Source organism: Fundulus heteroclitus, chromosome 17 (genome assembly GCF_011125445.2).
Source record: "Fundulus heteroclitus isolate FHET01 chromosome 17, MU-UCD_Fhet_4.1, whole genome shotgun sequence".
Lineage (NCBI taxonomy): Eukaryota > Metazoa > Chordata > Actinopteri > Cyprinodontiformes > Fundulidae > Fundulus > Fundulus heteroclitus.
The window spans coordinates 23393051-23537229 of NC_046377.1; the positions used below are offsets into that span (position 1 = coordinate 23393051).

The window sequence follows — 144179 nt, forward strand, 5'->3', positions numbered from 1 at the left end:
GCTCAAAGCTGGCAACAGAGGAAGCCAATTAGAGCAAATTATATCTATGGTGCTGAAAACACACAACGCTGGTGCCGACTGACTGGCTGGGTACATTCGCTTTTACTTTTAGCTTTTTACTAATAAAATATGTTGTTCGCCATCATATCACATTATTTTCTCCATCAGAGACTAAAGTCCTCTGTACAGTTGTGTTTAATAAAAAGGCATCAAATTTAAACTACCCAAAAGAACCGCTGGTCACCTGCGGTCACATTATAACTACAAAATTCAGAGAATTTAGATTTTATGTGGGGAAAAAAAATTATTCACGGTATTTTCACCACTAAAAACTAGGGCTGAACAATTAATCGCATTTTCAATGTAATCGCAATTTAAAAAAAACGCAATTTCCAAATCGCAGATGTCAGCAATTTTTGGCTATGTAACAATTAGTGAATTAGACGCGTCCATTAGGTGTTGGTAAAATGTTTAAAGTGGGTTTGCCTCCACATGGAAGGAAAGACAGTTGCAGCAGTGAGATAATCTAATTTTATTACTTGTTTTAGAGTTTATATAATCGTACATAGCATTAAGTTCTGGTCAATCAGTTTAATACATAGATTTGATTGTTGGTTGCACTTTATGTTCAACAAGGATTGATGTCCAAATCAACTAAAAGCTGTTCTCTTGAATAATATTCTGATTAATAGAAACATTAAAAGTTCTTGTTTTAAATAGTCTTTGTTTACAAACATCTTTATTTAGAGGCCATTTTTGTTGCTTGTGGTTAATGCAGAGAAAAGTCAAAATTGCAATTTTGGTTGAAATATATTGTAGGCAGAACGCAATTATTTCTGCTCTGAGTTTAGATGCTACGGGTCTTTTAGCAACTAATCCGCACGGCGAGGAAACAAATTGATTTTTTGTTTGTATGTGTTTTGAAACACATGATAAATTAAACTGGGGAAAAAAAAAAAAAATCGCATTAAATCACAATATTAAGAAAAAAAAAATTGCAATTAGGTTATTTTACAAAATCGTTCAGCCCTACTAAAAACCTAAAAAGTCTGGAAGTCCAGTACCATTTACCCTGATGCACAAATGAAATCTACTTAGGTGACATTGCCCGCATGTTGGCTCTGTTTTACTGAGTATAAATCCAGATGTTCTATGAAGGTCTCAAGGGTTTAATAAAAAGATCTTGGCTGCAACATTTTAAATGCGGTTGCATTAAATTATGCCACAGAGGAGTGCATGCGTGCCATACATCAGTCTGCAGGCGTGTTGTACCAAGGTGGGCTTTCACGGCTGGATTTCCAGAGGCGATAAAGGCTGGAATGGTGAAAGCAGAGAGAGTTTGTTTATCCCATTTGGCTCAACTAGACAGACAAATAATGTTATCAGCATTCAGCCTGCGCTCTCTGACAAACGGCAGCCTTAAACAGTCTGAACTGTCCAAGGAACGAACCATTATTCACTCACAGTACATTTCACTATTTACTATCAGTGATTAAATATTATGCATTGTAAACTTACATCTCAGCACCGTTATGAAAACGCCCAACAAAACTCCATGTATAGAAACTCTAGCCACACTTTCTACTCACACGGCATCTCCTGGGACCTTTAAAAGGTGTCCGGACCCCGGGGAAAACATTTTTATCTAATACTCTGGAACGCATCCAAAGAAAACAGGTGACTGCGCCCACTTTAACCTCTAGAATCTATACAGACATTTGCACAAGCTTTACTAAATGGACATTATTTGCTCTGAGTAACAAATATTTTCTCCTCACAAGCAACCACCACACTTCTTAATGAGGAGCAGCTATGCAGGGCCTGAAACAAAAGGCTACATGCTATTTATTAAAATACTGATGTGCAAATGTATGTTTTAAGCAGAGTGCTAAATAAAGCGCTGGTTATAGTGCTTTTAAAAAAGTCCAAAGCTGCTCTTTAAGTGCTGTAAGTTACTATAGTAAAAAGTGTGTCAGTAACAAAAAACGCTTCATTACACCTGGTCAGTGTGGAAATCAAACTGTAGGAACGTATTATTTTATCATGCCTTCTTGTTTCCAGGGGCAGTAAAACAAATGCCTGATATCCACCAATGTGACGGGGGCAGGCCACCCTAAACACACCGACCCAGTGTTGAAACATGGTGGTGGCAGTATCATGCTGTGGGGAACGCTTTTATCAATCAGGGACAGGGGAGCTGGTCAGCGTTGATGGGATGGTGGATTACACATGAAGGTGTAACTGCAAGGAAAGGAGGGGCTGGATATATTTTTATTTGCACAAAAAAATAAAAACCTTGTTTTTCTTCCACTTCACAGTTATGCTCTGCTTTGCTCTGTCACTTTAAATCTCTAGACAGAGGTTCAGTTATTTAAAACGCAAATTGGTTACAGTTGAACCTTTAAACTTAGCTATATTTAGTCAAAACTTTTCATTGTTGTCCTTTTACTAAAATAGTATTTTTCTAATTTTATTCTGCTCTCAAATAAAGAGCAGTTTGGGCTGCTTGCTGCTGGTTGTTATAAGAAAACTTTGCATGTGGGAAATAATGACTCATGAATCGTTAATGCTGACTCAGCCTGATTTCCACAACAAGCAATTAAAAGTAAAAGCATTAAAAACAGAGAACCATGAAGGTAATTACTAAAGGCAAAAATTATGATTAGTGATGCACAAAACATCAATTTTCCTTCTTGCAGGTCAAATACTAGAAACTATTTTCCTCCCCATTAAATACATCAACTATACTTTTTTCAGTCCTTCAACACAACAAAATACTTTTCTAATAAAGTTCATTCTGGGTGTAGTAAAAATAAGAAAACATTGAGGACATCTGCGTTGATGTGAAAATGTGATAATTTCATAATCCCTTCAGTATTCGCTGGTTTTTATGAGATGACATCTGTCAAGGAAGCAGCTTTAACTCTTTTTTAGTCCATGTTTGTTACCTTTCATTTTCTCCATCTTAATATACCCCCAAAAGATAAATCAATATTGACAGAGAAAACTAAAATTCAGAGATATTTATGTTGACATTTAAAATAATAGCAACCAAGAAAAAACAAAAAAAAAACAAAAACAGAAATGAATGCAATGCAAACTGATAAGGTATCCTTTAAATTGAGCCTTTCTTCTGTCCAATTGGTTTATTTACAACTTTCCTGGGAAATGTGGAGAATTTATTTATTAAAAAATTTATCAAGGTTACATTTTGCCACTAATTTTCCAATTTGCATGTCACAAAACATAACTTTTGTTTGCTTTAATTGCTAAAACTGGTATTTATTGAAGATTTACGGTGAGGACTGAAGCTAAAACGTTTTTTTTCTACAAATAATAAAAACATCTAATTAAATAAATACATAAAAAATGGAAAAATACATCTATAATTTTAATAAACGCGGGACCGAAAATGAAGGAACCGCCACTGTTAAACTGAACCACCGTGAAGAATCAGGGAACGTCAAACCAAACCGAGCCGGAAACGGACACAGAAAGCAAAGTTTACTTACTGGGTCTGATGGCAGCGAGGCGTCACGTCCCGCGGCGGTTTTAACCCATAACTGCCATAAACAGATTATTTTAAAACGATTTATTACCAAACTGATTAACTATAAACAGCGTTTGACTTAAGTATTCCGTCTGTTACAGATTCAGGTTCAGGTCCGGCTGACTAATCAATGAACGAGTCCCAACACCTGCTGCAGGAAACGGATCCTCACGGGTTGCCAGGTTGGGTTGAAACATGCAGTACCATAGACGCGTCATAGGGCGCAGGTTCGCACGTCAACAAGGCCTTAAAACATTTCTTTTTAGCAAAGCTTTTGGTCCCCTTTAGATGTTTTATTTTTAACGCTTTTTAACGTTTTTTTTTCTCTTCCCCTGTAGCACTTGGAGATCTTTTGATAGAAAGTGCAGTATAAATTAAATGTATTATTATTATTATTACTATTATTATTATCATCAACAACATCACCGCCATATTGTATGTGGCAGAAAAAAAGTTAAGTTCTGTTGTAGTGAACGTGGATCAGAGAAGATCCACGTTCACTATCTATCTATCTATCTATCTATGTGTGTGTAGTATATATATATATATATATATATATATATATATATATATATATATATATATATATATATATATATATATATATATATATATACGTACACACACATAGATAGATAGATAGATAGATAGATAGATAGATAGATAGATAGATAGATAGATAGATAGATATATGACATATGGTGTGTCATATTATTAAATATGTCAATAAATTAAATATGTAATGAAAGAAACAAGTTGGATTGTTCATTTAAACGTATTTCTCTCAATCCTGAGCCTTTTCTACACACCAACAATTCTTTTTTTTTCATATTTTTGCATGCTATGCATGTATACATGCACACAGACAGTTTTTGAAAGGGTTGGAAAAAAATAACCAGGTCATTTCAGTGTCTTACACCCAGCTTGCAACTAGTGCTGCAGTTTACAGTGTCCTGTTTTTAAACTGGATGGCTGGAAAGTGTTTAATATTAAATGAAAATAAAAATAAAATCGTGATCTGTGCTCAACTTGTTCCTAAAGTCAGGGATTGCTTTTCACTTATTACAAAACTTATTTGTCTTATATTTGTCTAATCTCTTTATAAAAACCTTGCTATCCTGCAGTACCAACTTTCTTTCAAGTGAATTTAAAGGAAATTGTATGTACCTCAGAAATTTCACCAGCATTGCATTATCTTTGCTGAGCAACCTGTTTTTTATTTTCATCACTGCAACTTAGGCTGGATCGATTATGCAAATCCAACCGTCACAGCATCAGGTAACAGCGACGTCCAAACTAATGGGAGTCACCAGTTTTATTTAAAAGCACACATCTGGAGACTTTAAACTGTGTTTTGAATCAGATGAGCTGCATTCATCCAGAGGACTTGGTTCTGTGAATAAATGTGCAGAGTTTATGACAAACTGTGGCACAAATCAAACGGCGTGAGTGTGTTTGATCCCAGCGGAGCTCTGAGTAAGTGGTTTGGCATTAAACACTGCAGTCCAGGGTGAATTAGTGTCAATATGCGAGTCACTGAATATTCATTGAAAACAAAGAGTGAATGTAGTGACTCAGACGCCACGAGCGGCTGTGTCTTTGTCCTTCTCCCGTCCCGTTGGAGGCAATTCATCTCCTTCCATCTGATTTGTGAATGAAAGGATGGAGATGAAGGCGGATGGATAAAAGGAAGGACACCAAGCAGATGAGTGTCTCCATTGGAAAGACTAAACATGGCTGCTATGTGCTCCTGTAAACAAAATACAGGCAATTTCCGACCTTAAGAGCCTCTTTATGTACCTTTTTAAATGTGTGTAGGGTGTAGTGACACCTAGGGGTTAACCTGTCACAGCTCCCTGCCAGAAACCGCCTGTGAATGCATACCCAAATTAAATTAGATGCTGCTCTGTTTTAATTCAGCTAAATTGGAGAGTACTGGAGGAAAAACAACCTGGTCATGGCTACACCACAGCACCTCAACTAGATTTAAGTCCAGACTTTGATTAAGCGCCTCCAAAACCTTTATTTTGTGTTTATTCAGATTCAGACTCAGCCATACTTTAATGATCCCAGGGGGAAATTACTTTTGTTACATGATCCAGAATACACACATTGTTTTATATATATATATATATATATATATATATATATATATATTTACAACATTCCACACAGGGTATTATTGGGTATTATTGACCCTTTCACAGTGAGGTAAGTATACAAAGTGACAACGACATTGTGAAATAAATGAATGCTTATTAAATTATCTCTTCATTATTATGAAATTTTTTCCATTCTTCTTTAAAATTCTTTATAAAAATAACTTTTTTTATTTCACATATAGTTGTTTTAAACAATAATCCCAACTCCAATTTTCTGTGCCGCGCCGGTTTGTTGGGCTCCAGCCGGGTCAAGCCCTCAATTCTAATCATCGCAAACAGGAAAAAGAACGTCAACAACCTCCAGTTTGTCAAATATAAATGGTATAAATAGAGAACAATAAACACAGATTAAAGCCATTTTTAAACATTTACAATACACAAAACAGTTTTATTTAAATATGTGGAAGATGTGGACTCTCGGGGCTATTGGAGTGTTTCCTTTTCATTGAGTGAAGTAACTCCAGGTGGGTGGCGTAGACATTGTACTCAAGAGTAACGTCATCTCACGGTAACATTAATCAGGTAGAATACAGAAGTAAACAAGTACATTTTGTTCAAGAAGTTACTCAAATAAATATAAGTAAATGACTTAGCTGCTACCCACCTCTGGTTCTTAGAGTTGATTCGTTTGTTGGTTTCCGTTTTTCCAGCTGCTGTGTGGACCTTCTTGGGTGGAGCTGGCCTTCGATGATGTTCTGACATCGCTGTGATCCTGGGCAGAACTGCCAGCAAGGCCACTCCCTTCCATGAAAACTAACGCTGCAATCCATTTGCTTTGAAAATCAAAACTGGGAGCTGGAAATGTGGTAAACCCAAGTAAAAAGCATTCAATTGATACAGGATTCCAAAAATAAAAACAAAAAAAAGTAAAAGGTTTGGAGCCCAACATGACAAAGACCAGGAAAGCTATGTTTTAAAGCTTTAAGTCTTTTAAAACTTTACTTTCCACATGGAAACACCGCTTTTGTCTGGTTCAGAGTAGCATTGACACTCTTACAGCTGTGTCTTGTAAAATGAAAATTTTTAAAGACACTGCAACGCAAGATCCGACGCCCCCTTCATAGACTTCAGAGAGCACACATTCTTTTTTCTTCTTTTTAGAACTTGGAGTTTTGGTAAAAAGTTGGTTGAATAAAGTTTTGAGTTTGAATTCAGTGTTTGTGTGTCTTTATCTAAAAATAGATCGCTAAGCAACAGCATAAAATAGCCAAGGCTGCACTTAAAATATATGTTTTGAATTTGTTTATAATTATCAATATCAATTAATATGATTTCTATTTTATCAATATGCTTTTTTTCCTATATCGTCCAGCCCTATAATGTGCCTCTCTGAGGAGGACCGGGTCCAGGAGCTTTTAAGGAATAATTAAGAAAATCTGTAACGTTAACAGGAATTTCTTTATTGATTTTTCCTTTGGGAATAAAATGGGTAAAAAATTGTCCTAGTGTGTTTTAAGCTAATGAAGCATTTTGCGTTGCATTAATCTGCATCAAATCACTTTGCAGGTTAATCTGAAAACAATGTAAACTCTCAGAGGAAAAACAGAATATTTTACTCTGGGGAAACCTTTGCCCATGAGAGTAGATTCAGTTGGGTGCAATTTGCAGGTTATGCCACCAGATGGCACCAGAACTGAATCAATCAATGAAAACGCCAAAGAAAAAGTGCAGTATGTTTATTTAGGCTGCTGGTCCAATCTCCAAAAGCAACATCTGAACACTCTGCAGTGAAACGAAATGACACAGACTTGAAGAAGGAGCTAGAATGAGACAACTGTTCAGATAAAGTATGTTTTTATTTAAAGATCTCTATCAGGCACAGCAGTCATGTTCATCAGTGAAACACGAAGCGAAGCAGCTACCTGGGTCACGTAGTACAGTGCTGAGGTTCAGTAAGGATGAGAGGACAACACAGAGTACAAAGATCTAAACGGAACAAGACGAAGCTGCTCAGTCATTAATAACGACAAAAAACACAGACTACTTCAGTTCAGCCTTCAGCTATTGACTTCACAGCAAAAATAAGGTAAAATGTTCAACAGAGAAACAGTTAAAATCTGAATAAATACAAATATTTGTTTTTTTCTTGCTACTGCAGTTTACAGCTCAGCATATGGCTTTAAATAGTAAATATAACTTTATTAATTAACGATGGAACAATGACAAAAGCTTGGTAAGTTTTAATGCTACGGTGAAGCTACATTTCTTTAGAGAGGACAGATGAACAAAGAGAAATTATAGATTTTAATTAGCAAACATCTTAGTTATAGTTAATGAGAAAATGAGTTGAAAGCAAATGTTTATCTACTTACTGAAATTAACAACTAAAAACAGTGTTATGTCAGGGCTTTCTATAAAAGTACATCAGCAGTTTCCATGTAATTTCTGCTATTTATTTCAAAATGTTAAACGTCAACATATGCAGGTTTGAACAAAACATCTCAAATGTATCCACATTAATATACCATTTAAGCGCCCGATTAAAACAGCTGAAGATTATTTCTGCTGACATAATAAAAGATGAAAAGATCCTTTAACTGATAATTGTGTAGAATCTCTATAAACTAATAAAATCCCCTCCTAAAAACAGGCATAGGACTTCTTTTCAACAAATCAGCAGAAAAAAAGGCTTCCAGACTGAAAGGACTTTAGATTAGAAGAAACGTCAAACACAGAATCCCTCAGAGACATAAACAGATTAGAACCAAACGGGAAGCAGGAGAGATAGGAAGACAGCATGGCACCAAAGTTACGGAGGAACAGGAGGCACTAACAGTGTTTTCATGAAGCTACATCAGTTCGTCTACATTCAGGAACATTTGGAAACGCCCGAAGATTTCAGGATTTGTTGAGAATTTGCTTCAGGACGGAAAACCTGATGGGGTCTCAATTCAACATTTTTTTTAAAAGTAATCCCTTTCCTTTCATTTACAACTTTCTGAAAATAACTGTAAACATTTTCTGCATAAAATCTGATGTTAAAGGGAAGGTTTGATTTTTTTTTTTTTTTTTGGAAGTGGGTCTGTTAGAAGAAAAGACGGACGCTGAGAAAGTTGTATTACTGACAGTTTTAAACCAGGTCTGGTGAGCAAATCCTGTTTTCTATCCGGGTTTTCCAGCTTGGAGAGGCTAAAACTGTGGCATCAAGTAAATATTTGATGCTCCCTCAGTTTCACAAGATTTTCTGTAGAAGACCACAGTGCAGGGAGAGAGCTAATTTATACAGATAGCTGGATTAATTTCAAATATCTGAATATAACCTGTTGAATTTATAAACACTGTTTTGAGCATGTCTGATGTCTTTAACAGTATTTATAAACTACTTTGATCCTACTCTGGTCAGTACTGAGACAAAAGGCTGCAAACAAGGCTCACAATCAATATTTTAAGCATTTTTCCAACATAGCAGTAACTGATATTGTGACCTGACCGTGTTCATAAAGATCTTAAATGGTCCATAAAGATTTGGCGGAAAACAGCAGTAGTAGACACAGCTGTGTGCATTAGGCTACATTCATGGCACAATGAAGACAGACCTCATGTTATTCCTGAGCTAAAGTGACTTTTTATGCAAGATTAATGTTATGTTTGTCCTAAATAAGGCTGAAAAAAAGTAAAACCAAACAATATTTCAATAAGTTCTTAGCAGGGTTTTCACGATACTACAACTCAAGATTCGATACCGATACTAAGAAAAACACTCAATACCATTTTTGATACTGCAATAGTTTTCAAAGACACGGTTATTTCTGGTTACGAGGAGAAAATATGATTAATTACAATATTACAAACTTAATTTTACTTTCTTTTCTTAGGGCAAAACCAATAAGTTGGAGACAATTCATCTCTTGTTTAAAAAAAATACATAATCTAAATTTCACTTCCCTGTTTGTCAAAACTGTATAAAACAAACTTAATATCTATATGGAAATATGAACCTTTCAATCAGTCATAAAATCAATTTATTTAATTATAATTGCTTATCTTTAGTGGGCAATTGTGTGCTTCTAATTGTCTGTAAATTTGATAATTAAATTTTACAACTGAAAAACAAATTAAGGATCATTTTAAAGTAAAATAAACAGTGTTTCCAAAGAAACAAGGATCTGGCGCTCCACCTTAACTTGCATTTTTAGCCTCCAGCGGATGCTTAACATCGATTACTGTGACAACCCATAGCTTTATGTCTCGGTGTGCCCTCCTCCAGCTTCTTTGCAGTTTCAGGGGTCCAAGTCTGATTAAATCTACCCTAAAAAAAAATCAAAATGGTAGATCTTTCTACTGCAGGTAAGATAGCTACCACTGGTAACTACTTCACAGAACCCCGCTCTTCACAGAAGATAAAGAGAGAGGAAATCAGAGACATCGAAACATAAACGATCAACTATCGTCGAATAAGTGCTTCAACCAGGACACGTGGCGGATTATTTTACAGCAATGGTCCAACATGTGTCCCTGTTACGTCCACACACTGTGAACAGAACTCAAACTTTATTCATAAGGCACTTATTGTACAAGTGCTCAATAACCAAGACTTCAGAAGGAAAACACTGAGTTCACTAGAAAGCTGTTTCATCTTGAAAAGGTTAAAACAAACAAGCCGAAGCTGTGAGAAGAAAACACGTCCGGCTGAATCTTTCAAAGGAATTCATCCGACAGGACCGTTTTAAATATCATCTCCTTTAGTCGCTTCAGAAACAACTAAAACCAATAAATCACACAAACTGGGACAGACTGGATTGCAGTTCAGACTCTAAGACACTGGTGATTTCTAGAAATCACTGAAAAAGCTTGTAATTGTTAATAAAACATCAGGTCTGGTCTTATCGCTCATCTAAACACAGACAAGCACGCACATCCGAGACAGATATTGAAAGCTTTATAGGCCAAAACAAATAGGAACAAGACGCTGAACTGAACCAAAGAGGACAGGAAAACAATTAGAAAAGATGAATTGAGCAGATAAAAACACGTTGGGACTAAATAAGTCCAACTGTGTTTACTCTTTTCTTCATGGTTTAATCAAAGCAGAAAAAAAAACACAGTCTATCTGCAGCTCATAAATATCCCAAAGCCTCTTGCTTTATTTAAATGCTCCGGATTTTGTCCTCATTACAGCTGAATGTGTGAAACGCCATGTGTCGCTTTTACCCCGGAGGATTAACTGGATCAGTTCCCGGTAACTTCTTTTCATCAGAATAATATTCTCGGTTCCTGTTCGCTTCGGGAACAGGAACTCTGTGGCAAACATCCAAACTTTGGCTGGAAATACCTCTGTGAGTCTTATTAAATGTGTCTCTAGCAGCTCAAGTTGACCACACCCGCAGGTCTTGCCCACTTTCTTGGTTAGATTTAGCTCTGAACTTTGACTAGGCCATTCTAACACATAAGCATGCTCTGATCTGGAACGTTCCATTGTAACTCTGGCTATATGTTTAGGGTTGGTTTCCTAGGTGCCCCTATCTCAACCTGAACTTTGACATAAGATTTAAAAGGGGACAATGTAAAAATGTCACCATTTGATGCACGTTATAAGATTATAGCTTTTGGCTAATTAGAGATGTGTAGGTCTGAGATGAGTTTAAAGCTGCTCCAGTCCACTTTGTCCAGAGTCGACAATAGCAGAAGGAGGAACTAATAGGGACCCTCACATGAATCAGAAAGTTCGCCCAAGTTAACACAAGAACAATCAGTTTGGTTCAGTTGATTGAAAACCATCTAATTGTGGATTTAAACTAAACTTTCACTGGGTGTTTACTTTGTCAGATCCTAACCTTAATACTTAGGGCTTTAATTTATACTCTAGCCATCCATCTTTATAAGAAAAACACCTCCGATGGAAGTCTTGGGTGAGCCATGAGGTCACCAGTGTATTAAAATCAATAGTGATAAATGGACCATGATCATAAATCAAAGTGCTGCAGCAAACATCCAAGCATCTTCACAGACATGCCATGATTTGTCTGAGAAAGGCCCAGAGGAGATCAAGTTACGCACCGCATGTTGGTTTGGAAACATTTTGGCTGCTGGGATTCAGAAGGAAAATTCATTTTACATAAGATCCACAGTGAGGAGGGTCAACATCCTGCGTTTTCATCTTTCTGTTCAGATTATTCTCGTGCTGACGTCTAATCGGCCAGAACGCAAACCCTCTGAGTGATGTTTGGCAGTTGCTCAATCTCCTGTCAAATCCTATCGACAAATGTGTTTCAAATACTGCATTTTACACATTAAAACTGTAAAAATAGCAGCATAACAATTTTATCAGTGTATCTTTCTAAAAAGTCCAACAAAAACTAAGGTTCAGTCTTAGTTAGAGCAACCTAGACAGCTTAATTATTCAAATGAAAATTTAGTAGAGTCTTTTCAATTTATATCGTAGCCAAAATGTCCAAAGCTTGAAGTTTGTCCCCTCTGAGGGTAATACCGCACCACACAACTGCCTTTCGATTCAATGGCGTAGGAAGACATGACTCCATAGCTACATAATGCTGGTGCATCGCCTTAGGATGCTTTTAACACTGTAGCATTCAGGCTGCCCGGAATTAGGAAAATGTGTCACATGCAACAAGTTTGGTGAGTTTTGCGATAACGGATTGAGTTGCAATAAACAGACCGTGGTAATACCTTTCTGCTTTGTGTTCAAAGCAAACAGAGATAACGAGTCTTCTATCCAGCTAAACGAGTAAAAAAATAAATAAAATGTGGCTGTATTGAAAAGTTGTTTCTGGTTCTAATGTTTTGGCAAAAAAAAAAACAACTGAGCAATGTAGCTGTGTGACTTGATTACGTCACCACCTCTTTACCTTCTTTAAAAAAATTAGCCTTCAATCATCAAAGTCCAAGTAATTCCTTTCAATTATGCATATTGCATAATGTTGTGATGACAATAAACTGACTGGAGATGGAAAATAAACGCTCTGTTTGCGCTCTGTACAACTATTTATATAAGTTATCAGAAAGTAGGTTGGACGGCTGTCAGTTTGGAGCCACACCAAACACTTAGCAGGCGGAGGTGAGTGAATCTTCATCAGTGCTGACTAAGCGTCTGCATAGTTTACCAAGAGACTATCACTGGGTCTATCCTGCATAGTTTGAGTTAAAGTTGTGTAAATCTAAAAGCAGAAGTATTAGTATTAGTAAAATGCGACACTCATGCTGTTAAATTTTCGGACATGTCGAAAACAAATTCCGTGTTACCCTGATATAGTTTGGGATGATGTTGTGTATGCTACAATTACAGATACATCAGCAATAAGTGGAGCATTTACTTGAAACTGCTATTCCTACACCACTGAAATAGAAGACAGTTATGCAACAATGTGGTGGAGGTATTAGGATAAGGAACATTAATGTTAAATCAAAACTCCAAAAACTTTAATTAAACTTTCAGGCTCTGCTCCTTTCCTCTTGGCTAGAGAAAACATATAACTGGTGCCGATTAGTGGGTTCAAACCAAAGAGGCTCTTAACATAAAATTCACACCAGAAGTTCGCTACGACCACAATGAATCCACACATACAAAGACATAAAAAATTAATCTAAAACAAAACAGGGAAGATGTATAGAATACATGAAGATAATGAAAAAACTAGGCATAGAGATCCAGGAAACCATCTTAAATCTGTGAACATTTACCAACCAATTCTGCCCCCTCTTTCAATAAAACCTAATTTCAGACTGGTTAGTTCAAACTGATGGCCTAAAAAGGCTTTCTTATTGCCAGGGTTTCTCACAAGAAGCATCTTATGTTGGTAAAAACAGAGATCTTTCCAAACCTTCCCTACCTTGTCACAAGAGATAATTATGACATTGCTTACAGACACTATTTCTAAAGATTGTTACATCTGGAAGTGGAAATACAATGATTTCCAACGATAATTAGGTACAACTCACAGTATTTCTGACAGAAGAGTCAAATTAATAATCATAGCAGTTTTCCCACAACTTAGTCATGAAGAACACCAGAAAGATCTGGATCAGCAAGAACTGTTTTTCCAAGAAAATAATAAAATAATGCTCTGAATTGGCCTCTATGCACACTCACTGCAGAAGACTCCACCGTTGAAGGAAAACCACGTTAAAGCCAGTACAAGGTTCACTGTGAAACATTTTGACACCAATGAAATAGTAGGAGTTTATAGTCTGGTCAGACCAAAATTGAACTCTTTGGATGTCACTGATCTCACCATTGTTGAGAAAGTAATGTTACATCACATCACCTCCAAACTAGTGTGAGGAGGTCTGTCAGTATTTGACACCTTAGTACTTCACATAATTAAAGGGAAGATGAATAGATAATGCCATTTCAGATAAAATAAACTTAAACTGCTAGAATGGCCCAATCAATCACCAGATGTTAATCCATCTGAAAATAAATGAAAACAACTGAAGATCAGTGTGGCCCCAGATCCATCAAGATTTAAAGACAGGCTACGTCGAAGAATGTGTCAAATCACACCTGAGCAATGCATGAGACTCTGTGGCGGTGGATTACTTGGCATCTGGTGTGAATTTCATGTCAGTAGCTCCATCAGAAACCTATTTATTGAGAAAACCACTGTACCCCCCCCCCCCCCCAGCTAATTAACTATTAAACTATTAAAACTTACATTGTATCGTGTGATCCATGACTTCATCACCTCCAGCTCGCATGTTGTCACATTTACAAGTCCTTTCTGACTTTTAAACTCGAACAACTGAGAGATACGTCACGTGATGCAAAACATGAATCTGCAAACTTTCTTGTAATGAATGATCTGCTTTGGTTGGTTGTGATTGGCGGTTTCACTCCTTTTTGATTTGGATATTCTACTAGATCTATTGTAAAATGAGAATAACCAATCTATTTTTATAATAAACTCTCTCTGGGATTACTGAAAGTGCAAAGTGAAAGCTCAACAAATATGTAAAGGTTTTTTTTTTCTTTCATTTAAATGAACACACCTGCTTTAATCCCCCCCCCAAAACAAAAAATAGATTTAATATAGAATATCTGCTTTCATCAAACAATGTTTTCTAAGTAAAGTAAAGATGAGAAATAAAAGTTTTGACAGGATATTCAATAGAGATTTTAAAATGTAACATGAACTCAGTCAAAGTGGATTCAGCTGCCAGAAATAGCAAATGATCAGCCAATGTTTCTACAAGCTCAGGTGTTTCAGCTCAGGGTCCTTCTGATCAGGCTGAAGGTAAATGAGAAAAGCTGCTGAAGTTGCTGGATTTACCCTCATCTTCAACCCGACGGGCATCAAACCAACCCTTCCTTGTGGCTGTTGCTTATCTGCGGCGTCCAGTCGCCAAATCTGCATTTCATGACCTGCAGTCGAGAAACGTGTCTTAATGTTCCCGATCACGCCGCCTCACCGGCACCGCAAACAGAGGAAGGGTCCTCGATGGCGACGACAGCTCGGGGTCAGAGTTCGTGGCCAGGAGGTCCCCGGGCTTGTTGCCGCGGCGGTCTGAGGTCGTGATGGACAAGTCCTGGCACACCTCGTAGGAACATTTCCTCTTCTGGAGCGCCTCTGCTCTGACGGCCAGGGAGCGGGCGCACACCGTCAGAAGCACAATGAGCGTGCCCAGAAGGAGAGACACCATTGGCCAGAGGACGCAGTGCAGCAGGACGCTGGTGTCATGGGAGCGCTGCCACAACACGTCATCGGGCCTAAAACAGGAGGAAAAACAAGCAGGAAAAGAAGGAAATTCACCTGAGGATTCGTGAGTTAGTTTCTCTGATTACCATCAAAACGGCCTTTAGATCAAACCCATGTATTCACGTTATTCTGCACACACAGCGCGCCGATTTGGAAGCAAAGAAACTGAAACTGGTTCTCTGGCTTTGGGATATTCAGCTGGTTCAATTTGGCACTAGCTAAAAGCAATTTTATATTTTTTTTTATACAGGACTGTCTCAGAAAATTAGAATATTGTGATAAGGTTCTTTATTTTCTGTAATGCAATTAAAAAACATGGAATGTCATACATTCTGGATTCATTACAAATCAACTGAAATATCGCAAGCCTTTTATTGTTTTAATATCGCTGATTATGGCGTACAGCTGAAGAAAACTCAAAATATTAGAATATTTCCTCAGACCAAGTAAAAAAAAAATATATATAACAGCAAAACAAAATCAAACATTTGAAAATGTCCATTAATGCACTCAGTACTTGGTTGGGAATGCTTTTGCACAGATTACTGCATCAATGCGGCGTGGCATGGAGGCAATCAGCCTGTGGCATTGCTGAGGTGTTATGGATGCCCAGGATGCTTCAATAGCGGCCTTTAGCTCATTTGCATTGTTGGCTCTGGTGTCTTTCAGCTTCTTTTTCACAATAGCCCACAAATTCTCTATGGGGTTCAGGTCAGGGGAATTGGCAGGCCAATCAAGGACAGTAATGCCATGGTCAGTACACCAGTTACTGTGAGAATCTGATGTCGTCTCTTAACCACTACCATACATGTGATTTAGTTTACTGAACCAAGCTGAGTGTTTTTCAAGGCTCAGGAAACCCTGCAGTGTTTCCAGTTAATTAGACGATTCAAGTGATTAGTTGAATAGCCTACTAGTATACTTTTTCACGATATTCTAATATTTTTAGATAGGATATTTGGGTTTCTTAAGCTGTAAGCCATAATCAGCGATATTAAAACAATAAAAGGCTTGAGATATTTCAGTTGATTTGTAATGAATCCAGAATGTATGACATTTCATGTTTTTTAATTGCATTACAGAAAATAAAGAACTTTATCACAATATTCTAATTTTCTGAGACAGTCCTGTAAATAAAAATGCACAGAGAACCTTTGGTTCTGCCACTAAGCCCCAGAGGTCCAATCAGAGAGATCTTAGTGGAACAATCTAATGAGGAGAGGTACGGCTAATTTCTATAATGGGAGCATGTAATGCAAGCAGCAGGCCTCAACTCGACTGGTTACCAGGGTAATGATCCGCGCCTCTAAGAAAAGGTCAGAAATATTAACGATGCTCTGCATTTAGTTATTGTTCAGAACTCTTCAGGAGACTCTCACCCCTGCAAGACAATTTTTTTTACAACACTTTCCTGCACAGAGAAACTGTCAGTAAATATGCCACTTTCCAGCTGCACGTAGTTTTAATGCATTTCTGCAACCCAGCGCCTTCAGGTTATGGTGAAGTGGTCGACTAATACAAATCAGCTACGAAAAGAGTTATATTAAACTCAGATTAAACGCTTTGTATTAAGAGTAAAAACTAAAAAAAGAGTGCTCATTTTAAAACCTGAATTCAGACTGTAAGCACAACCCAGCTGTTGTGTTGCTACGGGGACATTTTGTTGGTATTTAATTACTGTAATTAATTATTTGGCCATATTAATGGTTTGCAGTTCTTAGTGCACCATGTTCTGGAGATGCTAACATGTAACTAATGACAAACATTTTCTCATTAAAACCCGAATATCTAGGCCACCTTTAATTCTCCATCACTGTAGGTTGGGAATACAAATCTAAACTGTTTGTCTTCAGGCCTAAATTATTACAAAAACACTTCAATTTGTTAATATTTATTACATTCACTGCAAAAACAGAACTAAAAATAAGTAAAATGTTCTTAAAATTTGTGTATTTTTCCCTGATTTGAGCAGATAAATAAGATGATCTGCCAATAGAATAAGATTTTTGCACTTAAAATAGGAACAACTAATCTCCATCATCTTATTTCAAGTGCAGTATATCTAATTATCTTATTTTAGGGGTCAAAATACTCATTCCATTGGCAGATAATCTTATTTACCTGCTCAAATCTAGGACAAAAACACAAATTTTAAGAACATTTTACTTATTTTTAGATCCGTTTTTGCAGTGTTATTATGTTAACAATCAATCAAAATGTATTTAATACCACATTAGGAATATAAATATGCATTTATGCTTTAAGAAAAATAATATAAAGAGAGTAAAACCTTTTAATGTTGAAATTCTGCTTTTGTTGTCTCTATAACAAATAAAATAACATCTGTTACTTCATGTCTTCATATTGTTCATTCATTCATTTATCGGAGCAAATCTGGTTTGGAGGATTTTCTTCTCCTCACGGTGAGATGGAGAAGTTTTAATAATATTGGGGAATAATTTTCAAAAAGTTTTCTTTTGATGTGTTTTATGCGTTTGTTGACGCTTCAACTCATACTGCAGCCCACGATCAGTCCAAATGGTCTCTTGCATCTTAAACATCTGCGATAAAACCCTAAAATCCCCTCTAGAAACACACATAAGCCCAGAGCCCAGGTGTTTTCTTTTCTTCAAATCTTTAAATAAAATGCTGTGCAGTGCTCTAGTTTTCTTTCTATATGACCGAAGAGCTGATGTGCAGCATCAACAAGCTCCCGCTGGGCCCTCATTTACGAAGCAGAGAGTCCTCACCCTGCCGCAGAGATAAAAATAAAAGCAGCCGAGGTCACAGGTAAGCATGGGCTGAATAATAGGGGGATAAAGCTGACACACCAAAGCAGCTCTTCACTTTTTCTTTGTCTCGTCAGTTTGTGGTCGCAGGCTCAAAAAGGCTTTGCTGGAATAAAGCGGAGTAAACCCAGACACGCTGAGAAACAAAAGTAAAACATGACATGCTCAGGATCTCACTTATTTGTTAAATCAACTATTTTCTGATATGTAGACAAGGTTCAAACAGGGAGGTAATGATAGATTTACAAAAGCTTTTTATAACAGACCCACAAACAGCAACACCAGCAGCACATTTTAATCTAGTTTTCAGGTTCCCAAACAGGTTTATATTCTGGTGTTAATGGAAAAACCACCTGAACAGAAAAAAAAAAGCTTTACTGGACCGGCTGGGAATGACTAGTATATTAACTCTTCTGCTATCCACTGAAAACCTGAATCCATATCAAATGGAGATAGTTTTGCAGTCTGTGAGCTCTGGTAATGCAGATTTTTCAGAAAGTCTTTGGGGAAATGCCTCGACCATCTATGTGCATTTACAGACAGATGTTGCCCATTGTTCTTGGAGAAACAGCTGCAGCTCAGTAAGTCTGGATCCAAAGCTTATTGGCAGCATTTTCATGTATCATAATTGTTTCAAGGAACCCGGCAGACAGTTCAGGGAGAAAGTTCTGGTCCAGTTTCTCTTTCCATTGTCCCGTCAACTCTGAGCAACTTCCCCGTCCCTGCAGCAGAGACACATCCCCTCAGCATGACGCTGCCAACAAGATGCTTTGCCTGGTTTAGCCGTGCATTTCGCATGCACAGCGGTGAACCCCGGCTTCACTGCGTCATCAATTAGGAGCAGCTTCTATCCGCTTCTCTGTTCAACTCAATCTGGAGGACTGCGATTTTACCAAGTTAGTCACGGTGCTGCATTTAAGGGGAAAAAAGCGTCCTTGCTAGAGCAGAGCAGATCACCCGAGGCGTCCACAGAAGCGGCGGCTGGTCGGTTCAAGTTCTGGAGCTACGAGAGGAGGACGGATGATAAATGATTCAACGGTCCTTTTAAGGACTAAATTAGCTTTTTCAAAGTCAACCAAAAACCTCTAAAGAGCATTCCTTGCTTCATAGTTTTCCTGTCTCCTATTTGGATTGATAAAAGCTTTGTCTCTGCGGCGCTCCTTCACTGTGTGTCACAACAACAATCAGTCCCTGAATGGTTGCTGCAACACGATTTGACAGAAAAGTTTAGATTTTTGGTCCATGAGGCAGACACCCCGTCTACTTTTAAGACTAATCTTAAAACTTTCCTTTGTGACAAAGCTTAGAGTGGCTCATGTTACCCTGAGCTACCTCTATAGTTATGCTGCTATAGGCTTAGGCTGCTGGAGGACATCAGGGACCATTTCTGTCACTCTGCTGAGTTCTCCTACTGCTCTCCAATCTGCATTGTTTGTTGTTATTTCAGCTTTTAACTTTTTGTTCTCTGTTATTTTTCTCTTCAGAGAAGGTACACCTGGTCTGGCGTTCTGTTAGCTGTGACATCATCAGGGGAGGCAGATCATCCTCTATTACCATCTAACATAGAAAGTATTCCTGGGTCAATGTGAGCTTCTGTGCTTTCTGTGTCTCTGCTCTGTCTTCTCTAACATAGAAAGTACTCCTGGGTCAATGTGAGCTTCTGAGCTTTCTGTGTCTCTGCTCTGTCTTCTCTAAGCTCCAGTGGGTGGAGGCAGATGAGCGTTCACACTGAGCCTGGTTCTGGTTATGCTGGAGGTTCTTCTCCCTGTTAAAGGGGAGTTTTTCTTTCCACTGTCGCTTCATGCATGCTCAGTATGAGGGATTGCTGCAAAGCCATCAACAATGCAGACGACTGTCCACTGTGGCTCTACGGTTCCCCAGGAGTGAATGCTGCTTGTCGGGACTTTGAAGCAATCAACTGGTTCCCTTATATAGGAAAATTTTGACCAATCTGTATAATCTGACCCAATCTGTATAATCTGATTGATTTTGACTTTGTAAAGTGCCTTGAGATGACATGTTTCATGAAGTGGCGCCATATAAATAAAATTGAATTGAATTGAATTTGTGAACTCCAGTCAAGGTCACCAGAAAGGGGAATTCTGAGCGGACCGGGCAGACCACGGTTACCACAATGCTCTAACCGCTCGGTTGCATAGGGATAATATGTAAATCCACCATTCCTGCTGTGGACACCGCGGTCGGTCTGACCGCACCATAAGGAAGAGGAAAGCCGCTTCTCTCAGTCTGGGTTAAGCTTGTCCTGCAAAAGCTCTCTGATTTCCAAAAAAAGTTAAAAAACTAAACAACTGGACTTTTTTCCGAAGTTTGTAGACGTTTCTTTTCCCATCCAGAAAGCTTTCTCAATTAAAAATGTCTGGAGTAATGTGGAGTTCCAAGGTTTATAGTACTGCCCAACAAAGGCCTTGTTATGGCTTAGATAACATGCAAATTGAACCAAAACAGGTAAGGGGGTGGACTTGTTGTTTTGTTTTTTTAACTTTTTTTTAAATGACCTCGACCTGGATGACTGAGAATCTTCACCAGCATACAGCTCTCCGATGTTGTCTGCTGCGGCACACATTGGGGAAGAGGTGGATTTGAATCAGGACCCAGGAAGTGCCTCCTCCCCAGGACGGTTCTAGAAAGGTCCTACAGTCTGATGTTTATATTTCTCATGGCTGTGAGACACAACAGCAAACATATCTATAGAGCAGCTGGGGTCTCATCTATAAAACATTGCTTGGAATCCATACTAAAAGTGTACGTACGCCCAAAAAAAGAAAACAATGTATGCAAAAAAAGGACAAAAGGCAAAGAAACTGGAGAAACAAATCACAGGGAGCAGTTTATTAAATATGTAAATCAGAGGTAAAAGCCCATATATTGCTCTCATTAACTTAACTTGGTAAAAAGTAAATCATTTAAAAGCTCCTTATGTATAGTTGTGTCACCAGCAGAAGCAAGAATAACACTGTGGTTCTGATCAAGTCTGATGTGGAGTGAAAATGAACATGTGAGAGGAGTCATCATGCAGTTTTGGCAGCAAATCACCACTTTATCATCTCCGTCTCCAAAATGAGCGTACGCCTGGGTCAGAGCTGCCGTGCGGAGCAAACATTTTTTCCCTCAAGTTTTTTTTTAATAGATCACAACTTTTGCGTGGAGAGTGACGTACTCCAGTTCCAGGCCCAGTTTTGTGCGTACACAAGCTTTATAAACGAGACCCCTGGAGACACTAAATTTAACTTTTCTGCACTCCTTAAGACTCCCAGTACACAACAAAATGTATTAAAGGACTAAAAATGTGGATTTTGCTTGATATCTCCCCTTTAAGGTAGGAAATGCAACATAACCTAGACAAAGTGTAGGAAGTAAATAAATGAGTTGTGAACTAATGCATAAATCAAACAGGGATGAATGAATGAAGAATTTATATTAGACAATCCAGTGAAGTTATAAATTTAATGCATTCAAACATTATGCACAAGTAGTATTATTTATATAATTATATTATAAGTATAATTTAGGGATTATGTCTGAAAAGGGGTATGAAGAATCATGCATTAAGGAAGTGCTTTTATTTTGATTCTCTTAGCAGGAAGTGTCCTCTTAAGGTCTAGTTTATCCTCGATGCAACCGCGAAGTACGCACAGCAGAATTACGTAATTTCAGCAAACCACATCTTCCACACGGCGTCTGCGCTGGCAAAACTTTCCATACCGCGCACCTAGAAAATTCTCTTTTTTTTTTTTTTTTTTTTTTTTTTTTTTTTTTTTATTTTCTCAGTGTCCTGTCTAGCAATATGGCAATAGGAATAGGTCCCAGGTATTAAGTGTTCACTTATATACAGTAATCTTATAATTTATTTATTTATTTATTTATGTTTTTTCACTTTCTTTTTTCAAATATCACATTACACATGTCAGCTTACATAATAATATATATGATTTAGCAATGGCATCTAGGTGTTATTAGAGTGTATCTGTTGCTTTATGTCTGTTGGTTGTGCTGTTCTTTTTGTGTCTCTTTCCAGGTGATGGAGCAGACAGAGGACGTTTTATCATTCTCTTCCTTTTATCTCCTCTTTCTTTCACCTCTACTCTTTTTTTTTTCTTTTCTTTCACTTTTTGTTCTTCCTTTACTCTCCCATTGTCATGTCCATATAATTTGAAATTCTCCTTGCAGGAATCATAATAAAGCTATTTACAAGCATAAATCAAGTGGAGCACTATGGCGAAAGCTGTTTGCCCCACTTGTAAAAGCAAAATCTGTCGAGCTCCATCTGGCATTGAGACATCAATTCCTATTGCCATATTGCTAGAAAATTCTCTAAGTATGCAGACGGTACTGTGCGGAAAGACATGGCAGATGAGTGAACACTTCTACTGGGGCAGATTCACCGTTATCATTCGGCCATAAAGATCGCCACGATCAACAGATTGTGAACAATTCTTGGAAAGAAATTGTTGTCACTTTTGAACTATAATTTGTTTTAAAACAATAGTGTTTTCTACTACTACATGTAGTGTAGTGTTGTAAGCTTGCCATAGGTGACCCTGCACTGCCCCCTAGAGGCTAGGAGAATGTTGGTATAGCTGCACGGAATATAAATGCTGCAGAAATTGTGTCGGCTTGATTCTGTGCGTCTCATTTCCGCACGGAAAGTAAATGCGTCAAGCATAAATTGTTGTGGAAAATTTTATTGATGTATGTAACTCTGATCATATCTTGTCTAGGGGCAGCTGCAACTTTCCTGCGCGAAAAAAGCTCACATGGTTGCAGAGTGAATTATTCTGTTATTGTGTTTTAGTGTTTTATTCACCCAAGGATAGAGAGGGAAGAATTGTGATAAATAAGAATTGGATCGACAAAGCTATGTGCACTTCTATATCTCAGATGAAACTACTCCCACGTTAACTCAAAATGTATAAAAGTGTATTGTGTCCTCTTTCCTCTTGCTCTGTTTCCTGACTGCGTTGGGGGCAGAGACGTTCAAACGCTCCTTGCCTTTGAATAAAATTGCAAAGAGAAAGATCCATCTTTCTCTATTTTACTGAGTAGTGTTCTCTTCCTTGTTGATAAAGAGAAAATCTACAACAAAACCAAGCTTAATGCTGCAGCTAGCTAAGCAATGAGATGATATTGGAGGTAAGTTACATGCATCATGTCTCCTAAATGTTCCAAAGTGATTTAATGCAGCGTTCAGTTGGAGAGACTTTCATGTGGTCGTTATTATTAAGCTACGGCTAACATGACCACATTTTTATTAGCCATTAGCGTCCCATAATGCAGCACACAGACTGGCTTCCTTTAACTTTTCATTACATGAGATAAAAACCAAGATCATGAGTCCAAGTCAAATCTTTAGGACTAGGGCTGAACAATTAATCGCATTTTCAATATAATCGTGATTTAAAAAAAACGCAATTTCCAAATCGCAGAGGTCTGCAATTTTTGACTAAGTAACAATTAGTGAATTAGACACGTCCTTTAGGTGTTGGTAAAATGTTTAAAGTGGGTTTGCCTCCACATGGAAGGGAAGAGAGTTGCAGCAGTGAGAAAATCTAATTTTATTACTTGTTTTAGAGTTTATATAATCATACAAAGCATTAAGTACAGGTCAATCAGTTTAATACATAGACTTGCTTGTTGGTTGCACTTTATGTTCAACAAGGATTGATGTCCAATTAAATTAAAAGCTGTTCTCTTGAATAATATTCTGATCAATAGAAACATTAGACTTAGACAAACTTTATTGTCATTTTGTATGCCGTCCAAAAGTTCTTGTTTTGAATAGTCCTTGTTTACAAACATCTTTATCTAGAGGCCATTTTTGTTGCTTGTGGTTAATGCAGAGAAAAGTCAAAATTGCAATTTTGGTTGAAATATATCATAGGCAGAACGCAATAATTTCTGCTCTGAGTTTAGATGCTGCGGGTCTTTTAGCAACTAATCTGCACAGCGAGGAAACAAATTAAATTGTTGTTTGTATATGTTTAAAACACATGATAAATTAAACTGGAAAAAAAAAAATCGCATTAAATCACAATATTAAGAAGAAAAAAATCAGAATTAGATTATTTTCCAAAATCGTTCAGCCTTATTTAGGACGCAAGTCTTAGTCGAGTCTAAAGGCTTATTTTTGCGACCTAAGTGTGAGTTAAACTTGCGTCACCATCTCTGTCTTGACCCACTAGAAACATGAAATGGAGTCGGGTTTTATTTCTCAGAGGGGTCATTTAGAAAGTGGATAAGCTTCTATCAGAAACAGCACCTCCTTAAAGCCAGGCTTCTAATCTCCTGAGGTAAGATCGATCTGTCAGCGAGGGAGCTTTCACACTCTTACACGTCCTCCCGCTTCCAATTTGTCTGTCTCACACCTGGAAATAGACGTGTGTGTGTGTTTGTGTCTCACCTTCTCTGCTGGTTGAAGAAGCAGGTGAAGGACTGGCTGCTGACCTCTTTGGTGAAGTAATCCTCCCACAGCAGAACATTGTCTCTGTTCTTCTGGTTGTCCCTCTCACAGGGGGGGACGTAGGAGCACTGGGGGACGTAGAGGACAGAGATGCAACTTTTTATTTATTCAATATTATTGCTCTTTAAACAAAAAAACATATATATGGAACTGCAATTTGCTGTTCATCTGACCCAGGCTGACACCTTTGCTAAAAAGTGTCACTGATTACCCAGCAGGAGGCGCTGAAATGAGGTCAAAAACAAGCTGAAAAGCTGAATGCTGATTGGCTCAGAGGGCTCTACCGCCATCATCCTTCTCCGTCTTACTTTCAGCCGCTTAACGCAACTTTACTTTCTGCACATTTCATAGCAGGAGGCTGATTGGTGCCTGGCTGGAGGAACAAGAAGTTGCTATGACAATGCTACGACTGATAGAGATAGGAAGAGGAGGAAGAGGAGGAGGAGGAGGAAGGTGGGGAGTTTCAATCACAGGAAGTCACTTGAGTCATTTAAAGCTCAGGTTTGTAGCTCAGTAATTGTTTTCTGTAGCTGCAGCTCATTTGGATTCTCTTCTTTCCAACGTTGCTGGAGCCCAATCAGTTTTGCACAAACATTTAAAATCCACAAACATTTCAGATAAAATGAGGTCTGGACTTTGACTGGGGGATTGAAACGCTGCGATTCTTTTCTTTTTCAGGCAGTCTGCTGTAGATCTGCTGCTGTGTTTGGGATCGTTGCTCTGTTGATGCTTCAGCTTTGGTCTACAGAGGAGAACAGGCTGAAGCTCCAATCATCACTCCTCCACCACCATGCTTCACAGTTAGCATGAAGCATTTATGCTGAACTTCACTTTGTTTAGTTGTCTCTAATTATCCCGCCATGAACCTTAACATCTAACATGCTGGGATCTATGGAGCTGCAGGGTTTTATGCATTTCCTGCTCTGACCTTGAGGTGAATTTACTCGGACGTCCAATCCTAGGAAGATTGTCAGCTGGCTTAAATACTCCCCAATTATATATATATATATAAAAAAAGAAAAGGTTTGTTCTCTGCTCTGTAGAAAGATGGACTTCCATCTGTTTGGACATTAACTTATTAATCTTGACACACTTATTTTAAGAAAATATTACTTATTTCTAGTTCCGTTTTTGCAGTGTATTTGTCCTTGATTTGAGCAGGTAAATAAGATGATTTGCCAATGGAATAAGATTTTTGCACTTAAAATAGGAACAATTCATCTCCATCATCTTATTTCAAGTGAAGGATGTCTAATTATCTTATTTTAGGGGTCAAAATACTCATTCCATTGGCAGATAATCTTATTTAACTGCCCAAATCAAGGATAAATACACTAACTTTAAGAACATTTTACTTATTTTTAGATCTGATTTTGCAGTGCAGATTGAGAGGCAGCAGCAGTTGCTTGTCTTAAACTCTAAAACTAAATAAAGAGTGGGCTAAAATCACAACAAAACCATGATAAAATTGTGACATACAGACCAAATTGGGAATAAACTCCAAATAAAAATGCAGGACTTCACTTCCTTTATTTATATCTGTATTTCGCTTTTCCTTTTTGTCTAAACTGCCTCCATGGTTTCAAAAAGGGCCCCTCGTTAATTTTTTAATAGATAAGGTGCTGCAGCAACTTTCATTTCGTCTATAAAATATTCAGCTATTCCGGCAAGAGGCGCACGTTAAGTGGAAACACTTATTGAACTTTAGCTTTATTGAATTTCGCGTTGTCTTTAAACGCACCAGTGAGTCCCCGCTCTGAATATGAAGACCCTGAAGCACCTCAGAGAGGAATTTAAATGAGCTGCCGTCACCACATCCTGAACGGCGCGTGAGGCTGCAGAGCACCTCCTCGTGACGGCACACTCACTCCACATCGATCTCATTTAGGCCGCGTTATTACAGACAGGAACGGGCTCGTCTGTGATTGTAACCTCGGCCCGTAGGCATGGCAACCGCAATCATCTGGCAGGGCGGCCCCCGCCGACGTCACGGGGCGAGGCGCTCGCGATTGGCCCGGCCGAGGACGAACGCCTGCAGAGTTTGTAAGGCAACAATTACCTAAATCAGAGAGAAGCAGCGAGCAGTCAGACGGAAAAAAAAAAAAAAAAAAAAACGGAGCAGATCGGATCATCCGGAGGAGCTGAGCGACACTCTCACACCCGGAGAGTCACATTTATCGCTCCATCTCTATAAAGCAGCAGTCATGTCCTCACTTTTAAAGATATGACAGATTTTTCTACCATGAATGCTTTTGCGGATGCTCCCAGCTGGCAGAGCCTTGCCTTATTTTAGTCACAGCAACAGGAGAGGCCCATTAGCAGAACTACTGTGCTTCCTACAGACAAGCACTGTGTTTCAAGTGTGAAAAAAACAGAAACACAGAAGAGTTAGTAACAATTAGTGTTGTAACAATACAACGATCCACATTAATATATCGATTTAATGACTAACGATCAAATTATATCGATGCAAAATTAAAATCTCAATCCATATCGTCGTTTTTAAGATGCACCTTTATTTTGAAATTGAGCCATAAGACAATAGTAAATGGACAATCTATTATTATTTTAAAATTAGAAGAATGCTGCTTTGATTTAAATGCCTGTTACACGTAAGAGCTTGGAAATAAAATGGTCAAATCATGTTTTTTTTTTTACTTCTGTATAGTTGATAGTGTAAATAATAGTGTTACATGGGCAGATGATATCGTATCATATCAGTCGCATTGATAGGAAATCGACAAAGACTTTGTGATATCTGCAAATATCGTATCTTCATCCAAAAAACTCGATATAACATCGTACTGTGATAAAGCTGGTGATTTACACCCCTTTTAATGATGCATTAAGCCACTCCACAAATTATCTAAAAGAAGAGTTAATTTTTTTTTAATCCAAATGTAAATAAAAAAAATTGACTCTAAATCATGATTGTAAAACATGGAGGAAACTGATGCGTCTTAATTTTCACAATGAAGCATCAAAGCAAAGAAAAAAATCTTCTTTAACTGGCCTCTATCACGCTTTTCACTTCTTCCTTTTCATGCTGAAACCATTCAGTTGTGGTTTATATAAAGTGGAACTTTGATGCTTTGGTCTGAATTCCTCATTAATTTACCCCCACGTTCCCCCTTTTTACCCCCGTTCTGAGGTTAATCTAAGAACAATTCGTTTTGGCGCCGTTCCTTTAAATCTAAAGGAGGCCCTTCACACCCCGCCCCCCTCCAGGTTGTGATGAATAACTGATGACTGATCCACCTGTAGCTTTGTCATTGTTAGAGAAGTGTGAATGTAATCATTTTATTTTCATTAAGGTACAGGCATTTAGTCTGTTTGAAGAGCTGGTTTGCAGGAATGTTCTATTGTTTTAACTTTACACAGGTAAAACAAATGCTTCTCCTAGATAAGGAATGTCTTGCCTTATCCAGCTTTGTATGTTAATCCTACACCTCTTTGTGTGCCGACCCCCATGTTGTAAATTCCTGAACACCCCTGTCCCTTCTCTGAAGTCGATAATAAAGGCAGAGAGAAAGAGGTCCCTCTGCCCTCTTCTGCAGAAAAGTCTAAACTTGTGTTCGTTTGGTTTTCTTTGCAGGATAATAAGGGGTTATTTATCAAAACCCTATCAGCTGGCTTCAGGTTCAGCTTGGACCAAAAAAAACAAGAAGAAGAACAAGAAGAAGAAATATTTCTCTGAGAAATAGAAATGGTACAATTGGTAACCCATAAGTCCATTACCTTGATTAGCATTTCCGCAATGAATATTGTGACATAATTGTTAAAAAAAAATGCAACAGAAAGCAGAGAAGCTTGAAAAATATGACCCAAAAAGAATATTCAATTCAATTTTATCTATATAGCGGCAATTCATGAATCATGTCATCTCAAGGCACTTTCCAAAGTCAAGTTCAATCAGATTATACAGATTGGTAAAAAAGTTTTGTATCTAAGGAAACCCAGTTGATAAAGATAACTAAATTCATCTTTTCTGCACGCCTAGACACTCATAGTACATACCTAAATTTATTTAAGGGCTAAAAAAGGGCATTTTGCATGTGTCCTTTTCTAAAGGGACATTTTATGCTTCATTTTAAAACATGCTAGGATTGGTCTATGGGATATACAAAATCCTTCTGAGATAATGAGATTTCACCTCCTCAGTTTCGCCTATTTTGAGCTCCCTTCAGAATGAGCTGTTTTTAGGGGCCTGCCACCTTTACAGGACAGATTAAGATGGATTTTCATTCCAACAGAGTCTCCTTCTAGGTGGACAAGCCCAGAAAACCTTCAACGAGAGCTGCCCAGGAGCCATCCTGAATACTGAAACCACCTGAAATGATAAATTTTGATGTGGAGGAGCAGCAGTTTCACTCCAGGCTTCCCACAGTCAGAAATAGGGGAACTGCAGGAATGCATTTCTGTCCCCAACTGTAGTTTTCTACTCTCTAAGGATTACTATTTATACCCTTTAGGCCCAAAATACTACATTTATATTTCAGAGTAAAAATTTCATATAGTGTATGTACCGATTTTTTAGCTCCTTGCCTTTTCTCTAAGGAAGGGCCCAGCCTCCATACACAAGAAATTTTATTTTTTGTAATGCGTGCACAACATTTATCCTGTAGAGTATGAAATTATCTTTCCAAAGAAACTAACATTACATATCATTTTGTTTTCTTAAGATTTCAGCTCCGATCCAGACTGTCCTAGATTGAAATGATGAGACAAATAATATGACAACAGACACTGAAAACAATTAATAACAATTAATTGGGAGCACAGCAGCATCCATCATGCCCCGTCAGACTGACAGCACAAACAGCGATCACCCTGAACAGATCAGTCAAGGAGGGAAGCTTCATGATTGAGCTCAAATTACAGACTTTGAGGGGCAGCTGTAGAAAGAAGACAGTAAAGGCTAAACGCAATGTTCTCCTCACAACGCTCCGAATCCGGAAATTGTGGCTGAGCTGCAAGACCTTATCGAACAATGTGACAATAACGACAAACTGGTGACATGTAACTGCTTTAGGACCTTAATTACAACAAATTTAAACAGGATTTTTAATAATTCATGATTTTTATTAAACCAATTAAAACCTCAAGGAACAATGCCCATAGAAATGACCTCTAACTAGATGACAAATGATGACAAATGGAATAACAACATTGCCAAATGTATTCACTCACCCATCCAAATAGAAATCAGCTGTTCCATTCCCTTCCAACCACTTCCGTTAACTTTCTGCAGAGTCAATCGCTACAGACCTGCAAACTTCTTGTGACCTTCATATCAGCTCAAGAACAGTCCATAGAGCAGGTCTCCATGGCCGAGCAGCTGCATCCAAGCCATACATCACCAAGTGCAAAGCGTCGGATGCAGTGGTGTGAAGACTTCCACTGGACTTTAGGCTACGTTCACACTGCAGGCCTTGATGCTCAATTCCGTTTTTTTTTTTTGTGAAATCGTATTTTTTTGCGTGTCTGTTCACATTTCCAAATATATGCGATTTGTATTTTGTATGTGATCTCCTGTGTGAACTTCATTCATACACCTAAGTGTCCCGCACGCGCAGTAGAGGAGGCGATGACGTCATACGTAGCAAAGCGTGCTCATTGTTTGCAGAAGTAAACATGGATCGTAATGCTGCAGCGTTTCTAGCGTTCTTTACGTTATTCTCCAACCGGAGCCAGCACATTACCAACGCAATCTTTTTAAGAAGATCGAAAAGGAAGATGGCCAAATTTTTTGCGACGTGAGCGGCTTTACTGATACGGACTTCATTAAAATTTTCAAATGACAAAGGCAACCTTTATGTGCGTCTGAACCGATCTCTTTAGTGCTCTCACGTAAAAACACATCTTCGGCGGCCATAGCAGCGAGTAAATGCGTTGCCGTGGGGCTGAATGGACTTGCAACAGGTGCTTGGTACCGCACAATAGCCAACCTCTTTGGCATAGCCAGGTCCATCGTTAGTAACGATTTTTATCGAGTATCAATGACGTGTTGGTCGGATGAATGCGACCTGGCCGTACAGACACAGGTTGCATTTGAAAAAATCCGATCTGTGTTGTTCAGACTGTCATGAAAAGATCAGATACAGGTCGCATATGTGCAAAAAAATTGGAATTGGGTCACTTCAGGGTGCAGTGTGAACGTAGCCTAAGAGAGTTCAATCGCACTTCTCCGTCTGGGAATCTGATGAACCAGTCTGAGTTTGGCCAGAATCAGGAGAACGGTTCTGGTCTGATTGTATTGGGCCAAGTGTAAAGTTTGGTGGGGATGGTGGTGGGGGTGGGGGGGGTAGTTTTTCAGGAGCTGGGCTTGTTCCTTTAGTTCCAGTGAAATTAACTCTGAATGCTTCAGCAGGCAAAAAGATTTTGGACGACTCCAGACCTCCCAACTTTGTGGGAACAGTTTGGAGATCCCTCCTGTCTCCATCATGGCTGAGCACCAGAGCATTCATAATCCATAAAGACATGGATGAGAGAGTTTGGTGTGGATGACCTCAACCCAAAAGAACATCTTTGGGATGAATTAATTCTTATCAACTGGTGTTTCCACACGACATGGGAGTCGTTTCTTATTTTTATTTTCTTATTTTCAGGATGTTGGACTTTCTCACCTCAACTGTAAGGCAGGCCGGTTTCCTTACAGTGGAAACCCAGAATCCTGTTCTATTGGTCATAAAATAACAACAACCTGTATAAAATGATAACAAAACCAAAATAATTGTGTGTAAAAAACAAAAAAGGAGTGGAAAATGACCAAAGAAGTACCACGAATAATGAGAAATTGCCAATTTTCAACAAAAAAAACAAAAAAACAAAAAAAACGTGCTGACGTTAAGAAAGGAGTGTTTGGTTCACTAAGCTATGTAATGAATTTAAATACATAATCAGGAACTGTATGAGGCTTTCTGTTGTAAATGAGGCGCTGGCTTTCTGTCTGACTCAAATAAGCAGATTAACATGAAGCCGTGTCTACCTGTCTGCAACAAATGGGGCAGCGATGAATCGGCAGAAAAACTCTGAGCTCTCTAAAACAAGATGGGAAAGTCCTGTGTAAAGGACAAAATAAAGTCCAAGGTTAAGACATGCAAGTTCCGAGTGAATTTCCAGGTTTAGTTCAAATTTAAGATGTGTAATTTCCAACTGAAGACTAGTCCCAAGTGAAGATGTGCAACTTTAGAGTCAACTTCTGAACTGATTACAGATTAAGATATTTAAAGTTCCAAGTTAAGTCCAAAGTAAACTCCAAAGTAAAAAAAAAAACCCAGTTCGAGAAACCCAATCAGGATGAGGAAGTTATCCTAATCCTGGAAGTTTACACAAGACAAGCAATTTCCGTGTCAAGATTAGTCCAAATTGAAGATGTCCAAATTCCAAGTCAAATCACAAATTAAATCCAAATTGAAGATATTCCAAGATATGAGTCAGGTCCAAAAACATGTCCCTAGTCAAGACATGCAAGATCCAAGTCAAGTCCCAAATTAAGTAACAAGTCAGGACATGCTGGTCAGTTCCTTGTCAAGTGAAAAGTCCTGAGTCCAATGTAAAGATGTTCAAGTTCTGGGTAAGGTCCAAAATCCCAAATTTCAATTTCAATTATTAAACAAGTAAAGTGACCAATAATGACAGTGTTGCTAGTTTCCAAAAATTATTAATTTGACTTAATGGATGGATTTCTTTGCCTGAGAAAACAGCTGAAGAAACTGATCTTCAGGAATTTACCTCCAAAACATCTTCTGCCCCTGGATTTAAGTAGTTTTACTGCAAAATTTTTTTTTACTTATTTTGCAACACATTTTTCTGCATCTGCAAGATGAAAAAAACATTTTCCTGTCAACCTAAGGTTTTGGACAAACTATTTGCATTCAATTATTTTCATAAAAAAAACGTAATTTAGCTGAACTGTAAATAAAAGTCTGTAACAAAAACAGTCAAAAAACATAAAGTTTTGAAATAAATGTAAAGTATCTTGACCAAAATTGTTTATCAGTTCATTTGCTAATTTTGTCTTACACTGTCATAACACCTTTTCATCATATATTTTAGTACTGCAAAAGTTATTTAAGTAAAAAAATCTACAAAGATATATTTGGGAGTGTTAAATTCATCAAGTTAAAAAAAACAAGCAAAATTATTATCATAAATTTGCAAATATATTTTTCACTAATTAATTTAAAGGGAAAAACATGTTTCAAGAGGTTAATGAGATCTAAAATTTTCCTGAACAGAACAGAAAAATGTAAATTTTGTGATATATTAGCTGCTTAATCACAACGGTGAAGACCTGAGACTGAAGATAAATTAATGTAGTCTACATCTATGTGTGTGTGCAGCGTTGCCCTCTAGTTACCCACAACTCTCATCATTTACATTTATAACATAATTAAGTCATAAACGAGGAAATTACTGGAGCAGTAATTGGCTGAATGAAGCCACCCACCTGCCCCATCTCCTCTTTTCCTTCCTTCGTCTCTTTTCTGTCACATCATGTTCTTGTTGCCATCTCATTATTTAGACACAACATAAATGTTTTTAGGGCAAGAACTGGTGATTTAGCGCTTATTCGCTCTTTAAATTACATAAACTTCATGAGGTGAGTCTCTAATCGATCTGTTTCAATGGAAGACGGACAAAGGTCTACGGCTGCTTCTGTCTAAAGTCTCAATAATCAACCAGGATTGATTTGAGGACTGATCATCATCTCCTCATCCTCATTGGTCTTTATTATCAGATAAAAATATTTTGAAATCAAAGCATTGTCCTGTACAGGGTCATGATGAAAGCAATAGAATATGTATAATCCAATATAATCATCAAAATGTGACTTTCAAATCTTAGAGTAATTTTAAATAAAATTAGAGTTAAGTTAATTAGAGCTAACCCCAGTTAATTAGAATTAGAGGTAGTTAATTAGAAGAAAATTCTGTTTCTCATTCAGCTATAAATACAACATTTAAAGCATGTTTAGAAATACAGGAGGCATCGAAACAAAAGGGAAAAGAAAAGGTTTGGGGGGACTTCCGACATACCCTAGTTTTTCTGTAAATATAATGCAAAATCCAAATAGATTTAGTTAACGTTAAAACAAAAAAATCATACATTACTGTTGTATTGTAGCCATTTTGTTCCTGACTGCCCATGAAATGCTGATGCTGTTGGCAGTCGCTGTGTTTCAGCTAAAATCCCATGTTCTCTGTCAAACTGTGTTATTTTCAGGACTTTATTGGCTCACCTAATGAAATTGGAACAAACAGTCCTGCAATAGGCCCCTGGTAACACAGAACCTAAAGATCAATTTTGAATTTGCTTTCTAATCACGGTAAAGGCTATTATTTTAAGACTCACTGTGGGCAACACTTATACGTTCATAAATTTAACCACCACTTGGCATTGGTTGTGTAGGAACTTGAAAACCACCAACTTTAAGGCAGTTTCATTAAATTTTTTATCCCCGTCAAAACACTCATTCAGTGCAAAGATCAACTTCAAAATTAAACATTTAGACAACATGTTTATCTGGTTACGACTGGAACAAACCAGTTTATTGAGGGAACCCACAGTGGAGCGTTGCGTAGTGCAGCTTGAAGGGAGCTGTTCGTCAAGCTAATAACCGTTAGCTTGCGTTGTACGGGAGGTTTATAGCTGCGATGATGCATGTTCAACAGCTGTACCGACTTTTCCACGATGCTCTCAAACATTTGTGTCGTACTGAGGTCTGATTTCAGCATAATGTTGACAACTTTCAGCGTAACGCTCCATTAAACTGAGATGCCCTGGCAAGAACCCTGCAGTTCCTAGTTTTTGCTATAAGGCGTCACTAATCCCAAATAAACTACCATTGGCTAAAACCCAAAGACCTGTTCAGTCTCAGCGCCATTCACTGCAACCCGTCTATTGATCCACCAAGCTAGCTAACCTATTCAGACGTCAGCCATTACAGAGCTACAGCCTTACCTTACATACACAAGCACACTCTCACAAACATCTACAGGTGCTTGAATTCAGGTGCTTACAAATTCCCTTCTATACAGAAAACCCCTATCATTAGCTAAGGCTTTCATTTTATACATCTTGTATTAAATAATATTACGTATTTTTCAGTTACGTTATCAAAGGAAGGTTGTTTTTTCCTGTGATACTTTTTTGGTTGGTTTTGTGGTTCTTTTATATCTTTCTCTGCAGGTGTAGAAGCAGACTCAGATGATGTTACCTTGTTCTCTCTTTTCTCCCTTTTAACATTTTGCCTAATCTTTTTCTTCCTTTCTTTCTCTTTACTTTCCGTTTCTGTGTCCATTGAACTTGAAATAATCCCAAAATCATATCCAATAAAAGTTTTTGCACACATATCAAGCGGATCATTATGGCAATAGCAGTAATTCTCCACTAGTGAAAGTAAATCTGTTGTGCTCTCTTTGGCATTTAGAAATCAATTCTTAGTGCTCCACAGTGAGACAGGACACATAAAAGAAAAATACTAATATTTTGCTAGTATTAGCCCTTATATTACTCAACCTCAGTAACGTGTGCGTTACCTGCCACCTGGGTAACTCATTTCCCAGTGGTATTTGTCATTCCACTTGCACAAACCAGACCCATGCCCAAGTTCCTCTCAAGTGTAAATGGATGAACACAATGCCCAGAGTCCTCAGTTTCCCTTCAACTATGTAGCATTTTACATTTAGAAAGAATAATAGAAAACACTCACCAGTTATTTTGTAATCTTATAGAATGTCCAAGGATACAATGTCACCACAGGAAAGGCTTTTCTGGGAAATTCCTTTTATGGAAACATGTAAAGTAATCGTATACCCAAATTAGTGAGTAGGTGTGAAGTGGGGCTGTGCTGTCATAATTTGCTGGCTCCACTATGTCAGTTTTATTTACAAAATAGCAAATAGTTGTAGAGTTTGTCTTAGGAGTAATTTGTAACCGTTTCAATCTTGGTCTTTAAAAAACAAGTCCCGCATAAAGCTTCTTCAGCCTTTCACAGGTTATCCACTTGGGACAGTACACATCCTTCAACAGAGTTTATCTTCAAAAATAAAGCTGGCTTCTACAACCTACAACAGGGCACAGCGGCACAGTTTCTCATAACAGAGAACTGAAGGCTCTGATTCCCACTTAACACTTACTCACCAACTTGGCACTAAAGCCTGGTTTATGCTTGACGCATCCACGAGGTCAGCGCGGCCATTTTACGTAATTTACGTACTATAAAGCTTGCAACTCCACACTACTGCGGACATTTTGAATTGAGAAAGCTTTCTGGATAAGAAGCGAAAAGTCTTCAAACTTCGGGAAAAAAGTCCAGTTGTTTTGTTTTTTAACTTTTTTTGGAATGACCATGACCTGGATGACTAAGAATCTTCACCAGCGTCTACGAGAATAGTGCACTTTGAATTGTTTTGTTACTGAAACGCGCTTTATGAATAAACCCCCCTTGCCTTCCCTTTGGGGGAACGGCCGCATGAAGCATAAATGCTGCAGACGTTGTGTCTGCATGTAAGATTTCCGCACAGAACGTACGTGCGTCAAGCATAAACCCGCCTTTAGACTGTCCACTTATAAAGGGGTAACAGTGGTGGCTGCTTGAATGAGAAATGGAAAATGTTGTGTTTTGAATTGATATCTTTATTTCAAACATGCAGGAGAAAGTATATACAAACAGAAAAAACAAAAAAAAACAATAAAACAATGTTTAAAAACATTGACGAGAAAACAATAAACAAGGTACCCTTCTTTCCTGAGTTAATATACCTTTATTACATGTGCGAAAAGGAGTAGGAAGAAGTAAAACCTATGTACTCCTACCCCTTTAATTCTTTTATTTCTTCAATTTACAATATTTAGAATTATATATATATATATATATATATATATATATATATATATATATATATATATATATATATATATATACACACACACACACCTACCTACACATATACATACATAATTATATATACACACACATATACCCTCATACATATATACAAATAACAAAACAAAAACACCAACAAAACTTTCCACCATACTTATTTATACCTTCTGAAAATAATTTCTTTGTAATTTTTTTTTTAAAGGAATATGTTTGGGCATTGCTTTAGGTTCTCATTTAGTTTGTTCCACAATTTAACTCCGCAAATTGATAAACATAATCTTTTCCTTGTAGTTCTACATCTATTAGTTTTAAAATTTCCCCTTCCCCTTAAATCGTACCCTCCCTCCCTTTCAGAGAACATCTTTTGTATATTCCCAGGCAATAGGCTATGTCTTACTTTGAACATGAATAGTACTTTGCATTGATTATCGGGTTTTCATCATCAAAGGCAAACACCAGGTTGATTGAAATCCTTCTAACTTCTATTCAGAAGAAATAATATCAAGTTTGGACCAATGCAGAGAAAGCAGCATTTAAAAAAAACAACAACAACAAACTAAATCTGTTTTAGAAATCATGTGTGGTAATCCTCGCCACACAGCCAACATCTGCGCAGCACCGTGCATGTGTGGAGGTATTACAGATCACTGCTGAAGCCAAAGCAGCTTTAGTTGGATGAAAAGACGTCAGGGAAGGATGTACACACAAAGTGGCAGCTTTTGGGACATGTAAAGGCAGAAAAGCACTCTGGGAAAACAATACTGTCAGGCCAAAGCTGTGCTGAACATGGATAATGTGAAATGGAGTTCAGGGTTGAAGGAGTCTGCAGCGCATAGCATCAGGCTTCGGGGAAAGCTGTGAGTTATTGTGCTTTATAGACATCAAGAGGAACATTATGAACTCCAACCAAGGTTTACAGACTTATCAGCCATTGACTTCTCAATGCCGGGAAGGCAATCTTTTTCTATTATTCATTGGTTTTTGAACATTTTCTAACCGTAAAGGAAACCTGAACTCATCTCGATTACTTTGAGGGCAGCGCATGATCTGATCACACGCACATTCATATAAACCCACACACACCTGGAGCCATCTTTCCTTTATTGAGGTCAGGGGTTCATTTCATCTTTGTCCCCACAGAAACTGAGTGGAGGTAAGGAGAGGAAGGAAGCCTGGAAGGAAAAGTTAAAATGATCCGAGTTGTTATGTCTGAGAAAGGGGTTCATCAAGGTTTGGACCTCATGAGGACATTATGGCTCGACTTTGGCCCAAAATAATTTCACCTTTAATGTTCTGACTCAGGTTAAAACGACTGTTTAATGGAAGCTTTCCCAGAAAGGAAAGCACTTTGAGTTCGGCGTATATCCAGTCCTACTTAAATAGAAAATGATGAAGTGCCGTTTCTCATCTGATAACCACACAGACCAGCAGCTCTAATTAAAATGTGACAAAACCTTCAAACCAGAGTGTTGAAGCATTACCATGCAAATTAGAGCCCTCTGATGATCGGTGGACTCACACATTGTGAAGTCAGATTTTACAGCCGGAAATCCTCTCAAAATGGCATGGTATCGAAATAAAAAGCCTAGCTGCAGTGAATTTAACATTAAAAATGTATTGTTGTCAGACTATCTTTAATACCTTTACAGGAACAGGGTTTCTGCAGGTGTCATCAACTTAAATTTAAGAGTTTGCCATATATATATATATATATATATATATATATATATATATATATATATATATATATATATATATATATATTAACTATGTTCAAACACTAATATGGCATAAGCCAAACACTAATATGGCATTTAAGTAGCAAAAACCAAGTATTGCTTTTATAAATACATATTGTTGCAAAGTCTAATAATCTTACATCAAAAATGAAAACCATAGCTTAGAATGAGTAGTTTATAAATACATAGGTGTTGGTGCACTCACTGGGAGATGCCATGTTGCGTCTTTATCTATGATTTCAGTAGCCGAAAGGGGACAAACTGTCAGCCATACGCGTTTTCTCTATCTGTCTTCTATATCAGAGGTCTTCATACCTGGTCCTCAGGCCCACTGTCCTCCATGTTTTAGATGTCTCTGCTCCACCACACCTGAATCGAATGACCCCTTCAGCTGTTATCAGGGGCTGCAGAGGCATGTTAACCACCAATAAATTTAATTCAGGTGTGTGGAGGCTGAGAAATACCTAAAACATGCAGGACAGTGGGTCCCGAGGACCAGGGTTGAAGATCCCTGTTCTATATGAGGACACACTGTCAGTGGAGGAGGAGTATAGAACAAGCAAAGATGACCGTAGATCATCCGTTTGCTGTTTGATGTTGACATGGAGGACCATCCATACTCTTTGTCCAGCGAGAAGGAAGAGAACGTAACCAAGAAAAGAAAAATAAGTGATTATCGGAAAAAAATGAGAGTCTATATCAGCTGTTATTGCCAGGTGGAGATAATTCATGAGGGAGTGGGGATTTAAAACTGATGCAGATGATGCAGCTTTCTGCTGGACGGTTAAGTTAATTCTGTATAACAGTGAAGTTTATTTTGCTGTTTTGTTAGAAACAGGGCAGTGTAGAGGAGCAACAACTCTGTCCTCCTGGCAGAAACGGATAGTTTTGTTTGTCATTCTCTCATGGAGTATGTGTACGCAGGGGGGCGGAGTGATATCCGCCAGCCTGTTCATTGTCTGTAGTGCAACAGCACGTTACTCGTGTTAATAGTAGTGTTGCACCGATACCAGTATCGTACGGGGCCCCGATCCAGCACTAAAATAGTGGTATCGGTATCGGCGAGTACCAACAAATAGGCACCGATACTATTTTGATGTTTGTATGTCACTTGAACGCAGCCTTCTCTCTCCCGACTAGTATTATACATGTTATATAAGTTAATGAAAGTTGCACTATTTTGGCATTTGAGACCCAAAACTCAGGGTTTAAAAGAGATTATTCAATTATTCATGTAATTTTACTGTCTTACTGTGGCACTACTATTATACATGTTATAATTTCACCAATGTTGCACAATTTTGGCCTTTGAGAGCCAAAAATGTATTCAACTATTGTCACCCATTTCAGGTAGGCAATAAAAAGTTCAACTACACTAAGTAGTATGCAGTTCTTCATATATACACACATCAATTTCAAACAGATGGTATCGGTATCGGCCAACACTGCACAGCCAGGTATCGGGGCCAAAAAATGGCATCAGCGCAACACTAGTTAATATAGACAAATAAGTGACTTCACGTTCAGAAACGAGCCCAAAAAACGCAACTCGTGGAATTAACAAGCAACTTTAGAAGACCAAAAACCTTTTCCTACGATGTGCGTAGCTATTACCTATTAGCAGTAGCTTGGTACCAAATACATGGAGGACATGTTTAAATTGAGACATTCATGACTCTCCGCGGCTTCTGTAGTGGTTATTACATTTATAATTTATAAACAACTTGCTCGGCATGAAAATCTTACACACTGGGGCTTTAACACAATGCAGTCAGTTCTCCTGGTAACTGCCAAACCCAGACTCGCTCACTGGCTTACGAGACAGAGAACTTTTCTGCACAACTGTAATGGAATACAGTTAACGAAGACAACAGGAGACGCTAGGCAATGACAGGATTTATATGCAAAGTTTGGAATAACATCATAACCTCAGACTGCTGAACTGCTGTTGAACTGCTGAACTATAACCCATAAACTGCACAACATTCGCATATTTGCACATTTTGCATCATTGCATCTCCAACTAGCATTACAGATGCTGGCGGACTCACAGTTTCTAAATGCATTCTCGCACAAATGCCCTTTGCACAATCAATTCTGTACATACAAATGGTTTTAAAAAATACATAGCTGTACACTGTGACTTTCTCTTGCATTGTTTACACTTCAATTGTTTACTTTTAAATCACTGCTGCACCTTATACTGTAATTTCATTTTACTGCAATTTACAAACTGTGTGCAACGAAATTTCGTTCTGTACGCACTCTATGCATACAATATGACAAATAAAGTTGTCTAAGTCTAAGTCATGTTGTTATTTCTAACTTAATTTCAGACAAAATATGACAAATTGGACGAGAACCAGTTCAAGTTGGAGATGTGAACTTATTAGGTGGTGAACTATAAACCTGAATCAATTAATTTTACTCTCGTTGAACTGAGTTAGGAACTAGTTCATGTGAAGGACATTTACTGATCCTGGACTCTTGAACCGTCTTTGCGTCACACAAACAGAGACAGTTGGTCTGTGAGAGCTCGGTGCTGACGTAGATCTTAATGTCATGTCAGTCATCTGGTCTGCGGGCGGCTCCATTAACTAACCGCCCCCTATAGACACAACACCAATTAACTCAGAGGAAGCCTCTCTTCATCTGGCTCTCAGTCAGCTGTTTTACATCCACAAAGTCCATTTTAGACGAGTCTGCAATTAATGCTGCCTGTATGTCTGCTGGTGAAAGGTCACAGAGCTCAGGAGGAGTTTAAGGTAAATGAAATGCTCGTTATTAACTGGGTTTATATTCTGTCTGTCAGTTCTGGCAGCTAGGACTACAGTCAGCATACAGTTCTCACACAAATATTGTAAAAACAGCTGCTGGTTGTCTGCACAAATGGTAGTTAGAGCTAAAAGAGAACGGTTGGTGATGAGCAGAGTTCACTGAGTTCATGGTCACTTCTGATGTTAAAGGACTGGGAGCTTCATGGTTTAATTAGTGAACAATTATTATTAGAACTTCTAATTAGTGTTCTGCCCAATCACTCATTGTATGCATTATTGGCCTGGACACTGCAGCTGGTTAGCTGTTTCCGCAGGAAGACAGCGAGTAAACCAGGCCATAAAACAAGCTGTCAGATACAAACATTACTACCAAGTTAATATTTAATATCACCAAATATTATTGGTTAATTTCTGATATAGGATGGAGAATTAAAATAAAATAAAATCAAATAATAAACCTGAAGATTCAAACCGATGAAAGCAATGATGCAAAACTGTGATGAAGATAGAAATATTATTCTGACATCCGTGTTTAACAGCTTCTTACTTGCTGTTGAGTCTTGGACTTTATTATAGACAACATGTTCTGATTTATCCAAACTTTGTGGGATTAAACATCTCTCATGTCCTACGCTGGAGCAATGGGGGAGTTTTGATCCTTTTGATCCATGGTATAACGAGGACACACTGTATATATATGATGCACCTCGTCCTACTTGACACCTTCTTCCTATGATTACTGATTCTGTGCCAACGTGACATGTGAATTTCTCCAATGTGAGATCAATAAAACCTATCTTATCTTATTTTAAGACTAAACAATACTGGGCATGACCTGGTTACGGTATCCAACTGTGGCGTCATCCTTGCGTCAGTTAACTATAACCCCATTATTTCTTGTAGGCAGGGTGCGAAATTAACACTCGCCAGATGCCAAACGCGAGAAAATTTACTGTTTGGCGAGTAAATTTTAGTGGGCTAGCTGCCACATGGCGAGAAACCAAAGGTGAGCTTTTTTGGTAGATCCTAAACAGATGAATAAGTTGGAAAAAAAAACTCACTCCTCCTTGCTAAGTACGGATAAGAACCTGTAATTCTGTGAGCTTGAACCTTGTCAGAGTGCACCGCATCAAGAACTCTGTAATACCAATAAAATGTTCAACTAAAAGCTAACTGGACAACTCAACACCTGGGATTTTCTGCAGGATAATGAGCCAAAACATACAACCAGATTAACAGAGAAATAGTTCATCAGACATAAAAATCCATCTGTAGACATGTGGGGCGACATAAAAAAGGTCAATAAAAAGTTAAATAGCACAGTTTTCCTTCCTTTTTCATTCTAGCCTATCATGTAGGTTAATACTAGTCATTAATCCTCCCAACCAATCAGAAACCCAGACCCAGGAATACTCCATCACCAAGCTCCACTCCCTTCGCAGAGTTCGGAGAGCGCACATTATTTTTTTAAACTTGCAGTTTTGGTAAAAAAGTTGGTGGAATAAAGGGTTGATTTTAAATTCAGTGTTCTGTATCTAAAAATAAGTAATTAACCAACAGCATAAAATGACCAGATTAAATATGTTTAGAATTTTTTATTATTATCGATCTCTATCAGTATGATTTCTATTTTATCGATATGCTATTTTCTATATTGTCCAGCCTTAATTTTTCGCCTACAAAAAGAAATACTGTGTAACGAGTCTAAAGGGCATCCTTTGTGTCTGCTGACCTTCACTCACTGTTCTGACCAACTGTTGGATGCTGTGGGAACTGCCAGATAACGCCACCAGTCATGTCCTCTGCTGCCCGTTCTAAATGTGGTTAAATTATGTACATCTCATAGTTTTATAATCAGATTTCTTCTGCTTTCATTCATGGAACGTCTTCCTAAGTGTTTTATTAATTCTCCCTGCTGTCATATATCTTTTCAGGATGTGTTTATTAATTGTCAAAAACTGAAATAATGCTTCTTTTTTTCTCATACCTTTCACCAACTTAAAAAAAAAAAAAAAAACGTACAACCGAAACTGTAAGCATAATTTAGACAATTTTTCACAACATATTTTACTAAAAAAAAGTAGCTTCTGTACGCCCATTTTGAACAGTTTTCCAGCTAATTACTGCTTCATACTGTATAATTATTCTGCATTCATATATTCTTAACGCAGCCGTTTATGTTTTTGTCTGTGACTGGGTGAGGATGAATAGAGCTTAGTCTCTGGGGGTGATCTAGTGGTTATGATGGTGTCTTTAGTGAAATTCAGGCCTCTAAGTGGGCGGAGCAGCGATGATTCCCTTTTTGAACGCAGCATCCATCTTTTCCAGTTTGGAGCCTCTCCCTCTGCGAGACATTAAAGGATTCCTGAATGAAGCGTGACTCCCCTCCCTCCTCCTCCTCCTCCCTCTCTCCCCGTCTCCACATTACCGGTCACCATGGTGACTGATCGCCATAGAAGCAGCGCCATCTCTCCCCTCTATATTTACTCTGTTGCCGTAGCGACGGCCCAGCCGTGGTCCGAGGCTGAAGGGGAGTAAACTTCTCAGCTAATGTAGTGCCGTTTTATTATTTTGGCCTAAAACCCACGGATGACGGAGGATTTGCTCTGGGCTGAGGCACAGAAACATCACAGCTGCGTTAGGATGTTTTCACTGGATTCACTGTTCAGGTTCCTGTGGGCATACAGTAAACCTCAGACTTTTTACAAACTTAATATCTTAGATTCCCATCTGAACTGTAATAAATAAGAACTGTTCTCCTAATAAAGGGGTGACTGATTTCTATCCATTCAACAAAACTAATCCAAAGGGTCTGGGCATTGTGGAGCTTCTTCAGCGTCATATTTTTAACCCGAGGTGCAGGTGGGCCGTTGCTGTTAAACAATGCTTGGCTGTTGCTGAGGTCCCCAAAGTGGGCCATGAAGATATCCCCACACCATAATATCACCATCACCACCAGCCTGAACCGTAAATAAAAGCCTCAACTGATCCATGTTATTGTTACATAAACATAAACTCTGACCCCAACCATCTGAGTGTTGCAGCTGAAATCGAGATTCGGACTAGGTATCATTTTGTGTTGTAACTAGGGCTGAACAATTAATCGCATTTGCAATATAGTCGCAATTTAAAAAAAAATATTTCCAAATTGCAGATTAGGGCTGGGCGATATGGATTAAAAAATAAGTCTCCGATTTTATCATACCAAATCCGATTAATCGATTTTTTTCCTCCTTTTTGTTTCATAAAAAGAAATTAAAGAAATTATTTTAAAACCTTCCTTTTATGTCAAGCATTTCGTCAGGGAGTTGACCTGAATTCAAAGTGCAACTAAAAACAAGCTGTGAAACATGTAAAACAAGATGGCAGCCGTGCCATTATAAACAATGAAAATATAACAAAACATTTGCTGCTAGTGGTATTACACATTGAGCTAAGAACAGGCTTCACTGCACTTGTGAACTTCAAACTAAGTTAAAGAAAAAAGTAAATAAGTAAATGAAGTACCTCGTATTATGGTAAAAAAAGTTTCTACTTAATAATATTTTGACAATAATTTTGCCTAAACATATATTCAGCATCACATGCTGTTCTCTTCACGGAAACCCAATGAGTGTATTGGCAAAATAAAATCCATATTTTCCAAAAGTGAAATCTTAAAGAATTGTACATTCGAATTAATCGATTAAATCGATTTATCGCCCAGGTCTATTGCAGATGTCTGCAATTTTTGGCTACAAGAAGCGTCATTTAGGTGTCAGTAAAATGCTTAAAGTGGGTTTGCTCCACATGGAAGGGAAGAGAGTTGCAGCAGTGAGATAATCTAGTATCAATTATTATCACTTTATTATGTCCCCTTAGGGAAATTCTCCTTACAGCAAGGTGGGACAAGAAAACATAGACAATACCCACGCACACAGAAACAATCACATAATGAATTTAGCAATTATAAAATCAGTAAACATCCATGTAAACATCAATTAAAACAGGCTGAAAAACAAATCAAGCCCTATTACCTTTAAAATGTATCTGAATGATGGCCTGGAAAGTTTTTGTTGATTTGGGATGTCTGAATCTCCTCCCCGATGGTAGCAGCTCATATTCACTATGAAGTGGGTGATTTAAAGAATTAATTATGTTTTCTGCCTTTTAGAGGACTCTTTTAAAAACAAATATTCTAAATTTGGTAATCTCACTCCTATAATTTTGCCAGCAATTTTTACAATTTGCTTAATCCTGTTCTTGTTTCCAGCTGATAGATGCCAAGCCAGGTGATAAAAGTGAAAGTGAGGACGGATTCAATCAGAGAGTTATAGGACATGGTCATCAACTTCTAATTGGATTATTTGTTTTAGAGTTAATATAATCATACTTTTTTTTTTTTTTTAACCAGAAACTTTCAGGAATCTCAACGTATCATTAAGTAGTGGTCAGCCTGTTTAATACATAGACTTCTTTGTTGCACTTTATGTTCAACAAGGATTGCAGTCCAGGTCAACAGGCTATTCTCTTGAATAATAATATTCTGATTAATAAAAATAGTTACATTTCTTGTTTTAAATAGTTCTTATTTACAAACATCTTTATTTACGGCCCATTTTTGCGACTTGTGGTTAACGCAGACAAAAGTCAAAATTAAATCACAATTATGGTTGAAATATATTGCAATTTTGTTTTTTTGGCAAACTCGTACAGTCCTAGTTGTGCCTGTGTAAACCGTAGCTTTAGTTTCCTGTTCTTAACCGACAATAGAGTATTGGTGGACCTAAATAATCTCCCGCTGTATATTTCGTCTGGGCTGGGAACACTTTGGAGGTATAGGTGATGAAAGAGGTTTGCTTTCCCAGTTTGGACCCGTTATGTTTTCAGCTAACCCCAAACAAGTGCAAGATGGTAGATTTTGTTTTTATCCTGGCAGGTACAGACTTGTTTTTAACTGAGATGTGATGTTCCTGCCCTGAATGCATCTGTTGCTCTTAGAAAGCTTTAAATGGAGCTTCTGTTGCTCTGATTCCTAATCATAAAAAGGCCAAACTCAGATTTTACAGGCCTGAACAAACTCCTTAGTTTGTAAAATGTGAAACATGTCAGAGCGGCAGCATGTTTTCCCGTTAGCTATTTCTTAATGATGATGAAGATTTTTAAACGCCTGTTGTGTTTCTCTGAATTCTTGAGCTGAACAGAAATAGATTTAGACGGCTGCAATCCAAAAAACACTCCCGGCTCTCTTATGGAGAAGAAGGAAATAACAGCATGTGTAACTGCCATGACTGCAGCTGTGCTTCCATTTTTATCTTCATCTTTCAACCATTATCATTCTCAGTCACATCTTCTCACATTTCACACAGACGGTTATTTATCTCTACTTGTTCTGAAATGCGTTCCTTTAAAACGGGTGCGGTATAAATTATTTAATTTATAATTTCCTGCTGAAGTGTTCTGATGCTAAAAAACCTCGCTAACCAGGTTAAGTCGCCCCAACAGTCAGTAGTCATAATTTCTTTAATTTGGGTTTTAGAACGTTTTGTCTTCAATCAGGGCTGATTCACAGACAAAAATCAGCAGCAGCAAAGCTGTTGGCTGCAAAACTCCATTAATTCAATTAAATTTTATTTATATAACACCAATTCATGAAAAATGTCATCTCAAGGTTCTTTCTAAAGTCAGCTTCCATCAGATCCTCCAGGTTGGTGAGAAAGTTTCCTCTCTAAGGAAACCCAGCAGGTTGCATCAAGTCTCTCCAAGCAGCATTCACTCCTCCTGAAAGAGCGTAGAGCCACAGTGGACAGTCGTCTGCATTGTTGATGGCTTTGCAGCAATCCCTCATACTGAGCATGCATGAAGCGACAGTGGAGAGGAAAACTCCCCTTTAACAGGGAGGAGAACCTCCAGCAGAACCAGAACCAGGCTCAGTGTCAACGCTTATCTGCCTAAACTGACGCTAATATAAGCTGAAATAAATAAATGTATATTTTTGTGTATATGTATAGTTACGTTAGCATGTAAATGTGCACGATTCTCTCCAGCGTATTTCAGCGTAATAGGTTGTTACGCAGAAAGTCGTCAAAGTTACGCTGAAATTCAAGTCAGTACAACACGGATGGTTGAGAGCAACACAGAAAAGTCAGTAAAGCTGTTGAACGTGCATCGGCGCAGCTATAAACCTCCAGAACAACATAAGCTAGTGCTAGCTACTATTAGCTTGACGAACAGCCTCCTCCGCTGTGGGAATCCAGCCATTGAAGCAGCGCACTGATTTTACGAGAATCGGTCGGTACAGATTTATTTATAGTCATATTTTAAAATGTTTGCTTAGAGACCTCAGTTTCCTTGATGGTGTGCTCTGATTGGAGGACATGAATTACATAGAAAGACAACCGGTTTTCTGGCCGTTTCTGAGCACGTCCTTTGGTTTTAAATTTTTTACATTAACACGGCATCACCAGTGCACAATAAATCATATTATGCCCCCAAAACCTCAGAAACATTAAATTTGTTGTCATGGCCCCTTTAAAAGTTTTTTTTCTTTTAAAAAGGTACTTTTAATCTGACAAACAACCTGCTTAAACATGCATAATCTAATTTATTGAATATGACTGTACGGAGAAATAATCAGGATACGTATTGTTAGAATGATTAACTGATTGATGATGTTTGCAAACAAACACTGACAGTACGACTGGAATTGTCACTCTCTGAATTACCTGCTGATTGATAGTGGCCACCAAGAAACATCAACATATTTAAAAATACAATTAAATGCAGTTACTCTTACTGAACTAGTCCACTACTTACTGCATTTGGTGTACAAAAGTAGCCGTTTGGGATAACAGGAACTCTTATTTTTAGAGAGGTATTTGTGGGGCTGTGCCCAAAACGACTCAAATCCATTTAATAGTCACGTTTATAGTTATTTCAGTTAAGATGAGACAAACATCTTGAAGATGTTTTGAGTCCATGGTGCCTATACCCACTGGGGTTAATTTACATTTTTACTTATAACTTCTTTTTATAGTGTTTCCCACATACAATAACAAACTGTAACTGTAGAAAAAGAGAAACGTTTATTTTTAAACACAAAAATAAGGAGCAAGATAAGCCTACTCTAGCCTAACAATAATGGTAATAATAAAGAAATGAGGAACAAGTAGTAGTACTGGAAGAAGAAGAAATTACTATATTTGTCAGGTGTCAGCTATAAAAATAAAAAAGGTGAATTATTTGTCAGTTACATAAATAGCAAATACCTAACAATCTCCCCTTCTATATCAAATTAATTAGCATTTATTGTTATATATTGTCCGGTCTTTATGACGTTATAACTTTATTCAGCCTTAACTTATTTAATTGTTTTTTTAAACAGTTATGCTGTAAATGGAAATATTATTTTAAGCTCTTTTCTCTACATACATTCTTTGCACCAAGAGAAACACAAATTTAATCCACTTTGTTCTATAAAAAAGGGCTGGAGTCACAAAATGAGTGTAAAAAAGAAAAGCAAGAAGCCATAATTACAATGAGTTTGTTTGACATTATGTTAGTGTTGGAGGTGAGTGTAAAAAAAAATGGAAACGTTGAACATTTTGGGGAATAATTTTAAACGTTTCAGTCCTGATTGAACAACAAAACTTTATGAAAATAAGCTGAATTTTTTCACCAAGATGTGTGAAAGGTTCCGATCCAAAGATGTACGTAAAACCTAATTCAGTCACAGCTGTTGAAAACTACTAAAACTGCACTCTACCAGAAAGCCCAGTCCTGCTTGCTGACAGCAAGGATGAGTTAACCACACAATAAAAATGTTAAATCTATAGTTTTATTCAGTGTTCAGGCCTTGGGCTCCATCCTATCCATTATAAATCATCTTCCTGTTGCTGTAAAAACCACTGACCATAGCTGCTGGTGTCCAATCCGACTTTTATCACGGTGAAACAGTAAAACTGTTGTTTACCTTTGGATTTAGGACCAGCTGCTGTTCGTCAAAGTGGAGCAGCGCCACAGAGTTGGACTCGGAGTTGTTGACAAAGATCTGGAGGCAGGGATAAAGCGACGTTCCCTTACAGTCCGCTCCGCACGTAAAAACACATTCAAACATCTCCTCGGGACGCAGCACAGACACCACCTGGAAAACGAAGGTGGATAATGAGCAGAAGCAGAAAAATTTACCTCCTTATCCCAATAACAACAACAGCTTTTATTTGTCATGAAGTTCAGTCTTAAATTACCATAAATAATGGGTTGGCCAAATGACTTTCACCCAAGGGCCTCTTTCCTGCCACATCTTTTTTTTTATTTGCACAAAGAAAATCATCTAAAAGGAGTATGAATTTTGAATAAAGAAAGGTTTTGGAATTTTTGTTTATATTTTATTTTATTTAAAAAGTGACATGTCAAAAATCTGTTATACCCTTTCTTCCTCATCGGTGGAAATATCTTTCTTGGAATTGCAGCAATCCCATCTTATTTATAGCTACGGACCAGCTTTATGCATGTTTGCACTGGTATTTAGTTGAATAATACATGACTTTGATTAGAGGAAAAAATGTTTGTCTTTGTTAAAGAATTATTATCTACGACTCTAAAACAGCGCTGGGCAATGAAAAAATTTAAATAATTTATTGAGAAACAAATGCTGGTAATATCACACAGATGGGCCATAATATCCAATTAGACAGATGGACGGGGTCACCAGTATTTACGCATTGTTACAAGATTGAGACAAAATGACCAACAGCAGTTTTACTTGCATTATTTTCCAGTTGTAGTTGAATGTATTTGCTCTTTTAAACAGTGGGGTTTGTACATCAATATATTGCTGGATAAGTTCCTGCAATTCTTAAGAGAAATTTGTGTTTAGCTTGTGACAATATCTGAAAAAAAAAAAAAAAGAAAATCAAATTACTCAGTATATTTTTTTTTCAGGAGTGATGACTAGAAACAGTGTTGTGGCCGTTATCAAAACCACTTTTAGGGTGGTTGGGGGGTTAGGGGAAAAAAACGTATTAAATTATTTCCCCAGAACTTAAAAGTCACCTTCGGTCAGCCAAAGGTTGCAAGTTAAAATGCGTAATTCAGGCCAAAAGTAGCCTGTATGTTTAAAGTGCTGTAAAACCGAACGTATTTGTGAAAAAATGTTTCTCGATTTCTTTTAGAAACGATAAACCCTCCTAGTTTGAGGGATTTAGGGGGAGAAAACACGTTACTGTGTATGACCTACTTTTACAGATGGCGAAAAATGGGTGTAGTTCTGTTCATACAAATGTCACACAGCGGCGCGCTGTTTAGAGAAGCAACGGTTAATATAATTGTTTCTAGAAGTGTTCAATAAAGTTTCGTCAAAAAATATAACACGAATACCGGCTGGCATCTCTCCTTGTTAGTACTAGAAAGCTGTTGAGCAATGGGAGCTAACAATATTAAGAGATAAGATAAGATAAGATAGGGCTTTATTGATCTCACAGTGGAGAAATTTACTCGTCACACATCGGCTTAATAAACAAGAAGAAAGGTGCCAAAAGGAGGAAAGGTGCATAAGGTATAAGGTATATACAGTGTGTCCACATATGTACAGTGTATCAAAAATAAAAAATAAAATAAAAGCATAGGGGAAATAAGCAGATATTTAGGGTGACTTATGTACGCTCTGGTGACTTATATAAAAATTATAAGACCACACGATAGCGAGATGAAAGTAAGAAGAAAGCAGCAGCGCTATTAAAGATAGTTTTTCATGGAGCGCTAACTACTACTATTGCGTATAGATTTGTAATGAGAGCCAGGACAGTGACGTAAAAGACGGATAAAATGTGACATGACCGTTCAGATTGAGGGCTACTTGAAAAATATCTGATTCGTATCCGAATTAGTTTCACATATGGAAGTGGCACAAATCAAATTTATTTATTTTTGGTGAAAAGATCGGAATCGGGCCTTTCACACTGCCGTGAAAAGAGGCATATGGATTGCATATGGGTAAAAAGATCGGATTTGGGTTGCATTTTCCTGCAGTGCGAACATAGCCTGAGACGTGTTTTAGTGTCCTTTATTACGAGTGACATTTACGTTTGGAAATTAACAATTTATAGTGTTTATTTACGAATCGATACAGGACAGCCAACAATACCGACACCAAAACACAAGGACATTATTTTTTTGCTTTAAAAAAGAAGAATCATATTTTATCATGGGAACCAGAACATCCAAGAGAACTGGACACCATGACAGCGAGTTTCACTTATTAGCACAGAAAGCTTTGTCGAACTGCGTGTGAACAGGACTCTGATCTTGTAGAGATCATTCCTTAATCCTCTGATAGCCAGATACAGTAAAGGATTGATGACCTCTCATTACCGGTCTAAAACAACGAGACAGATGAATAAATAACACATGAAGTAGACGCCATCAATCTAACCTAATTTAATAAAAGTCAGACAGTCTTCAATCAAGAGGTCAAGGAGTTGCAGTAAACTCAAGTATTGTGATTTATGCATTATTAGGTCATAGATTCGTCAACGGTACATTGGACGAGCTCTCTGTTCCACATGACCAGAGAGCACAATTTAGATAAAAAAAAAAAAAACATAAACCTCCAAGTGACGCATCAACATCACTTCAAGATGATGCAATAAGCTAACAGCCTAATAAATCAGCTTGGAAGGCATTCGTCATCCGCAGCACAAAGTGCAGGCAGTGGAAAGCCTGTAATTCATTTCATGCATATATTCCCAGAGGCTTTGAAATGCCACAGGCTTAAGAGACGCAGTATGTCTGAAGTTGGACTAATCCACTTTTTATCGACAACCAAAAAGATTAAAATAAGAAAATCAGGAAAAAAAATATCCGTCTAAGGTAGATTTTAGAGGAATATATTTACCGGTCGACTCAAAAGGTCATGCTAGTCTCCTGATACAGACCTCTTACAGAACTTTACATTTATTAGTAGCCAGGGACAGAAAACACTTTAATCTCGATGAATATAAGTCGTGTTAAAGCAGCAAATCTTTAAAAGCAAGACCTACGACTTTTGTTTTGATTATGAAGAAAAACCAGTTGGACATACGTCCTGCTGACAACATCACCGTTTGTATCCTAACTGCATGATATAAAGACTCTCTTTGTTATGATCTCAGTCAAGTGTGGATTCTTCAAAGCTTGAGACTAAACGGTCCCTAGTTTATAGAAACTCAGTCAATAACAAAAGTCTTTTGATTCCAAGTCAATCCTAGAGTCTCAAAGCAAGTCTAAATCTACCTTTGAGTCTTTCGGGGTCGGCAACCTTTAACACCCAAACAGCCATTTGGACTCGGTGTTCACGGAAAAGAAAACACTGGGAGCTGCAAATACTTTTTGACATCTAAAATGAAGATAATTCTGTATATATAGTTTTTTCTTACCTTTACACATTGTATAATCAACTATAGTGTGTTGCTTATGAAATCCATGAAGTGCTACAGAGAAAATAACATTTATGCAATGAACACATTTTGAAATCTTTAAAAAATTAATAACAAAACAAAAGTAACGGGCCGAGTTGAAGGTCTCTTTCAAATGAATTAAAAACCTGAACCTAAATTTTCTGTGTAGCAAACGAAAGCAAAAAAAGGCGGTGAGCTGTCATCCTTATATCGCCTTTGGGCATTCGGAGCGTGGAGCAGAGCCTTGGATTTGAAAAATAATATGGGGAAAAAAAGCACTGTCACCAGCCAAACAATGAAAAATAAATATCTGCTAAATATTTATTTTACCTGATTAATGGGACTTCTGCTCCTGAACTTCTGCGCACTGCGTCTGTAAATGGCAGCTGTACAAAGTCACTTCCACCTTTACGCAGGTAAGCTGTCGTCTGTGAGGCGTGAGCAGTGTTTGCTTTTAACGTCGTTCATGGTGGAGAGTAGCTGCTCGCATATATATGTCGAAGATCGACAGGACTCCAAAGGCATATTTCTTCATGTTTATGTTGGTGTCGGGGATGAAATTCCATATTTCAAACACAAGTTTGTCCGGTCTTGAAAGGTTCTCAACATCACTCCATTTGTGATCCTGAACAAGAGTGGCCTTCTGACGGGCAACATCTTCAAGATCCTCTGTCAAGCCTTTGAATTTGGACACCCACATGTCTTTGCCAGCTATGTCAACCAGCTCCAGCTGCAGATCAGGTTGACTTACACCTGCAAATGCTGTCAGATTTAACAGGGATGGACCGATGTTTAAGGGGATGACAGGGAAGGAAAATGTGTTTTTTTCCTCTCTGAACTCATGGAACCGTTTCCCAAACGATGCTTGCAGCAGTGATTGTGGTCATTGCAGACTGCAAATACTCTGAATTTATCACCTTGTTTGAACTCCCTTAAAGAGGGGAAGTGAGACAGTGTCTCATTGTAAATCTCTGGCTAAAACTATCCGTTTGCGCTCAAACGCCGACACCTCCACGGTGTTTCAAGCCTTTTGCCATTATTTTATTGATAATCTGAATGAAAACATTTAAAAAAGAACTAACACAAATAAAATACACTTCAGCTTATGGCTGGGTATCGATTCAAATTTCAAGAATCAATTCGATTCCGATTCTCAAGATTAAAACGATCCTTGATATTTATATGAAACGATTCTTTAAAAATAATATGAGAATCGATTAATTATTGGAAAATAGATTTTTTTAACACAGCCTTACTTCAACTAAATATTTATAATTTATTTTTCCCAAACTACGCGCAGCCGCAGGATAAGGATAGAAGAGCCGCATGCGGCTCAGGAATCGCGGGTTGCCAACCTCTGGTCTAAATAAATCAACGTTTTTGGAGTCAAACCTAGATTTGGAGCCAAGTCAAGTCCCAGGTCTGTGGAGCTCAAGCATAAGTCAAGTATGAAAACAGTTTTTATGACTTAAGCGCATTTGGATCCAAGTCTAAAAATCAAGTCACCGTCTCTGGCTTAATGTACTGGTCAGAAAACACAGGGAAGTGTGTTCACAGTCATGGTTCAAAATCTTCCTTAAAAGTGAAGATAACGTTTATTCTATTACTCCACACAGATACAGATGTGCAACATTTCTCTGTTTTCAGTCAGATCTGACGGTTCCAAAGCAGAGCTAAAAATAACGAGTTTCTATTAATCATTTTCCTCAGTTGATTAGAGTCACTGAACCATATTTAATTGGGCCTGAAACTCACTATGTGATTGGACTATATTGGAATAAATTAAAATTGATTTGAGCTTTGTTTGGGAAGAATATGATATGATATACTTTAGTGTGAATCTATATGAATAGAATTAATGGGAACAAACCAAATTCATTTAGCAGAGATAAACTAATTGCAATGAAATCAATTAATCTAATAAGAGAAGGCTAAACTAAGCAGTCAGCGTGACGGTAGCTTTGAACCAACAAGGAGACCAAGCTTCCCTTGATGATGACTGACAGCTCAGTGCTATAGATTCTGTCAGATCAGATGAATTAAGCTTCCCTTATCATCTTTGCTTTCCATCAGCTTGATCAACACTCAGCAACTCTGCATCATTGAATCAATAGAGCCTTTTCCTGCGTTTAAGGCATTAAGGTGTTCATTTTACTTTAAAGTATTGATTGGGATTCTCCACTGGCGTCTTATTGGTCGGTACAAAAATTATCACACATATTGATCATGAAATGAATTAACACTGTGCCAGCAAAGTAAAAATAATAAAAAATAAAAACAGAAAAATGCATCAGTAATGTTTCAGCAGATATTTCAGTCTGGTGCTGCCACTTATATCGCAGTGAAACCACTTCATATACACACTTGGTGGACACTTTATTAGGCATATCTGTCCAAAATGCCAATAGGAAGTTAACCAATCACCTGGCTGCAACCCAGTGCATCCAGGCATGTAGATGTGGTGAAGACAACCTCCTGAAGTTTAAACCGAACATCAAAATGGGGAACAAATGGGATTTATGGTACCTTGAACATAGCATGGTTGTTGGCACCAAATGGGCTATTCTGACTATTAGTAAGATTTTCACAACCAACGACATCTGAGGTTTACAGAAAATAGCAGAAATAGAACATATATGGTGAGGTGCAGTTGTGTGGATAAAAAATACCCTTTGTCTGAAAGTACCTGTTACAAATAAAGAACGTGGAATATCATATGTAAATGCAGAAGATGTGAAATCTCAAAGCAGCACGAGAAAAACAAACAACAGTACCGCAAATGGGGTTTGTACATCAATATATTGCTGGATAAGTTCCTGCAATTCTTAAGAGAAATTTGTGTTTACCTTGTGACAATATCTGAAAAAAAAAAAAAATGAAAAAAAAAGAAAATTACTCAATATATTTTTTTCAGGAGTGACGACTAGAAACAGTGTTGTGGCCGTTATCAAAACCACTTTTAAGGTGGTTGGGGGGGTTAGGGGCAAAAACTTAAACCAATTATTTTACCAGAAGTTAAAAGTCACCTTCGGTCAGCCAAAGGTTGCATGTTAAAATGCGTAATTCAGGCCAAAAGTAGCCTGTATGTTTAACGCATTTGTGAAAAAATGTTTCTCGATTTCTTTTAGAAACGATAAAACCTCCTTGTTTGAGGGATTTAGCGGGGGAAAAAAACGTTACCGTGTATGACCTACTTTTACAGATGGTGAAAAATGGGTGTAGTTCTGTTCATACCGGTACCAGGCTTAACAGGTTTAGGAAGGTAACCTTTAATGTCCAGAAAATTCCTAAAAGTAGCCTGTAGGTGTCAGAAAAATACCAAGTAACATCCAGAGAGGCACCTGAGTTTGTAAAGGTTACTTGTAAGTTCTGCTTAGTTGAATTTGGGTATTTAGGTATCGTTCCTACAAATATAAGGTGATCTTGTCATAGCCAATAGCACATCTAAGGCTACATTCACACTGCAGGTCTTAATGCTCAGTTCAGACTTTTAGCTTACAAGAACCAACAAAAAAAAAAAAAACGCACCAGGCGCCAAAGGTGTTCACTAAAACAGGACTCAGAGGCTACAAAACACACAGCACAACAAAAATGGAGAATGTGAGACCGACAAAAACATTGCCTGCTCTGACAAGTCTTCATTAATGTGGTAGGCACAGAATTTGGCATAAACAGCATGAAAGCATGGACCCATCCCACCTTATGTCAATGCTTCAGGCTGCTGCTGACGGCGTAATGGTGTTGGAGATGTTTTTGGCACACCTTAAGCCCCTTGATACCATCTGAGCGTTGTTAATGCACCACCGCCTGAGTATTATTGCTGACCACATCCCAGGGGAGCCCAACTCCTGTCCCTGAGAGCTACAGTCCAGCATCTTCTCTAACGCTGCTGAATAAAAGGAGCGGCTCGTTACTGGGCCCCAGCAGCGCTGGTGAGGCGAGTCAGCCATTTGATTCAGCTGTTTTGCAGAAGGAACGTGTCTAAAAGAAGCAGGATAGTAGCTCTCGAGGACTGGATTCACTGAGACAACATTTCTGGCCCACTTTGTAGTTTTATGCGTTGTAATTAAATGAAAATTCCCCATTCATTTAGATTTTGTCATCTATATGCATGTATCTTCATTCTTAGTGAATAATTCTGATGTATTTTAAATGGCTAAAACCAAGACATGACAAAAAGCTATAAAAAATTATATATAAAAAAAAAATCCTATGTATTTTAAACAGGCGAACTCTATTCTATATATACACTGTGTTTTTTTCTAAAAGTAAAAATAGATGAAACCTTGCATTTTTAAATGTGAACCTTTTATTTCCAAACAAGGCAAAACTCCAATGCTAACATGTTCTGCCAAAATTCAAATATTGCGGTAGCCTTCAACAGTCACGCTGCCTTAAACTTTACAACTACGCACAAATTGACATTAATGTATGAAAATTACTGCTTCGAATCCTGTAACGGGAAATCTTCAAGGTCAATTTAGGAGTCTTAGTTTGGCAGACTGGATGTAAGTCTATGAAGATCTACTGGAAACGGTTAAAAGTACACTTGAGCTCTTTTCAGAGGATAAATAAGCTTCTATTAAGTGGACTATTCAGGCTCAGCATCCTAAACCCTAATGGCACAGATGTCCATCATTATTGGTCCAATCCCAGACTCAGCGTTAGCAGGAATCCTAGGAGAGCAACAAAAAGAGAAAATAAAATTGCCATGTTATTTTGAAGATATGTAATAAATAAAATGTTCATGTTCTTGTAAATTATATATTTTTATTATACAGTGTTGTGACTGCACATTTCTCTAAGCTAAATGGATGATCTTGGTTCCAGAAGATAGTTTTTACATTTACTGGAGTCCCCCATTATAAAAGGCACAGCAGATAAAAATAGTACATAACATGAAATGTAAATGTATTTTCCTTCTACTCCTGAGATGCTTCTCCTTAGCTGGATATTGTGAACGTTGCAGAAAATTTAGGTTGGGTTGTCATTTTTATGTCGACCCCTTTAAGCAGAACATTGAGGTGTTGGAGAACCTGTAGTAAAAAGCCAACTTAAATTAAAACAGCTGACAGGTAATTATCAAATGTATAATTTGTTTTCAACGCTCAGACCACTGGTGACTGGTGGTCAAGTTGTCTGCCAAACTTTGAAATAAGACAAACGGTTTTTATACAGAATATCTCCAACAGTTTTACAAAAGCGTCACAATTACTCAACATTAAATAGCGCATTGGGTTCTGGAGAAGCTCGGAAATCATAAACAGGCAAACAGCAAAAACAAAACTTTATACAAACGCACATGTAGCCAATTTAATCAATATAATACATATTTACTAGCTAAAAATAAATGTTAGCAGTGACATAATTTGGAATATCTGAGTGTTACACACATGAACTTCAATTTATGGTTGTGTTGTTCTTAATCATTAAAGTAAAAAAAAAAAGACAATTAAAAGCTAAACAATCTTGTACATTAACTTATATAAAGTCAGATTCAACTTACCATCTGCAAAGCACTTGCAGAGTAGCAGAGAGGAGTTTGCTGGAGACAATATCCGTGTCCAAATTCACAATGTGTCCAATGGCGGCATTGTAGGTTGATTACATCACATCGAGGCGTCAAAGGCTGTCCAAATCTGAAGGTTACTCCAAACTAAACTTTCTGTGACGTCAAATTAACTTTTACAATGTTTTTAGGCAATAATGTAGCTGTTTAAACCTCTAATATATGTTCAGTTTATCAAGGTATCGCTTTTGTCTATCACTAGCCGTCAGCTGACCGGAAGGTTCCGGAGACAACGCCTGATTTCCAGCACATTGTTTTCATGAGTGGAAGTTAAACACAGATATAGTTCAATCGGATGACATCTAAGGGTTCATCTTTGGTTTATTTCAGTGTTTCCTTTGTCACGGAGCAAACTACTTTGACTGAGAATAAAGTTAAGTTTCACAATGGGTTAATTTTAGGGACAGAAAGGTTTGAGCATGAGGATGAAACTGCATAAAACCAGAGCATCCGTAATATGTGTTGTAATACCCTGGAGCGCCTGTAGGGGTCGTTTCAAACTTTTCACCTTTTTAAACGTGGTCGGTTTCGCGGCCGCTTTGTCTAAACAGAACCCATATACGACTTAAGAGTTTGTTGGATACAGCCAAACCCGTCTTCATGTGAACAAGGCCTTTTTTTTTTACTTTAACGTCTTATCGGAAAGCTGGGAGTAAATTTGGAATATTTGGTAAATTTGAATAATTGGCTCATCTTTGAAACATGCCTGCGACGACAGCACAACCGATGGAGTTCCTTAAAGATTAAAAAAACAAAAAAAAAAAACAAAGCTTAAGTTCAAGCTTCATTTTATGGTTTTAAAAAAAATACAGTATCTAACTATAAGTCAGTCTTCAAGCTGGCGAAGACAACACTAGAGATCGACTGATCCAGTGTTTTTAGGCCAATGCCGATTATTTTGACATCAGTCCAGCTAATAACAGATATTTGCTGATTTTTTGTGGCCAATCCTTGAAGTCGATATTGCTTTCTCTTGCTTCATGTACGTGACAAAAATGACACAATGGCATCAAATGTTACACAAGTCTCAAAAGTCGTGTTTAAACCAGCTAATATTAACAATCAGCTTCAGACCACAGTTTAAAAGATACACCGACAAAAGCCGCGTCACGACTCTTGCGGCGGCGCTTTGTTCGCTCTTAATGAACGTGTCACAGCGAGAAAAGATCTTTTTTAGTTCAATGGTGAGAAGGAGGAGAATAAACACTGTCCACTGCTGCAGTGTACTGACATTATATTCGAACCATCATATTGGTCGATCTCTGGTCTAATTTCCCATCCGTTCACTTCCAGCTGCAGCCCCTAAATTTGTACAGAGCATCGGTTATAAATACTCATCTGGTAATCTGAAATAATGCCGGTGCACTTCTGCCCTCTGTTGGAGTGGAGGAAGTAAACACTATGAATGTACGTCGAGCAATCTGTAAAAAATAATTCATACCTGTTGTGTTTTTTGTTATGGCTTTTTTTTAATACCACAAACAATTCAAAATGATTTTTCTGAGGGAATTTAATTGTTTTGACGGTTTAATTTTTTGAATACAAATTGAAATACCGTATTTTTCAGAATATAAGTCTTTACAACTGTGACTTATACATCAAATTTAAATGGTAATTCATGTTGACCAGCATGAACCAAGGAGTAAAAATTGCCGCCCGTAGCCACAAGAGGGCGCTCTAGGATTGTGAAAACTAACCTGCTCCTGTACCGCTTAGAAATTAATTGGAACATTAACTTATAGACAACAAAGACTGAACAAATGTTTGTTTGTTGTTTCGCTGTTTCAGTCTTTTCACGCAGCGGAGCTCGTAGAACCCAGACCACGACAGAACCCTGTTATCGGGCTCTCCGTAAAGCTAATAACAGCTAGCGCTAGCTTACAGCTCTGTTGTCCGAGCGTTTTGCAACTTCGCTGATGCACGTCAGCTTTATTTGCTCTGAAACATCCGCGTCGTAGAGTTAGCTTAGCATGTAGAACCATTACACTCACGGTCTAATTTCAGCGTAATTTTGACAACTTTCAGCGTAACTGGACGTTATGATGAAATGCGCTGACAAGAACTTCTTGGGTTGGAGTTGCTGGCTTGTTATGCTAATTTACTCTAATCAACCTCGCAGGTATGTTTCATGTTATTCAGCCGGCTGTGTAAGCTGTGTAATTGACTGCCTTATCAGATTAAATGTCAGATTTTAGTCTTGGTTTGTGTGAAATAAATTTCTAAATAAATGTGACTTATAGTTCAAACTTATATATGTTTTTTTGTCTTTATGTCACATTTTTTGACTAATGCGACTTATTTTCTGGAGTGATTTATAGTTCGAAAAATTACATTTCAAATAAAATCTTGTTGATGTAACATATCTGCCACCTGCCATGTCTCGCTCATCCCTTTAAGATCGAAGTGCACCCAGCAGGACGACACACCGTGTCACAAAGCTCAGAAAAACTCAAACTAGTTCCTTGAACATCATTTTGCACTCCATTGGTCTTCACAGTCACCAGATCTCACAAGTTCCCCAAACAGAGGTTTACGGACGTGCTGCTGACAAACCAACAGCGACAGCGAAACGCTCTCCTGTCAATATGGACCCAAAGCTCTGAGAAACGTGTCCGACACCTTCCTGAATCTAAGCCACGAAGCATTAAACTCATTGTGTACTTCTAAAGTGGCCGGTGAGTTTAAGTAACGCAGAACAAATGAAGGTTGTGTGGCGCTGCTCTTGTTTACCTGTGGATTTTCTCGTCACTTCAATACTAAAACACCAAACTGTGTTGCTGAAATTACAGTAAATATTGACCGTAGCTGTTTTCACTGCAGTATTACAGTCAGCAGACTGATTTGGGCAACAGATAAAGTTTTCCTCAATAAAACACATTTAACTAAAGTATTTCATATATTTCAGGTGCAGCTATGGTTTATCAGCCATTCTTTAGTTTATATCCATAACATCATGAAATTAATGCAAATAGGAGCATGCTTGAAATATCTGCACCTTGATGCACTTTATAGTTTACAAAGGACTTCCAAGCATAATAATCTTATTTAATGATATACTTATTGTATTATTGCTTTCATAGATGGCTGAAAAAGTAGCAAATACATTTTCTTTACAAAGCGCATTTTGTAATTAAATGATGCAGAACAAATGTCAATAAATCTACGGATAAAGTTTACTCAAAGCCTGCGAAATCAATATGAATACTAAAACTGACTCGGTCTGACTTGCATTAGCACCATAAATCAGCCGCCCCAGGATTCAAAGCCTTTAAATGGTATTAATTTCAGCTACATGTGGTGTTTGCTCCGCGGTTCTGACCCCGGCGGAGCGGCTCGCAGCCTGCAGCCGGTCTCACCGTGCAGTTGGCCGGCTTGCTCTGCAGGGTCTGCAGCGTGGGGCTGAGCCAGCAGAAGCCCAGGATGAAGAGGCTGAGGATCCCGCAGGCGATCAGGAACAAACCCAGCCGGATGCTCTTGTCCTCAGCCTCCGAGTACTCGTACGACACCCGGATCTTCGCCATGGCAGCCAGGCGGAGACCTCCGCCGGCATGAGGAGGAGGAAGCGAGGAAGGATGGTTAAAAAGAGGAGGGAAGGAGGAGGAGAAGCTGCTGCTCACAGTCTGCTGAGTTTAATCAGTGGCTGCTTTCAGACTCTGAGTCCGTTTTATTTACCCTCCCTCCATCCATCCTTCTCCCCCTCACCATCTCTCCGTTTTCTGTTGCATCTATTTACTGTGATTTCCATAATCTGCCCTCCTCCATCGCTGCCCTCTCTCTCCGGCTCACTTTCACTCTGTTTGCCGTGAAACTGATTCACTGGATCCTCCTTCAGAGATTCAATCAAAAACGGTCTGGATATTAAATTTGTAAGGAAAAAACAAAACAAAAACAAAACAAAAGGGGCGGGTTTACATCTACTTGAAATCGTTCAAATGTGGTATATTCCTCCGCAACTGTTGTTTAAGAAAGCACATATATCATTTTCAGCACTTAGTTCAAAGGAAGGTACATAACATCTCACTTTACATCCCTTTATAAAACTTAGGCTTCCTAAAGTGCAGCAGTGTAGGACCAAAATTATTAATACTGCAAGGTTTTAGTTTATACTAATCATTAAATTTCACTGTTTCTTCTGTGTGGAACAAATGTTTCGGAGCGAAGTGAGTCTGTGGAGGGAGTCGCAAGGATACCTCAAAGGTATTCCAGCCTCAAAGACTCATCATAAAGGACAAATTGTGAGGATACAGATGGAAACAAGCCTAAAACCTGCATTGTCAGCAATTAAATTAAGAGTGTGATTGCTATAGTGCCAATAAAGATGTTAAAAAGACAAACCTTTTTAATTTGTTTCTGACATAAAACAAGACAAGAATTGTTTTTACATCTGCCAGGAGTAAAAATATATATTTTTGGCTCTGATACCCAATTATCCAAGCACTGCAGGGTTTCCTCCACTATATTATAACCACCAGGCTTCGCGTCTTCCCGCGCTTGTTATTCTACAATATCCCAGCTTTGAACATCTCCCAGAACTCTGATCCATCCATCATCTGGACCTGGAGAGAGGATGGACAATCTGCAGACCTACCAGGACATGGACGCGCACCTGGACTAACAGGCTGGACCAGGAGAGAAGCAGGAGGACCATGGTGGCTCTGGAGGAGCTGCAGAGATTCCCAGCCCATGTGCAACAATCAGTGGTTGACAGAACAACTATTGGTCGTGCATTTAACAAATCTCGCTTTTATGGAAGCAGCAAACATAGAAAGCCATGATTTTAAGTAAGATTGAGCAATATGACGACAAAAAAAGATGTTTCACAGTAAAACCAAATCTTGATTTCATTCCATGAACAAAACATAGATTATTTGAATCTGCTATGTTATGCATTTTTGAAGTAAAAAAATACATACCTGCACATAATGGCCCAACACTGCAAACATAACATACGTACATACTGCCCAAACTTTTTGCCCAATGTAACACAAATCCCTAAGTCAAATGGTGAGAATAATATTCAGGTGAAGTCCACCTGCATGATTACTGCATGCAAATTTCACAATTATTGACATACATTTTCATAATTCTATAATCAACACAGGATAACTTTGGAATATATATATATATATATATATATATATATATATATATATATATATATGTGTGTGTGTGTGTGTGTGTGCCTAAATTGCAGCCCAAATACACATTGCAGCCAACATTCAACCAGTTTACCAGCATTAAATATGTTTGAGGCTCTTGTTGTGAAGGTCTGGGGAAAGTTGTTGTTTTAATTTGCTAAATTGAAGCAGAAAAACAGATGCTGGTCAAGTTGTGCTAGGATTGCGCTAATGTTTAAATGTATACGCACATTTTTAGCAACAATGTTGACGCTAGTTGTTAAACAGTCAAACCGGAACATCCTGAAAACACACTTCCGGTTAGTAGCTAGCTTACTTAGCATTAGCCGCTACACAGCTGGTGGCTCCTTTGGGGCTGAGCTGTGGTTTCCTGTTTGTAGTGAAGACGAAACACCTTCAACACGCCTTTCTAGGTCGGATATAAAGTCCAGATATGGCCTGAATTCAACACTTGGGGCTGAAAAATACCCGCTGTACTTTCTAGGCTTCTAGCTTCCCTGCCAACGCACACGGTCCCGGCGGTGCGTTTGAGGGGTCGATCAAAAAACGGAATTTTAAACAGCGGGGCAAGTTTAGTTAATTTATTATTCATTTGTCAGGTACAAAACTTTACTCAACTTTACTCAACAACTCACAAATATTAAGGCCAGGCAATTTTGTTTACAGAGCACTTTTCAGTAACAAGACGATTCAAAGTGCTGTACATGAACAGAAAAACATTATAGAGGGAAATATTACATAGGAATAAGAAAAAAACACTAACCAGTGAGGCACTGACGTCATCAGAGTCAGATTTACAAATATTTATACACTCTACAGAGTAGACTCATTGCAAAGTGCTGAAGGAGACTGATTGAGCTAAATCAATTCACCAAGAGACATGGAAGAAATACTGATTATTTGATGAAAAAAAATACTAAATTATTTGTCATTTGATTGGTAACAGTTTATGAGTTATGATGAATTTCTGCATTTGTAACACATTTAAAAACTATAACCCACATTACGCACATTTCATTACAAAAACAAAACATGAATAATTATCGCTGTCTTACCTCTACTTATAAATGAAGTCCATGCGGCCGCTCTTTCTGAACAAAAATATCATTTTCCGGTAAAAGTTCTCTTTATCTTCTTCAGTTTTAAAAGTCTCTCAGTCTCAGTGGAGCTCACTGCCAGGGAGGAAAGCCTTCCTTCATCAGTCCTGTTCCGGCTGGATGTTTAGAGTCTTTTTAGTGATTTACTTGTTTAGCAAAACTCGCTAATAAAACATCCATAACTTGCTGTTACTCTACAGTTTTAGGATCAGGAGCGGTGCCCCTTGAGCGCCCCCTGCCTAGAGGCCAAGGAACTGCAGGTCTCACCTACAACCAGTTCTCTGCCGGTTATGATCGCCCAGCAGCACGAAAACATGTTACCTGCACACAGTTTGATGACCAAAACACAATTCGTAATCCACATATATTAAATTGTGGAAAATCAGTTCATAACTGTTTGAACAATTGAATTTATGATCTAGAGACAGGAAGATGCATCACAGAATGAAAGCCAGCGCAGTTAACATGGGATTGCGCAATCCCAGGGGAGGCCAAGCTCGCTGCGGCCTCACCGACTTCACTATCAAGCACCACCAAGGATTTACATGGAAAATAGCGAAAAGTCTGCGATTTTAAAAAGAATATAATAAAAAAAATTAGGAAATTACATAAAAAAAATAACTTTTATTACAAATGACTGAGTGAATCACAGTTTATATTATGTTATCATTATTATATATTTTCTTTTTTTTTTCATGATGACAAGTGAGGCCTGGCCTCACTTGCCTCCCCTGACTGCACATCACAGACACTAACAAAGGAATAAACATGTACATGACTTCTTTCATACTTTAACAAACATACAGAAAGCATAAAATCTCAGTACTTAATTGTTTCTATTCATAATAAGAAATAAACTAGGTCAGTCCTTGGTGTTTCTGATCTAAAGTAGTTTTGTATAACTTTTCTAAAGCTACAACTAGAATAACTTATTTTTTTTTCATTGTTAAAACAAAATGAAAACAGAATTACCATTAATTTATATTTAAATTATGTCATATTTAATTTAGAATGCAAGACACATTTCCTAAAAAGGTTCATTGGCCTATATTCACCAATATTAAAAATACTAGGCACATATTTATCAACAGTAAGTAATAAGAAGTAAAACGTGAACACATTAAACCCAAAAGATTTTACCTTTCATTTTATTCTGAAACTTCTGCACTTGCTAAAAATAATGCTACCTTTTGACCAAGGTGCCCATCACAAACATTAACTGGTCTATCCCTGTAACACAACAGCTAGTTTGTGAAGCTGAAGAAAAAGAATAAAATCTGATCTACTTTGCCACTTTTTTTTTCCTGTGTCCATTGAATTTGAAATAATCCTAATCTGCACAACATTGGCTCAGGGAGCTGGATAACAATGCAGGCCACGCTTTGGAGCTTTAAAATAAAAGCATTTCTTTCACCCCTTTGCACAGATTTGTGATGGTCTGTCACCTGAAACTGCAGTTTGTGGTTGTTATGGGACAAATACGGGAATGTTTTAGAGAAATAAATACTTTAGCAAAGCTCTCGTGCTCATCAGCTGTCTGCATGCGGAGCGAACTACGACCAGAACCGCTGCTTCTTCCTTCTGGGTTCCTCCGTTTCTCGGTTCGTGCAGCTGGCCGTCGATCGTCATCTCTGATGACCTGAACGGCTGTAATGTGTTGCTCAGGAAACTAAAACGAGTTTCCATTCCTCTGAACCGCAAACTGCAGCCTCATGGTGGCTAGAGCCGGGCGCATGTGTCCTGAAGAGGCTGCAAGGTTTCTGGTTCAACTCCAAAAGATTTCTACCTTGGGAAAGACCCTCAGCCCCAGTGGCAGCCCACTGCTCCCTGAGGAATGGTTAAATGGGACAAATTTAATTGAAATGCATGTTGCAGTGACAATAAAGATGATTATTATTGAAAGGAGAACGTCTTTGCATGATGAAGAATGTGCTGCACAGCAGCTCATGTCTGAGCGTGACCTTCTCACGGGTTCAGGTGTTGACACGTTTGGTCACATGGTGCAGCAGTGTGACAGTTTCTATGGTTTCACCTTTCTCTCTCTCTCTCGGCTGTTATAGCTCCACTGGCCTGATGATTCAGTCCAGATTTGAGTTTTATTATGCCCCGGGCTGCTTGTTGTTCTCTCACCGTTACAAGCTGCATGAGATAAGCCTCTTAGTGGAGGAAGAGCACATTGGTGTCTCTGCACCTCGCTCTTCATATAAAAAGGCTTTACGCCACTCTACAGGCGCAGGAAGTGCACCAAACATAAAGATGTTATTATCAGTTTATTGAAACCTAAAAGAGTGCAAATCAGGAATTCAAATGGTCTAAACAAATGTGAACTACTTCTAGTCAAAGCTAAATAATCAGGCCCGGGCGTTGATGCATGATTTCACAACGAGGAGCAATTACTTTTCACATTTCTAGGTGTGTTTGGAGCTTTTTCCCCCTGAATGAATGAAATAGTCATTTTAAAACTGTACATTTTGTTGTTGTCTTGCATCATAATTAGTTTGATCCCTTCAGTCCTTTAAGGGTGACAGAAAAGCACAAAAGTGGTTAAATTCACACAACACTGTAGTGTTTTTATTAAAATCATAAATCTAAGGCACAAAAACAGCAAAGATAATGTGACAAAGTTTAGCTCGATTACATTTTTTTATTTATTTTAATCATTCCAATCTAGACTAAAAAAGCAGCAGCAGTTCTTTGCTGCATAGCAACAGTTGGCAGTTTTCCCTTAAGGGATATTTTTATAGTTTTTACAGAGATTACGCCTGTTTTTAATTCTTTAAATTACTAGTAAAATGTGAATCTTACTTTAACATTATAGGCAGTTTTATGTTTACAAGATGTGCAAGTTGAGAATTTGGAAATTAATTTAAATATATTTGATAAAACGTATGAAATTAAAGCAGTGTGTCTGAGTCGGTGTAGTGGCTGTGCAGGGAATTAAATAATGATGTATAACGATGTGACAAATATACATTTTAGGAGCTCATTTTATGGGAATTTTAATGTTCAACTCTGTGTGGAAAAAATAAGGACCAGTTTCAAAACATTCATTATGAACCACAATGCATCACAAATCCAAATAGCATAATTATTTCTACGTAAAGCTTCTATTTTCACTGGATTTTGTTCTGATCTAAATCCTTGTGTTGCTTTTTGCAGGAACAGCTGATAAAAGTTTAGTTGCCTCAGTTTTATCTCCAGTGGGTTTCCCTGAGTGTGCAGTTTGGTCGTTGTTAAAGATGCAAACAGCCTCCTGAAACGTTCTGCCCCGATCCGATGATCAATGAGCCGAGTGAGATCCATCGATTTCTGGTGCTTTCAGCCGGCTCCGAGGAGAGCTGAGAGTGTAAAGAAATAAAAACAGATAGCTCTGGGCGAGGTTTGTGTTCTGCCTGAGTCACCTTCTGTTTATAATGGCTCCTGGTGAAAAATGTCCACCACTAATGTCCGCTTTCTCTAAAACAACCAGACCTCATCGCATCCTCCGGTGAGACGCGAGCCGGTAGTAAAACATTCACACCTGAAGGTGTTTAGACGACATCCTGCTGTCTTAATCCCAGAGAAGCAAGCAAAAATAGTTATGAGATAGGAGAAGTGATGAAAATAAGGACATAAAAGAGAGGATCAGAGGCAAAAACACACAAATAAACCAAAACTTCAAGCTGGTTCAATCATTTTAAACAGATCTGGACAGACAAGCTGAAAAGAAATGTATGCTTTTGGAAGTAAATCCAAAAATGTCTTTCCATGACACACATGATGGAACATTATAATCCATTAAACTATTTGATAAAGATAAGCAAGAAAAGATAAACATCCGCAACTAAAACTGATGATTTAAATTGTGATTTAACCCGAGATGCAGTTAAGAGAAAAGCATAGTTACCCAAAATGTTTCCACATGATTTAAGGAGCATAAATGAGGTGAAGTAACCCAGAAATTCCTCCTTCCGGCTTCTCCTGGAGTCCTTTTCCCAGACCAGAATAGATACAGCTGAAAATATTCAGATCTTTCCCCTCATTTCATAAAGTTAAACACATACAGTAATGCATATATTTATTACACAATGTGAAATATTTCAAGCTGTTATTTGTTGTAATTTTTATGATTCCAACTTACAGATAATTCAAAGAAAATTGGAATATTGCAAAAAAGTTGAATCTTTTATTAATAGAAAGTTGAGTGGAGGGAAAAAGTGAGGTAGGAAAAGGCATAAAAAAAAACGCAGCCTTGAGAGGATTGTCGAGTAAAATCCATTCATGAATATATGGACTGAGGCTGGTGAGCGACTCCAGGCCATCAAGTCTTCAACACACCTGAGTCAACTGACCGGATCATTCCCATGTCTGTGCAGATCCTGGCGATACGCACACGCTGTAATTTGTCCGTTTTATTCAGCTTTGATGGCTGCACAGTGAAGCAGTGGGCAGCCCTTGCTGCTGCCTTGCAGCAAGAAGGTCCTGGGTTCAAGTCCTACCCTTGCCCTGGGTCTTTGCATGTTCTCTCTGTGCATGTGTGGGTTCTCTCCGGGTACTCCGGCTTCCTCCCACAATCCAAAAACATGACTGTTAGGTTAATTGGTCTCTCCAAATTTTCCTTAGATGTGAGTGGATGTTTGTCCTGTCTGTCTCTGTGTTGCCCTGCGATAAACTGTCTACCTGTCCAGGGTGAACCCCGCCTCTCACCCAGTGAACGCTGGAGATAGGAACCAGCACCCTTCATGACTCCAACATGGACAGACGTGTGAGAAAATGGATGGATGGATTCAGCTTTGAGCAGGGAAACCTCTAAAAGAACTGTAGAAGAACGTAGTTTGACATTATTACTGCAGAGAGTTCTGCCTCTGCCTGAGACGAAGGTGGAAAACGTCCGGATCCGATAATCCTCCTCCGACTCCTTTTGACGTGTATGAGCAGCAGAGACGGACGCTGATTCAAGAAGTTTGTCTTGTTTTGGTCCGAGCCGACTTTCAGCAGGTCGGTATGAAGTTCTTGCAAAGTTCGGAACTCTTACTTCCTGATAAAATCAAACCAGAGGGGCAGGGTGGTGGTGATGTAGTGATGGGGGAGACATTGTTCTTCTTCCATCGTTTAGGCCCTCCTGAGTTACGTGACCAAGGTGTTGGAAGGCACATCTTCTAGCAGGACAACGTGGCTCAGATAATCCCAAACTGCTTAGTTCCCCGTTCTCCATGTTTGGGATCTGCTGCAACGAGACGTTCTCATCGTGGTCGCGCAGCAGAGAAACCTCCTGCACTGACATCATGATGTAACGTCCATGTGATGGCCACACCTGCAGCCACACAGTCGGTAACCTCACAAACCACTTTTTCACTTTAACTTTTCACATACTGAAGTATAAATACATTGATTTGTTTGGTTTTTAGTGTGACAATATTAAAGTACATTAGTTCCAATTGTAGCGCGCACATTTGGTTAACTTTTGTATATTTAATTTTGTTACATGCTTATCTGTTTGTTTGTTTTTTTTGGTGTTGTGGGGAGTGCCTCCAACTGGGCTGAAGCAGAGGACTCTGGCTGGCACACTCCAATCCCTGATTGACTCACTGATTGGGTGGTACCATCTGGAGTTCCACTAGGGGGGAGAAGACCATGGAGTCCTTATTTTAATTCTGTGGCATAATCTTTCTTTTGCGATTTGTTTATTTTGTTAATTTTTAGTTATTAGTCATTTAAGATTAATCCTTGAACCAACTGTGTTTTGTTATCTTTGTTGTTGCGTAGATGTTCCCTTTCCCTCTTCCTCAGTGTGTCAGTCTGGTCTGATCAGCCAGTATTTAAGCCCCCTTTGTTTGTTGTATGTCAGGTCAGTTTGTTTGTTTGAGCAGTTAGTTTGAGGTTTTTGTTATGTTTAACTTTGATATTTTTGGCTTGAGTTAGCTTCTTTATTTGACCTCTTTTAAGGGCCCTATAGTTATTGTTTGGAATTTTTGTTACTTTGGGGAAATAAAACCCATTTTTTTGAAAGTTACAACTGTGTCCTCACGCTTGACCGGCTCGGTCCCTCACAGTCCACATGATAGAAGAATGTCCAGAAGCTTGTTGTATGATCTCCCAAAGGAATGAAGACAGTTCTGGAGGCAAAGGGGGAAACAGCCTGGTGATAGCAACCTAGGGGGAACAAGTCCGGTCCTACAGAGCTACTGTTCTACAGCTTTTATATTTATACCTTCTCAAACACACCTGAATAAATTGGCTGAGTTCCCTCATCAGCAAGTCATTCAGCTCTGGTAACGAGACATCCATCTGATCCAGATGTGTTGCAGAACTCTTGTAGCTCTCTATAGGAGCTAGGGAGGACTGGAGGTGGACACAGCAGACTCAGACCGTGATTGTAAACAGAAAGCTACATCGGCTCCCTGCTCCTACAGAGCAAAACCATCTGAATCATCCCTTCACCTCTGCAGGCCGTCTCTCTGCGTCTCGGCCTGCTGCAAAAAAAAACGCAGAGCTCTGAAAAAGCTGCCGAGTGAAGCCTCAGCGCTGGTAATCAGGGAGGCATGTGGCGGGATTATCGTCATCTCTGGAGATCAAAAGATTACAAATAATAACGGGAATCGGAGCGGGTGGACATGGCCACATGTCTGCGCACCACGAAGCGGACAAACAGCAGAATGAGGATGAACCGTCGGACAGTTTAAACCAGACACCTCAACTTTAACTCTGGGAAGTAAAGACAAACGAAAGCGCGCGAGATAGCCACAATATTTGCTCCTTCTGTTGCAGTGAAAACAGAGGCAGCCGTGCAGCAAGGCGCCGCTGCAGAGGAAACATTTGGCTGAAAATCCCTCCATCAACGGGGACCGACAGCCTGGAAAAATCCATCATGCTGGAGGCAATGGCTGCGTCCCTGAAAGCGCCGTCAGAATGATGCAGCAGTTTAATACGGCTTCAGCCTGCAGACTGGTGGCGGCATCTTGATTTTTAACGGCAGGATAAAGACTTTTAAGCTTCTTACGCATAAATGGAACATCCTTTGACCTCGGACGTTTTAATGGAATACAGTCAAGGCCAAAAGTTTCAGCAGTGGCAGATTTTCCTCCCAATGTTTTTTATAGATTACAGACAAATCAGATTTCTGTGGTGAGTCAAATATTTCCAGCGTTTGATCCTGTTCCTCATAAGTTCTGTATTGTTCTGTCCTTTACATGCTGGATATCAGCTTCTGGGCCAACCCTGATGTATCCATCCATTATCTGTCCCCACGGTCGCTGCGTCCACCCTGGACAGGTTTCCAGTCCATCACAGTGAGAACGCGTCTGAGGACAGAGAGAACATGCAAGCTTCACACATAAAGATCCTAGATCGGGATTTGAACCCAGGCCCGTCTTTCTGCCTATCAACTGGGCCTTTGTGCAGCTCATCAACCCTGAAGAAACCAGGAGTTTGTTTCTCCAGCTGATTTTGCAGAAATTACTACAGGTTCAAGTTAAAACTTGGTCCTGACCAAAACTCAACTTGAGTTGTTCTCTGAGAATGTTGTTAAGCACTTCTCGATCCATGCTGAAGTTCTTGTGCCGACTCAGATTTTCCACACAAGGAGGATTCATCAGAGAAAAGAACTTTGCTCCAGTTATCTGCAGTCCATCATTGAACTTCCTTCTAAATCTGTTCCAGAGGTTTTTTTTCTTTCTTGTCCACAAGTCTTCACCTCTGGTGGCGTGTACCCACGTGCTGCCATAATTAAACAAGCTCTGCACTGGTGGCACCTTGATGCTGTAGTAGAATGGGAGTCACATCCTTTAGTTATCAGGCTACGTGGAACAGCTTTAACAACGACCTGTGGAAGGCTGCTGGAGGACATCAGGGTCTAATTCTCTCACTCTGCTGAGTTCTCCTACTGCTCTCCAATCTGCATTGTTTGTTGTTATTTCAGCTTTTAACATTTTGTTCTCTGTCACTTTTCTCTTCATAGAAGGTACACCTGGTCTGGCCTTCTGTTAGCTGTGACATCATCAGGGGAGGCAGATCATCCTCTATCACCATCTAACATAGAAAGTACTCCTGGGTCAATGTGAGCTTCTGAGCTTTCTGTGTCTCTGCTCTGTCTTCTCTAACATAGAAAGTACTCCTGGGTCAATGTGAGCTTCTGAGCTTTCTGTGTCTCTGCTCTGTCTTCTCTAAGCCCCAGTGGGTCGAGGCAGATGAGCGTTCACACTGAGCCTGGTTCTGGTTCTGTTGGAGGTTCTCCTCCCTGTTAAAGGGGAGTTTTCCTCTCCACTGTCGCTTCATGCATGCTCAGTATGAGGGATTGCTGCAAAGCCATCAACAATGCAGACGACTGTCCACTGTGGCTCTACGCTCTTTCAGGAGGAGTGAATGCTGCTTGGAGAGACTTGATGCAACCTGCTGGGTTTCCTTAGAGAGGAAACTTTCTCACCAACCTGGAGGATCTGATGGAAGCTGACTTTGGAAAGAGACTTGATGATGACATGTTAATTGGAGCTATAGAAATAAAATTGAAATGGATTGAACTGAACTGGAGCTGGGCTGCACAGTGGGTAGCACTGTTTCCTTGCAGCAAGAAGGTCCTGGGTTCAAGTCTTTCTGCGTGGAGTTTGCATGTTCTCCCTGTGCATGCGTGGGTTCTCTCCGGGTACTCCGGCTTCCTCCCACAGTCCAAAAACACGACTGTTAGGTTAATTGGTGTCTCTAAATTGCTTTGCGATAAACTGTCGACCTGTCCAGGGTGAACCCCGCCTCTCACCCATTGCGAGCTGGAGATAGGAACCAGCAACCCTTCATGACTCCAACATGGATGGATGAACAAGAGCTTCTTCATGATCCAGAAACGCTGCAACATTCTTAGCTCCAGGTTCCTACACGTGAGTCTGTTCTGATGCAATCTGGTGACGGCTGCTGATTCAACTGATGTAGAATGCCATTGTGCCATTTAAAATAGATTATTATGATGATGTTGATTATGACAGGGAGAGGAGGCTCCAACTGATTCGCCTGGCTTTGTTCCAGGATGACCAGTCTTTGCTTTTTGTAAAAGATGTGCTTCTGTTAGCATCTTCAACCCACGACCTCCCAGGATCTGTTTTTGTCGCAGACAGGAGGGCTTAAAGTATCTTGGCGTTGCGTTTTCTAGTGATGGTAGGCTGAACCAGGAGATGAATGGAGGAATTGGAGACTTAGTTGTGGAAATTTTGCTCCGGTCTGAGGTGGTGAAGAAAGATCCGAGCTAAAATCAAAGCTCCTGATTTATTGGTGTGGCTAACCCTCAGCTATGGTCATGAAATATTGAACATGAGCGAAGCAACGAGATCTCTGATGCAAACAGCTGAGATTACGTTCCTCTGCAGGGTGGCGAGAAGCTAGGATGAAGCGTGCCTTGCTCCAGGGGACAGACAATGGATGGACGTCGAAATGGTTTATGAAAATATTTAACACAGACAGAACAAATTATTTCACCAGCATCCAAAGATCGATGTCTCGTTTCTCTGCAGTGAAAACTGAGTCACGTTGCATAAGTTAATGATATCTGTGGTTGTGTTCCTGCTTCAATAAGAAAAGAAATGAGCTAATTAACTAAAGAGAAGTTTTAATTTGCTTCATTCGCCCACTCCCACTCTCACTCTGCTGCAGTTTTGTTAGTTATATAATTGCAAATTATATTTACATCCTCACGTGTTGGAGGAACGAGGCTAAAGAAACAGGTCTGATTAAATAAATGATCAGCATCTCATCGTCACACCTGAATAAATCTGACGGCAGGTTGCTTTTAAGATTTCATTTAACAGGCAGTTTTAATCTCTGTCCCGGTCTGCAGCTGCTATAAAATCTGCTCCATTAAATATTTAAGGCTCACAGTCTGAGTCGTGTTTTTCTACCGTTCATTATTCTCTCCCCAAGTTGTTCACTGATGATCCTGACCCAGATGACAACACCAGACTGAAAGAGCGGAGAACTCCAGCAGAGTAAAACCTGACCTGTATACCTGGAGAGGTGATGAGGAATGAATGGAGGTGATCTGACTGGACTGAGAGAGAAAAACTTAAAAACGAGATAAACGGGGACCATCTACAGGTGGGGACAGGTAGATGTAAACACCGAGAGAGTCTGCTAAAAACTTACAGCTCAGCTCTATTTATGAAGCTTCAGGCGTCAAATGAAAAATAAAATAAGGATATATCAAAAGGATTCTAGGGGAATGACCCTTTAAAGGTTTTCCAGGTATGTCCCAACTGGGCGGAGACACCGAGACAAACAAACATTATGAATTTTGCTCCAATATATTTGAGATTTTAAGTCCCTTGTTTTTGTTTAAATCCTTGATCACTAAAGCCTCCTTCTTCATTCATCAAACCTCCATCTTCAGAAAATAAGTAAATTAAGTGGATAAAAAATATTGTGCAGCTAATTCAACCAGAGAGAGCTCTGCTATTACAAACCTGCAGCTTTATAAAAGTTTTAACCTTTTAGAGACGATCTGGTATCTTCGTTTAGGGTTATGCTGCCCTCCTGTGGACAAACACTGTCATCGCACAAGGTCAGGATGCTTTACTTAAAAACAATACTAAAGAGCTGCTGATACTTAGATAAGCTGTCAAATCAATTGATCCTGATCCATTTAAAGAGAAACTAACTGAATTTAGAGCTATGGTACAATAACACTGAAACTCAGAGTCACCAGAAGACTAAAGAAACCAAACATGTTAAATTTAGAGCATCTATAGACACAGAAAGGCCTCCATTTCTGGGGTTGAATATTAATAGTTCAGGGTAAAAAGCTTACATGCAATACTTTACTAACCTCCTGTTCCAGCCATTTTTCTGGTTTTTATTCCCAGAAACCAGGCCTTTTTATGCTTGAAGAAGGTACAAAAAAAATCCCCTGACTGAAAAAGCAAATAAAACCCAGAGAGCTGCTGAGGAAGAGCTGTTTAAACCATCACAGGTAAATCCATCTTTTGAAGCATGTACATCCATCCTAAACACTCAGTGTAAGTTTAGAGAAACTGAAACAAATCAAATGTGGAAAGTTTCAGAGACATTTTGTTTAAAATAAATAAATAATGTTGCCCCTTGTTCCAATCTCCAGCAAAAGTTTCCCCCTACTCTATCAACCAAGGCTTTTTACCCATTTGTGACATTCCAACCAGCTATTAAAATATTGTTTTTTTTATTTATTATCTTATGTGATGGATATACACAAAATTTCCTTAAGTTTGGGATGTGGAATGAGAAAAAATTATATATATTTATATATAATGCCAACAGGCATGTGCATTTGTGTCGATGAAGCCCTTAAAAAGTTCCGGTGCCACCAGTTACCTTCAAAAGTCACATAATTAGTGAAATTAAGTACTCCTGTGTGCAATCTAAGCGTTTGAGGCGGGATATACCGGTGCGATGAAAGCAAGAGCGGTTGAGCCCACAGCCGGACCAACACAGGAGGACGTAGCTGCTGCCATCACGCCTGTTTTGGGAGAATCCTAAATTAAATTTTTGATACAACAGCAAGAAGTGCCTTGATTAGCTTAACCTTGTTGTGGTTTCTCATGATGTCTGATGCTTTTGTTTTAATTTGAGACCGTGATTGGCTAAAACCAACCTTTGGGTCGCTTGGCCCAATCAGCTCAGAGTTCTTCTGAATGTTCCTCCTGTCCCCAAACGGATTCAAACGGAGCAGAACCAGGTCTATGATGTGCAGAACTAGATTGCTACACATTATGAATCTGGTAGACGGGGTCATAAGAAGCAAAAACGAACCAACATGAAGGAGCCGGGTCACTTTAACCTCAAGGAATGGACAAAAATCCTGGAGGTCAGATGTAGCGAGCTCGTAGAGCCTGATCTAAAGCCGCTTACAGCTGGAATTGCTGCAAAAGGCTTCATGAAATACTGCGTGTGTGTGAGAAGAGTTATACACCCTGAATTCTTCTGTTATGTCCCCATTAGTCCAATTCAATCTCCCAAAAAATCCATTTTAATTCCAGGTTGTGAGATAAACAATGAAACATTGGTATAGATCTGGAAGCCATAGGATCAGCTGCATGAAAAACCAAAATAAACACAAACGGATAGCCTGAAAATGAAGGTGGTGAACAAACAAAAGCAAAATGTCCGCAAACTGCCTGAAAAAGAAAGAAAAAAAAATCACAATGTACAAACAACTCCTTTTTCCCGCAGAAATAAACACTCTGGACTCCTCGCTCAGTTTCATTACCAGAATATTTATTTTATTCTTTTTTTTTTCCTATTAAAACACTAGCTGCCATATTTGATAAAACAGCCAACGGCTAAGTCCTCCAATCAAATCTCAGACAGGTCACACGGCTCCGTGGGCGTGTCCTTGGCTTGTTGCTTGGCCAGAAACAAGCTGCTGTGATGGCGGTCGACGTAACAGGAAGTCTCGTATTGCATCATTCAGAGGCCGGATCTCCTCGTGTTTGGGGACGTTTCGTTTGCTCTGCTGCCTTGATGCTAGGTGTATAAGTTCACATACATACACATAACAGCACAGTGGCGCCTCCTGGGGGTGTTTGGATGTAACTGAACGTAAAAAGAGAACGGATCGTGTTTTAAAGACGCTTAAAGAAAAGCTTTTCTTCAGGAAGGAAAGCATGTTTGGTTTTCTTGCAGAGTTCACTTTTATTCCCATCCACTAATTACAGCCAGCTGTAAATTAGCTGAGCAGGATGGCAGGCGGACGGGCGGAAGCAGCTTCTCGGACTCCACAACGATAAAGCCATCGAAATTAGCACCTCTTGACTTTTTAAAGCTGCTCTAAAAAAGGTAAAAATCACAAAGTTCTTTCAGCTTAAATGGTCCCAAACCAATAAAACAGACGTTAAAGATGCCGCCAGGCATCAATCTGCTGAGCCACGAGAGCCGCTTCCTCCTGATTTCTCTGCTCACGTTAAAATCAACTAACGGGCTCAGCTCGGAATCAGGAGCATCCGCATTTCAGCAAGAAAACCAACAAGTCAGAGTAGTTTCTAGGGAGAAGAAGGTTGATGAATGTAGCAGGGATTAAAACATGAGGACTGAGGGGGAATGGGGGGAAAAAAGACTTAAAACTGAGCTGGTGCTTGGATAAAATAGGAAAAATTAAAAGGAAAGGGGCAGAGCTGATAGTGACCTGAAGACTGGCTGTCAGTTTTAATTTTAGTCCAGATTTCCCCTGACCTAAGTGCTTCCTTTAAAGGTATTTAAATAAACGGGACCAAGAGGTTTAATGTGGTTTCTTACTGTCAACAAATGCACAAACATAATGTTTGAGACCAAAAATCACACATTTAAAAGTAGGTTTCAAACTTCTGCACTTCTCTTACATTTTCTAAAATCAGCTTTGTCCAGATTTTATTATAAAAATTAACCCAGACTCAAATTTTAAAGGTGTCTTTGTCGAGTTTTGGCCCATTTTGATAATAAAGAAAGAAAAAAACAGCAGCTATTGGCACAAGTCCACGGTTTTAAAGTCAAACACCAAAAAACAAAAATAGTAACCGAGGCGTGGGGTAAATGCGGTTCTGTTAGGAGAGCATCCAGCCAATCATTTATTTACTTATTCCTCCAGGGTCACTACTGGTGCTTATCTGGCTGACATACCGTGAAGGAACATTAGTCTGTAAGCGAGAACCTGGAGAAAGCACGCAGGGGCAGAACGTGTAGACCAGTGCTTCTCAAACAAGCTTTTAAGGTTGGTACGTTTATTTATGAAGCACTTTTCAGTAACAAGACATTCAAAGTGCTGAAGGTGTTGCAGGCGGGCGCAAGAACAGCCTCCAGAAAATACAGGCCTTCTAAATTATTCGAGATGTGACAACAGCGCCCCCTGGTGTTTGGTTTGTACCTGCGGTCAGTAGTATGATGAATGTTATTAATAAACTCCTAAAAAAGGACAAAGCTTAATGTAAATGAAGTTTGTCTTTCAGATTAATGGCTTCATATTATTTTTGACATATGAGGTTCATAACTACTTAAAATTAATGTAGTTAAAAAGTGTGGCAATGTAGAAACATTTATGTTATAAATTAACCCATTAATATGTTAATATGAAGGATTCTGGGTAATCTTCAAAGGGAGGTGCGACAGAAAACATTTGAGAACCACTGGTTATGAGAAGCTAACATCTGTCCTGTGTCAAATAACTCAAATATGCTACATTACAAACATTAATTAGAAACGTTGGCTTAACTGAACTGAAAACCCGGCCGCTTGTTGTCCCATCACAAAACGGTTTTGATTCTGAGATGCTTACTATAAAACAGAACGCCTTAAGATACGTAAAATTACAGCAGTCCAGCTGAGCACGATTTATACACGCCTCCTCTTTGTTTGCTTCAATAACCGTTTTGAAATCGGATCTTTTCAAAGAACCACACGCTTTGACATAAACAAGCAGGTCGTTAAAACGCTGATGAAAACTAATTTCCACATAGACGTTTAACAATGCTAAAACTGGCCACTAGCTTTAGTTTCTGGGAGTCATCCGCTGAGGGTAAGATACTGAATGCTCACTACTTCTCCACAGAAATATCTGAAAATGAGTCAAAAGCCTCCTGATGCGTTTTACTATTTATTTCTTTATTTCTAGGAATTCCAAGTCAATATATATATATATATATATATATATATATATATATATATATATATATATATAAATAATGGCACTGATACGCCTGTAAATTAGTTGTGAGACTTTAGTTTTACATGTAACTATTAAATGTATTAAAAAAATATTTATGTTTTTCTCTTAGAAAAAGAAAATCAGTAATTACCTCATGATCAATTTTCTTATTTTTATTGAATGTTGCTTATTTTTTTTTAGCTTTACTTAATTAAATATTCCTTTAACAGTTTCTGTTCTAGTTTTTTTTTAGACCTGCTGTATAAAAAAAAACAAAAAAAAAAAAAAACGTATTTACAACAAAGAGCAGCTTTAAAATATCCACATCTGTATGAAGACATTTTTTTTCCCCAATTTGACGATTTTTAAAACACCTTTAGGTTGTCACTTGTGATTTGTTGACAATAAAAAATGAATCTTAAGACCAGGTTTCTCCTACAGGATGTAAATGACTTGTGTTTGCCAAAGAACGCGCTTCAGGAAACACAAACTGGACCCGTTCCAGTTCAAGTGGCGTTTCTGAGGTCACTACATAACATCAAGAAAACAGAAAAAATATATATTTTTTCTCTTTTATTATGAAATAGTGCTACAATGTACATTGCATTCTGTCCCCTGATTGCCCACTGGGTGGTGATGTGTGTCCTGATCTGTAATTCTGGTAAAAATGTAAAATATTCTCAGCTTCTCCTCCACAACAGAGTCCTGACGGGTGAGTAAACCCAGTTTTCTCTGTTAAAATCTGTTTCTTCATAAAAGCTTCGTTAGAAAACAACAGTCGGGTTTTTTTTTTGAGTGATTAAAAGGAGGAATCAGGCGACCAGATGGACAGCTATTAACAGCTCTCTGTTTGTTTCACTCATCAGACCAAAACAAGACATGGAGAAGAAGCGGGAATAAAATAAAAATAAAAAAAATGAGGTAAAAGGGGCAAACATAAAAGAGAAAACGTTAAAAATGATGAAGTCTGTCAGAGACGTGGGCACCGTCCTGAATCCTTACAGGCCAGATTCATTTGAGTGTGCAGAGGAGGGGAAACCTCGGGTGGGGACTGATGAGCCAGGAGGGCCAATGGCAGGCAGTCAGGAAGGAGGGAGAGCCAATCAGAAGGCCTGCTGGGCAGGATTGTAGTTGAAAGTTGAGGGAACGTGGGGCCGCTCTTCTAGTTTGTCATATTCAAGATGAAACTCCTGAAAACAAGGAAGCAGAGTGAGATTTACCCACCTTGCCCTGAGCCGGTTATTCTGTTAACGACAAGATAAAAACACTTCATGGTTCTGAAAAACTGAGACAGATAAACTCTGGACCCTCTGGAACAGGAAGGCTCAACCCTCCATTAGGAGAACATGTGAAGTTTTCCTGGTGAAGTACTTTTGGGGTATTTCAGAGGTACTTATAGGGTATAAACTGTTTTTACAAGGGGACTTCCCCTGTAAAGGGTATTAACGAGGTAAATACAAAGTACTGTGCACAATACCTCGAAGTATTAACAAGGTACTTATGGGTTGTATACGGAGCACATGCTGGTACCTAAAAGGAACTTAGAGGTTATTTTAGGTTATTTCCCAAGTATTTACAAGGTACCCAGAGGTAATTAAAAGTATATTTACTTTTGGGGCCTTTAAAAGGAACTAAAATGATATTCATACAGACACTTTTGGATAGCCTGAAGTATGGGTGGGTGTTGCCAAAGAAGTTACGATTCGATTCAAATCACGATGCATCATGATTGCATCATATATTATAAATTATTGCGATGTATCGTGATGCATTGGGATATTTTCACTGAACACTGTTAGAAAAAAATGCAGCCATTACCAGTGGCTGACTGCCTGTGTATGATCTGGATAGTGTCTTCAATTGACACATAACTGAAAGAAACTGAATTCATACATAGCTGCATTTATTGAAACGACTTTTGGAGGTATTGCCATGGAAACAAATATTACTATTACTGGAGTGGACACACTGACAAAAAGTGCTTAGGATTTATAAAACTTAAAATAACAAATTAAGGATATTCAGTGCCGTTTACATGGCCTCAGTGGTCCTTTAAACCATCCATCCATCCATCCATTTTCTAAACCGCTTTATCCCTCATGGGGTCGCGGGGGGTGCTGGTGCCTATCTCCAACGTTCACTGGGCGAGAGGCAGGGTAGACCCTGGACAGGTCGCCAGTCTGTCGCAGGGCAACACAGAGAGACAAACAGGACAAACAACCATTTACACACACACTCACACCTAAGGACAATTTGGAGAAGCCAATTAACCTAACAGTCATGTTTTTGGACTGTGGGAGGAAGCCGGAGTACCCGGAGAGAACCCACGCATGCACAGGGAGAACATGCAAACTCCATGCAGAAAGACCCAGGGGTGTACTCGAACCCAGGACCTTCTTGCTGCAAGGCAACAGCGCTACCCACTGCGCCACTGTGCAGCTGTTTCAGCTTAAATGGTCCACAGTCCACTTGAATTAAACCAATGAAGTTGTATTCCACTTGTTTTTGGATGATGTTCGCCAACCATTCATGCAATTTTATTTATTCTTTTTTTTTTTTTTTACTTGCCGTCAAGAATCGATGCAGTAGATTGCGAAAATTAGAATTGCGATGCATCGTCATGACGATTATTTTGCACACCCCTAGCCTGAAGGTACTTATGGGTAGTAACACAGGAACTTAAAGGGTACATATGTGGTACTTTCACACTGCAAAAAGGGAACTAAAAGTAAGTAAAATGGTCAAGAAATTACAGTATTTGTCCTTGATTTGAGCTGTTAAATAAGATTATCTGCCCATTGAATGAGTATGTTTACCCCTAAAATAAAATAATTAAATACATTACACTTGAAATAAGATGATGGAGACGGTTGTTCCTATTTCAAGTCCAAAAACTTCATTCCACTGGAAAGTAATCTTATTTACCTGCTCAAATCGAGGACAAATACACTCATTTCAAGACAATTGTAGTTACTTTTAGTTCCCTTTTTGCAGTGCAGGTTTATCTAAGCGATGCATTTAGGGAACTAAGAGGGTAGCTATGGGCCTTTATGGGGCGCCTACAGAGAACTTATGGAGAACTATGAGGTAAACTTTGGGTTCCTATGAGTTGCTTACAGGCCATGAGGTACACATAGATTACTTAAACATTATAGGATACTTATAGGTTAACTTATGGAGCAAATAGTTAGGAGGTACCAACACGGTACTTATGGAGTACTTGGAAAGGACCCAACAAGGTACTTATATGTATATCTGAGGTAATTACAGAGTACCTAAGGGGTACTTAGCAGAGTAGCTACAGAGTACTAAGGGGACGTTTCTATTTCAACATTATTTAGGTCAGCTAGCAGAAAAAAAGGTTACTGCCAGAGTTAAATATTATTTCAATGTTATGTAAAGTGTTGCTATGAAGGGTAAAAAGACTTCATTTATGCAATATTTAGAGCAGGAGGCTGCAACCTTTACAGTCTAAAGAGCCATTTTCCCTACAGTCCACTTGAATTAAACCTGGCCTTTTGAAAAAAGACAAGTTATAATTTTTGATAAAGATCTACTGTAGGAAATATGTTGTCATCGTCAAAGAAACATCCTTTTATGTCTATTTTGAGGTCTATAAAAAGAGGATGGATAAGATGTTGATATTTGTGGATAATGATGAGAAAAAAAAAACATAGTTTCCAACATAATGAAAAAATACTGTTTTAAAATTAAATATTACTGGCACTTTTAGCGTCATTTTGTTGTGAAAATTAAAAGCAATTATTAAAAACAAAAGCTAAAACCTGCATTTATTATCATTATTACTTTTAAATACTATAATAAAAATCTAATTTGTAGCCAAAGTTATTAAGAGGTAGCAGAGCCCTGACCTAAATCAGTTGTTTTAAAAGGTTGTATTATAAAATAATAATCATAGAGTTCTCCAGATCTTAGATACTTGTTAGTGAAGGTAGCCTGGAGGCGCCCTGTGAAAACCACATATGTCCCACTCCACGTTTTAACTCACCTTGGCCACTTTCCTCCAGTTGAGACAATCAAAGAAGTAGTAGGTCCCCCTTTCGTAGGCGTTGGTCTTTAACGTGGGCTCCATTCCAGGGGCCCGCGTTATCCAAACCCGCTCCTCTTTATGATACCTCCAGTCCCGGTTAAAACTGAACACACACAGAGACGCGTAAAGACGGACGAACACGACGTGTGTTTTTCTTTTTTTTAAACGAGGCGAGCCTTACAGTTCTACTGCAGCCAGAAGTTGTAGCAGGTCTCCTCCGTTCATGTAGTAGAGATAAAACAGCAGGTCTTCACCGTACCGAGACAACTTGATGGCCGCTAACTGCAGAGAGAAAAAGAAAGTTACAGAACCACAGAAAACGGTCATAATGATGCGCATCATCAAGATAAAGGGCGGCGTATTTAATAGATATTTACTTGACAGTGACTTTTAAACAATAAATAGGTGTTCTTGCTTCGTACCTTGTCCCTTATATGGATGTTGGTTAGATACTCTGAGGGGACGTGAAAGTCTGCAGAGACGACACACAGAAAGTTGAGAAGGCTGCAGAACTGAGCGCACTTTTAATTTCACTCACAGCAATAAGAAAACTCTACAAAACGAGCAAAATACGGCTAAATATGACCGAGTAAAAAACACGGGTCAGAACTGCAATCATTCATCTCATTAAGATGCTGTTAGGGCAGAAAACGGGGAAATGTTGGCTTTAATAAAGTATTAATTTCTGTAGCTGCTCTCTTCACACTGATACAGTATTTAAATCCTTTAAATATTAACTGGAGCACATTTACAAAGATCACACGACAAACTCACCGATGTCCTGCGGCCGACACGGCGCCGACGCCCACGGAGATGCAAACTTAGGATAGAGGTTCCTGACAGGAAAAAGACACGAGATGAAACACTAACTCTTTATTTAGTTATCATATAAGTGTTTGGCAAAAACGTTCTCCAAATTTGCTAAATACTGCAGACAGCAACGAGTTTCTCTTTCTCTCGGTTCAGACGATCAAATATAATACCTTCCACTGCACTTTAATTTAAATAGCTTCTGTCCAAACTTTATTTATTCATTTTATAGTAATAGCCACCTGTACATCTATTCATAGTACATGTAAACTCTGTTATAATAATCATCTGTATATTATGCTATTGTACATGCCTGTAAAACTCTACTCGTAGTAATATCCACCTGTATATTATATTTGGTACATATCCAGCTGTAAATTTAGTTCACAATACTAGTTATCTATATTTTATACTCATAGGACAAATCTATCAGTAGAGTTTTGTTTATAATAGTATCCATCTCTATATTTATTCAGTAATAATCCATGTCCTGTACTTATGGAACAATTGTTTATCCTGCAGTTGCTGCTATTGCACTTCTGGTTAGACCTAAACTGCATTTCGTTGCCTTGTACCTGTACCTGTGGAATGACAATAAAGTTGAACCTAATCTAATTTAATAACCAGTAACAGGAAGCAAAGTGCGTCTCGGCTTCACCTGCACTGCAAAAAAGGAACTAAAAGTAAAAAATTTCTTGAAATTAGTTTATCTGCCCTTAGTTTGAGCTTGTAAATAAGTTTTTCTTCCAGTGGAATCAGTTAACTGACACCTAAAATAAGATAATTAGATAAACTGCAGTTGAAATAAGATGATAGAAATGAGTTGTTCCTATTTTATTCCATTGGCAGATCATTTAAACTTACCAACACAAATCAAAAAAATACACTCATTTCAAGAAAGTTTTCTTTACTTTTAGTTCCATTTTTGCAGTGTGCGGGTCACTCTGCGAATAGATCAACACCAAATGGAGCCTTTTAGTGAATTTTGACCAGAGTGTGCCCTGCTGTACATAAGAAACCGCCATAAAACCAGAGAGAAGCTGCAGAATTTTAAATGAACCGAACAAAGACCGCCTTTGGGTCTAGATCAGAACCTGGAAGGTGCTAATATGCATCGAGTTCTGGTGGTGATGTGACAAAATACTGAAAAGTTTAAAGCATGTAGATACATTTTCCAGGTGATGCATGTTTCCTTTCATGGACAGAGCTTAACGTTTGTGGGTCTGCGCGGCTCGGGTTTAGCTTCTCCTGTGTTTGTGCTCGTCTTACTCGGGTGAGTTGAGGTTCAGGCCGAGCGTGGTGAGGTCTGAGCCCAGGGCGAGGTGCACCATGCCGGGATCCGTCTCCGCCGCCCGGATGAACGTTAACAAGCCGATCATCCCGAACTGGTCCGTTACCATCCCCACGGGAATGTTGGTCACCCGGCCTGAGAGACAGAGTTAACGGGATCGGCCGTTTCAGCGTTTTCAGATCTCACCACAAACCCGACGTTTGGTAAGACAGAAGTAAGAATAAATCCCTTTGATTATAATAACAGCATCCTCAGCCCTCTTAATTACCCAGTTCCTCTCAAATCAGCCAGTCAGGAACTTTATTCTTACCATCAGGAAGCACCTGAATCCCTTTCTTCTGCTGGTTGTTGCTCGGAGCCGAGCTCTTATCGCCGGGGAACTTCGGACCGTCGGAGCTCGAGGACACCTTCCCCGACGAGTTCAGGTTCTGCTCGGAACAAGCAGAACAAAAACGGATGAAACATTTTTTTCTTTTAACCCCACCAAGGCGTCTGAAGGAGATAGAAAAGCAGATTCTAGACCGTTTTGTCGTCGTTGTTGCTGCTGGGGTCTTTTGTTTGGTAGTTTGGCCCGGGGAGAGCTGGGAAGTCTTCGTTATGGATCGAAAAGTCCTGCGACTGTTCGCTGGATGGCTTGGTTACCATGCCAACTGGGAATAAAAAAGTAACAAATTAAGCCATGACTATATATAAATATATATATATATATATATATATATATATATATATATATATATATATATATATATATATATATATATATATACATACATACATACATACATACACTGGAAAAATAGAATAAAAATAAGAAAATTCTTCTTGAAATTAAAGTATTTTTCCTTGATTTGAGCAGGTAAATAGGACTATTTGCCAATGGAATAAGATCTTTGCACTTAAAATAGGAACAATTCATCTCCATCATCTTATTTCAAGTGCAGAATGTCTAGTTATCTTATTTTAGGGGTAAAAATACTGATAATCTTATTTACCTGCTCAAATCAAGGGTAAATACATTTATTTTAGGAAAATTTGACTTATTTTCAGTTCTCTTTTTGCAGTGTATATATATATATATATATATATATATATATATATATATATATATATATATATATATATGCAATGCATGAATAGGATTCCAGCTATAAGTATTAGATGCATAAGAACATTTCTAACTCTGACAGCTGCCAAACATTGAATATAAGCTTTCCATTGAGCTGCTAGTTATTATAACATTACTGCATTTTAACTGTCTAAGCATAAAGCATCTAGTGACAAAAAGACATGAAAGTAAAAGATGCAAATTTAGGACATAACTGGATGTAATTTAAGACCTACACTGCAAAAAAAGGGATTAAAAGTAAGAATGTTTTTATAGAAATGTTCTTGATTTGAGCAGGTAAATATGATTATCTGTCAATGGAATTAGTATTTTAACCCCTAAAATAAGATATTTAGATGAACTGCACTTAAAAAAAAGATGATGGAGATAAGTTGTTTCTATATTAAGTGCGTGAATCTCATTCCATTGGCTAATCATTTAAACTTACCGGCTTAAATCAAGGACAAATAAACTTTTGGTTCCCTTTTTGCAGAGTATTATGAAGAACCTAGACATATTAAAGACATTTTATGACCTACAGGTAAGCCTGATGTATTTAGTTACCGTAGGGCGCCCGACCGGCCAGCGGGTTGAGCTGTGGGGTGGGATTCGAACTACCGTCCCTCCGGCTCCGGTCAGCCAACGCCGGGAAGTCCGACAGATCCAACCCCGTCACATTCTCACTGCCGTCTAGAAGAAGCGCGTCAAGAAATTCCCATTAAATAAGTTTTCTGTTAAATTCCTAATTTATTCCTGAAGCTGAGGAATACCTGTGCCGTTGAAGATGTTGCTGGTTAAGGAGTTGCTCATGTTGAAGCCTGGATTCCTGTTCAGTGATAAAGTCCATGTCAGTTTTATTTGTATAAAAAATAAACCTAATTCCACAAAGGATGAAATCAACCAGTAAATAGTAAAACAAATGGGGAAAAAACGACAAAGCGGGAGATTTGATCAGATCAAATCAACAGGAAAAGGTTTTAGATGTTTTGAGTGTTTGAGGCTTGAACATCATGAGCTTTGCTCCTTTTTCTCATCAAATGTACTTTTTTATAAACTTAATCAAACATCATGTGAAGGATTAAATCTTAAAAATTAATCCTATAATAAAGAAGAAAGTGGTAAAGTAAGACCAACACTGCTGTGTTTACTTGTTCCTGTTAAAGCACAGCCGCTGCGTATTTTTTATTTTTAAAACACAAAGTCTTATAAACACTGGAGTTCATCTGAAAACAGCACTCGAGTTTTCTCAATAGACGTCCAAATATGGTCAAAGTAAATAAACATTTATGTCATTACATGAATAAAATTATCAATATTTTAAAAAATGTAACTTTTAAAACACAAATGATTTATTTTGAACATAAAAAAGATTTATTACATAAAGAGTAACTATTTATTCTAATATTTCATGGTTTCTTTTCCGAAGAGTGTGAGTGGGCGGGGCTAAAGTGGTAAACCAATCAAATGTCATGGTCTATCTGATGCGTCACTATATTTCAAACAGCGCTGCAACAAATCATTATGCTGGATTTTAATCAATAAAAGCTTAACATTTAAATATTCATTTATGTATTTAAGTATTGGAACATTTACGTATTAATTAAATGTATTGATTTTGACTTTTTTTTTACAGCATAATTGCTACATTAAGTCTTTTTTTTGTCACCGGATATCCAGTAGTGGAATAAATGCTGAAATTAATTGTCAGTTATATTTTATGCGCAGATAAATCTGAAGAGCTTCTTTTCACCTTCTCTAAAACTTTATTTCAGACCATTTATTGCCTTTAAAGTCCTCCTTTCGGTTGACATCAGCATTGGGGTCCGTACACAACGAATACCTGTTAAACGAGAATGGCTGCCGCGCCTGCTGCTGCTTGGGCATGCCGATGATGCTGGGAGACGAGCGGCTGGGACTCCCCATGGTGCCGCTCCTTCCTCCGCCGCCCCCCCTCTCTCCTCCGCCGCCCCCTCCCAACCCGCCCGTCTGCCCCGTCGGACCGCCGACCTGCTGGCTGTGGTTCAGCACGCTCCGGCTGCTGATGGGCATGATGGACGCCCTGCAGGGAGAAAACACCGACAGGAAGGAAGAGAAGCTTAAAGGAGGGTTTGTATGTGTGGCGTTGAGACGCCGCATCAAAACAATTCATTCTCTAAATGTTCACTGCAAAAACTGAACTAAAAATAAGTACATTTTTCTTGAAATGAGTGTATTTATACTTTATTTGAGCAGGTGAATAAAATAATCTGCCAATGGAATACGATTTTTTACACTTAAAATAGGACGAACTCATCTCCATTGTCTTATTTCAAGTGCATTATATCTAATTATCTTATTTTAGGGTTCAAAATACTCATTTCATTGGCAGATAATCTTATTTACCTGCTCAAATCAAGGACAAAGGCACTAATTTCGAGAAAATATTACTTATTATTAGTTCTGTTTTTGCAGTGTTTAAACTTAAATAAACAAGCAGGTTCTGTGTTTCTAAGATTATTTTAGCATCTTTGTTCAGATTATACAGAGAAAAAACAAACAGGAGCTAACTAACATAATGTGTAATGATCTAATGAAGTGAAAACAAACCAAAATACTACGTTCATTAATTGCAATAGTACAACATTAAACCCTAAAGTCTCAGGAGTTGACAGAAAAATCTGTCAACATCCATATAAGGGACAAAGTTTGTTGGACGTCTCCACTGTTCCTTGTTCTGGATTTATGGACCGGGCGATAAGAACCTCCCGTACAGACCAGAATCCAGGTTATCCAGCAAGATTATTTGTTCTGCAGAGTTAAAATTCAGTCTCGGTGCCACTGAGACGTCCAGATGGAGCCACAGAACCAACAGCCTCCACTGGCAGAACAACTTCTGTGAGCACCGTGATTTATTTTATGCACATTGCTGCAGAAAACGGACCTGAGGCATTAAAGGTTCTCCAACCCTCGCCTTATTAGCAGCAAGGCATTTGCTTTGCTAAACTCCTCTAAACGAGTATTTCTCTCTTCACTCGCTGCATTGAGCCAAGATTAATGAAGGAGTGCAGCTGACTTTGATTTGGAGTGACAGGCGCTGCATGTTTGTGGTCTAAAACTTTACAAAAATAGTCACATTTGTGCCGTTATTAAATGGCTGAAAATCAGAAGGCACTTCCTTCACCTAATTACTAAAATAAGATATATCAGGGTTGTTATATCAAAAGATAATTACTGATTTTATCAGTGACCAACCCCAATGTGACTCTCAATGTATTCCCTTCCATTCCTTTCTATGACGTTATGTAATCAGTGTTTAAAAAAATATTATTTACTCTATAGGCAGAGATTTGTTGCCTAAATATAATTAGACAGCCTTCTCTATTAGTAAGATTAAGGTGTTATCCAGGCACTAAAACATTAATACACCCTCGCCCTGGAGAAGAGCTTGTTGTGTCTTAATCTAAGGAGACACTTTAAAGAGCCTTAGAGAAGTTAGATCTGAGCTATTCGTCTCACTACTTTTGTTATGAGACCAAAGTGTGCAGCGTCTGCAAAGCTTAAGGTCCGCTTCTGCTAAATTAAAACCATAAATTCACTGCAACAGTCGGGATTAGTTAAACCTTTTCCTTGTTTTACAAGGAAATATAACTAAAGATGAGCCTTTAAACTCGTCTCAAATCAAACAAAACAAATAAAAACAACAACGTCTGATGATAAAGATTAATAGTCTGCGTTTTTCCTCTTGTGTTCAGAATAACTGAATAAGAAATTCACAAATGCAGGCGGGGAGAAAAGAGAGGAGCTGCAAACAGCCGTCAGGGAATCTTCCTGGGTGTCTGCAGCGAGGGGCGGCCGACCTGTTGGGTGAGGGCGGCGTGTGCAGCGGTCCGGAGTTGGGAGTACTGGTGTGGCTGGAGAGCTGGCTGGCAGGCTGGTTCAGCGAGCTTCGACTGAGCTGAGGCGCCACGCTGCTGTTGAGGCCGCGTATGGGGAAGCCCAGAGCGCCTGCAGCCGCCAGGAGAGAGGAGAACGTCAGAAAAGGCGTCAGAAAAAGACAAGTTTTCACGTTCATCTGAGTAAAGCTTAGTCTGATCTAGGGCTGGACGATAATTCAATAACGCTAAACATCGATCGAAAGACGTATATCGACAATAGAGAAGAAAAAAAAAAGGGTCAATAAAAAGTGCAATAGAATAACATATTTCCTTCCTCCTCCTAGCCAATCACAAACGCAGACTCAGGAAGCCCCGCCCCCTTCAAAGAGGTCAGACATGTTCTTTTTTCCTTTTTAAAAACAATGTTTGTGTCTTTATCTAAAAATAGGTCGCAAAGCAACAGCATAAAATGGCCAAGGCTGCACTTAAAATATATGTTTTAAATGTGTTGATAATTATCAACATCGATCAATATTATTTATATTTTTATCGATATGCTTTTGTTATATATCGTCCAGCCCTGGTTGGAGCTTTAAGCCTGTTTCAATATCCGTCAACCCGTGTAGTGAAACAAGTGAATTCAATAACGCTAAACATCGATCAAAAGACAAATATCGACAATAGAGGAAAAAAAGTGTCAATAAAAAGTTCAATAGAATAACATATTTCCTTCCTTTTGCATCCTATCATGTAGGTTAATATTACAGTCATTACATCCTCCTGACCAATCACAAACGCAGACCCAGGAAGCCCCGCCCCCTTCAAAGACGTCAGAGAGCACGCGTTCTTTTTAAAAACAGTGTTTGTGTCTTTATCTAAAAATAGGTCGCTAAGCAACACCATAAAATGGCCAAGGCTGCACTTAAAATATATTTTTTACATTTGTTGATAATTATCAATATCGATCAATATTATTTATATTTTTAATCGATATGCTTTTGTTATATATCGTCCAGCCCTGGTTGGAGCTTGAAGCCTGTTTCAATATACGACAACCCGTGTAGTGAAAGAAGTGAAGAAACGGGGAAACGTAAAGATCCACTTTAAGGGCAAATAAAAAACATCATATGTACAAAGTGAAGTGAAAAAGTTTATTTTGTTTGTGCTTCTTTGTCACAATTAAATGTTTCAGTTCATTGAAATAATTTGAATTTTGGATAAAATAACCTGAGTAACAACAAAAAGTAGCATTCTAATGGGGATTTAAGTGGTTATGGGGGAAAACAAACAATCCAAACCAACCTGGTTCTGTGTGAAAAGTAATTGTCCCCTAACCCTGATAAATATTGGAGTCTCCATGAGCAGCAACGACTGACATCAAGAGTTTGAGCCTTTGACTCGGAAGTTTGTCCGGTTTCCTAGAGTGAACGTCGTGGTTCTGCACTGCAAAAACTTAACTAAAAATAAGTAAAATCTTCTTAAAATTAGTGTATCTGTCCTTGATTTGAGCAGGTAAATAAGATGATCTGCCAATGGAATAAGATTTGAGCACTTAAAATAGGAACAATTCTTCTCCATCACCTTATTTCAAGTGCAGGATGTCTAATTATCTTATTTTAGGGGTCAAAATACTCATTCCATTGGCAGATAATATCATTTACCTGCTCAAATCAAGGACAAAACCCCAAATTTTAAGAACATTTTACTTATTTTAAGGTCTGTTTTTGTAGTGTGGTCCTAATCCAGGATCTGAATTGGATTCAAGTCCAGATTTCTTTCACCCTTCAGAGGAGGCCTTGCTGCTTTGCTTTGGATCACTGTCCTGCTGCAGAACCAAAGCGTGATTGGCCTTAAAGTCCAGTTACTGACTGCTGGACATGTTCTGGTAGAGAGCAGAGTTGATGATTCCAGGTCTGCAGGAAGCAACGTAATCCCAGACCTTCACTCCACCACCATGTCTGTCACGATGATGTTCTGTTTCTGAAACACGCTCTTAGTTCTACGTCTCTTAGTTCTACGTCTCTTAGTTCTACGGCAGACGTAACGGGACACACACCTTCCAGAGAGGTCCACTGTTGTCCCATCAGTCCTCACAATATTTCCCCAAAGTTAATTTACTTGTAAATATGAGACAAATCTTTGTGCTCTTTTGGACCAGCAGAGGTTCTGGCCCTGAAACTCTCCCATGAAGGCCATTTTTGCCCTGCCTCTCTTTCTTATTATTGATTGGTTGGCGGTGCTTCTGTGACCTCCTGCTTGAATCGTCAATGAGCTCTTGGAGTAATTTTGGCTGAACTTCTGGGAAGGTTCTGATAGATGACAGTGACTTTGTTTTTTAAGATACGTTTTTTGAGATTTTTCAGCCAACAGGGAGGTTCTATTTAAAATATCTATTATATCTGCAGGTCAGGTAATAATCAGGCCTCGGTTTGGCTTGTCAAATTGATTTAACCACTTTAATTCACGATTAAACAAGGGGGAAATTGCTTTTTCCCAGAAGTAAAACCAGGTCGGTTTGGATAGTTTTGTTCGTCTTACGGAAAAAATCCTAATTTCTTCAAATGTGGAGTGAATTTGTGGCCGCTTTGCAACATGAAGAAGAAAGAGCACTTTCCCCGATGATCATCCACACGATAAATAAACATGGGTGAAGAAGTTAAGAAGCAAACAGGATAGATATCTAATCACCTCACAAAAACTCAAAGAAAACTTTTTGCACCACCACTATTAAACACGTGGAATCTTGTATTTAAGGAATGAAGCCCCTAAAGCTATGAGGTGATCACACTTTCTTCCACAGCCATGCTCCATAGCCCTGGCAGGGAGTCAGCAGCCAGACCATCAAGGTACCACCAGCTGTCTGTGAACCTCAAGTTTCCCAGAGAAGAAAATGTAAACGCAGGAACAGCAACTGCAATGTTTATCCAAATACTTCAAGAAATTTAAAGTTTTTGGCACAAGCTGTTGTTATACAGATGATAGAGATGAATATGACTGAGAGAAAGGTGAATAAAAGGGATGTAAGGCTGAGACAGGACCGGACCTGTCGCTCGGCCCACAGGTGGACAGACAACAGGTTTGAATTGGGTTTGCAGCTTTACTGGGTCAAACAGGTTAAATGGATTTAATTAGCGCTTGACGTGAACGGATGCTGAAACATCTTTGAGTGTTGACCTTACTCTGTGGGGCGTATAAACTGGCTCCCAGCTGTGACAGTTGACTCGATGAGGAGGAAGACGACAGCATCTGAACACACAGGGAGCACAAACATAAGATCAAAATCTTCCTCTGATCAAAGAGCTAAACGAGAAAGACAAAAAAACTGCAGCAGTTATTGTATATTTATACATAAAAATGGATCCATCTCATTCTGAACCAGCAGTAGCCTTTTTCCTGTCAGCCCACTCAGAACTCGTTTGAATCTTTTCTTGTAGCTTTGCTCCTTTTTCTCATCAAATGTTCTTTTTTTCCAAACTTCAAACAAGTTTGAGCTGAAATTGGAAACTTTTCTTCGGCTTTAAATGTGTTGACAGTTTGAAGTTCATTATAAACACATTTACCATCCAGAAGTAATTCAAATTTTTAACTAAACCAGATTATTTGATTAGGATTTTATTTGATAAACCACCACAACATTCAAACCCTACAAGCTGCTTCACACGGCAGGATTTTTAGTCTGATTTTTGCCACAATCTTCCCGCCAAAGATTATCGCCGTGTTTCTTAAAATAATCTTAACAGAATACTCTACCATGTGTGGTGTCCCACGGGGATATTTTAAAATCCTGCAGTGTGAACCAGCCTTTACTGAAGAAAAGAACACATGGTTTCCAAATAATCCCTGAAAAATGTGGAATGCACCCTATAAACTCTGACCAGCTCCCTGTCACTGCTGAAGAAAAGCATCAATGTCCCTGACGTCTTCATCATGCTGTTTATTCCTAAATGTTGTTTAAACTGAGATCAAATCGCACACCGGTCAGCTTCATTCACTAATTAAGTGGCTTTTCAAAGGAATTAGTTGCACTGGATTTTATTTAGGGGGATAAGAGTAAATTAAGTTAAATACCAAAGCAAGCCACGCTTTCAGGTGGATTTTCCTCATACTTCTTATTTATATACACTCCACTGTATTTTCTGGATATTTGAGGTGCTTGAATAATGGAAAGTTTTTTGTTGGAACCCGATTAAATCAGTGGTTAAGAAAACCTTTAAAAGTCTCTGAGCTAAAACTTTACAGAAACAGAGTTCTAATATGTGTAAAATGACCCAACATCACACTGAAAACCGATCTTTATCATGTTTCGCTAAACCGCAGTTAGGGATGTCTGCGTCTTTGTTTAAATGAACTTACAAAGAGATGGCATAATGCTAGCTGGATTTTATTTGTGGTTATGAAGCTTTGAGCTGCTGGAGTCAGAGACTTACGTCTTTGTCACCTCGGTGAGGAGCAAACATGGACGTGTGGCTGTAGTAGAGGCTGGAGTCGTCCGAAGCATACTCGCTCTCAATTCCTCCTTCCATAAACTTCTTCCTGGTAGCACCAAACATCCTGCCTGTCACCTGAGGAATCATAGCAGAGGGTCAGGGTGCAGGAAACTGGGATCAAAACGTCCTATAAGGAATTACACGTCTGACGCATGAAAGCTGAAATTAGATTTCTTCAAGGATCTTTTATTTCTAGCCCAACAGCTTTCCCAAACATCTGTAGTTTTCCTTTCCACAGATTCAGATCCACCCATCTGATCACAGCTTGTCAGCTTGTCAGATGACAGCTTGTCGTCAGCTTGTCGCAGATATCCATGGAGGTACCAGCACAGATCGGCTGGTGAATCAGGGATCACAGAGGGCTCAGCGATGCAAATTTAAAGCATTTCACCGGGTCACTTCTTTCCAATGCAATAAGGAAAATTAATTACTTCAAACTGAATAATAAATCATTGTCATTACTACCAGGTTCCACCACTGTTCTTAGTTGAAATACGATGGAAATATCTCTAAGTTGGCAAATAAGAAGCGATTAAACCTCTTGACGTCAGGCATGTTAGTGTCTTGGTTTTATTAAATTGCTTCAACTTTCCATCAGGTGTACCTGTACAACTGATCCTGGACACTCTGGAGCAGGTTATGGGTTTCCAGGTCGTGCGTATAAAGCAGCAGCAGTTCTTTAACAACATTATCCAACAGAGTCAACACTGACCATGAAAACATGGTTATATATGTACATGTACATATATAACCATGTTTTCATGGTTATATATGTACATGTACATATATTCATAGTACATGTAAACTCTGTTATAATAATCATCTGTATATTATGCTATCGCACATATCTGTAAAACTCCACCTGTAATATTCATGTATATTATATTCGGTACATATCCAGCTGTAAATTTAGTTCACAATACTAGTTATCTATATATTATACTCATAGGACAAATCTATCCGTAAAATTCTGTCTATGATAGTATACATATCTATATTTATTCAGTAATAACCCATGTCCTGTACTTATGGAACCACTGTTTATCCTGCACTTGTTGCTGTTGCACTTCTGGTTAGACCTAAACTGCATTTCGTTGCCTTGTACCTGTACCTGTGTAATGACAATAAAGTTGAATCTAATCCAATCTTATGAGACTTCATAACGATATCTGCCTGCTGGTGGTCACACAAGTTATATCAGCCTTTGTTGAAGTGTTTATTAGCATGGAGAGGCGGTGCCGGTGGTCTTAAAATGAACTTAAACACTTAATGTATGTCCTACCCAAGTGAACTAAATTGTCTTTCTTACTGTGAAAAAGCATTTGAAACAAGAAAACCTGCAGTTCTGACAAAATGTTACATGCATTTTGCTTCAATGATTTGGCTGAAATAATCATAATGTTTTATTTTTACACTTTTGTTTACTTTTTATATATTTAAAGCAAGGTTTCACCCTGCCTCTTCACTGTGGTAGAGCCATTTATCCAGCTTTGTAGGAACACAAGCAACATCTGGCTAGCTGAGACCTCTCAAAGAAAGCTCCTATGCTAAACATGCTTCGTAGTATTTAACCCTGATCAGTCGTATTTTAAATTGTCCACTTTTACCTGAATTAGTCAAGACATGTTTAATGCACAAATCTAAACGCGATGATCAGCCTAGTCTGCACAAACATTACACAAAGCACATCTCACAGCACATCCTTAGTTAGCTGTTTAGCTACAGAATAAACCATAAATCATAAAGCACATGAAATACTAATCCTGTTCCTGCGTCTATCTCGCTGATTTCCTTTTGTTTACCACAGCTGGATAAACATCATTCATTTACAGCAACAATAAGAAGGTTAAACGCGGGCTTGCTTAGAGTGAGATTTCATTATCCTTGCACGGTTGTTTGCAAAGTAAAGTAATTTTAATCTTATATTAGTAATGAAAGCGAGACGATCGGTTTGCTAGCCTGGATGTGTAGCAAGAAGCTAAAAGCTAGCCATGCAGGCTAACGCTAGCGCCAACATTAGCCAGTTTATAAACACATATGCACGGGTAAATAATTACGCGACTTGCCGTATAAGTTTGTTAGTTAGTTTAGTGTATAGAAAAGCTGTTTCACCGCACCACTGTATAAGTTATAAATGACAGTCAAAGCTCCAGCTAGCCAACTAAGAGCTAAAGGGAAATCCATAGAAAACGCTGGGTTATTAGCATGAGAGCTAGCGGCTAGCTAGCACATCCAGCCAAAACACAACCGTTAAAACGTCTTTTAGGCTATTATACCAACATATATGGTAGGTTTCACTGTGTTCCAAGATCCGGACTATACGAAAGGGATAAAATCGGTATAAAATAGTGTTTTTGTCCTGGTAAGTGTGGGACGGCCTGCTGCGCCTCCGTCGGCTAGTTCCCTCACAACAACAACAAAAACCAACCGACTGCTGGCTCTAAAGCTTCTCGTCACGCCGTTTCTCTTCGCTGCACAGTTCATACAATCCAAAACACACATCCAATGTATGTTTACACAGAGTCTACTCCACTAACCATTTGAAAGAATAATGTAATCTATAAAAAAAAAAACAGAAAAAAGGAGCTCACCGCATCAATCTGTCCTCCCACAACAAGATGGCCGACAGGATGCTGAGATGCTGACCTCTGAGGGCCATCATTCTGCTGTAGTTTACTGAAAATTTCAAAGATGTCAACAACTTTATTGTAGTTTACTGATCCAAAGTGTAGATTACTAAAATCATTATTAAAATTATGTAGATTGTTCAATGCTAACTTAAATTTACTTTAGTCTCCAGAACTTCAACAGAGTTTGTTGTAATGAACATTTTTACAGTGCAGTAAAATTCACAGTAATTTACTTTTCTGTAGTTTACTTAAATATACTGTGGTTTAAATATGCCAAATGTAGTTTACTGAACTCTTCTATTTTTTTTTTAAATCAAATCAATTGTAGTTTAATAAGTTTACATTTACTGAACTTAACTGTAGTTTACAGGGCTGTACTGTAGTTTACACTAAAATTCCCTTCTTTAAATTAAAATTTGAGTTATTAGAACTCAATTGTGCTTTGATAAATTTACTTTGGTTTACTGAACTCTTTTGTAGTTTACTTAATTTGTACTATGATTTACACAAATTCACCACAGTTTACTGAACCATATTGTAGTTTACAGTTGAGTCTTGAATTGTTTGCTGTTTCCTGTTGTAGGTTTCTGAACTGCACTGTTGTATTTTTTAACTCTTGATTTTTCAAAAATCTATTGTCCTCCCACAACAATATGGTTTTCTACGTTTCTACGTTTTAAGTAGACAACTGAACTGTAGTTTGCTAAAGCTGCCATAATATATTAAATCCTTTGCTGAATTCTGTTAAGCTTTACTAAACAGCTTATGGATTTAAGTTTTTACTTGACCTAAGTGCAGTTTATTACAACAGATTTATTAATTATGGTTTCCTGAACTCTAGGGTCGTTGGTTGAACTTCAGTTGATGGTATTAGCTTGTAGCCTGCCAAACTAGCCACCATTCACAGAATTACTAAAACCCTATAGAATGTTTATTGGTTTTATTACACTTGTATAATAATTGTACAGTTATAAACCACTGTACAGTTATTGAAGCATGGAGGAACTATTGAACAGTAAAGAATGTGATTTGTAACCCAGAAGCTGTATTGCATCCCCTCTTGACAATTTAACTTGTACATGTTTAATGTGAGATTCCCAGCATATTTGTTTATCAATAATTACTCCGAGAAAATTTAATTCGCCCTTTCAATTTGATACCCTCCAAAATTAGCTTGCAACTGTGGTTTATTTATTCTGTACCCAAAAAGAATGACAAGTTTTTAATGATGATTTGTTTCTATGAATCCTTTCTACTAACATTTGCAAGCGGTCACCTGATCAAACAATGTTAGTATAATTTGCAAATCACACACACTTTAGTTAATCTGAGACCTTACACAAATCATTATTGTACAAAATAAACAATTTAGGACCCAATACTGACCCCTGGTGGACGACACAAGTAATTTCCAAACACGAAAAACAGTTATTATCCATCTTGACACAAAGATATTGCTTCAGCCAGTTAAATACGTTCATCCTGATGCCATAGCGCTCAAGTTTAAGAATTTAAATGCTGTGATGTATGTAATGTGTCAAATACTTTCTTCAAGTCTAGAAATATTCCAACTGTGTGCTGTTTTTGGTGATTTCCTCTTTTGACTTTGTAGAAGCATAAATTCATTTTAAGCTTATTCAGATGTGGGGGGTAATTTAAGTTCAAGTTTTTTATGGTGATTTCGGTTAAGATAAAAGTAATTATTCATAAGATAAAATATATGTACAAGATGTTAAAAGGTAAAATTCTCATGTGTAAGGATATGTAATATTAGCGACTATACTAAAGCTCTTTAGAAAATGTGCATATTTAATTGCTCATTACAGAGTTACAGTGTTTGAGAGTGGCTACCGCTTCAGTAAGAGTGAAGCCACACAGTTGTTTGACCGCATTCACATTTCTCCTAATCTTCTTTTATTACTTTAATTTCAATAGATATTTCATGCCTGCATCGATTAAATTTTTGAAGTAAACGGTTGAACCTAACCGAGAGGATCCTGTTTGGTTGTTTTTGCCATAAAGTGGACTAAAGAAGGGAAAAGGAGAGTGTCAAGCTTATGGCTTCATTACTTAGGAACCGTGGGAGACAAACACTTGATGTGGTGCAGTGTGCATGTGTTACAGAGGCGGGTGCGTGTACAGAAGTGTATGTGTGAAAAGGTGCGCGCTCACCTGTGACAGGGTTCCTGCGGATCCTTAAAAAGTCTTAAAAGGCATTGAATTCAGTAATGTAAACTTAGGCCTTAAATGGCATTAAAATGTTTTAAATCATTCTTTCTTAGGTCTTAAAATTGTTACCAGGTCATAAATAGGATTTTATTTTTGTAATCCTTACCAAACAGTAAAATAATTGACACAATTATATATTTTTAAATTTACCGAACGGCTCAATGTAACCATTATTGGTTCCGTCCCGATAGCGGAACCAATAAAAACTGCTGCGGCCGGACCATAGCTGTGAAAAAGAGTTGGCACTGATTTATAGTTTATTTTAGTAGGGAATAAAACAAAGTTTGTGAATTCAGTTCAGTAGTTGTTAAAAAATATCTGTAATTTGTGTGTTGTTTAGCTTTCTTCCTATATGGAATGTTTTTCAAAATCTTTTACATGTCTACTGAGCCAGAAAGTAATGGTTTATGTTAAAATAAACATTTGGGTAAAGTTGTCGCAACCAGGTTTATCTTGTTTATCGTGAAGTTGGTCTTAACTTTTTATTTCAAGTCGCATTAAAAAGTCTTGAATTTAACTTGCCTTATGCTGTAGGAACCCTGTGTGAGTCAGATGAAAGTTAGGTCACAGGTAGCCATACTTTTTGTTGACCGTAGTTATATCCATCCATCGTCAAAACTCAATTGATCCCAGTTTTACCTGTTTGGTTTCATCCCTTCATTATCCATCCTTTTATGCTTTGATAGCTGTGTGTTTGTAATAACTTCACTGAAATGCAGTTCTGCATATCCACGTATCTGTTACCATATGTAACAGATACGTGGATATGCCTCCACATGTCACAACAAATCACTGGACCCGACCTGAATACTCTCAGCAGTGGCTAAAGGCTTGGAAAGGAAGCCGCAACAAGAAACCGTCAGTGTCTATTATAGAAAGTGCTGTTGATCGATTAGCTCTGAATCCATCCTGACTTTCTGTGATAATTTTGTATCTATCAATGAATTTATCCAGCTGGGTACTAAAGAGATTTTTCCAGATGGAGAACTGGGGTAGTAGTGAGAATAAAGAGGTGTTTATTCCCAGTTTTATACAGAGGCATGACTTTTGCCAGTTTCATTTTGTTTGGAAATGTTCTGGCTTGAAACAATACCATGTTGTTATTTCCTGTCTTTTACTACACGGATAATGAACACCACTGAAGATTACAACATTCTGCTGTTTACATTTATCATCATTTACTGAAATTTTGTGGCTGTTTACGTAACTCTGCTGTAGGTCACAAAACTACAATAGAACACAGGTGTTATAGTTTTCTGAATTCTAAAGTAGATTACAATTTACTGTTTAAAACATTTATTTACCTAATAGACAAATTCCCTTGCTGATAAGAGGAAGTGGACTACCAAAATAAAAGCTGAATTTTCTTGCCATTCCCTTCTGCTGCCTGTTGAGACTGAATCACTTCAGTTGTCACTCATAACTCCAATAATAATCGATCCTTTTCCTCTCCATTTTTCCATCATTGTATATGAAAAAGGACGAGTTGCTTTTGCTTTAACGGCAAAAAAGAGGATTACTCATTGCTCTACAGTAAGGAGCTGTCCCCGATTTCCAGACTGGGGTCAGTTTTCTCTTAAACATTAGCTTTGCGCATCCATGGTACATTACAGTAAGAAAGAAGTAGGAGTGGCATTGCAGGAGAAAAATATATAAATAAAGAGAAAAGAAGCATAACCCTATAATATTTTTGACAAAACTATTACTTTCGCACACTCGTACTATAAATAGAATAAATATTTCAGAATTTTACTGTAGATGAGGCATACCAAGTCAATATTTATCATGTCTGTTTGGGAAGTGCTTTTGACTAATTTTCAGGAATTTATTTCTCGAAAAATGCTAAGAGGTGACAACAATCGCTGTTCATATTAGCCAAGCTAACTTTATTAATAAGCACTTTACAAACGCCACAGCTGACCAAGGTGCTGAACAAATATATAGAAGATACATATACACATGAAAGCAATTAGAGCAAAATACAATATAAATACAACAAAAACCACATAAAACAAACTAAAGATGTAACAAGAAACTTGAATAAAATGGATAACGTGAGCCCAGATTGTAGAGGACCAGTCCTGCCATAATTCAGAATACATACAAATATAAATAAATGACTCATTAAAAATACAGGGCCAAAAAGTAGCAATAATGTAAAATTGAGTGCCATATGGCAGGATTGGTCCTCCATAGCTCTGACCGTGCAGCTGCCAATGTAAAAACAGAGGGGGCGGTCTTTGGAACAGCGTCACCTATTGGCTGAGCTCAAGGCTGTAGGAAGGAGCTGCTGAGTGCCTAGTTGTGGTAGAAAGGAGCTAGCTGTAGCGGCTAACTTCTCTGGTGTTTTCTAGTGGATTGAAGTTTTGTTATCATTAATAGTTTATTTGATAGGGACAGAACAAGCAAAACAAAACATTGTTACAATCTGAAGTGCAACTGATTCAATGTTCATTGGTCATCTAGCTAATTTGCAGACCAGAGGTCCGTTCTTCGTACGTTGCTTAAAACATCCGAGATCAAATGAGACATCCAAGATGATTTCATCGTGCTAACCATTATCCGGCTAATTGGGTTCTTCTAACTCACCTGTTGTTTATGATTAGTATGGCTGGATTGAGTTATCTGAGATAAATGCGCATTCATGCATCGCTTTAAAAGGGGAAATGTATCGATAGCAGAAACATTGATCAGCAGCGCTGCTATTGGCTGTTCAGCATGGCCAAAGAACGCCCACAGTTTTTCTCCCAGCAGAACAAGAGCTTTTAATGGAAGGTTATGTCGAATTTGAGTCATTAATTAAAATGACAGAGGATTTACACAGCAGTCACAAAAAAGTTACTGGAATATTGCAAGCAATAGTGAATTAAAGAGTTTTAAACAACTTCAAGATAACCATAACCTGGAAAAATGTGACCTTAACCTTCAGCTAAGATACCATTACAATAAAAATATAAATTTTTTGGAGCAGGATGAGACAGGTATACTTAAAATCTTATTAGATTCCAGCAACGGAAGACCTCACAAAAAAAAGAGAAAACAATATCCAAACTACACTCATGTCTACAAACAGAGAAACAATGTAATACAACATATATTAAGTTTAAATGGGAAAAATAAGCTAAAATAACAATAACTGATGATGTTTGGTTAAATATTTGTAATTCTGTGATCCACACGTCAAGTTCTGACCTATGGAGGGAATTTTCCTGGAAATGTATGGTGGTTTTTTGTTACACCTGACATTAAAAATAAACATTGTAACGACAAAGAGAAGGCAAAATGTTGGAGGAACTGTGGAAATGTGTCTGCAGGACATTTTCGTGGAAAGTACCAAGATCGCATCCTACTGGTCATGAGTGATAAAAGATTCATTGGAACTTGACACCAACTGTGTAAGTAATGTAACAACTTTTTTTAAATTATTATTCAACTGCTCCTGTCAAACTAGTTGCTCTGTAATTTTTGTTGGAGGGGGGTCCAATTGTTTAATGTATGTATTTGTATTTCTAAAACTACTAAAATGACAAAAATAAAGTATTGCAATAGAGATGGACTATTTTTCACAATCATTAGCATAAATAAAAAAAAGTCAAATAACATGGCTGTGCACCTTTAAAACCTGGCTACAGCACTATGAACCATAACCCGCCTAAACAGTGTCCAACAGGACAGGTTGAGCAGTTTGTCTAATGTAAAGAAAGCAGAAGAGCACATTTGTTTCTTTTAAATTATTTAAGATAGTGGCTTTTAGCTCCAATGGTCACTTTTTTTGTTAATACAACCTTCATAAGCATTTATTGTAGCTGTAACAAATCTCTTGGAAAAGTCGATGATATTATATATAATAATAGTAATAACAATACAGTATTATTATTATTACTATAATTTTTTTTTTTTGCTGTAACAAATCTCTTGGAAAGGTCGATGATATATTACAATAAAAACATAAAACACAGCCGTTAAGAATCAGACAAACTCCCCAAACTTTTTAAAAGCTTTACTTGACTGACTCTGAATACACATTGCTGGCAAACTAAATCCCCTCACCCCGCTCTCCGTCAGCCGTTACATTTATTTGGCGCCTTGTTTGAAATTTTAAATCCAACCAATAGTTGAGCTGGACAAATGTTCCGCCCACCCCCGTTTGAGCCAATCAGAACATACTTTCAAGCCGCCAGTTCCTTTATAAAGCCGATCTCTTCCGTCGCTTACATTTTCTTCTTCAGCTCTGAAGTAGTGATTTAATCATGGCCAGAACCAAGCAGACCGCTCGTAAATCCACCGGAGGAAAGGCTCCCAGGAAGCAGCTGGCTACCAAGGCCGCCCGTAAGAGCGCCCCGGCTACCGGCGGCGTGAAGAAGCCTCACCGCTACAGGCCCGGTACCGTGGCTCTGAGAGAGATCCGCCGCTACCAGAAGTCCACGGAGCTGCTGATCCGCAAGCTGCCCTTCCAGCGTCTGGTGAGGGAGATCGCTCAGGACTTCAAGACGGACCTGCGCTTCCAGAGCTCTGCCGTGATGGCTCTGCAGGAGGCCAGCGAGGCCTACCTGGTGGGTCTGTTCGAGGACACCAACCTGTGCGCCATCCACGCCAAGAGGGTGACCATCATGCCCAAAGACATCCAGCTGGCCCGCCGCATCCGCGGAGAGAGGGCTTAGACTGATCCTGGATCAGCCCGCCAGCAACCCAACGGCTCTTTTAAGAGCCACACACATTTACTCTAAAGAGCAAACATTTCTATAGTGGCAGATATTTAAGATGAAGCAAAAGGTGGTGGCAAGCATGGATTCTAATATATTAAATGGCTGAGTTAAATCTGCCAGGGTATTGAGCCAAGCTTGTTATGAATGGAAATAAATTCTTGTGCAGCTGCTTATCCAATTTTAATCTATATACAGGGGTGTAAAATTCATTTCTATATTTGGCCGATCCTGCGATTTAAATCGTGTAATAAATAAATATATTATTAATTATTATTTTTTTTAAAATGATAATTTCATCTTTACCAACATGAGCCAAGGAGTAAACATTACCATCTATAGCCACAAGGGGGCTCTCTAGGCCTGTTAACGCCAATGCCATTTTTTTGGCCCCGATACCACTGAGCTATATAATACACTGGAGTGCTGATTTTGCCGAAAAACTGAAGTCACTGGCCGCCATCTTGCTACTCCCTACTCTCACAGAATCACACAGGATTTGGTTGCAACAACAAGCAGTTTTCTGCCTGAGTGAAAACGTTTCACAGGTAATTCTACAGTCAGTGGATGTACTAACACTATCAACTACTAGGAAATTAGGTGTTGAAATATTTTACATGTTATTCATATTAAATATACATACATGTATATATAAGTATGTGTAAACATATGTGAATATGTTTTTGTATATTATATATTTATAAATGTTAAACATATATATTTAAATGAATAAAATGCAAAATATTTCAGCACATGACTTTCTCAGTACTTGATAGTTTTAGAACATAACATAAAACTATATGGCACTTGACATTTTAACAGTCTTAAGCCCCCCCTGAACATGAGAAAATCCTCGTTATTCGATGCTGTAGCGCACATATTCTCTAGTTACTGGGGGGAAATAGGGAGTACCAATATGGCGGCTGGTGGCTTCAAAGCGACTCGTTCAAACAGACGGTGATTAGCACTCCAATGTATAATATCGCTCAGTGCTGTTAACACTATGCTGCGCTTGCACCATTTAAAAATTAACTTATTGACAATAAAGAAAACCAGTTTGTATGTGGTTTCACTGTTACAGTCTGAATTCACGCAGCGGAGCATTAAGTGGTGCAGCTCAAAGAATCCAGACCCTGTTACTGCTGCTCTGAAACATATGTGTTATTAAAAGGGCTGGTTGCTCCTGTATAGATATCACTTCATAATTTACATGAAGATAAATTTCACAGTAATAAAATGTGCATCATTAGGCTCATTTGAACGGTTTATCTGCAAAAGAAAAAAGATACTGGTGTGAGCATCTCTGCATCTGGGGCCAGGCCCCACCAGATGTCGCTCTGGAGCTCTACGTTCACAATAATCAGTGGGACAGAATCGTTTTTTAGAGTAATACTGTAAAAAAACACAGATTCCCTTACCAATAACATGCTGTCATAAACATATCTAAGTCTGCCAGAATTCTGACAAGGTCGGTAGGCTAAATCCTCTTGAGGCACCGTGATTTTGGGACTGTTATTTGTTTAACGAACATGTAAAATCACAGTGAGCACACCCAACACGCTCTCAGACAGCCGTGGGACACAAATCCTCTTACCCAAGCTCTGATTGTCCAATCAAAATACCAAAAATGCACACGGGATGTTTACGTTCTGCTGGAAAGTGTGCGACCATCTAGCGTTGTCCTTGCTAGCTCAATGAAGGATTGTGATTTTCTTCTGTTCAATAAATTGACATTATCGGTGAGCCTTTATTTGTACATTTAGCTCTAGTGTGTTGGTTTATGCTAATTTAGCTGTTTCATTTAACATTGATTAAATTGAGGTTGTGTGCATCACAAAAAAAAAATTAGTTGCTGCTAGTAGGTGTTGAGTTTTTGTGCCACACTTAACTTATCGTGCCAGAGACGCCACTGGGTGTGAGTTAAACTTTAAACTCATAATTCTGTGTCACTTTTTGGACATTAATGGGTTGTTTTAATGTGTTGTGGAAAAACAGATATTTAGTGGCAGGATGCTGTTACTACAAAAACATTTGCCACAGGAGGCACAGTTTCAGCAACTTTATATACTTATACACTTTAAGACGTGATATGCCTTTTTTTGCTCTTGATGGCCAGATAAATAATTTTGATGGGCCGGATTCGGCCCACGGGCCTTGAGTTTGACACATGGACAGAACAAAATTCCCAGCTCATAAAAACTAATTTTAATGAAGCTGACAAAACAGTTTGCTATTTCATTCATAAGCTCACTCATAAGCTATTTCATTCATTTGTTAAAATTAATGGAATGAGAGGCTTCTGCAGCACTTGATAGCATCCAGAGGATTTTATGGTGGTCCATGTTGTAAATATCACCATATTTAATTTTCTTAGTTTTGTAATGCATTTATTTTGTATTTCTTACACCGTCTGCACTGTTTCTGGAGCTGGCATTTTATAATCCCACTGTACATGTGTAGTGACAATACATTGCAAATAAATTCAATTCATGCGATTATTGTAATCAGGTGAGCTGGAGAAGGGACTCTTTTATTGCTTCTATTTAACGAGTATCTGGCTGCTTCCATTTGCCTGTCACTTTGCAACTGGTAACCTTGAATTGTTTTTCATTCTAACCCAGGAAGAGACAGACTCTTCCTTCCTGTTTTTATCCTGGCAAACATTAAAATATAGCAGCATGTATTGCTGCGTCTGGACGACCTGACAATGTTTACGTCTTTCAAATGGCTTAAAGTTGGAGTCTCTGCTGTCTCTGAGATCATCAGCGCTTTTTGTTAGAACACATCAGCAAACTTCCCTAAATCTAAATTCATACAAAAAATGTTTTTTATGGTTTTAACGTCAGAAAGGAAACATGCTTGTCAGAAAAACCCTGAAGCTGGGGGGGGGAAATCCAGCAGTTATGATTAAAATAATTTCATACTCAAACTAAAACCTGAGGATTATTTGGCGCTACTGACCAGTTTTATTTTATATTTGGCCACGCCCTGTCCATGCCAAGCTGCTACACAATCTATATAACGCAGATAATTTATTAAATAAACATTTAGTATGGCCAGACTGCGATGCTGCACTGAAAAAGCAGAAAATATGAAAGCAAAGATCCAGTTATAATGCAGCAGCATCCAAGCTGAAGAGTTGAAGAATATGTGCAGAACTTTCCTCATCTCCCGCTGGTTCTGGTGGGAACAGTGATAGGTTGTGCTCCCCTGAACTGCAGCTCATTTGGTTCAGAAAACAAGGATTTTGGAGTCAAATATTTGAGAAGTTTCTACTGGAAATATTAGTAGAAGTCAGAGTCGCGCTCCAGAGAAATGAGCCCATAGCGGCTTATTCACAGACAGCGTCCTTGTGTTTACTGGCGGAGGAAACCTGCTTATTAAATATAAAATACAAAAAACCACTGGAAGGTTTTCATCTTTGCTGTACTCAGATATGCCTCTGCTAACAGAAACGTCGCATTTATACTCTGTGCGAACTGATTTTAGATATTTTAGGAGAGGAAATGTGAAGAAAACCCGCCGCTCGCAGCACCAAATGGCAGCCTGTCTGACAGGTGTGGAGGCTCCTGGAACCAAAAGACAAAGTCCTGGAGAGCAAACGGGACGTTGGTGTGTAGAGAGGAGGCTTTTCTTCCTGCTAACGCAACTTTTATGCAATAACTCCTTAATTTGGAGAGGATTTAGAGTGTAAAAGGAGACGGAGAAAACACAAGTGCGGACAGATTTGTGGCGTCAGCGGAGCGGCGGGCTGAGTTGTTTCTTCACGGTTCTCATGTGTGTTATAAGTCCCGCCTCCTGCTCTGAGCCGCACACGTTCACAGGAACTTTAGCGGAGAAACATGGCAGAAGAAGCTCCAGCAGCGGCACCGGCGAAAGCCCCGGCCAAAGCCCCGAAGAAGAAGGCGGCCTCCAAGGCCAAGAAGGATGGACCCAGCCTCTCCAAGCTGATCGTGGCCGCCGTAGCCGAGTCCAAGGAGCGTAAGGGCATGTCTCTGGCGGCGCTGAAGAAGGTGCTGGCCGGCAAAGGCGTGGATGTGACCAAGGCCAACAAGCGCATCAACACCGCCGTCACCAAGCTGGCGACGGCAGGAACCCTGAGCCAGACCAAAGGCACCGGGGCGTCGGGCTCCTTCAAGCTGGCAAAGGACACCAAAGCGGCCAAACCAGCCAAGAAGGTGGTGAAGAAGAAGGCTCCCGCTAAGGCCAAGAAGCCCGCCGCCACTGCCGCCAAGAAGGCCAGCACCCCCAAGAAGGCTGCGGCTAAGAAGACAGCCGCCAAGAAGGCCAGCACCCCGAAGAAGGCTGCGGCCAAGAAGTCCCCTAAGAAGGTGGTGAAGAAGAGCCCTAAGAAGGCCGCTGCCGCCAAGAAGCCAAAGGCTGCTGCTAAGAAGCCTGCAGCCAAGAAACCTGCAGCAAAGAAGCCCGCAGCTAAGAAGGCCAAGAAGTAAAGCTACAAGACCAGCACTCAGTGCACCAAAGGCTCTTTTCAGAGCCAACACATCTACAATTAAGACATGATTCCTCATTATTTATTTAGATATATATTTATATAGACTTGGCTTCTCATTATTTCACCACATAATTATTAGAAATGAATAAGCCAAACATGGAGGACCAGCTCTACCATACTTAAAAATAAATACAGAAATAAATAAATGCTCAATAAATAGATATGCATACAATTAATTGCCACCAGAAATACAATAAATAAACGTAGGTAGAAATGTACAGTGAGACATAAATGCATGTATCTCTTTTAATTAGCTACTTTATTTATTAATTACATGTTATATTTTTGTCTGTTTGTATTTTTTTGCCCTATTTATTTCTTCGATGCTATTTATTTCTCTAAGGAAATCCAAATCCAAAGTAAGAAGACTAGTGTGTGTGGGTTATGACAAATTACTAAAATATTATGATTTAATTGAATACCAAACTGTAGTATTCATGTTCAAAGTAAGACATAGCCTATTGCCTGGGAATATACGAAAGATGTTCTCTGAAAGGGAGGGAGGGTACGATTCAAGGGGAAGGGGACATTGTAAGACTAATAGATGTAGAACAACAAGGAAAAGATTATGTTTATCAATTTGCGGAGTTAAATTGTGGAACAAACTAAATGAGAACCTAAAGCAATGCCCAAACATATTCCTTTTCAAAAAAATGTACAAAGAAATTATTTTCAGAAGGTATATATTTGTATATATGTATGAGGGTATATATATATATATATATATATATATATATATATATATATATATATATATATATATATATATAGAGCAACATGATTATAAATATTGTAAATTGAAGAAATAAAAGAATTAAAGGGGTAGGAGTACATAAGTTTTACTTCTTCCTACTCCTTTTCGCACATGTAATAAAGGTATATTAACTCAGGAAAGAAGGGTACCTTGTTTATTGTTTTCTCGCCAATGTTTTTAAACATTGCTTTATTGTTTTTTTTGTGTTATTTGTATATACTTTCTCCTGCATGTTTGAAATAAAGATATCAATTCAATTCAATTAATGAACACTGTAGGCATTATGTAATAATGATGTGTTTGTCAGTGACTGAAATTACAGCTGCTTGGTCATCATGACTACATTACAAATGATTATTTATCACAAGTACAGTACAATATTTTTTTAAAGCTCCAATAATCATCTTCACAATATTGTCTCTTTTAATGAGTTGTTCTATCAAACATATTGTGATATTTGATGTGGCCCATTGCTTAACCCAGCATTTCCATTTGTGTACTATGGACAATGTCTCCACAAACTAACAAATATATAATCTATAATCACTATTTACCTGTTTTTCAAGGAAGTCGAGTGCAAGAATCAATGAGGCGTGTTGATCAGCAGAGAGTTTCTATGCGCACCGTCCAACTCCACACAGCAAGACGCAGAAGATATTCTGTTCCAGCTCCTAACAGTTTGTGGCATATCCATGGCAACCATAAACTTATAAGATCATAATGAGCTGTTGTAAATAACACATCATAAAACAATTTAAAATAATGCAATATTGGTTTCATGTACATTTTACCATCAGTTTTTCTTTGAAGGCAGGGTCACTGGTTTACACAATGGAATTAAAACTAGTTATTGCAATCCACATTAAATTTATTTAATATCATCACTCATGCTGCCACTTTGTCACTGTGAGATCAGATTTCACATTAATTTCCTTTTCCATTAATAGTATTTCTTGAAGGTTACAATGAAGTACTTTTGTTACGAACGTGAATCAGGCAAACCCAGTATTCAAACCAAACAAGTGAGGTGAAGGCAAAAAACGGTATTTAATAATAAAACAGGGACAGGCAAGGCTCAATGGTCAGAATGGCAGTCCAAAATCCGGTACACAAAAGGCAGTCCAAAATAGGCAGAGGTACAGACAGGGCAAAAGCAAGCTCGGATAACCATGGGACAGACTCAGGTCGGTAAACCGGTAAATCAGTCAGACAGGGCAGGAAAAACAGATCAGGGAACAGGCTGGCTCAGAATCAAAAAGGCTCTCAGGTTAGCATCAACAGGTCAATCAATAAAGGAACGCTGGAAACAAAACTCACCGTGGCTCGTTAATGATCTGGCAGAGAACTGAAGACCGAGGCAGAACTATATAGTGGAGTACACAGGTGAAATGGGGTGAAAACTAATTACAAGTGACAGGTGGAAACTGAACTGAACTGATTGGCTAGTGACTGGAGGTTGACAGGTGAGCAGATCTGATAGGCTGGTAACTGGTGTTTGGGGAGTGACAGATAAACAGATTGAGTGAGCTGGCAGATTGCTGGGAAGAGACAGAACTGAACTGGAAACATAAATAAAATCAAACTACAATAAAATCTAACCTATTCCATAAACCAAAACTAATACAGAACCTAAACCTAAGACTAAACACAACACACACAAGCTATAATAGAAACCAAACAAGAAAGAGCCCAAAACCAAAACTGATTTTAAAGACCGGAGAGTTAACTAATACATCAAAATTAACAAACAGCTGAAACAAAACCCAAATCCTGACAACTTTGCGTTATTCTTGAAATTACAATACACTTTGGAACTTTTTTTATATTGCAAATGGCGATTTGTGGTTCGTGGAGGCATTGACAGGTTCAGCCGTCTTATTGTGTACTTGAAAGCCACCACCAATAACCGTGCGTCAACTGTCTGCAACTGCTTTCTTGAAGCAGTCGGTGTATATGGAGTGCCATCAGGTGTTCGCCCACTTCATGGTGTCCACCAGAGGCCCAAACAGGACTTCTCATCTCACAGGAAGAAGCACACTAACCTGACTCCACCAGATGGATTTGCTCCGCATATCCATCTGGAAACCTTCCGTTGAAGTAATTTTGGGAAGGGGCGAAAATACTGGTTAGCTGATTGGCCTATGTTGGTGATAGACGGGCCAAATAAACCAATCAGATCAACGAAGCATATGACGTACTAACAGCGACGACGAAAACACAACCACAAGCTCTTGGAGAAACCAGTCAGGAGAAGAGCAAAAACATCTTTTCCTCTGAGAAAAGCCTCCAGAGCAGTGTTTTGCTCTTCTTTCAGTGAAGAAATACTCTGTAATTCCGATAAAACTTGCTCGATAGCCACGCTAACGCTAGTTTCATCAGCTGAAGCCGCCATGTTCTTTAGACTGAACTGTCGCGCTTCTCGTTGCGTCACACCTCAACCCGCCTCAAAGCCAACGCTGATTGGACGTTCGTTTGGTGAACGGCTCCAAATTTTCTTTAACGGAAAGTAGCCAGACTGATCTGCGAGTGAAACCTTGAAAGCTCACGAGATCAGGATGGTCTCACGAGGCTATGAGCACACACAACCAGAGGTGATTTCCTTTTGTAAAACTGTACCAAGTTCCACTTTTAATCTTGTTTTCATTATTGGCCTTTTTAAAACTTCTGCTTTGGGTTATCTTATTTTTTCAGTTGTAGTTCTGTTACATTACTTTAGTAACGTCGTTCATTGCGGGGAAGAGTGCAATTATTGGTAGTAAGGGTTCTATACAGTAATTGATTAATTTTGTGGACATTAAATAGTGTATAAAAACTTTGTCCTAAACTTTATTCTTCTATGTCCATTTTGCTCATCATGCGTGGATATTTACGTTATACATTTAATATGTATACATCCAAGTCATTAATTACTTTATTTCTTGTTTTTGTATTTTTTCTGTTTGTCCAGGATAGAGAGATTGTAGAGAGATGTCTTTGGAGGAGTTTTGGATCTGTTCTTTAGAACATTCTGCAGCCTAGATGCAGAAGATCTACTCAACCCGGAAAATGAGATCCAGCTGTATGCGCTGCACCATAACTGTATTTACAACACACACAGATCTGTGCCGGTATTTAGCAAGCTTTAGCAACGGCCATTTTTGTCTTAAGTGCTGAGAATTTATGAAATATATGTAAATATTTTGCTCAGAGTCCCTGTTTAGCCTGAATAACTACTAAAATAATAGCAGGAGGGAAAGCTTAAACATGCTTGCAGTTGCGATGACCTGGATAACTGAAAATTTGCACAGGGATACAAAAACCATTTGTTTTTCCAAGTGAATACCTTCACTTACAGACGACAGCTCTCAAGATCTTACTAATTAAAATCCATCTACATGATGTTGAATTTCTAAATTAAAGCCCTCCAAAATATCTACGTTAAGTAAATTTGACTTAAGTTGCTGTCGATGTTGCTACTAAACGGTCCAATTTCATGGGATACTGTCACTTTAGCCTGACGGTAACATCTCCAGATGATGCTCAACAAATTTCATCCACATCTGATGTGAAATTTCAAAATAAAGGTCCTTCAAAATCTCTATATTTAGTCACTTTGTACTCAGATGCTGCCAATGTTGCTACTAACCCTTACGTTTTAAGTGGAAATTAAAAAAGCAACTCAACAAAAGATTTTACAATTGTTTATCCAAATTGCTGAGGTTTACATTTTCAAACTATGTACATATTATTTACACACACACAAAAAAAATGACATTGAAAAAGGTATTCTGAATGCTACAGTGGTAACATGTATTTCAAGAACAAAATAGTTTTTGCATTTTCACATTAAATATTTCAACTTCCAAAACAAATAAAGAACATAAAACTTCACTATTCTTTAAAAGTACAGAAACTCTACCCTCATCCACATCTAGTCCTGGGTCATGTGAGGTTGATGCTGAGGCATTTGGGTCCTGTCACCCTATAACTAATGTATCAAATATTAAATATGTAAAGTAAATTGGTTTAATTCCACCTTTCTAATTTCTCTTAACGGCAGAGTAGCCCATCCTGGAGCCATCAGCAAAAGAAAGGTACATTTTAAGAAGCTACAAAAAGAATCACAGCCTTTTCCTTCACACTCTGGTCACGCACCTGAATGAGTGCATGGGCAGGTAAGCCATATTATCATTTTATGATAGGAAATAATGCTCTCTTCATTGTTGTGTTGCTTGTGGAGAAGGGTGTTCAGTCAATGGAATATTGCAATTAGGGCTGGGCAAGTTAACGCGTTAATTTCGCGTTAATTCATTAGACTATTAACGGCGATATTTATTTTATCGCGCATTAACGCATGTCAGCTTTCAGTCAGTGTCAGTCAGCAGGCACGCTGACTGCAGCGCGCTGTCACGGCAGCCCTCTCGCTCCCCCTCCCCTCTCGTACATGGCTCAGCGGCGCCAGCCAATCAGCACGCAGGCTCAGCCTGGCCCGCCCACTCAGCTCTCACACAAACTTAACAAACAAACAGCTGAGAGAGACCGCAGCAGCGAAAAAACATGAACAGAGGAAGTAGCACCGTTCGGCTTTATTTTAATACCGTAAATGAAATCAAGCTGTATGTTTTGTAAAAAGCCGGTTCATTTCAGTGGAAACACAACAAATTTCTCTAAGCACGTGAAAAAACATGAAAACGTCGAGCCCCAGAAACGGAGAGAGGAGACGAAACTTCTCTCATTGCCCCGACAGACCCACAGACTGACGTCTCTGACTGAGGCGTTTCAGTCCTCCAGGGAACATCCAGGTAGATCAGTGGATGGATGGATGGATGGATGGATGGATGGATGGATGGATGGATGGATGTTACTGGAGCCCACACATAACATGTAATTAAGACCTTGAAAGAACCCAGTACATATATTAAAAAGTGTTATTTAAGATAAGATAACATTAGCTAATCCTTTTTTTATCCCACGACGGGGAAATTAATAGGATTAAAGCAACAGGCAGGTGCACACAACACAGACAAAATTACATAAGGATTGAAATATATAAGAGGTGGATTAGCGAAAAAACACTGAACATAACATTATTATTATTATTATTATTATTATTATTATTATTATTATTATTATTATTAAATTGTAATAATAAAATAAAAACCACAAAACCCAAAAGGTCAACAGTTTCATGATACATCAAGCTTAGGGACTGGCTAATATACAGCAGGTCAAAAAAGGCCATATTTTGGCTGCAGTGCTTGTTCTCTTATGAAGAAAAGATCAACTAGTGCACTAAATTCAATAGATGGGTTGAAAATATCCAGTATAAAATAAGTGCTACAAATGTTACAACACTTTTGTTCATATGGCAGCAGAACATTAAAATAAAAGTGCTCTTTACACTACTTTTGAATTCATTCTTGGAGTTTGTAAATACAATGCGATTAATCGTGATTAATCGCGATTAATCAGGGCGATTAATCGCGATTAAATATTTTAATCGTTGCCCAGCCCTAATTGCAATATTTCCCCACACATAATAAAAATAGAACCACTGTTATAAAACAAATAATCTAACTTTTCACTGATAACGTCGGGCATACAGTCACTTGCAAAACAACATATGGCCTGAATAGATCATCATTAACTGCTGAGAAAACAAAGCTTTTTAGCTGATTTACAAACATCCCCATTAGGACTACTTTCAGGTCCTATTGTGTTCCCTTATGTGGGAAAATGGAAATTCCTCTCCACACAGAACACATGGTGTTAAGGGTCCAGTGTCAGAAGGTCTACCATTTATTTCCTACAATTTCAAACAAAATTAATACATTTATGTGACTCCGTCTATAAATCTGAAGACGTAAACAGCAACACCACTGGTCCACAGGATTTCTTTAACAATTGCATCCATTGAGAAATCAAGCGTTACCTGTTCTGTGCTGACATTACACTGAAGGGGGCGAACGTATAATGTGGTATGGTGGATGATGAGAACAGGATCCTTCAGGTATTGAGCAGTGTAGCCCTCATCTGGACAAGGGAGAAGTGACATCTGTCGACTCCTGGTGTCGCCGCAAATCCACATAAACTCAAACCCCCCTGCATCTCTCAACTTTGAATAATTTATATATACAAATTCCGTAAACTGCTGTGGGCTGTGTAGATCACCTAAAAAACAAACATTTTCACAACAATGAACTTTTTTGAATATTTGTTTCCTGTGTCATTTCATTAAATTACACATAATGTTTTAATGGATTAAAAATATGATTTCTTTAAATGTGTGGATCTCTTGAGAAAATACCAATGTCTGGTCAATACTTTCTGTGAATAACTGCAGTAGAAATATAGATAAAAAATATTCACACGTACAAAAACAACCCCCCCCCCACCCAAAAAAAAAAACACCTTTACATAAACATGCACATTTGCAAACTGAAAAAACGAGTATAAAATCCAATCACATAATCAAATGACATACATTGAAAGCACAGGCGCCTCTCCCCCAATCCTGCCCTTTGTAGGCGCTCCTTCTCAGCCCTTGTGGGCACAACTGCACAGTCTTTGCAAGCAAGGGCACAAAATGTTAACCTGACTCATGCCAGACGCATGTCGCTCCGCCTAGCTTCACTCACATACATCTGGGACATCGCCCATAGAAAGTGATTTCTCCAACCAATTTTATGGTCTGGCCAATCAGGACGCAGGGCTGGAGTTTCATAGATGTGACGTAGTGGAGAAGCGACCGTGACGTGAGACTGTTTTGATAGCAATGGCGGCTCGCATCGAGGAAGCTAGCGTTAGCATTGATGCTGCTATTTCTTCCGTGTTGTCCAATCTACCTAATATTGTTTCATTAAAAGAACATCAGAGAACGCCTCTGAAGGCTTTTGTTGGTGGAAACCATGTTTTCGCCCTTCTCCCGACCGCATTTGGCAAGTTTTGTTTTCCGGGGCGCGCCGCATCTGACGCCCCGGAGCGGTTAGCGGTTAGCACGAACCATGTTAGGAGGCCTTTAGTCCTCAACGCGGTCGGCCCGGGATCGACTCCGACCCGCGGTGCTTTGCCGCCTGTCTTCCCCCTCTTCGCTATCTTGTCTTTCCCTGCGTCGCTATCATCAGCGTCACGGGTTAGCTGCGGTGTGAGTGGTTGAAATAGCACGTCAATAAAGATGACAGACAAGTGGCTTATCCAATCATATGCAAGGATTTTTGATAAGGCCCAGCCTTCAATAAAGGCAATTCCTATGGAGATGTCCCAGATGGATGGGAGTGGAGCTAGGCGGAGCGACATACAGCTGGCTTGAGTCAGGTTAACAAAATGTGTGCGTGTATGTAAATGTGGGTAGGTGCGGCAGAACTGGTTTGCTGGTTGTTGGCACGCCTTGGTTGTCTTGACCAACCCACAGCACCACCGGCCTGCCTAGTGTAGGGTGCAAACAGCCTCGACACTTCAGCTAGAAAAAGGGAATAATATAGAAAACAAATGCTAGCAACACAAAACCTCATGCTGTATTTGAACTTAACATCACAGCAGCTTTCACTTTAGGGAGGTTACATACTAGAGATCACAGGTTGTCAGCAAACTAACTTACCATCAACAGGATGTCGGCCCATAGAAGTATGACTGGCTATTCCTGGTCTTGCTGCTGCTATTAATATTGATATAAATATATTAGGATGTAAAGCTCCAGATAAGGATTCAGCACAGTGTAGCAGATTATCTGTACTCAGACTTGCAACCTCAGGCATGAGTGAGTTATCAACAACAATCAAGTTTAAAGGCAAAGCTTCCAAATTAAGTCAACAGACGCAAAAAGTATAGAAACATTTGCATTAAATTGCAAACTTATCACGCCAAACCCCGCACCTTATAACTTCTTCGCCTCAGTCATATTAAATATATATTAAATAGTATAATTTTACTAATTATGATTACACTGAATATCAAAATGATGTAAGTTACACAAATACAATAGAACAGAATAAATTAGAATAGAATTAATTTAATGTCATGGTACTGGTGTATACAATAAAATTCAGGTTCTATCTGAGTGGGCTCTCTTAAATAAAGTAAATGCATACTTATACAAATAATACTAATATTTAAGTAAGAAGACTAAAAATAAATTACACTATGAGTAGGCTCACACACACATACATTATATATATATATATATATATATATATATATATATATATATATACACACACAATAAGGCATTTTGCATGTTTTTTTTACATCGTTGTGTAAGTCAGCTGCTGTATTCCCTCTGCTTAACTTAAATATTGCATATTTATGTGAATGAGCCATGTTATCAAATTCAGTCTGTATTGCTTTAGAACTTGAATTTTTGCTGTCGTGTATTTTATTATTGTACTTTTTGTTATAAGGATCCCATATGTGAGTAAAAAATATTTATAATATTTAAAATATCTAAAAGCGTTTGCGCTTTGGTATTTTATTTTGTAGGACCCATTCTCTGGTTAACGGAAGTGATTACTCAAGTGAGAAAACTTGACTACACGATTCTGATTGGACGATGTTCCTTCTGCTGAATTTTGACCAATCAGTGAACAGATGATAGCTATAAGTATCTTTGTCCCGCGGATCTCCGGCATTCTTCTCTTCTTAGAAGCTCGAAGTTGTTAAACATGTCTGGACGCGGAAAGACCGGAGGCAAAGCCAGAGCCAAGGCCAAGACTCGCTCATCCAGAGCAGGTCTGCAGTTCCCCGTGGGCCGTGTCCACAGGCTGCTGAGGAAAGGCAACTACGCTGAACGCGTGGGTGCCGGAGCCCCGGTGTACCTGGCCGCCGTGCTGGAGTACCTGACGGCTGAGATCCTGGAGCTGGCTGGTAACGCTGCCCGCGACAACAAGAAGACCAGGATCATCCCCCGTCACCTGCAGCTGGCTGTGCGCAACGACGAGGAGCTCAACAAGCTGCTCGGAGGAGTCACCATCGCTCAGGGAGGCGTTCTGCCCAACATCCAGGCTGTGCTGCTGCCCAAGAAGACCGAGAAACCCGCCAAGGCCAAGTAAACCTGCCTGGAGACCACAAACCCAACGGCTCTTTTAAGAGCCACCCACATCTGTCTAAAGAGCATAATTCATATTAGATATAACTGAGTGAGCAGTGTGCTAAAATTAAAAATGAAAGAATATGCGGGTCAAATGATTAAACATAACGGTAATTACTCTTTAGATGAACTTGGTCATCAGTGTTATATACTGTGAGAGCCCACTTGCATTATATTTAATGTTTCATTATACATACAAAGGGCTACAATGTAGCGGCTACACTAACGCGCCAAGACAATGAATCACAACTGGCTGAACGGGACAGGAAACACCAGAGATATTAATTTGTCCACATGACAAACTCAAGTGTGTGTGTGTGTGTGTGTGTGTGTGTGTGTATATATATATATATATATATATATATATATATATATATATATATATATATATATATATATATATATATATATATATATATATATATATATATATATATATATATATATATATATAGCAACAATTATAAATATTGTAAATTGAAGAAATAAAAGAATTAAAGGGGTAGGAGTACATAAGTTTTACTTCTTCCTACTCCTTTTTGCACATGTAATAGAGGTATGTTAACTCAGGAAAGAAGGGTACCTTGTTTATTGTTTTCTCTCCAATGTTTTTAAACATTGTTTTATTGTTGTTTTTTGTGTTATTTGTATATACTTTCTCCTGCATGTTCAAATAAAGATATCAATTCAATTCAAAGGAAAATATAAAATACATCAGACTTCTGTGTGTGGGTGCAATCATTAAATTGAACACTATTTGACGTAGTTCAGTAAATTGACTGCGATCTTTTTTCTTTTTTATTAAAACTGTATCAGATGCTAAGGACTATTTGTACACGTTAGCTTCTCAGGAAGTATTGCACAAAAACGGGGAACAAACTATGCCGATCCTTTTTGTCTGACATGTTAAAATCCTGCCATGTTAGTTTATTAATGTATTTAATGTCAAAAACTGTGTCCAATAAGCGGAAGTGTGTGGCCTCGTTGTTGGTGACTTGAAGCGGAAGTGGGAAGCCGGTAGTGAACATGTCTTCACTTACGTCCGGCAGACGCGTATAAAGGCAGCCGCTAAGTTCCAGCCGCCATCAGTTGATGTGAAACACAGCAGCAGAACAATGAGTGGTCGCGGTAAAGGAGGCAAAGGACTCGGCAAAGGAGGCGCCAAGCGGCACCGTAAAGTCCTCCGCGATAACATCCAGGGAATCACCAAGCCCGCTATCCGCCGCCTGGCTCGCCGCGGTGGAGTCAAGCGCATCTCGGGTCTCATCTACGAGGAGACCCGCGGTGTGCTCAAGGTCTTCCTGGAGAACGTGATCCGTGACGCCGTCACCTACACCGAGCACGCCAAGAGGAAGACGGTCACCGCCATGGATGTGGTGTACGCTCTCAAGAGGCAGGGCCGCACTCTCTACGGCTTCGGAGGCTAAAGCAGAACTTCAACCAACAACCCAACGGCTCTTTTAAGAGCCACACACATTTCTTTAAGACATAATTCCTGTATTTATTTTTCTAATATAAATATTTCAAGTAATAGTCTGCTTAATAACCAATTTCATTTGCATATGCATAACAGTTGCATCTTCATTACAAGTCCAGCTATATTATTACACTGTTGTTAAACAGTATATTATAATTTAACCTGGCAACGTTTAAACTTCCAGCCTCGTTTGTATGGCAATTTACTCTTACCACTAAAATTAAGTCAATGTTGATCATATGTAACTAACCATGTATATCAATTCCCACCAAAATGCACACAAATTTTCAGTGTCTGAGTTGACCTATGAGCAACATCACACTGAGAAATTGCTTACTAAAAATCAAATTAGTTTGATTAGGCCCAGCCTTGAATTAAATTTGAGATTACTTAGTTTAGATACAACTTAACCTGATTACATAAAAAAGATAAATTTTGGATTTTCTAACAGCTGTATAGTATGCTTTATTTCAGGGTAGGGTTTCATAATTCCTGTATGTTTTTTTTCCCCCCCAATATAAATATTTTAAGTAATACAGTCAATGCTTAGTAAATGATTTTATTTGCATATGTAATAACATCCTTATTGCAAGCCTAGTTATATTATTCCACTGCTGTTAAGCAGTATATTATAACTTAACCTGGCAAAGGTTAGACTTCCAGCCTCGTTTTGTATGGCAACTTATTCTTACCACTAAAATTAAATCAATGTTGATCATATATAACTAATCTTGTATCAATTCCCACACGCACAGATTTTCATGTCTGAGTAAACACAAACTCCTTGAGTGTGTACTTGACCTCTGTGAGCAACATCACACTGAGATAAATTGCTTACTAAAAATCAAATTAGTGTGATAATTTCTTTGAGATTACTTAGTTTAGATGCAACTGGATTACAAACATGATAAATCTTTTCTAACAGCTGTATAGTATGCTTTGTTTCAGAGTAGGGTTTCTGCTAAGGAAGAACTGAGACGTACATCTTTCATTAAATTTTCTGCAGTGAGATTTTCCACAACCCTGTGGTAATGTGCAGCCTCAGTCAGTCTGTTCCATGACAGCACAGTATGACAGTGAGGTAGAACTACTCAGTGTAGATCCGCCATTCTTATTGAAGGTGTCTGCCCCATCCGTCAATCAGTGCTGCGCTCCTGGAACACCATCTTACCACAATTGCAAAATGGTACAAAATAACTTGCTTTATTATTATTTTCTGTACAGTTCTGCTTGAATTGTATTTGAATGAATGAATCCAGATTCGGTGTGCGATTGCGCATGCAACATTGGTTGTAATTCATTTTACGGCCAAACATACTTGATGCGCATTTTCAACTGTAAAGTTTGTTTTCATCATGAGAAGCACTTGGACTTTTGTTGCTGAAATGTGCTATACAAACAAAAATTGTAATGCCACTACAATCAGACTTTTAATTCAATTCAGTTTTATTTATGTAGCACCAATTCATGATACATGTCATCTCAAGGCACTTTCCAAACTCAAAGTCAATCAGATTATACAGATTGGTGAAAAAGTTTCCGACAGTGGAGAGGAAAACTCCCCTTTAACAGGGAGGAGAACCTCCAGCAGAACCAGAACCAGGCTCAGTGTGAACGCTCATCTGCCTCCACCCACTGGGGCTTAGAGAAGACAGAGCAGAGACACAGAAAGCTCAGAAGCTCACATTGACCCAGGAGTACTTTCTATGTTAGAGAAGACAGAGCAGAGACACAGAAAGCACAGAAGCTCACATTGACCCAGGAGTCAATGGTAATAGAGGATGATCTGCCTCCCCTGATGATGTCACAGCTAACAGAACACCAGACCAGGTGTACCTTCTATGAAGAGAAAAATGACAGAGAACAAAAAGTTAAAAGCTGAAATAACAACAAACAATGCAGATTTGAGAGCAGTTAGGAACATACGGGGTAATCAGAGCTCTGATATATGATGGAGCTTGATTATTAAGGGCTTTATACGTTAGAAGGAGAATTTAAAACTCTATTCTTGATTTGACATGAAGCCATTGAAGGGAAACTAAAACGGGAGAAAGGATTCCTCTTGTTGATTTTCATCAGAACTCTTGACCTACAACTTAAACCAGTGTGACAGGAAATCTTAGTATGACGGTATAAATAAAATTTCTTGTGCACAGTAGCAGCAAATATAAATGCAAAAGACGATTATAATGTAAACTAAAAAGGCTTCCTTACGCTCTCGCTCTCTCTCGACAGTATTTCCAGAGCCAATCAGAGGTGGGGGACAGCGCAGTGTGATTTGCATGCAGCCTCTATAAGATCAGTCTCCCTCCCCCTGCTGGATCATTCGTCGCTGTTTGCAGGAACAAGTGATCAGGATGCCTGAACCCGCCAAGTCTGCGCCCAAGAAGGGCTCCAAGAAAGCCGTGACCAAGACGGCCGGCAAAGGAGGCAAGAAGAAGAGAAAGACCAGGAAGGAGAGCTACGCCATCTACGTGTACAAGGTGCTCAAGCAGGTGCACCCCGACACGGGCATCTCCTCCAAGGCCATGAGCATCATGAACTCCTTCGTCAACGACATCTTCGAGCGCATCGCGTCCGAGGCTTCCCGCCTGGCTCACTACAACAAGCGCTCCACCATCACCTCCAGGGAGATCCAGACCGCCGTGCGCCTCCTGCTGCCCGGTGAGCTGGCCAAGCACGCCGTGTCTGAGGGCACCAAGGCCGTCACCAAGTACACCAGCTCCAAGTAAACCACCTGGTTACTGGCTAAACAACAAAGGCCCTTTTAAGGGCCACACACAAGCAACTTTGAGCTTGATTCCTAGTAATGCAGGTCACTATTATTATTATATTTTTTTTATCATTGGCTTCCAGAGGTTAGAATTGCTGCCTTTCTTGCAACCAGTTTGCATTATGAAGCAATTCTGACCAGTGGCCTTCTGGGCTTTCTGCTAATATTTTGAGATAACATGTATCATTAATTGCTTATATAAACAAAACTACATTAGTAGCATATGGGGCTTTGTACTATTATGGTCCATGGGTCAAAAGCTTCATAAACACCATTACCAACAAGTCAAACTTCTGCATCAATTTGTGGCAAAGTGACTTTAAGGTATTCCCATTTCTCAAAGTCCCTTTTGCAAGATCTATTCTTTTCAACAGGTAAACTTGAGTTTAGGGATGGTGATGATTGTTTTCATCATGTTCACTGCCTCAGCGGCCTCAGCTGTCTGCTCTGCCCACATTTCTGCCTGGCAGACCATGATTCAGGGGAATATCTGGCTTCACCTGTTCTCCTCCATCCTGGAGGACCTAAAGAAGGAGATTATGGGGAGCCTCATCAGCCCGGATGCTTTGTTCAGGCATCATGACAAACAGACGTAAAACCCTCCGAGAGCTTCTGGCTGGATTTGAATCATGACTTAAAAAAATATCAGGTGCTTGGATCAGTGAAAATTCAGCACTTATTCCCAAAGTAGCTAAAAACATGAAAATGTCTTTTAGATTATTATTGCTGCAGCAGGTCCAATTCTACATGTTGACAGAAAAAGTGTTGCTCAGTATATCAGGAAAATAGAACATCTACAGGTTCAAAGTCAGCCTCCGTCTCCTCGACCAAATTATCTGTTCTGATTCCAAACAAAAAGCTCTGGGTTGTTTAAAGATGTATTAAAAATAAATGAATAAATCAATTCCACCAAATGTTTCATTAGTTAAATGTTGAGTTTTTCTGAGTAACATATGTACACATCAATATTAAGGACCGCTGTGAACAAAGTGGGTCAAACTGAATTATTATATAATTATTATTTAAAAACTATGAAGAAAAAAAAAAGGACAGTTCACTTGTATTCTTCTATTCCTAGACAGGCTGCATCAGAACCCTGGATTTATTGAGGCTCTCCTTCATTTTACACTCAAAGCTTTTGAGTTTTCTCTCTAAAGTGCCCCTCCATCCATTTTGCTGTGGTTAAAAAACGTTTTTAACGAGTTCTCCTCAACCCCGTCGTTGCTGAGGCAAAAGATCTCATATTAAGCTGTAAAGTATAAATGTTGGAAAAATAAGAGTCCGCCGGAGCCATGCAGCGCCCCAAAAGCCCAGCTCAGAGTCCACCTCATGCGACGCCGGTAACAAACCCAGAAAGCTCGGTTACACCACTGATTAAAAGGTTGGAGTCACACAGCAACAAACTGATTACAATAAATAAAAATAAATGAATAAATCTCTGTTTTTGATCGACTGAAGCCGACAATTGGAGCCAGCCACATCATAAGAAGAAGAAAGGTGAGAAGAAAATAGCACAACTATCAATGTTCTGGTGGAGAGGAAGGACAGCGACGTAAACGGCGAATAAACATCTTGTTGTGAACCTTATTATCACACTTAGTTATTGAAAGCCAACAACGTGAACGCTAACCGGTCTGCTAACAGTTTCTAAACTTGAACGTGAACGATAATGCGATAATTGAAAAGCTAGCTCTGCCTTATGTTTGCCTCTTAGCAATTAGCAATTCATTTGAACTAAACACTCCTGAATGACAACTCTACACAACACTGTACTCTTAACATTTCCTTAAGGATTTAGTTTTTACCTCCACTTCCTATGTTGCATTAAAATAATTCTGGTTTCTGGATGAATATCAGAGCGACTACTAAACCCTCTACTGTCAACAAAGTGAAACAACTTTTCTTCTTCTCTTGTTTTCTTTCTTAAAGGCCACAGTTTCTATCATCCCTGGCTTCTTTTTGCAAGTCTTTTGGCAACAAAGGCACAATTATTTCCAGATTATCTTTCTCAACATCCTGGAAACTAACCTCAGAAGGAAGCCTAGAGGCCTCATGCTGGCAGCTTTTCCCAACCCAACGTATGACATCAACAGCGTCAGGAAGCTTCTCCTCTGGCGTCACCTCCTGGCTAACACCGATGACCTCGACGCAGACATCCTCCTCCTTGAAGTCGGCCAATCCGGCACTGCTCAGTAGTTGAGGCTTCTAGGTCTCCTGTAACGTCTGTAAAGTCTGTAATGATCAAATAGGGAACAGACATAAACTGTAATGTCATCCAGTCTGAAATCCTTTCACTGTAAGTTGGATCGCGAGGTTTGGTTGTGAGCTTAAAAAGATGCAAGATTTACGTTTGCAAAAAGGACGAACAAGACTGAGTACAAGATATTTTGTTAGGATTGTTTTGTAATAGTCCTGCAAATTTGTTATGTACTGTGCTCTAATGGGGTACCGCGCACGTGACGTCACCGTCTCAAGAGCAACGCCCCTTTTGCCGCTTAGGTAGGGCATACAGGAGAGAACGCACAGATAACCCAGCTATTACACGCACAACAGAAACAGCGATATGACCGACTTTACAGCCGTTAAACTTTCCCAAGACGATGTCCCAGGCACATGGTTTACTGGTCGCACTGTCGAAGAACACACCAACCTTCAGCTCAAACGATGGCTTGAGGTTCGAGGGCTTAAAAAGACTGGAAAACTGGCCGAGTTGATGAACGGTAAGCTTTGGTTTTTTTTCCTGCGCGGCGATCATGGCAGCGTCGGCCGTTTTTTTTTTGTTGTTGTTTGCAATCACCGTCCAGGAATGGGTATATGTTTAATGTTTGTCTCATTTGAAATGTTTTTGAGTAAGCTATCCTGGTAGCAGGCTATCATGTTAGCGCCTGCTACCATGATAGCCTATATGCTATCATGGTAGCAGGCGCTACTTTATTAACATGTCGGCCACCAAAATACTCTTACCTTGACTTGATGTCGCTGGAATTGGGTCAGGATGTTCTTCGGTTGTGCCCTTTCCTCCGACAAAATGCTTGCTACATATGTACTTGAATTTGGTAACTTTTTCCGGGTTGAACTGTTGTGTAGGCCGACCGCACCGGTGTACCCAGCGCACACATTTCTCCTTGGCAGTCTTGAAGAAAACATCCTTCATATGCGGCCGATCAGCGTACCTCGAGTCGCTGTTGCACGTTCCATAGCAACAATGTTTAAAAACCATGGTTTTAGATTTGGAAAAAGCAGTCGTTTACCGAGTAAAACCAAGGGTAACGCACGTCTCTTTTACAGCAAAACAGCGGCGGGTTTCCGGAGTTTGCCCCACTGCGTACCACGTGATGTGACGTCATCGTGACGTTGTGTTTCTAAAAATAGCTCGCGCGCGGTACCCCATTCATTTGAACTAAACACTCCTGAATGACAACTCTACACAACACTGTACTCTTAACATTTCCTTAAGGATTTAGTTTTTACCTCCACTTCCTATGATGCATTAAAATAATTCTGGTTTCTGGATGAATATTAGAGCGACTACTAAACCCTCTACTGTCAACAAAGTGAGACAACTTTTCTTCTTCTCTTGTTTTCTTTCTTAAAGGCCACAGTTTCTATCATCCCTGACTTCTTTTTGCAGGTCTTTTGGCAACAAAGGCACAATTATTTCCAGATTATCTTTCTCAAACTCCTGGAAACGAACCTTAGAAGGAAGCCTAGAGGCCTCATTCTGGCAGCTTTTCCCAACCCAACAGCGTCAGGAAGCTTCTTCTTCTCTGGCGTCACCTCCTGGCTAACACCGATGACCTCGACGCAGACATCCTCCTCCTTGAAGTCGGCCGATCCGGCACTGCTCAGTAGTTGAGGCTTCTAGGTCTCCTGTAATGTCTGTAAAGTCTGTAATGATCAAATAGGAAACAGACATAAACTGTAATGTCATCCAGTCTGAAATCCTTTCACTGTAAGTTGGATCGCGAGGTTTGGTTGTGAGCTTAAAAAGATGCAAGATTTACGTTTGCAAAAAGGACGAACAAGACTGAGTACAAGATATTTTGTTAGGATTGTTTTGTAATAGTCCTGCAAATTTGTTATGTACTGTGCTCTAATTATCTGTTCATTTAGAAAGCACAAGAGTAAGATTTTTCATCCAAGACCTCTGAAGTGACAGGCGGTCAAAGTTTATCTGAAAAAAAAACACAGCTTGTTTTTAAAAGATTAACATTCTTTTTAATTAGAAAAATGTTATTAAAGTTTGCCGATAAGTTAAATATTGTTGAAGGTAATCTTGGCTGCTGCAGCTTCTGTCTTTTACAAGCTCTACTTTGAAAACTTTGTTCATGAGTTAATCGGAACAAGTGATGGACGCTAATCGGATAAAAGATCATAAACCAGCCCAATCAATAGGAATACAATTTCATTCTGATGGGAATAATTTGTCTGCAAATTAAAACTTAATCAACAAAGTGAGTCAACATCCTGTATGGGAGAGAGGAGCAGGGCTCTAAACTAACCTTTCAAGTATTAAGAGTCTTTATTGTTGTTGTGTAACCATAATGAAATGTTGGTGAGACACTCAGAAAGATAAGAGGCAGACCCAAATTAAAAACACAGAAAAACTAGACAAACATCCCTAAGAGACTCCCTCAAATGTAAAACCCTCAGAAGAAATAAAAAGTATTAAATATCTAACACCCTGTTTGACTCTTCAAAGAAAAATTTGAAAACTTATAGAATAAATGCCCTTGGAAGAAAAATATATGTAGGACAAATGTAGCATGTAGTATTTACATAAAATGCAGTTTGTGCTGAAACAGTTTATGAAATGGTTGCTGGTTTATTTTATTGTCACAAGTTGTGTTTTTGTTTCATTGTTATGGACAATTATTACCTAGGTGCTCTAGAACAAGGTGAGATTCACTCAAACTGCATTATTCCTCCCAGTTTTACTGCTTCTCTTCTGTTGTGTTAAATCTCTGTTCATATAGACAACATTGACTATTAAATGATTGACTAACAAGCTAGTCAAGATTAATTTCTTTATTTGAAGCAAAATTATTTATTACCTAATATCCTTTTAACAGAACACCTAAGTAGTAACTAGTTTTTTGTGCGCTTGTTTGCTCTCAGTCCAGATGTTCTATTGCAGAAAAAAAAGTTTAACTTGGATTAATCGTAAAAATTAATTGACCAATCGATTATTAAAATAATTGTTAGTTTTCAAAGTCTCTATCACTCTTGGAAGGACTGGATTAGGGCTGCAAACGGAGTTTATCTTTCCGCACTATATATGGAGCAAACTCTGTTCCTGTAAGTTCAGCAGACCATCCCCTTTGCAATAAATATATAAAAATAAATAAATCATCACTTTTACCATCTCCAATATTACTAAAACGGCATCTGCCTCGATTCTGCGTTGTGTTCCTTACTTTGATGAAGGACAGACGATGGCCAGCAGGACAGGCTGGGTTTAATTTAATTTTAAAAATAATAATATGCTATCAGTCAATACAGCTCACTGGTTCCCACAATCAATCTAGATCCTGGACCAGATTAGCCAATCCTCTGGTTTTTTTTTTAATATATACATATTAATATTCGGTAATGTACAACACATCACAGGAGCACCAACACGTGGCTCCGTGCTAGCTTACAATGCTACTTTAAAAATGCAACTCACCGGAAATTCACAAAATGAGTCTTTCAGCATTAAGAAGCCGTTTCTCCAATCTTGGCAAGGTGTAAAACGGAAAAATTACAATCTGAAGATAAAAATGTCACAGAAGCGCCCAGCAAGCAGCTAAAACGTTTTAAACAGAGACAATCTCCATCTCCGTTTATTCTGTTCTAACTACGGTGGTGTGGAGGGAAAGTCAGTTACTTACTGCCCTCTAGTGTCCATACTTAGAATTGGAACAAATTCACAACTTAAAATTATTTTGATCAAAATAAGGGGAAATTCAGCCACTTATGAAATAAAAACCAGGCTTCATTATAAAGAGAAAACGCTATTTTAAAATTATTGCCTAAATAAAGAATGTAATTACTTTTTTGGTTCAGCTGTGTGCTGCAACATCATGAGCTACAAGTTCTAAAAAGACATTATCATGCACTGCACCCACTTAATAATCATCTGTAAATTTCAGTTTTGTGTCTTTTAGAATAATACATTTTAATTCACAAACTACAGCTGGGCTACATGTTTATTTATTAATTTTTTATTTATAGAAAACAGATACTTTCTTCACTGGTGACAGAACCCTTTCAGTACCACACTTATTTGGACAAATCAATCCAAGTGTTTCTCATTTATAGAAACAAGTATATAAAAAAAATTGTAGTAAAATAAAAAATGCAATTTTTTTACATTTTTTTTTTACATAAAATTACTTTACTGAGAGCAACAAATTCAATTGCCTCGTTTGTGTGACCAAATGTGGCGATTAAAACTGATTCAGAATCTGATGTTGATACAATAATATTTACATGAAACCTATTTTGAATAAAAACTGCAACTCCTCTTTCTCTTTTTGAGCAGTCTATCCTATAGAGATTGCATATCTCTATCTATATCTCTATATATTAAATGGCATATTTTTATGTCAGTAATAGAGTTGGCAAACCATGTTTTAGTTAACATGTTGTCAGACTTGAACTAAACCTCCTCCTTCATCCCTCTCTATTTTGGGTTAAAGCTCAAACTGGCTAGGCTTCTAAAGGCCTCTGAATCTAACGAGTGATTTCTATTTTTTTTTTTCTTAAAGTTGATGCAGTATCTTTAATCTCACAATGTAATTTCTGACCATTTACATATTTTATGGAATAAGGAATAATCACAAAACACTACACTAGATTGTTAGTGGATGGTTTTTGTTAAATTATCAGTTGCCAAAGCAGGTATTCATAATTTCAAATAACAGACGTTATGGGTAGTCGTGGCAGGCGGGCGGGCTATTGTAAGTGCTAGTCTCTTAAGAGTTGCATTATGTATATTTGCGTGAAAGTAGGTCCACTTAAAAAGGCCTGAAAGTTGTGTCAGTTGTGGAAATGAGTTTACTTTTTTCAGTTTCCAGCTTGGAATTAGAAGAGTTTAAATCATGTTTCTGATATTACATGGAGGTGAGAGATTACATGGTAGCCAGAAAAGTTATGTTTTCATTTATCATTCTCAATGTGTCAGAAAGTTTCCTCTCTAAGGAAACCCAGCAGGTTGCATCAAGTCTCTCCAAGCAGCATTCACTCCTCCTGAAAGAGCGTAGAGCCACAGTGGACAGTCGTCTGCATTGTTGATGGCTTTGCAGCAATCCCTCATACTGAGCATGCATGAAGCATGAAAGCCAGAAAGCCAAACCAGATCTTTCTACTGTGAAGAGATAAAAAAAGACAACATAAAGTTAAGAGTTTAAATAAATAAAAAATAATGCAATATTGGAGAGCAGTAGGAGAACTCAGCAGAGTGAGAAAAATAGACCCTGATGTCCTCCAGCAGCCTAATTCTATAAAAAAAGCTCTGGTGGTGATCCCGGAGGCCTTCCTAGATGTAGCTCTGGCTCAGATGGGTGACTTAGAGGCTTTCTCAATGAATATTCCCGTGATTAGTCCCAAGTCTAATTATCTGGTCTGAAAGAGCTATTCTAGGAAAAATATTCCAAACGTCCTCAGTAACAAACACTTTGCATCATTACCTGCTCTGAAATATTAACTGAAAGGCCAAATAACCTATTAGCCAGTGCCCAGTGTTACTCAACATACAAATCACATCACACTATGACATATTTGATTGATATTAGCCCACAGGGATCTATTTATTTAATTATAATGGGTGGGGAGGCCGCACAAGTGATAAGTTCATCACACTTGCTTTCAAAATACCTAGTTTTGCCAGATATGGGCTATAATGTCAAGGAATCTGTTCAGTCTTTCCAAGCTAACATATATTCTAACATTTATTTGTGGGAAAAAGCAAATAGATCCTGTTGACCTTGAAAGCTTGGCATCACTCAGAATACACATTGAAAGGGTCAGAGGAGTTATTTGTCAGAAATACACTTGATTGCAAAGCACTGTGCCAATTACATTTATTGACAGTGACAAAGAAAATGTTTTTTGCATCTTGACAAAACAGTGAAAGTGTGCTGCGCGCTCACAGATGTATCTCAGCCGATTGTTCCTTCACAGTATACAGTAAGTATTGCATATAGAACATTTGAGAGAAGACTTAAATATGAACTGTTAAAGTAACAAACTATATACGTTAATATGTTTTAAAGCTCAGTGAGAAAAGATTTGTATTGCGTTTTGTTTGCAAAGGATATTGTGCTGTGTAAATATTTATAGTGTTTTTGATCTTTAATAACTGCTCTATATTTGTTGTGCATCTAATAAACACTGGTGGCTTAACTTTTCTTTTGTGAATTTACTTTTCTACAGGTGGGACAAATCCACTATTTAGATAGCCTTTTGATTCCCAGACAAATCTGATGAAGCTTCTTTACAGAACAAAATCCAGAGGCACAAACCAACATGCTGTCAGATTCTGCCTCACAACAACACTGCTGGTCATTATCCTTCATAAGCGTAGGTGCAGAGTTCCAAAAAAAGTAAAAAAAAAACTAAGCAACTGGACTTGTTCTTCGTAGTTGAAGACGTTTCACTTCCTATCCAGGAAGCTTTTTCAATTCAAAAAGTTTCTCTGTAGTTGCAGAGAAAACTGCTCAGGAAGGACATTTAAGGAATTCCACAACAAGCAGTAGTTATGTTATTTTTCAGTCCAAAGAATAAATATATAATTTGCCTGCATCTGAACTTGATAAAAAATAAGCATGGTCACATTTCAGTCTCAATAGCCAAATTGATCAGTTTCAAGACAGAACCCTGTTGTACTATTTACAGCATCAACAACAGTTAGCTTTTTAGTACAAAAGGGACACTTGATTTTTGTTAACTGCAATATTTAGTTTTTGCCCCTCTCCCTTACACTGTTCTCACTTTACTTTTACATTACTGATTAAGCCCATCCTCTGTGCTTTAGAACATTAACTTGTCATCTATTCATTGAAACTCTTTGAATAGTTTTATTGGTGAAAAGTAGTTTATAGATAAACTTTACTTACTGTTGAGACCACTGAGCTATATATAATACACTGGAGTGCTAATCACCGTCTGTTTGAACGAGTCGCTTTGAAGCCACCAGCCGCCATATTGGTACTCCCCATTTCCCTCCAGTAACCAGGGAATATGTGCGCTACAGCATCGAATAACGAGGATTTTCTCATGTTCAGGGGGGGCTTAAGACTTAAAATGTCAAATGCTATATACTTTTGTTAATTTCTAAAAATATCAAGTACTGAGAAAGTCATGTGCTGAAATATTTTGCATTTTATTCATTTAAATATATGTATATATTTATAAATATATAAACAATATACATAAACATCTATTTACATATGTGTATACATATATACATATAATTATATATATTTAATATGAATAACATGTAAAATATTTCAGCACCTAATTTCCTAGTGGCTGATAGTGTTAGTACATCCACTGACTATAGAATTACCTGTAAAACCTTTTCACACAGCCAGAAAACTGCTTGTTGTTGCAACCAAATCCTGTGGGATTCTGTGAGAGTAGGGAGGAGCAAGATGGCGGCCAGTGACTTCAGTTTGTCGGCAAAAATCAGCACTCCAGTGTATTATATAGCTCAGTGGTAGAGACCCCTTCTCAGAAAATCCTTGTAACCACTTCAAAAACATACAGGAAGTAAGTGAATCATTTTAACTGCACATAATTCAGTATTATCCCTCAAGTAGAATGAAGTCACAAAACCAAGAAATGGTTAATCAGAAGGTTTCTGGCTCAAAGTTGCATGTGTGTGGCCCTTAAAAGGGCCTTTGTTGTTTAGCCAGTAACCAGGTGGTTTACTTGGAGCTGGTGTACTTGGTGACGGCCTTGGTGCCCTCAGACACGGCGTGCTTGGCCAGCTCACCGGGCAGCAGGAGGCGCACGGCGGTCTGGATCTCCCTGGAGGTGATGGTGGAGCGCTTGTTGTAGTGAGCCAGGCGGGAAGCCTCGGACGCGATGCGCTCGAAGATGTCGTTGACGAAGGAGTTCATGATGCTCATGGCCTTGGAGGAGATGCCCGTGTCGGGGTGCACCTGCTTGAGCACCTTGTACACGTAGATGGCGTAGCTCTCCTTCCTGGTCTTTCTCTTCTTCTTGCCTCCTTTGCCGGCCGTCTTGGTCACGGCTTTCTTGGAGCCCTTCTTGGGCGCAGACTTGGCGGGTTCAGGCATCCTGATCACTTGTTCCTGCAAACAGCGACGAATGAGCCAGTAGGGGGAGGGAGACTGATCTTATAGAGGCTGCATGCAAATCACACTGCGCTGTCCCCCACCTCTGATTGGCTCAGCTCATCGGAAGGTTTAGCATCACTGTGTGCATGCTCTTGGGCAGCGGGTATGAAATACTTTAAAGAAAGTCATTGATGATGATAAAAAAAAAGCTTATGACTTTATGATGCCTTGTGTTCACTTATGCGTGTTGCCAAGAAAAATAAATGAAAATAGGTTTGGTCTCTAAATTGCATTTTTGTTTTTGTTGTTGGCCTCCACCACCTTTCACCTTAGGGATGGAGAAACATTGTATATGGAAGTGAGTCAACAAACTCAGAGCTTCAGTTCATTCAGCTCAAAGTCATTTATTGCTGACATTTTTCAGTGCGAACACAAATAATTGAACACAACGACTGGCTGTAGTGTAAAGCGCTTTGGGGTCATCAGACTTTATAAAAAGCTATACAAGTACAAGCCATTTACCATTTAAAGCAAAACTTGTGATTACTCAGTGTCAAAGGTCCACATTGCACTCAAAGTAATTCTGTTCATTCCAAAATTAGATGTCCTCGTTTTCTTTATCAACATCAGAGGAGTTCAGCCTTGTTTGGAGGCCGCCTTTCTTTGCCATCTCCACTCTTGAGCCGCCTCCAAAGTGGTTCCCTTTATGAAAATGTTGGAGCAAAGCCTTCAGGAGGAGATGACAGAGCTAGCAAGAGCAGCTGTACTAGAAGTTGGAAATCTCCTCATTCGACAACTATGGGAAAAGCTTCAGATTTTGCAGTCCATGAGCATCCTATCTGTTTACATAAATCGCTGCTGCTTCTGGATACGTGAATAGCACACTGTCTATTTCCCATGCATTGCTTACAGTGTTACATTGTTTTTGATCTCAATTGTTTACATAAATCGCTGCTGCATCTTTATCCTGAAAAATAGTGCAATCTACTGTGATTTTCAGAGTGATTTCTAGAGTGATTCTTTTCAAACTGTATGCAAACGTGATTTCGTTCTGTACTATCTATCTCAAACTACCCCCCTCGATTCTATTCACTTCAATTCAACTTTATTCATATAGAGCCAATGCATGAAACAAGTCATCTCAAGGCAAATTTCAAAATCAAATTGAATGAGATTTTACAGATTGGTCAAAAAAATGTCATATCTAAGGAAACCCAGCATGGTTGCATCAAGTCGGTTGTAACCGCAGATGCCATGGTTGAAGCCCAGCATTGCCTTTCAGAGCCCAATATTAGCAGAATGGAAAATCAACTGGAGCACTGGGTGAGGCAAATGCTTTTTTTCTTGCGCTCTTAACAGTATATACAACAAATGTGGTAATATTAATAATCTTGATCCCAATCCTAACATACCGGTACAGGCTGCTTTCAGACATAGCACTGAAAAAAGTAGAGTCAGCTAAAAAGAAAAATTTACTCCGTACATAAAAAACACAAATGACAATAAGTTGGGTTTTTCCCAAGATGTTTAGGTCAAATGTGAAAGAGTTCTATACATTTGGATTTGTCCATCAACTTCATAGATGAGAAAAACTTCCAACAGCACTTTCAGTCTTTCACGAAGCATCAATCATCGTTCAATAAGCACCATACTACCTCACTTTGTGTTATGTGACTCCAGAAAACAAAAACAATTGTAACCCTGGTTCATTGCCTGTTTGTCAGTTCTTGCCTTTATTTCCTTCCCGCTAGAGGGGAGTTTTCCTCTCCACTGTCGCTTCATGCATGCTCAGTATGAGGGATTGCTGCAAAGCCATCAACAATGCTGACGACTGTCCACTGTGGCTCTACGCTCTTTCAGGAGGAGTGAATGCTGCTTGGAGAGACTTGATGCAACCTGCTGGGTTTCCTTGGAGAGGAAACTTCCTCCTGTCAGGAGGAGTTGATGGAATATGACTTTGGAAAGAGCCTTGAGATGACCTGTGTTGTGATATGGCACCATATGAATAAAACTGAATTGAATTACACAGCAGGGGTCAACAACATGGTGCCAGAGGGCCTGTTCTAAAACAACCCTCCAGTGAGTTGCCGCAAAAATTTTATTTTAGTCTGTTCTGCTTCTGTAATTACACGGGCATATATATATTTTAAAATATATACATAAGACTTTTTTTTTAGCCAATGACAAATTCTGCTTTATTCTGTCACTGAAGCAATAGACATTCACAACCTACCATGTATTCGTCTTTACATAGAACATGCTTATACACTCAAATTACTTATAGCTATGGCCCACAAGATAAAATGTATCCAATTTTGTTAGACTGAATATGCAGTGGTTTCATGTGTAAATGAAGCAACAGAACATGAAGCCTTTTCCCCAAAAATTCCCTTTGAGCTTCATCTGCCCTTCCATTCAGTAGTACAGCTCAAGTATTGGAAGCTGAACGGTTTCTCTGCAATTATTTAATGAGGTTAAAGATTTCAATATATATTACCTCTAACATTCAAGCAGTTAAATGGGACACCAACACCGATCATACAGGAATTATGTCTTATAGAGATGTGTGTGGCTCTTAAAAGAGCCGTTGGGTTGTTGGTTGAAGTCCCGCTTTAGCCTCCGAAGCCGTAGAGAGTGCGGCCCTGCCTCTTGAGAGCGTACACCACATCCATGGCGGTGACCGTCTTCCTCTTGGCGTGCTCGGTGTAGGTGACGGCGTCCCGGATCACGTTCTCCAGGAAGACCTTCAGCACACCGCGAGTCTCCTCGTAGATGAGGCCCGAGATACGTTTGACTCCACCGCGGCGAGCCAGGCGGCGGATAGCGGGCTTGGTGATTCCCTGGATGTTATCACGGAGGACTTTACGGTGCCGCTTGGCTCCTCCTTTCCCGAGTCCTTTGCCTCCTTTACCGCGACCACTCATTGTTCTGCTGCTGTGTTTCACATCAACTGATAGCGGCTGGAACTTAGCGGCTGACTTTAAACACGTCTGCCGGACGTAAGTGAAGACAGGTTCACTACCGGCTTCCCACTTCCGCTTCAAGTTACTAACAACGAGGCCACACACTTCCGCTTATTGGACACAGCTTTTGACATAAAATACATTAATAAATCAACATGGCGGGATTTTAACACGTCAGACAAAAAGGATCGGCACAATCTCTAATTTGATTAAAGTTCGGCAATCTTATTACATAAAAGCAATGTAAAAATATATTTTTCATTTACCAAACGTGCATCCCGCCTACTTAGGTACTTCAAAAAAAAAAAAAAAAAAAAAAAAAAAAAAAAAAAAAAAAAAAAAATATATATATATATATATATATATATATATATATATATATATATATATATATATATATATATATATATACACACATACATCAATGACTATTGGATGTAATAACTGTAATTTGTGCAATAACTAATGTGCAATTACCATTTAATACCCTGTGCAATAATCCTGTTAAATAAGTGACTTCAGCTGTTAAAGTTATCTAACTACCTCACTGTTGTTCTTTACCTGGTACCACTTTATTGTACAACGTCAAATCCATATGTATATAAGTCACATTGAATGTACATAAGTCATCTTAAATCTATGCTTTATTTCCTTTTTTGATTTATATATTTTTTCGATCCACTGTATATATATGGACACACTATATATACACGTCAATGCACCTTTTCCTCCTTTTGATTGAGCCGATGTGACATGTGAATTTCTCCACTGTGAGATCAATAAAGTCTATCTTATCTTATTGAGACTATTACAAATGGACAAACACTAAAAATAAAACATTTAAAGTTAAGTTGTAGGGTAGAAGGAAAAGACTCATCAGAAGGTAAAAAATAGAAATACATGAGGTACATTCATATAAATTAAATGCTTAAGTTGAAACTACCAGAAGTTAATGTGCAGATAGTCCCTTAAAATCTGATACAATTTAAATGTAATTATTTAAAAGTCTGAAACAGATTGCAATCAATTTATGTATGTAAATAGTGTGCAGCAGCATGAATGTACCAGACAAAATAGCGTAACTTTTACCTGGAGTGATATTGATTGTTCCTGACAGCAATTTTATTGGTGTTAACCTCCAGTAGGAAATTTTTTTACCAATCTGATTGAATTTAACTTTGCAAAGTGCCTTCAGATGACGTTTCATGAATTGGTGCTATATAAATAAAATTGGGTCTCCTAGTCTTGTGTTGTAAATGAACGGATTATGTGAACCATTGGGTATCAGTAAACGAAACTCGTGAGGATCCTGCCATATACGCAAAATATTTTACATTGACAAATTAAATTTTTATCCGCAGCAGTGCCTTGGCTTATAGATTAATTAGAATCGGGCTCTTTAAATAGATGTGGGTGGCTCTTAAAAGAGCCGTTGGGTTTGTGGTTTCCAGGCAGGTTTACTTGGCCTTGGCGGGCTTCTCGGTCTTCTTGGGCAGCAGCACAGCCTGGATGTTGGGCAGAACGCCTCCCTGAGCGATGGTGACTCCTCCGAGCAGCTTGTTGAGCTCCTCGTCGTTGCGCACAGCCAGCTGCAGGTGACGGGGGATGATCCTGGTCTTCTTGTTGTCGCGGGCAGCGTTGCCAGCCAGCTCCAGGATCTCAGCCGTCAGGTACTCCAGCACGGCGGCCAGGTACACCGGGGCTCCGGCACCCACGCGTTCAGCGTAGTTGCCTTTCCTCAGCAGCCTGTGGACACGACCCACGGGGAACTGCAGACCTGCTCTGGATGAGCGAGTCTTAGCCTTGGCTCTGGCTTTGCCTCCGGTCTTTCCGCGTCCAGACATGTTTAACAACTTCGAGCTTCTAAGAAGAGAAGAATGCTGGAACCCCGCGGGACAAAGATACTTATAGCTACCATCTGTTCACTGATTGGTCAAAATTCAGCAGAAGGAACATCGTCCAATCAGAATTGTGTAGTCAAGTTTTCTCACTGGTGTACCAATTTCCGTTCACCGGAGGATGGGATTTCCAAAATAAAGTAACGATTTAAATGGCATTAGAAATGACAAAGAAGTAATTTCTTCCATGTAACATCTCTTTATTGTTCTAGAAAGAAGGTAAAATAATAACATACATAAGTGTTTTATTATTCCATTATTTTATCATTCTAATCTAAATAATCACAAGGAAAAAAAAAACGTATCTAACAGAAGTAATCACCAGGCATATATGAGCAATGGATTACCCCACAAACACTCGCCTTTATAGATACCTGCACAATTTTTTTATATTAAATATTTGAATAATTTTTTTTATGTAAACTTAAATTAGTGGAGTGTGAATTGTTATTTTTCTCCCAGCAGCTATTAGACTTTACAACCATAACTTCTCCCAACAAACTTGTCAAAATTAAACAAAGTGTTTACATGTCTGCTGGTTTTATTAATTCTTTTTCATTCTAATAAACAGACTGTGTTTTTATGCATAAATATATATATACACATTTTGCACATTTCTTAAAATCCCCCTATCAGTTGCACAGGTCTTTAATTTTGTGTTTGTGTTATTCTTTAACAACTAACAACTGTGCATTATTTCTTTTTCATGTATGTCTCTTATTCTTTTTGTTTTTATAGTTTTTACCTTTGTGTGGATCTCCAGGCTTCCATTTTACCATTTTGCCTTTCAAGTTGCTGCTGCTGGGACATATGAATTTCCCCACTGAGGGACAATAAAGGTTGTTTCCATTCACTTTAATTTTTATGTTTTCTGCCGGCAGCTCTGCAGAAGGAAAACCGCAGATCCAGGTTTGAATGCAGTTTCCCAGCATTTCTCCAGCGATCCTCTTCACCCTCGTGTACGGTCTTCATCTTCTTCACTGTTTTCTTAACTTTTACATTGCTTAATTAAATTATTTGCTTATGATTTGATAGTCAATAATCAATTCCTTGTACCTGCCCAGCTGACCACCTGTTTTTTTTTTCTTATTCTAATAATTTATTTATTTTTACCAAAATGTTTTGTTTCTGTTTATACTGCAGATATCTGATGAGTTTGCCTGATGGCAAATGAACAATAAGTTTAGTGTTTACTAGTTTTAATCATACAATTGCAAAGCAACAAATCTGGCCAGATGCTGATTGTTAAAAAAAAAAAAAAGCAAAATAAAGTTTTAAACAGCTCCTGCGTACGTATCCAGTGAAACTTTAATGAAGAAATTAATCAAATATTTAACTCTAAACCTGCTCATTGTCTACTATTATTACCAAGGCTGGTGAGTAACGAGTTAACATTGACTCACATTACTGTAATTAAGGACAATTTTTGTGTACTTTGTACTTTTTAAGTAGTTTACAAAAGCTGAACCTTTACTTGTACTTGAGTATGATTTAAATATTTAGTTTCATTGGATGCTGCACCTGGATGCTGCAGGGCAACAGAACCATCAGAACCGCCTGGCTGCCAGTTTTCCTGCTCCGACAGAAGCAGGAAGGGTCTTCTTAGTCTTTCCAGTATCTGTAAAGGAAACTTCTTCCTTATAATCTCAACTTTATTTCCTTCTTCTCCATAAAACTAATTTCCAAATAAATCTAATACTTTCCTGTTGGAAAACTCTTTGATGTTCTGATTAAACGTGAAGCTAAAATGACCCCGTTGAGTACTGACACCTAGTGGAGATATGAAGGTACTGCAGCTTTACATAAATTAACTATTTTTTTACTTTGAGTTCACAATAAATGTTTGAGAATTATAACTTTTCATCCTTGCTATGAATGAAGGTGGAGAGCAATAACCTCATTGTTGGAGAACATCTGGGCTGACTGTTTTCCATCTTGTCAGGAACAGAACCCGTCAGAACTGAACTTCAGAGGAATCGAGGAGTTTCTAACGGATCAGTGATCAATCAGACGCAGATTCAGATATGACGACACTTTTAATCTGTTCAGAACAAGAGCTTCATCTCAGTGCACAAACATGAACCAGTTGTGTTTGGGTACACATGTGAACTTTGGCCTGAAGAAGCGCAGCGTGGAGAAAACCAACGGTCAGTGAAGGCATCACGAGGATGGACAACATCGTACAGCTTCAACGAAACAAACACATTCTTAAAAAAAAAATACAGAAAAAGAGAAAAAAGTCAAGCTTTCTTCACTTTGGTCAAAAACATCAACAACAACAACAGGATCATGGTTTATAGGTTATAGTCAGATATCTAAAGTGCATTATGGTACAAAAATATAGAAGGTCAGCAGCACCTCGATACGTTTCCAAAATAAATACACCCAAATAAATTACTGGAAATAATCAGACATCACCGGAATAAAAAAAAGGATTCACAAAGATTAAAATCAGCCGCTGCACAGAGCGGCAGTAAGGTTTCATTTAAACATAACCTGCTTCTGATTCTCAGATATTTACACACAATAAATATTTTCTATTTGCTGTCCAAACGCTCACAATCACAGGAGGCTGAGAGTCGTGAACATTTAGGAGTCCAGGAGGCCAAGGCGGGTTCTGAAAAACACAGAGAGGAGAGAATTAGAACCACGAACCCACAAATCTGAAAATGTGGGAAAAATAAATGAATTTGCATAAAAATAAAACCTGACCCAATTATTCAATCTCCGGATTCTCTAATGAAAAGGAAAAACTTTAACGTCTAAAACTGGGTTAAAATATCCAAACTTTTGTGAATTTTAGTGAAAAACTGAAGTCAATAATTTATAAATAATATGTCGCTGTACTCTAACTTTATGGTTATGCTTAAAAAAAGCTTTTTTGTGTGAAAGGGACTGAGCTGGAACCACAGCGGTCCATGTGGCGCTGAAAGTCTGAAGCCAGGTTTCAGATCTGGACTCAGTGACAGAACCGGTCTGTGTGTGATCCGGACAGAACCGGATCAGGTGAGCCTTCCTGTTATCTGCTCAAAGTCCTGCTCTCTGTCAGCAGATCCTGACTTTATCCTCTGCTTTCAGTGAGCTGAAAAACATCCAGTCAGCTAAATCCTTAGATCCAGCAGATCGGGTCAGAGTCAAGCTGATCCCATACATGCCGAACGAGGGAACGACGGAGAGACCTGGGTGAACGTGATGCGGAAAGTCCAAAGACTCTTTTGGACGGTACCAGGCGGTACTGTCAGGTTCTGCTAGAGCCCTGGACTCCCCACACCATGACACCTCCACCTTCCTTCTGGTTCTTTTAGCTCCAGATAAATCCAGTCTCTGGTCAGCATGTGGATCTCCTTCTGGATCCTGAACCGTTTTAAAGGTTCTGATGGGAAATCGTGGACCTCTCCACCCATCTGATCCAGAAGTTCTAGCTCCCCTGCAGGCAGAACTTAAATCTGGATGCCGACCGGAGGCAGAGAACCTTCCTTTAGTGCTGAATCTGTTCTGGATCTCAGTCTGTAGGAGCGTTCAGATCAGGTTCTGCTCAGAGAACAAGCAACAGACACATGGAGCTGAAGGTTCTGGCCTCAGAACTTTCTGCTCCATTGGACCCTCTAAGTCAGGGGTGTCAAACATTGGCGGGCCGGATCCAGCCCGCCAAACAATTTAGTCCGGCCCTGTGGCTAAATGCATTATCATTATTTAAAAAAAATATATATTTTTTTTTTATCCAGTGTCCTGTCTGGCAATGTGGCAATAATAATTGTTGTCTTAATGCCAAAAAGAACTCATCAGATTTGACTTTCACAAGTGGAGCAGTACTGCTTTTGCCGCTTGATTTATGAATGTGAATAGTTTTATTATGATTCATGCGGGGAATATCTCAAATGATATGGACACTACAATGGGAAAGTAGGAGAGGAAAGGAAGAAGAAGAAGAAAAAAACAAAAGGTAAAAGAAAGAGGAGATAAAAGGAAGAGAATGATAAAACAATTATTGAAAAAGACATGTACTTTGTTTATTTGAAAATCTGCAGTTCCTATATTGTCCATGAGGGGCGCTGTGTTTTAATTAGCAGATTAAGCTTCAGGTGTGGAAAAATTTAAATAATTTCTTAATTTTTATCTGTTTGTATTTTGTCATGCAGGACAGTGTTTTTAAGTTCCAAAAAATGTGAATAAATGTTTTTAACATTGTATAATCACTGTGATCAGTTCTTATGCATAATGCACAAGTAAATGTTTAACTGAGTAAAAGTATTGTTGAAATTGCACATACTTTTCTTAAAAACGCTGAGGTTATTCATAATATATTGTGTAAAAGTGAAATTAATTTAATATAAAAATCAACAACAAGTCCACTTTTAGTAGTTCTATTTAATCTTACAATGAGTTTACTCGTGTGGCCCTCTTGAGATCAGATTAAGCTGAATGCGGCCCCTAAACCAAAATGAGTTTGACACCCCTGCTCTAAGTGCTGGAGACCCAAACTGGACTCACCTTGGTCGGTCTGACAGCGTCTCACTGCGGCGCCCTCTGCAGGCCCAGCAGGGACCTCCACTCCAGGTGGAGTCCGCTCCCAGCTTCATCCTCCAGCCTCCACCTTACGGAGCGCACCGTCCTCTTCCTCTTCTCCCCTTCCTTCCTCCTCCCAGACTTCCCCTTCCTCTTCCTCTTTCCAGGGACCTTCTGCGTGCTGTCCTTGTACGGCTGAGACTTGTTGGTCTCCTGCGGCAGGTTGGTGCCCTCCTCCTCCTCCACCTGGAAGCTGACGGGGAGGTTCTTGGTTCCTCCGGGAGGTTTGGACTGCAGGGTGCTGCCCGTGGTGCTCGGGTTGATCCCCAGACCGGGTCCGGGCAGGCCGACGCCAGCGCCGCCGCTGCCTCCGGCCCCGACGCTCCGCACCGGGAAGAATTCGGCCGTGTGGACACCGTCCAGAAGGCCCTGCAGGAAAATGCGGCGCCTGAAGTCCTGCAGCATCCGGCTTTTGTCGTGCATGAGCTGAGTGTGAGTCACTGAGCGCCTCCTGGGGAGCAGAGCAGAAAGAAGGTTTAACAACCGGCAGCAGGAGGAGATGAGAAGAAACATCTGAGACGCAATTCCTCAGTCCACCAGCAGGGGGCAGCACGCCCAGAGGATGGTCACACAATAATAATAATAATAATAATAATAATAATAATAATAATAATAATAATAACAACAATAATAATAATAATAATAATATGTATTATAATAATAATAATAATAATAATAATGACAATAATGATAATAATAATATAATAATAATAATAGTAATAACAATAATAATAATGACAACAATAATAATAATAACAACAATAATAACAACAACAATAATAATAATGATAATAATAGTAATAATAATAACAACAACAATAATAATAATAATAACAATAATATTAATAATAATAATAAAAATAATAATAATAATAATAATAATAATTATTATTATTATTATTATTATTATTATTATTATTATTGCAGTGGCCTACAGGTGAGCTTGACCCAATGGGGGCGCTGCTCATCAACATGTTGAGTGTGGGAACTCTGAGCTGTTGATCCGCAGGTGCAACCAACTAGAACCACCGTCCAGGAGCAGAACCTCAACAGAACCTCATCAGAACCTCATCAGAACCTCATCAGAACTTCATCAGAACCTCATCAGAACCTGCTCCCAGTCAGGGATCAATCCTCCCGATCGGACAGAACCACCTCTGGGATCATGCAGGTGTGTTAATCAGTGACCACAGGGTGGCGCTGTCGGTCCAGAATCTGACCTCGCCTCTGATGGTTCCAGCTGAGGTTCTGAAACGGTTGGGAGCAGCCGGGTCAGCTGAGGAAGACCAGCTACTCCTCCTCACCACATTCCCAGCAGGCGGGACGAGTCGGGGAGAGTTCCCCCCGGGTTCTGATGAATCTGCAGCTCCGGTTCTGATCCGAAGTGCGGAGCTGCAGAAGCCTCCTGAGGGAGCAGCTGTTTATACGCATACAGATATTTCCTGTGAAAGCCGACCCGGCTGGGAGTCCACCTTTAGTCCCGCTCAGATCAAACGGATCCGTCCGTCTTCAGAACTCCGGCTCTGAAAGAAAAAAACGCTTCCTCAAGCGGATCAAAGAGGAAACGGACCTCGGCAGCAGCTCCAGGTTCTGGTTCTGGCGGGGAAGGTCAGATCAAGCTGGCTCTATTGGAGCGGTTCTGATCCATACGCCAGGGTTCTGTCAGGGTTCTGTGAGGTTTTAACCAGTCTAGACGTTCAAGTCAAAGAAACCCAGAAGGGATAAATCAGAACCATTAACGGTTTGGGCCATCTGACCCGGTCCCATAGTTCAACAGAACCAGAAGCAAAGCGGCTCCAGAACAACTGAGACGTGTTATCTGTCAGAACTTCGATCCAGAATGATCAGAACCACACTCTGTTTT

The 144179-nt window shown here is 38.8% G+C and overlaps 9 protein-coding genes across 12 annotated transcripts in view; 3 read left to right on the forward strand and 6 right to left on the reverse strand.

Moving 5' to 3' along the window:
* Positions 1–14461: 14461 nt before the first annotated feature.
* LOC105930477 (calcium-activated potassium channel subunit beta-4) lies at positions 14462–63594 on the reverse strand. The gene is made up of 5 exons (XM_021319681.2): positions 63479–63594; positions 61381–61850; positions 48993–49163; positions 24573–24700; positions 14462–15376 (listed from the first exon to the last, which is right to left on the reverse strand). The coding sequence occupies exons 2-5, from the start codon at positions 61543–61545 to the stop codon at positions 15052–15054; spliced, it is 789 nt and encodes a 262-aa protein (XP_021175356.2). The 5' UTR covers positions 61546–61850; positions 63479–63594; the 3' UTR covers positions 14462–15051.
* A 15619-nt stretch (positions 63595–79213) lies between these two features.
* LOC105930455 (CCR4-NOT transcription complex subunit 2) lies at positions 79214–124668 on the reverse strand. The gene is made up of 16 exons (XM_036148831.1): positions 124628–124668; positions 97051–97135; positions 94400–94534; positions 93152–93218; positions 89955–90102; positions 87959–88177; positions 86889–86944; positions 86683–86808; positions 85536–85663; positions 85324–85441; positions 84992–85148; positions 83687–83748; positions 83335–83384; positions 83094–83194; positions 82871–83015; positions 79214–80051 (listed from the first exon to the last, which is right to left on the reverse strand). The coding sequence occupies exons 1-16, from the start codon at positions 124651–124653 to the stop codon at positions 79965–79967; spliced, it is 1710 nt and encodes a 569-aa protein (XP_036004724.1). The 5' UTR covers positions 124654–124668; the 3' UTR covers positions 79214–79964.
* LOC105936709 (histone H1) lies at positions 107841–108578 on the forward strand. Its single transcript, XM_012877668.3, has one exon. The coding sequence runs from the start codon at positions 107864–107866 to the stop codon at positions 108470–108472; it is 609 nt and encodes a 202-aa protein (XP_012733122.2). The 5' UTR covers positions 107841–107863; the 3' UTR covers positions 108473–108578.
* On the forward strand, positions 117788–118668 carry LOC118566548 (histone H2A-like). The gene has a single exon (XM_036148833.1). It carries the CDS (start codon positions 117925–117927, stop codon positions 118309–118311), a length of 387 nt encoding a protein of 128 aa, XP_036004726.1. The 5' UTR covers positions 117788–117924; the 3' UTR covers positions 118312–118668.
* LOC105924942 (histone H2B 1/2) lies at positions 122142–122610 on the forward strand. Its single transcript, XM_012860710.3, has one exon. It carries the CDS (start codon positions 122184–122186, stop codon positions 122556–122558), a length of 375 nt encoding a protein of 124 aa, XP_012716164.2. The 5' UTR covers positions 122142–122183; the 3' UTR covers positions 122559–122610.
* A 7730-nt stretch (positions 124669–132398) lies between the features above and the next one.
* LOC105936717 (histone H2B 1/2) lies at positions 132399–132912 on the reverse strand. The gene has a single exon (XM_012877675.3). The coding sequence runs from the start codon at positions 132886–132888 to the stop codon at positions 132514–132516; it is 375 nt and encodes a 124-aa protein (XP_012733129.2). The 5' UTR covers positions 132889–132912; the 3' UTR covers positions 132399–132513.
* Positions 132913–135338: 2426 nt separating this feature from the next.
* LOC118566623 (histone H4) lies at positions 135339–136115 on the reverse strand. The gene has a single exon (XM_036149281.1). The coding sequence runs from the start codon at positions 135810–135812 to the stop codon at positions 135501–135503; it is 312 nt and encodes a 103-aa protein (XP_036005174.1). The 5' UTR covers positions 135813–136115; the 3' UTR covers positions 135339–135500.
* Positions 136116–136539: 424 nt separating this feature from the next.
* On the reverse strand, positions 136540–137732 carry LOC105918354 (histone H2A). The gene has a single exon (XM_012853424.3). The coding sequence runs from the start codon at positions 137693–137695 to the stop codon at positions 137309–137311; it is 387 nt and encodes a 128-aa protein (XP_012708878.1). The 5' UTR covers positions 137696–137732; the 3' UTR covers positions 136540–137308.
* Positions 137733–139766: 2034 nt separating this feature from the next.
* The window catches only part of pthlha (parathyroid hormone-like hormone a), an 84070-nt gene continuing 79657 nt past the window's right edge, over positions 139767–144179 (reverse strand). For all 4 annotated transcript variants that reach the window (XM_036149123.1, XM_036149122.1, XM_036149124.1 and 1 more), the window contains 2 exons: positions 142241–142766; positions 139767–140366 (listed from right to left, as the gene is read on the reverse strand). In XM_036149123.1, coding sequence (XP_036005016.1) covers positions 142262–142766 — 505 coding nt within the window. In that variant the 3' untranslated portion in view covers positions 139767–140366; positions 142241–142261. The remainder of the gene's footprint in view (positions 140367–142240; positions 142767–144179) is intronic.

What these genes read in the sequence shown, in the direction of transcription:
- LOC105930477 (XM_021319681.2), bottom strand. Translation starts at nt 61,545, where the DNA reads ATGGCGAAGATCCGGGTGTCGTACGAGTACTCGGAGGCTGAGGACAAG. An exon ending in GCAAGCCGGCCAACTGCACG is followed by an intron (nt 49,164 to 61,380) that starts GTGAGACCGGCT and finishes TTCGTTTTCCAG; the next exon opens with GTGGTGTCTGTGCTGCGTCC. An exon ending in TTCTTCAACCAGCAGAGAAG is followed by an intron (nt 15,377 to 24,572) that starts GTGAGACACAAA and finishes CTCCTGTTTTAG; the next exon opens with GCCCGATGACGTGTTGTGGC.
- LOC105936709 (XM_012877668.3), top strand. Translation starts at nt 107,864, where the DNA reads ATGGCAGAAGAAGCTCCAGCAGCGGCACCGGCGAAAGCCCCGGCCAAA.
- LOC118566548 (XM_036148833.1), top strand. Translation starts at nt 117,925, where the DNA reads ATGTCTGGACGCGGAAAGACCGGAGGCAAAGCCAGAGCCAAGGCCAAG.
- LOC105924942 (XM_012860710.3), top strand. Translation starts at nt 122,184, where the DNA reads ATGCCTGAACCCGCCAAGTCTGCGCCCAAGAAGGGCTCCAAGAAAGCC.
- LOC105930455 (XM_036148831.1), bottom strand. Translation starts at nt 124,653, where the DNA reads ATGAGGCCTCTAGGCTTCCTTCTGAG. An exon ending in TGGGAGGACAGATTGATGCG is followed by an intron (nt 94,535 to 97,050) that starts GTGAGCTCCTTT and finishes ATGATTCCTCAG; the next exon opens with GTGACAGGCAGGATGTTTGG. An exon ending in ACTGGAGGAAAGTGGCCAAG is followed by an intron (nt 80,052 to 82,870) that starts GTGAGTTAAAAC and finishes CCTTGTTTTCAG; the next exon opens with GAGTTTCATCTTGAATATGA.
- LOC105936717 (XM_012877675.3), bottom strand. Translation starts at nt 132,888, where the DNA reads ATGCCTGAACCCGCCAAGTCTGCGCCCAAGAAGGGCTCCAAGAAAGCC.
- LOC118566623 (XM_036149281.1), bottom strand. Translation starts at nt 135,812, where the DNA reads ATGAGTGGTCGCGGTAAAGGAGGCAAAGGACTCGGGAAAGGAGGAGCC.
- LOC105918354 (XM_012853424.3), bottom strand. Translation starts at nt 137,695, where the DNA reads ATGTCTGGACGCGGAAAGACCGGAGGCAAAGCCAGAGCCAAGGCTAAG.